We start from the raw sequence: 144,179 nt of genomic DNA, 5'->3' as shown, positions 1-144,179 counted from the left end.
TGGGGAAATTCTGAGAAAAGAATTAAAATTTTAATTTGAAGACATAATTCCCTCCCCCTTCTCCTGGGAAACAGAATGTGATGGCATATGAAGTCAGTTCGAAAGAAGCCTGTGATGCTTTCCTTCTCATAAAAAAAGGAAGCAAATTATTTCATCCAAGCACAACTGAATCAAATTTGAACTTCCTGAAAATTTATCAGTTGATAAACCAGGATTTAAGTTCAAGGACACATTCCACACCTAATCTTCATTTTACAACCTTTGGAGATAGATTTTCCTTAGCACTGAAATCTTTCAAAGATAGTCTTTCTTGCAAAACAAATCGTTAGAAGTGTGCAGCAAATTGGCCAGATGTCTCTGGGGCATAAACTCTCTCTTAAAAATAGGGCAAGAACTTTTAGTAATGACCTCATGCTTCCAAATCATGCATTTTCTAGGTGGTATTTTGAAACAGGAATGTTTAAAGTATTTCTCTTGTTATCGAAAGAGTTAATTCAGCTTCCCAAAAGTGTTTCGCTTCTCACAGAATATAGTTTATATTTGGGGAGAATTTGGCACAGCTTAAGTTACAGCCTAACTGATTTTCTCAGTAGAATCCAACAATAAGGCATTTCTCCTACCATTTGTGCCTTAGCATTTATTAGTAGAGATACACACAAAATGTCACGGGTTGGGGGAAGCATTACTCATATTAATCTACTTTCTTCAAGACTTCACATCAATATACCTAAATAACAGCCCAAACTGGTAACCATCCCTTGGAGAGTGTTCACAAATCTCCAAGTTCATTATCAACCCAGTAGCCCTTTCCAGTCTAAATATATCACCGCAGTATAAGTGGACTTAATTTTCACTTATCTAAAAATAATAATAATAATAATAATAATAATAATAATCATTGCAAGGTACATAAACCAATTTGTGGCATGAAGCTGGTTTTGCTTTCTTCCAGAAATTGCTCTTCCTACATTTCAGACCTTGAAAAAATAGACAGCAGAGATCTGTTCAGCAATAATTATTTCTATGATTGTTGCTGTCCGGCAAAACAGCCTGAGCAACCTACCAACTGAGGTGTGACAGAAAACAAGACCCTCTCCCTCTCCCTCCTCCCACAAAAAAAAAAAAGGGTCCCCGAGAAGCAAATCTGTACAGCTTAATAGCTTGGTGTGTGGTAAGGCCATAGTTCTGATTCTTAATTATTATCCCACTCCAGAACCCAAATAAATAAATAAATAAATTGTGGCTATTTCGCAAATACCTCAGTATCTACACAAACACACGTTTCACAAAGTGCTGGCCAATGCCTATTTTCACATAGCTCTTTTAGCCTCAAAATAACTTTCACGTCTTACTAAGACCAAGAAAAGGGAGGGACAAATCAAAGAAGCTAGTTTGGAAATCAGTAGGGAAATGTTTAACAGGCCTGCTGGGTGTTCGCTTAATGCTGTTTTAAGTCTTAGATTAAATTATTATACTTCTTCTGTGTTATAGGACCGGGTCAGTTGTGCATGAGGACAAAGGCAACTTCAACTTGATATTTCTGTCAGCCCTGCTGTGGGAAGAGTCCTGTTCCTGGTTTATAACATCAATCACTCTCACAATAAATCTTAGTGGTGGATATGGTCATTTAAATCTCCACCTGCACAAACAACAGAAAATAAGAGGGCTCATAAATCTCTACACTGGTGATTAACAAATTTTGGATCCTGGGCAAAGATATTATGGGGAGGGGTTCTCACTAATTCATTAATAAAGACTGATTTGCTGACAATCTGTTTAGTTTACAGCATGGGGGAAAGCAAACAAGACCCTGCTAACAAAACAAAACGTTAGGGGTTAGTGAATTCCCAGCTGAGCCCAGGATTAGAGATATGATATCTTAATGTAGGAGAGGGGTACAGACCGCGGGCCAAAAGCTCAGAAGCTGTCCTTATACTTTGCTCCAGCCCCTGGTCTCAGATGCCTAATTGCAAGGAAAGAAACCCCGAAGAAGAATCCCTAAGAGAGACTCATGCATTCCGTCTTTCCAATTTTATTTCATCGATTTTATGCAGTCTCTCGCTTTCTGGTTCCCTTCGCTTTTCACTTACTCTCCAGATTTTTCTTATTCTTCAGGAAAGATGGGACCATCTGGGGTTAGAGACGGGGAGGTTAGGGAGGAGGCTTTCCTGAAGGGACAACACTGCTTACTGTTCTGTAATACCAGAGTCACATGGGGGAACCCAGGCAGCAAAGAGGCAGCAAGGAGGAGGCAAAGGCATCGGGAGGGAGAAAACAAGAAGTCTCAGGGAAGGTAACATCTGGCTGAGAGCAGCTAAGAGTTTTAAGACATTATTAAATGCATTTCTAGAAAGACATTTTGGGGAAAGTTTTAATTTTATGAAGAAAAGATGACCAATTAACAAAATATTTTCCGCACACTTATATTATTCACTGCCCCCTTTCTACTCAACTGTATTGAACGTGGGCGTGTGGTGGTCAAGCATGTTTGCGTACCCACGGGCAGTTCCTTCATATTTTTTTAAGCGGCCAGATGCAGATGGATGTTTAGGTACTTTCTCTGCGTCACCCTAAAGATTCAGTGACGCGCTTGTTTTGTTCATTTACCCCGCCTAAGGCAGGACGATATCTAGGTAAATCCGCAGAGTCTTAGGGGTATTGGTAGGAGGGAGCTGACCCCTGTCTGGGTTTTATTTGGTGCTTTAATTTCGGGAAGAGGGGACAGGGGGATGTTTGTGAGATTTGTGGTCGGTAGGCCCGCCAGCAGCAAAAGGATCTGGCCATTTCTCTGAAGTCCTAAAAAAGCCACCAGCTATGACCCCTTAAGAGGAAAAGCGGGCCTCGGGAGGTGGCCCTGGAGGGGCCTGTGGGGGGGGCGCGCTCTTCCTGGGCCAGAGTGGGCCAAGGTGCCCGGTGCTGGCGAGTCGCGGTTGGGCTGATTTACATTCCGGGTCGGGAACCCGGGTCTGCGCGTACGTTTCCCTGCGGGTGGGAAAGGGGGTCCAAGAGTCCGCCCGGGCCTCCAGGCCCCTCCCCTGGGCCACAAGGGTCCGCCTCTCTATTCCCCAGATAAATTCCTAGTGTCCAGCAAATTCCTCAGCGCTCTCACACTCCTCTGCGGCCCCGACTCCGGAGGTGGGGAGGCACAGCCGCGTTCCTCCCCGGAGAAGCGCCCGCGGCGCCTTCTCACAACCTCTGAACCGGACCCGGCTCCACCTCCGGCCCGAGCGGCCGCTCCGCGCTCCAGGCCCGGGCCGCTGGCTGGGGGCTCGCGCGCGCTCTCGCCTCTCTGTCCCTCCTTCTCTGCCCCAAACATGTCCACTGGCTCCCTCAGCGATGTGGAGGATCTTCAGGAGGTGGAGATGCTGGACTGTGACGGGCTGAAAATGGACTCGAGCAAAGAGTTCGCGACTTCCAACGAGAGCACCGAGGAGAGCTCCAACTGCGAGGCGGGGTCACCGCAGAAGGGCCGCGGAGGCCTGGGCAAGAGGAGGAGAGCGCCCACCAAGAAGAGCCCGCTGAGCGGCGGCGGCCAGGAGGGGAAGCAGGTCCAGCGCAACGCGGCCAACGCGCGCGAGCGGGCCCGGATGCGGGTGCTGAGCAAGGCCTTCTCCAGGCTCAAGACCACGCTGCCCTGGGTGCCCCCGGACACCAAGCTCTCCAAGCTGGACACGCTCAGGCTGGCGTCCAGCTACATCGCGCACTTGAGGCAGATCCTGGCCAACGACAAGTACGAGAACGGCTACATTCACCCGGTCAACCTGGTAAGTCCGCGGGCACCGCTGCGGCCGTCCGAGCGCCCCCGCCCCGCGCCCGCCCCGCGCCCGCCCGTGGGAGCGCGCGCCCCTGGGGACCCCGGCGGGAGGGCCCGCGCGCCCCGCGCCGCAGGCCGCCGGGCGCCCAGGACTTATGCCGGCGTCGGACGTGGCAGCCCCAGGAAGAGCTTGCAAGGGCCCAGAGCTGGCAAAGAGGAGGGGTCCGCCGAGCCCGCGCCAGCGCCGGCAGGCAAACTGCTGAGCGCCCAGAGGGCGTCTTGTTAGTCCCGTTCTTCTTGTAGCTGAAGGAGAATTCGACTTCCCCCCTCCCGTTTTTGGACATAGAAACACCTAACTCCGTTTCTTTCCCAGGCATGTTTAGGACCATTAGATATAGACAAATTCACGCCCCCGTAATTGTCATGCAAGTCCCCAGCTTCTTGAACATTCTGCGCTGCTCTTATGGGTAGGTTAACATTTTCAAATCCCACAAGTTCTAGCAAATATCAGCAAAAATCAGTAAATTCTCACAAATACTAATGTGATAAGTGATGTTAGAATATAATTTAAGGTCACTCTCATCGAAGATTTAAAAATGTGTTATGCCCATTCAGCCTGTCTTTTAAATTTTGTTTTAAAAAGTAATTCTCATTGAGGCTAATTTTCTCTCAAATGTATTTTGCTATATAAGAAGTACAGTTTACTTCCTTTTTTTATTTGATTTAATTTCAAGAATTCCAGACTCTAGAGAAAAACAACAACCACGACTTACTAGCACCTTTGTTTATATATGATAAGAATGAGAGATTTTCCTCTTAAAAGTCGTCTTATCAGCCAGCACTGGTAGGAGAGGTTTGAAGCTTTGAATTGTCTTCTCACTCAAACTGGTTTCAGGAATTGGGGGGGAGGGGATGCAAAACCACGTTTTGCCCTAGTAAATATTTTTCCCTCTTACGTTAAAAGTCTCTCCTTTTTCGAGAAAATGAGTAAATTGTTTATTAAAATCTGGAACTAAAATGAAAGCAATTACTTCATTTACAGTTGCTGCTGCGTTCATCTTCGAATCAAGAAATTTAAGACAGCTTTATTCTAAAACACCTCGGAGAAGGGAAGAGAAAAGGCAATGTTCGCTCAGCCCAGTAGGAAGATGATCTTAATATATGCGTGTATATTCTTTTATTAGCCTTATCCCCCACACACACCCCCTTAAGAGCCAGCGATTAAAATTTAGAAACTGTGGTCAAAGCCCGCGTTTGTCAGGGAGGAAATGAAAGTTGGCAGGAGAAAAATAGACGGGGATGAAAGCGAGAGGGCCGGGAAATCTAGCCAGGGCCTCAGAAGAGGGCCCCGAAAGTCGCTTCGCCTCCAACCGGTGTCCACCCCGCACGAGGTCCTTCTTGGCTTCCCTGCTGCCTCCGCGTGACGCCTCGGCCGCGGGCGCTGTGAGCTCTCCAGGGGCCCCCTCTCTTGGGTTTCTCTTACAACGTAGGATGAACCCCTGTGCTCCGCCACCCGGAGCTGTGACTTAGCACCAACCGAGCTTTTTCTTTATTCATCCACGGGGCGCCCTAGAACACCCAGCAAATTGCAGAGAGATAGATAGTGGGTCTCTCCAACTCGCTGCCTGACCGCCCCCCACCCCCACCCCCCCCACCCCCCCACCCCCCTCCTCTGGTCTCAGGCTCGGAGCCCACCACCGCCCTGCCTCCAAGGCCACTAACCACTTACCGCCTCCACCCTCTTCTCTCCTGCAGACGTGGCCCTTTATGGTGGCCGGGAAACCCGAGAGTGACCTGAAAGAAGTGGTGACCGCGAGCCGCTTATGTGGAACCACAGCGTCCTGACCTTGGAGGTGCGAGTCTGGGAAAGGCGCGCTCCCGGGGGGGGAGCGGGCCCCGCCCGGGGAGGCGACCCCTGCCCTCCCTTGCTCTCTGTCTCTGCTTCCCCCTCGCAACGTTCCTCTCCCTGCCCCCCTCTCCCCCACCCCCCGCGAGAACACTTTACAGCGACGAGGAGATTCGTTTCCAAACCAGAGGAGATCAATTGTACTTACAAAGATTCCCATCTATTTAACTTTATTAACTTCTGCGGTGAATGACTCTGCGAGCCTTGCTGGTCCAAGTGCAATATGTAATTATAAATATATAAATAGATAATAAGAGCCTATCAATGTGTATCTTTTGTACCATATGTTGTAAAATGTAGTTCATAGAATAACTGACTTTGATAGTCACATTTATAAAGTAATTCACCTAAAGATATATTTTTTTCAAACAAGTTTTGCTACTTTCGAAAATAAATCTTTCTTTATATTGCTAAAAGCCCTGAAATTGGTGTGCTTTTTAATATATATATGTATGTATATATATTAAATATATATATACAGAATAGAAAAGCAGGAGAGTATGGGGAAGCTTGATAATGAAAGTGATTCTTTTGAACCTCAATCCAAACTTCTAGAGATGAAAAAGATTAAACACAATTTCCACTGTGAAGGTGCGGATCACATTTTGCACTGAAACTTCAAATAGAAACTCTGGTCTCAGGTTTACAGGTTACTTTGGAGACAATTAGAAATAATATAACTGTGAACTCAAAAAAAAGGGGCAGGATTGCGGTTACTAACAGTTACATGATTCAAGGGAAAAACACACCAGAAAAGGAAAATTCGATTTTCGTGTATTCCGAGGTTTAACTGATGACCAGAGCAGGCAGGTAAATTCCACGTTTTTTTTTTTTTTTTTTTTTTAAGCTTTCTAGGCACAGAGATGGACCCAAAGAACCCATAGTGCCAAACTGTGAAGAAATAATGGGAGCTATGAAAGGTGCAAATTCCATAACCTCTCGAAGCGCTGCAACATACATTAGATATTTCTTCCAGTACTTAATGAATGACTAACACCGCTCACGCCTGCCTAGCGGTTACAGTTAGCCAGCGCCTCCAGCTCCCCGCCACGACTTCCTGCGGGCTGGGTTTTAATTTAAACATCTTCCGTGCCGTGGAACAGCTCGGTGGAGAAGATTAAGTTGAGATAAACAGAGAGGCGAGGCCGGGGAGCCTGGAACCGGGTTCACTCGCTGCCCCAGCGCAGCCCGCAGCGGCCGATGCGCCAGATGCCACCGCGGCTGTTTAATGTTCGGGGTTATGACCGGAGTGTTTACAAGACGTCTTCGGTTATTTATACTGTTATTCCTCGCAGAAGGCCCTCAAACTTCCGCTTCATTTGCTCTTTCTTTTCTTTTCTTTTTTTTTTTCCCCCTCTTTTTCTCGGCTCAGTTTGGTACCTGGAGTAACAGCTCCACGTTCCACCTCTCGCCATCTCCAGCATCTCCAACCAACCCCCAGTCTGCTGAGGGGGTGGAACCCTCGGCCTGGCCTTCTAGGAAGGAGCCGGCGACCCTGGCCCCGACAGGTGAACGCTGTGCCGGGCTGATTCTCTGCCAGTGAAGGCTCCCACGTTACCAAGTGCAATTCTCCATTCTCTGAGGGTTGTAATGTTGCTGACTCCTAACCTGCCCGCCTGTCATTTGGACGTCCAGAGGACGTCTCCTCTGGCTTTGCTGCCATTCCCCAACCCCCACTTGACCTTTAGGGCCCATTTCAAGCTCTGACCACCTCCACCTTCCCCCAAATTCCCGTGTTCGGTCACTTCAACCGCAGGGCTAGTGCCCCCCACCCCCTCCGGCTCCACAATTCAGAATCTAAGTCAGAGATGAGTCCCAGAGTGATTCAGTTGTTTGCGTTTCCCGTTTGGCAAACTTTCCAAGCTCCCCTTCACGTTCCTATAAACCAAATGTTCAAAATTCTGAGCACTTGACTCAGGTGGCCCCCAGAGAAGAAATTTCTGCTTGCTCATCCTGTAAACCCCAAACTGCAAACGGATTTTTTTTTAAGTCTTATGCCTCCTTCCTATAATTTGAAGCCTTTGCTTTCAGCATGAGCCCTGAGCCTATAAAATGGGGAACATGTGAGTTAAACCCTAGCTCTGCCTCTAGCTTTTCCCTGAAAGAGCCTGGATCCTCAGTTTTCTCATCTCTGAAAATGGGGATAAGCATTAAAATAATCATATTATTAATTATCATACATTAATTAATGAATTAATCATGCATTCACTCATATCATAGTCATACACTCTTGCCACGCAAAACCGTAGTGGGATGCAAATGAGATTGTATTTATGTAATTACTTTATAAAAGAAAAGATCTGTGCAAATATCAGCTACTTTTACTAAATAGCCAGAGATGAGCTGCCAGTGCTTGACAGGATCTGAAAGTGTCTCAGGCAGGAAGCTCAAAGGGTGTGTGTTCATAATGAACAGGTGATGGTCTTTCTTTTTTTCATTCTAAGATTTTATTTGAGAGAGAGCATGGGCCCGGGGGGGGGGGGGGGGGGGGGGGGGGGAGGGGGGGGGAGAGAAGCAGACTCCTCCTCACTGAGCAGGGAGCCCCATGTGGGACTCATTCCAGGACCCTGGGAACATGACCTGAGCCAAAGGCAGACTTTTAACCCACTGAGCCACCAAGGAGCCTGCAGGTGATGGTCTTTCTATTGCCTGAACAAGACACCTTTCTTTGACGCAATGCTGAAGGTTACAAACTCTTTCTCTCTCTCTCTCTCTGTCTCTCTCTCCCTCATGCCTTTACCTCTCCACAGTGTTCTCCAAATTTGTCTAGAGCTTTCTACCAATGGGACTATTTCTCAAAAATCTAGAACCCAGAATTCAGACCTGAGATCAGCAACCAGAAGGACTACACTGGGGTCTTACTATCAGGAAGGCCTGCCAATACCACCAGGCAGGGGTGTACTTGGGATCCCATGGTTGTTCATTGAAAGGAGCAGGCAAAACTTTGGGAGTGACTGGTTATGGCTTCCACTAGCCCCAGGGATGTGGCAATGCAATGGCCCCAAACATCTCATACACACATCCGCAGTCTAAACACTTCCAAATAGGCCCTTCTCTTAGGCCAGCCAGATCCCTAGCACCCCCATACCTACCACACCCTACTTTCCAGTGTCTGTTGTTCTGGGAAAGCCATCCTACCTTTGGCCAGTCCAGGTTCCTGGTATACCTTGATTTGAAAAGGAGGAAAGCGGCAGCTGGAGAAAGACTTCCTTTGCTGCTTGTCAGATGGGGTGAGGGGTAGCTAGTGTCCTGTGTGTGGCCTCTTAATTATGAAAACTATCTTAGAAGGTGCTTTCAAAAAGAACCAGGGGAACAACCAAAACAGATTGTAGAAGTTTGGAAGATAAACGTGTCTGCAAATCCTCAGGAGGAGTAGACAGATATTAAAACCGGACTGTAGCTGGGGAAGTCCCACTTCTCTCTCTCATTCTGACTGCTTGTATGACTTCTTACAAGCAATTCATTGTGCTTCTACAGGTTTTTCTACTGTCAAATCGGAGGCTTCTTTCTAAAAAAAAAAAAAAAAAAAAGAAGAAGTGATAAACAAGATCTGGTACCTCTGGTTACATTTGGTGATCAGTGGGAAATACTGCCTGAGGAGACTGGTAAGCCAGTGGTTCTTCCGTGTGTGCCATCCAGAATTACCTAGATGGCTGGGGGGAGTCCACTGTCAGGCTTCATCCCCCACCACTTCCAGATTCAGGAGATCTGGGGCTGGCCTCCAGAGTCTCTAACAATTTCCCAAGGGAAGTTGATGCTGCCGGTCCAGGAACCACACTTTGAGAATCACTGTTTGGGGATCTGTCTCAGAGAAGCAAAAGAAGTGAATACAGAGAGAAAGAAAATATTTGGGAAATTTTTTCTTAAGAGGCTGCACTTCCTGGGCTCCAGTTTCATTTACCTTTCTATTCGCTCCACGATGGCAGGCAGTGCCTTCCTAATGCTTAAATGCCAGTCAGGAAATCAAACCACTGGTCCTTAGAAAATAAAAAGGTTTGTGTGGCCCTAGTGCGACGAAGTCTGCGCTCATCTTGCGTCCTTGAGACGTATTTCAGTCGTCAGACGACGAGTTACAGACCGGGTGGATTAGGGCCCTGCTGCTGTAGGCTCCCTCGTGAACCCTAAGGGGGAGAAAAACTGGGCCCCCGGACTCACGCCCCCTGCCGCCCTCCACTTGCGCAGAGGGTCCCAGCAGATTACCCCTTCGCCCCAGTAGGAGAAGGTGGGCTGGCTCTGAGTGGGGACCCTGTGCGCCGGGCCCACGGGCCGTAGGCCTGGGTTGGGGTGCAGGGGCGTCGAGGGTGCTGGTGAGCAGGGTGCCGCGGGGTGCGGCTGGCGGACCGGCCGGAACCGGGGCCAAGAGGCGGAGTAGCGGCCGGCGGGGTTTCGGGTTTGGGTTTTCGTTGGCGGCCTCTGTACTCCCCGAGTTGACGGGCGTAGGCAGGAGAAGGAAGGAGGCCGCGAGCTCGGAGCCCGCCTCGACCACCTCTGGAGTCGCGGCCTTCTCCCGGCACCGCCCCCCACTCCGCCCCGCGCAGAGGCCACCCGGGGAGGGTCCCGGGCGACGACCCGGCGCGGCTCGAGGGGAGGCCCACGAGGGGCGGCCCACGCAGGGGCTTGCAGAACTTGCTTCCCTCCCGGGCGGCCGTGCCGGGACGCTGGCGCGCTGCCTGGCTCCGAGGGCGGCTGGCTCCCCCCAGGCCGGGCTCCACGTGCCGCTGCTCCTCGGAGCGGGGCGGGCTCCGCGGGCGCACCCTGCCGGGCCGCGGACGGAGGAGAAAGAGGTGGCACTTCGTGGGGACCAGGCTTCTCAAGGCGACTGCACCATCCCGTCCCCGGGCCCAGCGTCGTGCCCGTGCCCGAAGCCCCCGCGAACGTCGAAATCCAGAGTGAGCTGGAAGCCGAAGCCGCGGCGAGGGGAGCTCGCTCGGGCAGAGACACGGACCGTGGGGCTGTGGCTGCGCTGAAATTGAAACTGGACTCTTAGGTTGAGGTCTCGGTGCGTGTTTGAAAAAAAGCACAAATGGGACTAGGGGGCATCATCTGGGGGTGGGATGTTGCAACTGCCCTCCCCCTGACACTCAGGTGAGATCGGTTTTTCCCTTTCCAGTAGAAGATCGCATTATTAGTTATGACTTTATACCGTCGTTAGGTCAGAATCATTAGCTGAAAAGGTGCTTTGAAGAGTAGAAATAATGAAAGACACTTTATAAGAATAAAATGTTCACAGCACCTTAAAATTTTAAAATTATTTCAGTTGGAGATAAGGAAATACTTTGTTGCCTTTTACAAATACGGTTAGATCTACATCTAGTGAATGATGTAATGGAAAGAGCTTTGGAATGCTTGAGCATTAGACCTTCATTCTTCCATCTGTAAAATGAGTATAATAATGACTCCTTTGGTAACATAATGCCTTGTACATGTTAGACACTAATTAATATTGGTTTTCTTCCTCTCTTCTCCCCTTCTTCTGGTCATTAAGTTATCAAAGTGCCTGAGAGAATGATATGCATTTACCCTAAATAGTTATCAAGCCAATGGCAAACAATATTAAATTATTGTGATAATCTAATCGCTTCAAGTTATTATATCAAATGTAATTAAAACATGTTATATTCAGGTCTCCTCTTTCTCCAGTGAGACCTGCACCACCGATCTTGCTTGAAATTCTATACTTTGGCACTTGTCACTTTATTAATAGCAGGTAATTCTTATTCTCTTTCACTTCCCTATTTATCTGATTGTGTCTATTTACTCTAATTCAGTGAGGGCAGGGGCAACGATGTCTGGCTGGTTCACCTTGCTTTCCTCAGCACCTGACACAGTGATAGACACATAGCAAGTGCTTGAAGAGGAGTGAATGAATGCAAAAAGCTTAATAATAAGCTTCTTAAGAGATGCCTCTGTGTACTTCATAAGTTCATGTTACATTGCTATCACCACAGACTGATTCAAATATATTATCTAATCTTAATTTTAGAGTTTGATGATGAACACCTACTCTATAATAAAAAAAATCTACAATGAAAAAAATCATCATCAATTCCATCAAAGGGAAATTAACCTGAAACATTGTCCTCATCACATATGGATTTTTTTTTTTTTTTAATGACTGAAGCCCAGGAAAGGGTGTCTATCAAGTATCATGTCTTTCAAAAAAACTGTGGATCTCCCTTCAACATTCTTACCATCACTGGGGAGTAGTCACATCTGAACTGTTCTGCTTGTTTCATGGGGTCTTTCATTAATGAATCATATTAGAATTCTTTTTTTTTTTTTTTTCTTCTGCACTTGATGTGAATACCACCACCTTCTGCTGCTCCCTAATCTCTTACTTTCTGGTGTCTGTCGCCCACTCAATAGCTCCTCCCTTCACCATTTTTTTTTTCCTAACAAGCTTTCTTTTTCTCCCCACCAAGGACTAAAGAGAAATCCAAGTGATCTCTAAACCCATGAGAATTTTTCAACCCAGCAGGGGTCATTTGGTTATGAGGAACAAAAAATCACTCCAAACTGGCTCAAATAAAAAGGGGAATGAGGCATTGTTAAGAAAGTCCAAGGAATCTGGCTGACATCTCCAGGGAGAAAATAAACAGTAGGGAAAGTCTACAGGGAAACTGAAGTCTGAAGTGAAACGCCCTCTTTCTCCCTTGAACTTTAGCTATGCTTTTTGTGCCAGTCTTCTGCATCTTCTCCTCTAATTTTCTGTGCTGGCTTGCTTTCTACTTCTCCTGAACTGTTTCTTTCATATGTAGTTGATTTGTTTGGTTTCTGACTACAGCCCAATATTATGTGTATGTTCAGGTACAGACTTCCACTCTCCAAAATTTCAATCTCAGCATGTCTTAATTTGAATTCATGTTCAGGTACAGACTTCCACTCTCCAAAATTTCAATCTCAGCATGTCTTAATTTGAATTCTCAAGACAGGGACCACTATGGACTTGTTAGAAGCTCTGATTAAATTCTCCAGGTCAAATGTATGCCTCTCGCCCCATCAGCTATGGTTGACTGGGGATGGATGGATAGGTTGACTGCTGGCTAAAGCAGATTTTTTGAGAGGGAGGCTCTAGGTGAGACAAGAATCTCAAATCTGTTTGCTACAAGTGTAATCTAATGCATGAGGGCTGGGATGTCTGCATATGGACCACCTGTTTTTATTCTGCTATGCCAGCAGTGAGCAACATGTGATGGGGAAGAGGTCATGTTCACAGGTCTTATTGTGTCCATGTTGTGAGAAAGAGTGGGGATAAGAAAAGATATATTCACATAACCCAAATGATCTATTTTATGGAATCAAAAAATTGTATTGAAAAAAATCACCATCATTCTTTAGCTAATAAAATGTTATAATTGCATATATTTAGAAATATGCTAATTAGCATTGATTCAGCTTTCTTAATATTTTTTATCTATTTGCATTACACAGACCACATCTATATGCACTATCACACTTTATCTTTAAAACAACCCTAACCACGAGATATCACATCCTCACTTCTCATGTACAGCAACTGTAACTCAGAAAGAGGAAGTAAATCACCAGAAGTGATATAGTGGATAAGTGGTAGAAAGCTGAGCATAGAATTATTGAATTTAAACTGAAATGGGTTTCTGCTTTGAACATAGGAGATGTTCCACAAGATAAAAGAAATTAAGGATGGTTATAACCCTAAAAAAGAAATATCTCTAATAAAATCATGACATGATGCTTTATCCAATTCAAGTTTTATTTTATACTATTTAAAGATCTCTTTTAGACTTCTTAGTATATATTTTTATTATATCACCATTAGGGATACAAAGAAAAGAAATTATAAGTAAAATAAGTTCATTAAAATATTCCAAAAAATATTATTTACATTCAGAGTCTGATTCATTCCAAAATACTTATTCATTCTGTCATTAAAATCTGGTGATTTTCTACCCATGATGTATTAGTTTTTATCATATAATAAACCATGCCAGGACCCAATGAATTAAAGTAAAAAACATTCATTATCTTTCAGAATCTGCAAGTCACTTGGACAGTTCTGCTGGCCTGGGCCCTGGTGTGATCATAGAATGCACTCATTTATCTGTGGCTGGATGGCAATTTATCTGTGAGTTAGCTGGTTAAGGATGGCCTCACTTACATGTCTAGTGGCTGGTTGGCTATTTTATTGACTAGAGTGATGAGAGTGACTGAACCACATGTCTCTCATCACCCAGTAGGCCAGTTTGTACTTGCTCTTATGGTGACTGGGGAGGAAATGGAAACAAGGCCTCTGCTATCTAGATAGCATCACTTCACCTGTGTTCAATTGGCTAATGCTGGTCATAGGACATCCTGGATTCAAGGAATGGGGAATTAGATTCTATCTCTTGTTTGGGAGAAGCTGCAAAGTCACTGCGTAGTGTGGATCAGCAAAGGGTGGAGATTAGGGACCATTTCCGTAATTAATCTATCATATTAAGAGTTTTCTAAAACTTCTTCATGTTCAGAGTCTAGCCCTTCTGAATCACTTCCCACTTTGAATTGCTAATATCTAGTGATTAACTACCCAATTGTGTTCTCTGGGCCATTATGAACATTCCTTAGAAGAGTTCTCTGTTGTCACTGAGATTTTCTTCCATGCCACTGATACCAGTTCTGCAAGTTTCAATGGTTTTCTAATTTTGTCAGAAGGAAGCATAAAGAAAATACCACCATTAATTAATCACACCAACCTTTCTTTTACTTATTTCTAGAAGTTTGCGTTTTTTCTGACTCTAGTAGCATTGCTTGGTATGTGTAGTGGGCTGAATGGTGGTCCCAAGATCTCATATTCTAATTGCTGAAAATAGTAAATGTTACCTTATTTGGAAAAAGGATCTTTGCAGATGTATTAAGTTAAGGATATTGAGATTAAGAGATTATCCTTGATTATTTATGTGGGCCATAAATGCCCTTACCAATGTCTTTTTAAGAGAATGGGAAGGGAGATTTGTTACAGGGAAGAGGAAAAGGTGATGTGTAAACAGAGGTAGAGATCAGAGTGAGGTAGCCACCAGAGGCTGGAAGAGGCAGCAAATGGATTCCCTTCTAGAACCTCCATCTCCAGAGGGAGCAGGGTCATACTTTGATTTCAACCCAGTGAAACTGATGCTGAGCTTCTGGCCACCAACTAAGAAAGAATAAGTTACTGTTGTGCTAAGGCACTAAATTTGTCATCATTGGGGCATCTAGGTGGCTCAGTGGTTGAGCGTCTGCCTTTGGCTCAGGGTGTGATCCCATGGTACTGGGATCAAGTCCCACATTGGGCTCTCTGCAGGAAGCCTGCTTCTCCCTCTGCCTATGTCCCTGCCTCACTCTGTCTCTCCTGAATAAGTAAATAAAATCTTTAGGGCAGCTCGGGTAGCTCAGCAGTATAGGGCTGCCTTCAGCCCAGGGCCTGATCCTGGAGAAACGGGATCGAGTCCCATGTCGGGCTCCCTGCATGGAGCCTGCTTCTCCCTCTGCCTGTGTCTCTGCCTCTCTCTTGCTCTCTCTCTCTCTCTCTGTGTCTCTCATGAATAATTTTTTTAAATCCTTTTTTAAAAGTTTGTGTTTTCTGTTACAGCAGCCACAGGAAACTAATACAGCATGTGATAGGCAATCCCTTGCATGTAACTCAGTAACAAAAATGTAACCGGGTTTACTTCTTTTCTTAAGTTCTGTAAGGCACTTGGATGTTGCTTTGTAAGAAAATACAGAATGATGGCATTTCTCCAATGACAGATGCCTTTGTTCCTACACATTACTTTTCTATTTTCATGCTTTTTGCTATATAAGAAAATATTTATATTTATTATTCATATAACAAAATAACATTTTTTTCTGATGCTGAATCAGAGTTTAAACATTTTAAAGCATTTTTAATGGTAATTGAATCCAGCATGGATAATACTAACAATATAGAAGATTCAAACACAGAGACAAATGTAGAGATGCATCCCAAATTTAGAAATATAAAAATGTGAAAATATAATGTATCTTAGAATTAAGATATACAGTACCTCATTGCATTCCACGCAATATCACTGAATTTCCAGCATCCTCTATTACACACTGGAAATAGAGAAGATGACACCTTCCTGATCTCCAGCTTGAGTCTTCCTCTTCGGTAGTTACAGAACCTCTTCTCTTCAAGGACGTAGAAGAGCAAGGCAGTCTTGTATTCTCAAAAGCACCAACAGTGCTAGTTTCTGGAAGAGTAGGCTACTGGTATATGCTGGTTTCCACTGACATACTCTAACTACTAGGCTACAGGCAACTCAGCCTATCATTATGAAGCTGACTCACCATGGAGTGCTTCCAGCTGCCTCTGCCTTACACTAACATCGATCTGCCAGTAGTGGGCAAATATCTGGGGAAATGATTTCAAAAGGTCCATTTCTGCAACCACAGTGGTTGTCCTAGAGGCCTTTATTTTCCTAAACGAAAATTGGATCTCAGGCTGCTTGGAATGGACTACATAAGATGGGCCACCATTGTACTACAGTGATATAGGAAGCCATACTCTTGGTTCAAAGCAAAAAAGGAAAAAAAAAAAAATCAGCATATGATAGGTGCATTAGCAGAAACTTATCTTCACTACTGGAAAATCAACATTAAAACTATGAATGATAGATCTTCAGAGTCAGCCATGCCCCAAAATTGCTGAGCTTAAATTAATTTTTCATCACCCATCTGCCAAGTTTTCTGCACCATTTCAGGGACCTGCTTCTCAAACCATTTATAAATTTCCCAAATATTTTTGTCTTCAAATCTGTCTTTTGCTTTTTCTTCTCTTTTAAATCTTATAAATCAACTCACAAATTATGTGATACTAAATTCCACTGTCTTTCTCAATATTTTTTATCAAGTATTTCCTAACTTATCAGAATAAAGGTTCTAAAAACTGGTATTTTGAAAGCTTCATAAATAGGCCTGAACTTTGGCAACTCAGACACTAAGTTGCTCTGTCCCCAAAATAATCGTTTAATCTCTCTGTTCCTTGGCTTCTTTTTTTTAAAATATTTTATTTATTTATTCATGAGAGACACAGAGAGAGGCAGATACATAGGCAGAGGGAGAAGCAGGCTCTCTGAGGGGGAGCCCGATGCAGGACTCAATCCCAGGACCCCGGGATCACATCCTGAGCTGAAGGCAGATGCTCAGCCAGAGCCACCAAGGTGTCCCTATTCCTTGTTTTTTTCACCAGTGGTGAGATGTCTAAAGTTCCTTCCAGCATGAAAGAAAGAAATAAAGAAAGAAAGAAAGAAAGAAAGAAAGAAAGAAAGAAAGAAAGAAAGAAAAGAAGAAGAAGAAGAAGAAGAAGAATAGAAGAAGAAGAAGCCACCACCATAACTCTACAGAAAAATTCCTATGACTTTGAACCAAACTGTCGATATTTTGCTAGTTAAAGATCCACCCAATCTCAACTGTATGTTATGGAAAATCCCAGAAATTGTTGATACATAGCTAGTTTTGAAACCTCTTCTAGTCCTAACTATCAGAACCAAAAAGGGCATGGAATATCCTCTAAGAATCTCTCTCATTAGAAATGATTTCCTTTCCCACAAGTTACATACTATTTAGAGAACATTCAAAACAAGTTATATGTTCACATCTATTTAGCTACCATTTTGACCCTGGTTTGAGACTCATCTCCACTAACAGCTGGATAAGCAAAATGGGACCAAGAAGAGGAGGATGGCCCAAAGGTGGGGCACTCTCTGAGGATTGCTAAACTTACAGAAGATTTAATATTTTTTCATATTTTGTTTATCCCATCCCCGGTTGAGCTGACCATTCCATGATTTTCAGGTAATTAGATGATGGTTAACTTGGTACTGTTTCACTCTAGGCCATGATGCCCATCTTGGATCTTGGTCTGTATCTTTCAGAAGTAGAATTCTGAGCCAAATAATGTGACTAATTTTAGGTTCTTCATATATATTGCCAAACCGCTACTTATTTTATACAAGACCAGCAATTTCTGGATGACTACTCAAACTAAATTTTACATTTAACTGTTCTTTCTCTTGCCCATGTAGGGAGGTCAAACACCTAAGCAGATAAAAAGAATGATTGGCTGAGATTAGTGAGTTTCTTTTTCTGCTACTAATTCACACAATTACCCCCTTGGACCAATGTACAACTTTAAAAAATAATATTTGTTCTTGGGCAGGGCTCAAGGAGAACATGAAAAAATAAAAATATTAAAACTGCGTAGCTGTTGGGAGAAAGATTTCCAAATTCTTGTCTTTCCATTCCTTCCCTAAGAAACTTCCCAAAAAATTCTTGCAGGAAAGGCTTTTATCTCTGAACCAGAAACTCCCAAAATGGATTGTTGCCAAATTAAAACACATTGTGTTAACTTTCTCTTCATAATAAACATAGTCTATGATTATTTTGAAGCATTTGGAAAGAAAAGATTTACTTCCAAGAGATTGATATACAAAAATTATTAATATTGTATATACAGTTTTTGTTCTACCTTTTGTCTCAATATTATAAACTAAGCTTTTTGCCAGATTACACAAATATCTTTTGGAAGCATGATTTTTAAAAACAAGCCAATATCCCATTTAATGCATAAACCATAACTTATTTTCATACATTTTGGTTGTTTCCAGTTTCTCCTATGATAAATAATACTACATTTGCAATCCTTACACATCCTCACATCTTTCATTATTTCTCAGATTATTCCTTAGGATAGATTCCTAGAAGTGATTTTTTAAAAATAAGTTGTATAACATTGCTTTACCAAAAGTCTATACTCATTCAAAATCTCAGCAGCAGTATGTAAGAAAGTACATTATAATGAAACCTTATGGGCAGCCCCGGTGGCTCAGCGGTTTAGCACCGCCCTCAGCCCAGGGCCTGATCCTAGAGACCCGAGATTGAGTCCCATGTCAGGCTCCCTGCATGGAGCCTGTTTCTCCCTCTGCCTGTGTCTCTGCCTCTCTCTCTCTCTCTCTCTCTCTCTCTCTCTCTCTCTCATAAATAAATAAAATTTTTTTTAAAGTGCTGAAATATAGAAACTGTGGTCCCAGAACACCAGAGCGGTGAAAATATTCTTTAATAATAAAAGCAAAATAAAGACATTTTTAAAAAATAAATAATGAAATTTTATGGGCCCTGTATATTATTTTCTATATTTTTGTCAAAAACATCTCATTGCTGGGGATCCCTGGATGGCTCAGTGGTTTAGTGCCTACCTTTGGCCCAGGTCATGATCCTGGAGTCCCAGGATTGAGTCCCACATCAGGCTCCCTGCATGGAGCCTGCTTCTCTCTCTGCCTGTGCCTCTGCCTCTCTCTCTCTCTCTCTCTCTCTCTCTCTCTCTGTGTCTCTGATGAATAAATAAATAAAAACAAACAAACAAAAAACATCTCCAGCAAGCTGGAGAAGCTTGCTTTCATACGAGGTCTTAGTAACTTTACTAATTTATTAATATGGCTTTTACAGAAGACAGGGGAAGGATAGAGGGCAGAAGGGAAGGGGAGAGAGAGACAGAGTAAAGTTTCTGTCTCCAGAATTGTCCGAGGATTGCTCTGAAAAGCAAGTTTATTTCCCTTTGTAGCATTTGGGTTGGGGTAGCTGCTGAGTTCCGTGGTGAATTGGAATTAGGCACCACTACCTCCTAGAGATCCCCTATATGGTCCGGTTACATTTGCTTCACAATTGACTCTACTGTTATGAAATATTGAGGGACATGTAGAATAGATGCCAGGTCATATCCTTTGTTTTTGCACAGAGCTCAGAAGTCTTTGAGAAATAATTTGAGCTCTGTTTATAATTGGAATTAAAAGATGTATGAACCTGATGATCTGCAGGTCCCCAAAGTAATCTGGAGTAGAGGAAGAACAGTGAAGGCTGAATGAAAAATATCACCTTGAGTGAGGAGTGGAATGGAGGGAGCTTAACTGTGCAGCAAGGTGTGGATACTGAACAGGACATTTGTTTCAGGGAGGGTGAGAAACTGGATGTAACTATCCTCTGAACCTGTCACTAAGGGCTGAAAGAATAGTACTCCAGGAGAGCAAATAACTGGGCTGTAACAGCCCCCCTTTTAAGAGCAAGACATCAGATTTCCTATACTTAGTGTGAAAAGAAACCAGGAAAGTGCCCCACAATTAACGGAAGAGAGGCAAGAGCCCATGAGAAGAAAGGGTCAGCTGTTTAGTGCCTGCCTTTGGCCCAGCTGACTTTGGTTCCAGCAGAGGAGCCACAGCTGTCACCTGAGCAGGTAGGTGAGAGGAGCTAACGCTGGCCCAAGAGAGCCAGAAAACACTGCTCTGAATGCTCACCAGCACTTCAGCTCAGCTCCTAGGCCCACAACCAATCTTCCAGAGATTCCAACATTGAGAATTACCTGTACAGGATCATATCCCTAGGAATTCATTAAGCAAAACACCACAGCTTACTAATCAAGAAGAGGGGGGCTCTGCACATTGAGATGTGTGGGGTACAAATATGAAATATTTGTTTATCAATTGGTGAAGCCCTTTTTTAATTATTAGGAAACTTATGGACATGTTCTCATCTGGCTGGAACCTAGTGTATTCATCTATTAGTTCTAAAGAGAACTTTTAGTTTCTCAAGCTAAAAACTTACTGGTTATTATAAATTCCATCTTTGTATGTGCTATGTGCTAATGTGTGATTGTTAATAATGGAGTACAGATCCTTCCAGTTTTCTTTGCTTAGAGAAAATATACATGTAGAAAAAACTAACAACAAATATTCATATACACATACATGTACATTTCACATGTTGGTTAATAGTTTTAACTGCCTTGAAATAGAAACATAAACCAGTTTTATTTTCCCCCATTACTGTACTGTGTTGAATCTCCTTTTCCTAGTGGAGAGCAGATCCCTAATGATATCTTGGGCAGATACCACAGCATTCCCAATACTTTTTTTTTTTTAAAGACAAATTCAGTGTAAAACTGAATTTTCAGTGTAAAACTGAAATCTCATATCTAATGTAAATTTCATTTCTTCTGCTAGCCATGCTCCAAGGCTCCACTTGGTTCTTCCATCAAGTCATTGACTTGGGTTGGAGTGAAGACAAAGAAATGTGACTCATTTCTTTTTTTTTTAATTTGCTCCAAAATATTTTATTAATATAAGTTTTATGCAAAAAACAAAGTAGAAGTAAGTTATGTGTAACACAGAATAACACAGTGAAAGCATGTGTATGGTTGTTGTTTCTAGTTTCTCTATAAAATTAACCAGCCATGATGGAATAAAGAAAAAGAGTACATATCATATTCATCATTTTTTTAGGTACACTTCAAAGTACAAAAGCATCATGGTAATTTTTAAGTGCAAAGAAAGCTCATATTAAAATTGACTTTGAAAATTACAAATAAAAATCTGTACATCAAGGATATTTTTAAGGCCTTTCCATGTGCATAGCAATCTGTAGAATGAGAAGAGGAGCTGCCAAGAGAGGAACCATCACATCAGGTGTTACAGGTCTGGCCCATTTCAGCTTGCAGGACTATCTCCTCTTTTCTCAAGGGGAAAGTATGAATCAGGTTGAAGAGGGCCACAGGAATCACCAGGGAGACATAGCGCTCCTTGTCCATACCATGCTTATCTACCAGCACCGTACTGAAGGAGTAGAGTGGGATGCACAGCAACAACCTGAGCTGCAGAGCTAGGGCTGGAGGCATAATCTTTGCTCCTATCCTACCAATGAGGGTTGGGAACACACCTACAAGCTCCACCACGGTGATATGTCTATCTTATCGAAGAACATACTTATTTCTCTGGTAGTGGCTGATGAAAAGCAGTATGAAAGAGGATGCTTCTTTATTGACTGCCCACTGTGGGGTCTTTTATAAGTTGCTTCTTGCTTGCCCTGGTTGCCTTCTATGAAGCAAGGGTTCAAATATGCCTTTTCACCTAGGATCAAGAGTAAGTGCTTCTTCGGTCTCTTTTCTGGATGGGAATGCACTGGGAGGAGAGAGTGCCATGAGGCCACCCATCTGCATTGTTTTCTGACACGGAATTTGTCTCTATATCTTCCTCTCTAGCTTGCTCAATGCTTTCAGCTCCTGCGTTCTTGCCACTGGTGTCTCTTTGCCCTGTGATCAGCTCTCATCTGTCTGCCATCTGTCTCTAGCTCTGCTTTCTCCTGTTCACATAATTACACAAGCAGATTGATGACTCTGCTGCTTATGCTAAAATCCCAAGAACATCTTTGGAGAATAAAATGTCAGTCTCATAGTTTTGAAAGTACTCTTAAGGTCTCTAAACAATTACCTTGACTCTCCCCCCTTTACCTGATTTGTGTAAGGGATATGGGGAGCCAATGGAAAATAAGCAGAGTTCCCATGTAAGCCAACAGCATCTGGCTCCAACGACTTTCCTATTCTACCACTATCTCAGGTCTTTTGTTTATAGGACTGTAAGAAGCACTAGGGTGATAAATGAGGTTGAAAGCAAGGGGTGGGTGATGTGCTAGGATAATGATTGGAGGCAAGAGGGCTAATCTGCCCAATTGTTTGTAAGCTGTAATAGAGGTGTTAGCCCACAAATGTTTGAGTTTCCTTGAAGGGTGTCACTATAGAGTAGGACACTTGATGTTCCTTTATCCATAGTGTATACCCTTAGTTGCCAATTCTAAGTGACAGTAAAAAGCCACTCAACAATTTTTGTATGAGAAATGAGAACACGCTATACATTATTTTGCAGTTTACTTTATAAAAAGTCGTGGCTGCATATAATTTTATTGTTTGCATGATACAGTATTTTTAACCATTTATCTGTTGTGAATTTTTTCTAATTATTTTTACTTTTACAAAAAATGCTAAGACAGCATCTTTATTTATTTAGGAATATAACTGATCTAAATATATAAATTAAAATCCCTTCAAGTGAAATCTCTTCAAGTATAACAATATAGGCAAATTGAAAGTAAAAGGATGGAAAAAGACATATCATGCAAACAATCCAAAAATGGAGGAGTGACTATATCAGTATCATAAAAAAGAGATTTCAGAGCAAAGGAAATTACCAGAGACAGAGAAGACATTAATATAATTATAAAGTGATCAGTCCACCAGGAAAATATAGCAATCTTAAATATGTGTGCACCAATCAGCACAGGTAAAAAATATGTGAAGCAGAAATTAATGGAACTGAAAGGGGAAAGAAACAAATCCATGATTATAGTTAGAGAATTTAACACCCTTCATTCAACATTTGGTAGAAGAACCAGACAGAAATTAAGTAAAATATAGAACTTCAACAGGTTCTAAAGAAAGTAGTCCATATTCTAGGATTATTATTAAACTTTTCTTAAATCTTGGGTAAACTTGGAATTTATTTCTGCATGTTATATAAACATGTATTTTAACTTATTTTTCCAAGTGAAGTCATTTGTCCCAGAATAATTTATTAAATATTTCATTCTTTGCCAATTAATTTGACATGCCAACTTTCCCACATATACTTGGACTTGTTTTTGAACTGTCTACTGTCTTATTTGTATGACAAAGTGAGGTGGTTTCTTTTAAATACTGTATCCACATCCAGCTTCTTATGTATAACCATGTATTCTTTTCGCCCCATTCATCTAACTGTTAAAGCAATTTTATAACTTAAAAGACAACACAAAGTAGTATGCTCTATGTAAATTTCAGTTATGATAATCAACTGTAGAGAATAGTCAAAAGCATATACAATCCATTCCAACTGTCAATACCTTAAAACTTGCCCCTGGTTGTACAGAGGAGAGAGCTGGTTGTGGGCCACTTCAAATTATCTGTGGGTAAGCTCCATTTACTCAACTGTGTTGGTTACATACTAAATATATAAAACAGAGTTCTACCATCTGTGACTGCTTTCATTTTAAGAGTGTTGTTAGGTACCTATAAGAGTATGCTCATCAATTTCCTAATGTTCCAGAATATTAGGCATGGTTTCACTTCTCCTGTCAACTGGTTTGTTTCTCTTCTTAATACCGTGACTGAGGTAATGTGTCTCTCTTTACAGGGATGCTTGAAAGATTACAGACAAATCATCAGTAGAAAAATAATAGCAAATAATCAGGGCCATGTGGCCAATTTGATGCACTGACTCCACCAAAGGATTATTATTATCTTAGTTTTTTTCACTCCTGTTACCCCTTTGTCATATTCTCTTTTCTCACTTATTTTTCATTTTTATACTGTCTTGTGTTATCCATATTCATTAAGCAGAATAATAACCTCCCAAAGATGACCACCTTCTAATCCCTAGAATCTGTGAACACATTATGTTACATGGTGTGATGCTCTTTTTGACATGCCAGTTTGGCTAGCTTAAAGTCCCTAGTTATTTAGGGATAATTTGAAGTGGCTCATAACCAGTTCTCTCCTTTCACTGTACAACCTGGGTCAAGTTTTAGGGTATTTGACAGTTGGAATGGATTGTATATGCTTTTGACTATTCTCTATAGTTGTTGATTATCATAACTGAAATTTACATAGAGCATACTACTTTGTGTTGTCCTTTAAGTTATAAAGTTGCTTTAACAGTTAGATGAACTGAGGAAAAAAGAATACATTGTTATACTTAAGAAGCTGGATGTGGATACATTACTTTAGATTATTTAATCATTAATCTAAATGTTAGTGGGAAGGTCTTTTGTAGATGTGATTGAAGTCCATAATCAGTTAACTTGAAGTAAGAGAGATTGTCTGGATAATCTGGGTGGGCCTGAGTCAATCAGTTGAAAGCCCTTAAAATCAGAGTTTTCCTGATAAAGAAATCCCACCTATGGACAGCAGATTCAGTCTGCCTAAGAGTGCACTTATAGAATAAAGCCTTTATCCACTGTTGGGGTTCCACACAGCATTGCTTCCAATCAAGGAACTCACTTCACAGCAAATAAAGGCAGCAATGGGGCCATATTTGTGGAGATCATTGGTCTCACCATGTACCCCACTATCTTGAATCAGCTAGCTTTCACAGAATGGTAGAATGGCCTCTTTACGACAGTTATAGCGCTAGTTAAGTAGTAATATCTTGCTGAGCTGGGACAATGTCCTCCAAGAGGCTGCACATGCTCTAAGTCAGCATCTAATAGATGCTATGCTTCCCACAGTCAGGATTCTCCAAGAATCAAAGAGTGGAAATGGGATTGCTCCACTCACTATTTTCCCTAGTGGCTCTCTAACAAAATTTTTGTTATGTGTCTATATGATCTTACACCCTGCAGGTCTTGAACACTGCATACCAAAGGAAGGAATAGTTCTAACCGGAAAACACAGAAGTTACTCCACTGAACTGGAAAGTGAGACTGCAATCCAGCCACTTTTGGGTCCCCATGACTCTGAAAAACAGGCAAAAAAAAGTGGTTACTGTATTGGCTGGAGTGATTTGACCTGATTGACAAAGAAATTGGATTACCTCTACACAGTGGAAGTAAAGAAGAATATATAGGGCATATCCTGGGGCATCTGTTAGTAGAGTCAGCTCTCCTTATTTGTGGCAGTTGTGTTCTACAAAGCCACTGTAAATAGAGTTAGCAGGTATTGAACCATTGCTTTTAGGAGACAGATGAATATATTTCATATATATCCACACCTTTCTAACATAGGTTGCAATTTTAAGTCCAAAAACAACCCATCTTGGTAGACTCTATTTTTCTTTATTTTACAAAAGTGAAAATGCTACAACCATCTCAAAAGAAAGTATTTAATTTTTTTTAAACTGAAAATGAGGTTCAGAAATGTTAAGTAACTTACCTGAGTCTCCTCCACTAGCAGGTGCCAGATTTGAGATTCAAACCCTGCCCTACTGGCCCTGGAGTCAGAGTTTCTTGCACAACACTGAATTATCCCCCTGCTCACTCCATTCTCTGGTCGTCTCTGTATGGGAACTGAAATGAAGGCAGAGCATCATCCTGTTTGTAAGCTCATCTAGAAATAAGCCCAGTGACAATTCAATTTTTTCTTTGTGCATTTAAAGAATGAACATAAAAACCTGAAAACATTGTTTTTGGGATTATAAATAAATCTTAGTATAGGTGAATTTGCAAATATGGAATCCTTAAAAAATGAAGGTTGACCTATTGCCCTGTGTATTAGTAAGGATTCCTCAGATAAATAGAATCAATAAAATAGCTATCTAACTAGATACTTGTTGTAAGGAATTGGCTTATATAATTATGGAGGCTAAGCTACCTCACAATCTGTCATCTGCAAGCTGCAGATCCAGGAAAGTCAGTGATGTTTCAGTCTGCATCCGAGTCTTAAAAACCAGAACAGCCAATGGTGTAAGTTTCAGTCCAAGTCCAAAGACCTGAGAACCAGGGGACCTAATGGTTTAAGTCTAAATTTGAGGAAAGGAAAAGACCTATATCTCAGTTCAAGCAGTCAGGCACAGAGAGGAAAGTCTTTCTTCTGCTGTTTTCTTCTAACTCAATGCTCTCAAGGGACTGGATGGTGCCCACCCACATCGGGGAGATAGTCTGCTTCACTCAGTCTACCAATCCAAATGCTAATCTCATTTGGAAACACCCTCACAGACACACCCAGAAATAATGATTAAACAAGGATCTGAGCACCCTGTGGCCCAGTTAAATTGACACATTAAATTAAACATCACACCCTGGAATAAAGTAACTGGAATATTGCAACAATCCAGTTCAGTCAGGATTATTAATGGCCCAGACCCTTGAGGAATGAAAGTTTGGGTCACCCCACCAGGTAAAGAACCAAAATCAATGCGGTGTTTGCTGAGGGTAAAGGAAACAGGGAATGCAGTAGGGGAAGAAGATAGCTAGAAATGCCAATGAAGACACGTAACCAGCTGCAGAAATCAGGGCTATAATAGACGGATGACTGTATTGTATTGATTTCTTCCTTGTTTTGTCATGAATATGTTTGTATGCATTTTAACTATTTAGTTTTGTTTTCTTCTCTCTCTTATCCCTTTATCATATAAAAGAAGATGTTTAAATGAAGTTAACTTTGTGTCACATCATTTAAGTTACAGTATGTCAAAGAAAACAGTGAGTATCACCCAAACACATTATATCCTCTTCTGGAGAAAGGGCTAGTGTGTCTTAGTTGTATGTATGCAGGATGTGTGATGCGATGTCAAGTGGAAGTGTGACTTTGTCATTGCCTTTATTTGGAGCATTAGTATCATTTATAGAGGTGCGTATGGCTGCCAAACTGCCAAAAAGTGAACTGTAATGGTCTAATTGACATGTCCGCTTTCCTAGACTATAGACCCAGTTATTAAACCAAAAGTCCATCATCAATTAATTGACTTTAAGTAAGAGTGATTGTCTTGCATAATTTGTACGAGCCTTATTCAACTATTTGAAAGGTCTTAAAAGCAGAGTTAAGGCTTCTTTGAAGAAAAAGAAATTCCACCTGTGGATAGCAATTTTGGCCATGCCCAAGATGTTCAGCTACCCCTCCTAACTTGCCTAACCAGCCCCCCACAATTGCATAAACCAATTCCATGGAATAAATCTCTTGATATATATCTCCTACTGGTCCTGCTTCTCTGGTTGAAACTGACTGGTATAAAATGGCAAAAGAGAATTAAGTCTGAAAAAAAAAAAGAGAATTAAGTCTGCAGATAGAATTAAGCTTGCTGAGCAACTGCAGCTGACTTTAAGATAGGGGGATTTTCCTGCATTATTTGCGTGAACCCAACACAATCATGGGGGAATTAAATATGGAAAAGAAAGGCAAAAGGATCCATGGCAGAGTGACGCAGCATGAGAAAGACTCAACTGCTGTTGCTGGCTTTGAAGATAGAGAGCAAACATGGGCCAAAATGCTGGCAGCTTTAGAAGCTGGCAGAGACAAGGAAATGAATCTTCCCTAGAGCTGCCAGAAAACATGCAGCCTAGCTGACACATTGATTTTAGCCCAAGGAAACCAATTTCAAATTTCTGACCTTCCAGATTACAAGATAATAAGTTAGTGTTGTGTTAAGCCACTGAATTTATGGGAATTTGTTACAGCAACAATTGGAAACTAATATACCAAATTTATGAAAAAATGTAAATGTATTTATATAAATGTTGATACAAAAATTATAGCATTGACTCAATTTATTCCTTTTTAAAATATTTATTTATTTTAGAGAAAGCAGGGGGAGGAGCAGAGGGAGAGGGAGAGAGAGAATTTCAAGCAGACTCCCTGCTGAGCATGGAGCCGAACATGGGGTTTGATCTCATGAGCCTGACACCATGACCTCAGCTAAAATTAAGAGTTGGATGCCTGACCTGAGTCACCCAGGCACCCCTTAATTTATTCTTTATAAAAGAAATTCAGAAAAAAAATACCATCGGGATTAGTATTGTGTGAGAGATTATTCAAATTAAATTTTCTACTGAGGGGATTCCTGGGTGGCTCAGTGGTTTAGCACCTGCCTTGGTCCAGGGCATCATCCTGGAGTCCCAGGATCGAGTCCCACAAATCAGGCTCCCTGCATGGAGCCTGCTTCTCCCTCTGCCTGTGTCTCTGCCTCTCTCTCTCTCTCTCTCTCTTCTGTGTCTCTCATGAATAAATAAATAAAATCTTTTAAAAAATAAAATAAAGTTTCTACTGAGACAGTACAATAAAATCAATGCTAAGATTCATGACATGGTCCCCTTATGAAAAATTTTAAAAGAAAATTGTCTAGAAAAAATGGTTTGATGACCCTTGAATCTCTCAACCAAATCAAGAATATGAAAGGGACAGGAAAGAGTGGGGAGAGTTAGAAGAAGATATGGTATGAGGTATGGGACTAAGCTGTGAGCCCAATCCCACTCCAACCCCAAGAGGGAGAGGAAGAACAACTATTTCATGGGGTGAGGAAGTTTCCCTAGGGCTACTCAGATAGCTCAGTGTTTTATTTCTCCTTGAGGGGTGTGCAGGAGGGTTGGCATCTTTGGCAAAGCCAGGAGTGGGATACTGTGCTAGGATCTATATATCCAGAACTTGCTCCCCCACCCCCAGGAGAGAGAGAATAGGCATAGGTTACAATTGACCACCTGGAGGGGCAAAGGGATACAAGCAGTAAGTTAAAAATCCACACATAGAGCCTCAAGTGGCCTCCAAAAGTGGAGATGCATCTATTTGGGACAAAGGACAGTGTCCATAAGAGAAAGCTTGGCTCTAAATGTCTGCCAGGTCCAGACCACATTGAGTCAGATTATAATGATACCTGTTCTTATGAGAACTTTCCTTTTCCCTTATGAGTCTCTGGAGCAACTCCTTTCTGTTTCCACTTTTCGAGGTGGGCAGCTGGGAGGGTGGAAGGTGAAGGAAGAAATAAAAAGGAAGGAGAAACTGAGATGAGGCCACCTCTATGCCCCTTTGCCTCTTGGAGCCTCAATTGGTCTGTGCTGGGGAGTTGAGGTTTAACATATAATATAGTCCAGAATTTCTATTAATATCTTGTATTGGATATTCTACTTACAGGATTGAGACTCAGTGACACTTAGCACTGTCTACTATCTAAGAATGAGCACAACAGTGAGAGGACTTGGCAAATTTTTGTTCAGGGGATTAAGCAATTCCTCCACTGAACACTTTTTTAAGAGGCAATAGGAGAATGGATGAATAAATAAGTAAATAAAGTGTTTGAATTACATCAGCAGACCAGTTATATTTATTATAGAGACCTTCCATCATTCTTCACAGCATAGTCCAGCGAGGTTGGAAAATCGACACAAATGTCTTCCCGTGATCCCCTGCTTCTGTGCTGCACATAATCCAGACACCAAGAATCATCAAGATTTCATCTCTTATATCCACCCATTCAGTCCCTGATGTATTCCTCCCTTATGTAGTTTGTTTACTTCCGTGTCTTCTTTTCCATTTCCCCTACTCTCCCTTGTTCCATTATTATGGGTCCAGATGGCTTCATATTTTGGTTACTATAATAGTTTTCTCATTAGTGTCCTTGATTAGGTCTTAGCATCACTCTCCAGTTCAATGTATTCTACACTGAATCCAAGTCTACACGAAGATCTCTCCATGCTTCTGTGCCTGGCATTCAAGGCCCTCCACAATTGGACTCGATCTTCTTCTTAATTCTACTCCTACTTCCTCCCTAGCCAGTGTGTTTGTTCCAGGTAAACAAGTATCATCTACCTTATGCTTGAAATATTCCCCTGACTGTGGCTGTATTTCAGTTTTGTGAAATCCTACACTTTCTTCAAAGTCCAGCTCAAATGCTGCCAGCTCCGTGAAGCCTTTCTCAATTGCCTCATTCTGAAGGTTTCGCTGCAGTATAACGTGGGTTCTAGAATCATACACATCTGCCTACTTAAATCAACTCATAACTGGGAGAGACTTAACATTTGCAGGTTCCCATCAATATTGATTTGACCTTTTAATGAAATGTACACATCTGAGTCAAGGATGAATTGGGACGTGATTGACATGAGGAAACAAAAATCTCCATTCTGTATTCAGAACTTTACAAGAAAATATGAGAAGCAGGAGGAAGTTTTGTCATGAGACAGTCACTCCTATGATGGAATAGAGTTAATTGACTTTCCACAGAGATTGGATTAAAGACCCACTTTTAAAGTCAGTGTCCAATCAGAAACCACATGGGAACCTAAACAACAAAAGTTTAATTTAAAAAGTTAACTACCAAAAATAAAAATAAAAAAATTAACTGCAGCAGAGGATTAACTAGCAAGAAAGAACCCTGGGGCTGAGAAAGTATACCCCCAGAGGCAGTCAACTTGGGAAAGAGACCCTCTTCCCAAGGCTAGGACTCCGGACTTATTGGAGAAGTCAGTCCACTGGACAGAGAAGATCCATGGATTGTTCTGGGCCAGACCCGGTCCATAGTTGACTGGATCACAGACTGGTGAGCAAGGAATTCCAGCGGGACCAGACCAGAGGCTGGCAAATTGGGAACCATGGTAAGGATTCACTGGGAATCTGCCCTCTGGGAATCCTGCACGGGAAGGCCTTCCACAAGAGGCGCCACACCTCAGAAGTCATTGTAAAGCCACCAGAGGAGATCCTGGGTACAGGTATCCACAGGAAGGCTCTGTATTGTGTTGGCCACCAAACACTGCTTGCTGCCCAGTGCAGCAGTGCCAGTGCCATAGGAGCCCGAGCTGGTCCATCAAAGGACTCTGCTTGGAAGGAGCACAGTAAGCGAATTTGAAAAAGGAGCCCCTTCTTCCTGCAATGTCCCTCCAGCTCCCTCTACTGACAAAGTTTAACATTGTGCCAGCTGCAAAGGAGAGATGCATGTAAAATCCAGCTGTGAGACAGTGGATTTGGGGCTGAAAGGCAATTCACTGGTAAGGTGCACGCTGCCCAAATCATTCTCTTCCTGTTATTATTTTTCTATGCACCAGAAAAAATGGATTTGTAAATCAATTTCTCAAGTACTTAAATCGCAGGATTTCTCTAGCTATTGCCATCACCGTCACCAAAGAATCCCAAAGGGAGCCAAAAAAAAAAAAAAAAAATTATTGAAACTTGCTCTAGAGTAGATGCTTTCATATATGATCTCCTAATATAGGATGCTATAATAACCACTATACTAAGCAATAAGTAGCAGGTAAGTGTATGGTATTATTCATTCTATTTTCACATATGGGAAGTCCAAGAACACATAGTAAGGTATGGATCTAAAAATATGAACCTGGGACCATCTGATTAGAAAATCAGTACTCCTTTCACTAACTCAGCCTTAATTTCTCACCAACAGACTAATTACTTTTTGATATGCCAAGAAATTCCAGGTGCCAGGTTGCAAATGCAGTGCCATGCCTTGAGAACCCCTGCTGGCAATCAGTTTTCTTTTTGTCTGACACATCTTTTCCTTGAATGCCTAAAAAATGCAACATAGGTTATGGTTTTCCCTATGAAATTTGATAGCTCCATTGTGGGCACACTTGACTCTGGTTGTACCCACATCTCCACTGCTGGGCGGTTCTAGCAGCCAATGTTTATGGAGCGCTGAGTGCTAGGCTTTGTGCTAAGTGCCATGCAAGTCTTTTCCTGCCTGATCCTCATTACAGTCCACTGGGGACTCTTCAGAATGAGATACTAAAGGCTGGAGAGGTTAAATATAACTTGACCAAAGTTATCACCTAAGGAGGAGCAGTAGGATTTGAACCCAAATAGGATTTATTACAAACACTCCTGATTTTTATGTTTAAAAACACAAAACGGGGTTAATTATTTTTTAACTACATTAAATTAGTAAAAGAAATTACTACCTGAAGATTATCAGGCTCATTTAAGAATGTTAAGCTGTCTTATGGTGAGCAGCCCATTTCTCGGAGTCACTGATACTCCAGAGTATGGACAGAGTCTTGTCCATTCTCATTAGTTCCAGGTGACACAGGGCAGACCATGGGTACTTGACACAAACAATTTGCAAGTGTCTTGGATGAGGATAGTTGCTGATACAGTAAATATTTTTGGCAAACTTGTGCTTCATGGCCTCATTTCTTACCCTGTGTCTGCTTGCTGAAAGCATCACATCCACCAAGGGGACCTCTGTGCACCTCAACTAATGAGTCTCCTTAGGCTTCCACTCTATGTTTAGCCCAGAATAGATCTCTTCAGTGCACATTTCTGTGACACTCAAACTAGAACAACACTTATATAACTACTGAAAGCAAATCCATTTAAATATTTAATATTTAAGTGTTTGCTTCACTTAGATTTCATTAAATTCTACTCAATTAAATTATCTCATTTATATAAGATGACTATCATGCCAAAAGTACTTGATTGGGGAAAAAGGTAGGGACAAAGGGAATTTTAAGAATTTAATGACCTAGAACATACTGTCTTACTTAATTCAGTTTTATAAAACTGTGCACATTTAGACCTATTTTTAAGATAAAAATATGTATATTACTTCCATAGATCTCTCGGTCTGTGAGCATCAATGAGTCAGTTATATCTTCCTGGGACTTCAGGCAGCTCCCAGTCTGATGGCTGTACCAGGATTTCCTCACATAGCCTAAAGAGAATTTCACAGTCTTATAAATCTCGATAAGTGAATCACCATAACAATGACAGAAGTTGGTCATTACTGTTCTAATTAATGAAAATTCACCATGCATAATTTTCTCAATTCTCAAAATTCTCTGTATAAATCCTTCCTCTCTGTTCAAGTTCACACCACAGGGTGGCAGCCTTGTTTCTTGTTTGCAGCTCTGTATTCACAACAGGAATCCTCATGTTACTGACAAGGTATTGGTTTTCGGGAGAAACCAACTGATGCAGAACCAGGGTTCTGGATGAAACTAGTAGGGAAAATAGTGTGGGCTTTTGTTTCTTATTTATAAAACCAGATTGATCTCCAAAGACCCTTCTAACTCTCATTTATGATTCCAAAGCTGACTTGAGACTGAACTGGAATCTAAGATTGTGGGAGGGGGATGGTGGGACAGAGTCTTCCCAGGCAAGCTGAAAAAGCTGAAAAAGCATGTGCCAGATGGGGGAAGTAGTGAGGGAGGGCAGAAGGTGAAGCTGTTCCCAGCATCTTCCAAACAGAAGGGAAGAAAGTAACAAGCTCAGCAAGCCTCTCTGAAAGTTTGAGAGTCTGCAGGACAAAAGGAATTAATGAAGATTCTGATGGAAGTTATAAATGAGCTAGAAAACACCAGTTGTAAGTATTTAATTTCCACACCCTAGAAAATATTCTAAAATTAATCCTTATATATAAAACTATCATCTCAGAGGAAAGTTAGAAAAAATCAATTGCTAACAGAAGTAACTCTAACAGCTTCTTAGAGGAGAAATACAAAAACCACCCCAAGCCAATCAAGGCATAGTTTCGGAAGGACAATCATTACTTGATCAATAATATTATTGTAACTCTTCTGAAGAAAAAACAAGTTAACAGAAAGATAGCAATATGCATGCTGTCCAAAAAGAGGAAAACAGAGGAAGAATCTCAGACTCATCTGCAGCCTTGTTCAGGAAAGAAAGTCTTGATCATATTTCATTACATATTTGGTCCATCTGAAGTTCATGCACTTTTAGGCAAGATATTTACTACCCTATTTTGATAATGCTTGCCATTAAAACTATCCAAGTATTCTTCCTTGAACAAACGTCCTGATCACTGATTATTTCTGTTACAGAGAAAGTATCTCACTTTCAGTACTTATTTGGAGACAATATAGCAAAGTGTTTTTAGAGTACAAGCTTTGGAATTAGACCATGGAAGTTCAAATTGTCCTTCCACTTGGATAAGTTGCTCAACTTGACTCCTTTCCTTATCTTTGTAGAGATACTAACATACCTCAGAGGGTTGTTTGTGAGGGCTAATTGAGAAAATAAATGTACAGTGTCAAGCAGAGTTTCTGGCACATAGTAGATACCAGCAAATGGCAGATATTACCGTTAACTGATTCCTTCACTAAGGTTTTATTAGTTTGGGTGGATTTTTAATTGATTTTAATTGGGGTTTCCAGATAACACCATCATGTGCAAATAAAAGTCATTTTACTTTGCCTTTATTACAATTTTTTTTTCTTATCTCGTTTTATTGACTAGAACAAAGAGGAGAAAATAATGTTGATAAGAAATGTCCTTGTCTTAGTTCTACTTTAATGAATATTCTGCTAGTCCAGGCTTGACGTAATATAAACACGAAGACATTAAAATGTTCAGAGTTTGAATTTTCAGCTATCCTGTCTTCCTCCTAATAAAGTAAATACTATCCTGGATTTTTCGTTTATAATAACCTTACTTATAAAAAATGTTTTTATTGTTTTTTTGAAAGCCTTGCTTCAAAGAGCTTTTTAAGTTTAATTTTGCTCATCTTCAAGCTGGCATCATGCTCTATTTGTCATTTATTGAGGAGATTATCATTTCTGAACTGTTTTGTTCAAGAATGTTGCCTAGTTTCCTGGCTCACTGAGGTGATGGAAACACTTCAGGTACTTACCCTTAGGATATAGCTCTTTTGTGTCTCACTTGGTTTCAAGAAGACCTCCTATTCAACTTCCCACGTGGTGCAATCACTGGGCTATTGCTGTGCCCCTTACTCTGAGGACATCAAAAGACAAGTTCCAGTTCTCAGGACTAGCCAATGCTCACTGAGCAAGAACACCTTCTCATTTGCATTTACCTTTCTCCGTTCTTCCTTGGTCTGAATTTTAGCTCTCTTTTCAGAATTTGCTTTTAAGAAAGGAAGGCCTCTAGATACTTCTCCCAGAATTTTTATCAGGTTTTTTTTTTTTTTTAGGAGAATTGGTCAATTACCAGAATCCAGAGGTTCATTCCTTTTTTCCTGAGTCATTTTTGCTGTTATTATTTTTTAGGAAATTGCTTGTTTCTTCAAAATGTCCAAACTTATTGGTATAAGGTTGTTCACAATGTTCTCTTTTTATCTTTTTGGTCTTTATCTGAGGTTAAGACTCAGTTTTTCATTTTCGTTTTTATTTAAGCTGTATCTCTTGTTTTTCTTGGTCAGACTTATACAACAGTTGTCTACTTTATTGACCTCTTTAAAAAATCAGTAGAATCCTGTATTTTCTGTGTATTTTCCATTTCATTAATTTCTATCTTTATCATGTGTTTTTCTTATTTTCTAGAGTTTCCTCTGCTTTTCTTTCTCTAACATCTTAAGTTGGGTACTTAGCTCATGATTTTTCAGGTTTTCTTCTTGAAAGCAAATAATCTTATTAATTATATTAATTAATTTCTACCTATTAATAGGCCTTACCTATTAATAATCCAGAAAGATCAATTGGCATATCTACTCTGATATAAATTTGTCAAATTTTAAAATTATATCTACTAATTTTTGCTTTTATTTTGCTAATATTAATATGGCTACTAGTTTTTTGTGATTAGTATTTTTCTGGAATTTTTTAAAATTTAAATTCAAGTAGCCAACAAATAATAATAAGTACATCCATAGTTTCACATGCAGAGTTCAATAATTCATCATTTGCCTAGAACACCCAGTACTCATCATATCATGTACCCTCCTTAATACCCATCATCCAATTACCCCATCCCCACACCCTCTGGAATCTTTTTCATTTTTAATTTTCATAATTTTTACTCTTTAAATATAAAAAAAAAAATCTTTGGAGATGGTGTATTTTCTTTTTGTTTGTTTATTTTTTTTAATCCACCAGAACAACCTCTGTTTTGAACTCAACATATTTTTTTTAAGATTTTATTTATTTATTTATTTATTTATTTATTTATTTATTTATTTATTTATGAGAGAGAGAGAGAGAGAGAGGGAGGGAGGGAGGGAGGGAGGGAGGGAGACACAGAGACAAAGGAAGAGGGAGAAGCAGGCTCCCTGCATGGGCCAGATGTGGGATCCATCCCAAGGCTGTGGGATCATGACCTGAGCCAAAGGCAGATGCTCAACTGCTAAGCCACCCAGGCATCCCTGAATTCAACATATTTAAACACAGAATATAGTTGAATTATTTTTAATCTACTATTATATTTTTCTGGTATTTTTTACATGTGAGTTTAATCTATTTACAGGTATTATGGTTAGTAGAAATTTATAACTTATTTCCACTATTTTTGAGCTTTCTTTTAGTTCCACTTTTCTATGTTTTTTTCTCTCTTGACTTTCTTTATACTTGCTTAATTGTTTGTTTTATTTATTTATTTTTTGCCTTCTACAAGATGAGAATTTATACATTCTATTTTTTATTCTGTTTATACTAGTAGTAGTCTTTTAGTAATCTTATTTAACAACTCAGGAAGACCTAGAACTGATCATATGTAACACCTTCCAAACAATACAAATCTGAGGATGCTTTTCCTGCATCAACTTCCACCCTGCTCCCCCAAATTAATGAGTTGCTAAATGCACAGGATAAAATTTCCAGAATAAAAATTAAGTCGATAACTTTCCCACCAGTAGAGGGAGAGATGCATATTCATTTTATTTTATTTATTTCAAAATAATGTTATTTATCTTACTTGTAAATTGAATTACTGATTAAATGATTAAATGGACTTTTGTTTCAAGCAGGTGGCCTAAAAATACTTATATCTCTAGCTTTTCAAGATTCAATTCCATTAACAGAAAAATATAAACATAAGAATTAATTCATGCAACACAAAGAAATTACTGAGGTGCCCCCAGAATACCAGAACAGTGGAGAGTTTCTGAATCATATAAAGCAGGTGTCACACAACAGTACTAAATCTGAGGTAGGGAGTGACATGGCAGGAGGGGAAACAAAGGAGACTCCGTTTTGTGTGTTTGTGTTGTGCGAATTTCTACAAAGAAAATGTATTTATGGGGATCCCTGGGTGGCGCAGCGGTTTGGCGCCTGCCTTTGGCCCAGGGCGCGATCCTGGAGACCTGGGATCGAGTCCTGCGTCGGGCTCCCTGCATGGAGCCTGCTTCTCCCTCTGCCTGTGTCTCTGCCTCTCTCTCTCTCTCTCTCTGTGACTATCATAAATAAATAAATTTTAAAAAAAAGAAAATGTATTTATGTGTTATTTGTGTAGGGAAAAAAAGTTACATAGTCATTTGCAAATAAACCATATGGATAGAGATTTGATGATAAAACCTAATAGAGCAGGATCTTTGAAGCTCATACATTTGACAAACGTCCTAAGAACTCCTCCAAAAGAGGCTAAAATTGAAGACAGGGGAGCTCTTTAATCGATGTGGAATGTGTTTTTGTTATGAAATAAAGATCTGACTGTATATATACTATTTCTTTTTTTTTTAAAGATTTTATTTATTCATGAGACACACACAGAGAGAGAGAGAGAGAGAGAGAGAGAGAGAGAGAGAGAGAATGGCAGAGACACAGGCAGAGGGAGAAGCAGGCTCCATGCAGAGAGCCCGACGTGGGACTTGATCCCAGGTCTCCAGGATCATGCCCTGGGCCAAAGGCAGGTGCTCAACCACTGAGCCACCAGGGATCCCCACGTTTTTCAGTGGATAGCCAACCATCCCAATTCCACAACTGAACTCCATTAATGGAGTTGAATTACACCTTTATCATTTATAGGTTCCTCAAATACATGGATCTCTGCTTTCTGTTTTTTCCTACTCATTTTCTATCCATCCTGCTCCAATTCTATACTGTATAATTATTGTTGCTTTTTAATGTGTGGCAGATCTGGCAGTTGTATATATTGTCAAAGCTATGTTATGCTCTTGCATTTTCTTTTTCAGATGAAATTTAGAATTTGACTAATTTTATTAAAAATTATCATTATCTATTGATAGGGATAACTTACATTTATAGATACATTTAAGGAGGATCAACTTCTTTATAACACAGAACTTTTATCCATCTTTTGTCTCTGCTTCTCTTCCTGTCAGCTTTGTTAACTGCTAGTGAACATGGTCCTAGTGAGCATTCTCCTTACAGAATAGGATATGTCAGGCTGTTGCCCTCAGTCCACACCTTCCCAGTTTTACTACTAGAAAAGGAAATTGTTCTTTTTCCCAGCTGCACCTCAATAAATCCTGGAGTAGGACACTCTTTGGCCTGGCTTGGTCATATTACCTTTTCATCACCAATCACAGGAGCCAGGAAAGTGGTGCAGTGAGTCCAATCAGGAGAAGTAAACTCCATGGTAATTTGAGCAGAGACAATATAATAAAAAGAATTTTTAACTATAACAGGAAATTGGAGTATTAAGGGGTTAGCTAGCATGAAACAAAGAAAATTGGAAATAATATAAAAACCACACACTTAAGGAGCCAGCATTACTCCTGGGGCTGAGATGGAGTGCCAAGGAAGAGCCTTGTGCACATCCCACCCCACCCGCCCCAATACAACAGAGCTTCAGACCTTGCTGGAGAGGGCATGGCCATGGCTCACTGAAATTTACTTTGATACTTCCCAGACAGAATTCCCAAGAAATCCACCCTCTAACTGCTGAGGATAGCAGGTCTCACGGAGAGGTCTCACTGGACTCTCCTACAGGTTTTGGGGGTGAGCTTCAGGAGTGGAAGCTTCATGTGTTGTTGGAGGCAGACACTAGAGAAGTTGCTTACAGTGTAGAAGCCACATGCACTACAAGAAACTGCCTAACTGCAAGGCTTCCACCTGCACCTCTCTATAATGAAACAATGCTGTATTTCTATGTGATATGACACTGTTACCCTCTTACAAGGGAAATTCTCCCCTTTTCATCAAATAATGTGACACAGAGTCTTCAGACTCATTGTATTTATTGCTGGCTATATTAATTAATCCTCAAATTCAGTCACCGTTCAACTGAATATTCTGTTACTTAAAGACTAATTGTAGGGACGCCTGGGTTGCTCAGTGGTTAAGCATCTGCCTTCGGCCCAGGGCATGATCCTGGAGTCTGAGGATCAAGTCCCACATCGGGCTCCCTGCGTGGAGCCTGCTTTCCCCTCTGCCTGTGTCTCTGCCTCTCTCTCTCTCTCTCTCTGTGACTATCATAAATAAATAAATAAATAAATAAATAAATAAATAAATAAAAGACTAATTGTAGAGTTAATTTCTGTAGTGAGTTGCAGTGTGGCCTCAGAAGATATGAGTACCCAGTACCTGTGAATGTGCCCTTGTTTGGACATAAGGTCTTTGCAGATATAATTAAATTAAGGACTTGAGATGAGATCATCTGGGTTTATAGCGGTCCCTCAATCCAATGCCTGGTGTCTTCCTAAGAGAAAGAAGAGGGGAATTTGAGACACAGACACACACACAGAAGAGACAATATGAAGATGGAGGCAGAGATTGTGATGCATTCACAGGCCAGTGAATGCCAAGAATTACCAGGCTGCCACCAGAAACTAGGAGAAAGACATGGCACACATTCTCCCTCAGAGCCTCCAAAAGGATTCAACACTGCCAACAACTGGATTTTGGAATTCTGGGTTCCAGAACTGGAAGAGAACAAATTTCTGTTGTTTTAAGCCATCAGATTTGTGGCACATTGTTGCAGCAGACCTAGGAAACTAATACAACTTTCAACAACCTGAATGTAAAGTAAAAGTAGGAGGGGGGTAAAGGAAGAAAATGCCTAATAAATACAAATAAGCACATAGATATAATAAGCCAATAGAAACATGCAAAGATACTGCAGTCTTCATTTCTATAATTGTTCACAAGGTCATAATTCGTATCTACAGCTTTCATTTTCCTCTACCCATTCTATATTTCCCCTACCATCCTCTGGAACCTCAGCCAGTTGGGATTCTTTGCTTGGTGGAGGGACCCAAACCTTCAATTCCATAGGATCTGAGTCCTCAAACACCCTACTGTTTATTTTTGGTTGCTATAAGTTTTCATTAACTTTAATATTAGACATAATATTAGGTACTTAGAGGATCCCCAGAGAACCTTCTGGATTCTAGACTGTCTTTCTTGCCTTCACCATGTGTAAGTAAACCAGCTTTCCAAACAGTGTCACCATTTAAATGTATCATTTCAGGGCTCAGGGGCACCTGGGTAGCTCAGTTGGTGAGCGTCTAACTCTTGATCTTGGCTCAGATCTTGATCTCAGGGTTACGAGTTTGGGCCCTGCATTGGAGTCTACATTAAAAAAAAAAAAGTATATCATTTCACTAAAAGTGTACAGCTTTGGGTAGGGATTTTATTTCTTGTTGCTAATTTAGTAAGTGTAAGAGAGAGTTCAAAATTGCTCTAATTTGTGTGTGCCTTTTCTGTATGCTTTATTTACATAAACACACGTCTTAATGGTGTCTTTATACATTTATATGTTACTTATGCAGTAAATGTTTGGTAGAAGTAAAAAGAAAATCACTCCAGCCAGTAAATTACCTCCTGTTTCTGTTTTTTGTTGCAGGGGCATAAGGAACTCAAAATGGCCAAGTGGGAGTCTCATCCTCTGATGTAGCAGAACCACTGATGCATCTCACGAAAGAACCATTCTCCCCTTGGGGACTAAATTCTCTACAACAGCAGAAGTCAAAGTGTCCAGATTAAGGGAGGAAAAATTCTGAGTGGCTTATTAGGTGAAATTGTGAGAAGAGCCATTCCTACTCCCATACCTTGATTCAAATTTATTCTGGCTATGGAAGAGAGGGTACCATGTAATGGTCTCTGATTCAAAATATATCCTGTAAGACAGATTTTCATTCTTCGAGGGTGTTGCCTTTCAAGAAGGCTATGGCTGAGTCTTCAATAAATCATTTCACTGCAGCCAGCTGCTTCGAAGTGATGGTGTATATGGTAAGATCTGTTAATTTCATAGACCACGGACCCATTGCTGCACTTCCTTTGCTGTGAATGAGTTCCCTGATTGGATGCAACATTGTGTGGAATGCATTGCCAGCAAATCAACCATTTTGTGAGTTCACAGATAGTGACGCTGGCAGAAACAATATAAGGAGTAAAGGCTAATCCATTTTCAGAATATGTGATTATGCCAATAAAAATGAATCTTTGCCCCCTCAGTGATGAAAGAGGTCCAGTATAATCAATTTGCCATTAGACAGCACGTTCTAAATACCCTGAGAATTTAACAGTAATGTCAGCAAGGTGAGCCTTGGTTAAGGAGACATTCATGTTGTTGAGCACAGGCATAGCCTACATTCTTACCCCCGTGGCCACTTTGTTCAAGGGTCCATTGAACAAGTCCTGCATGGCTGAGTAAAGAGGCTTGCTGACATCCACAGGTAGTGCCCATTTTGTTCACCTGATTATTTCTAGTCTCCTCTGCAATGGATACCTCCTTTAGTGTGCATCAAAATGGGACACAAGTATCTCCACAGTTTGTGCCCATGTAGAGAAATTCATCTATTGCTTCCTTGTGCTTCCTTGTCACCAATCTTCCAATCTTATTTCTTCTAAGTGCTTGTGCATCTAGAAAAGCCATTAGCAATTGCCCATTCTGGTCACCCTTCACTCTAGACATGGTGAACAAGCAAATATACTGTTCTAATTACGCCCACTTGGAAGATTTTCCTTTACCACTGACTGTCCTTAGGACTCCAGAGTGGGCATAGGGGAACCACTTGTGCTGTAGGAGGTAGATTCCAGAGAGGGCTTCCATGCTTCAGGAGCTTGTCAGGGGGAACACTGGAACTGGGAAGCAAAAATCCTTACCTACTTCAATGTCTCTCTAGCCTTTTCGACTGACAAAACTTAACATTGTGATAGCTAGCAAACAAGAATATTCAAAGGATCAAGATCCATCTTTGCAGAGCAGACATAAAGTAAATTTGGAACTGAGAGCAATTTCAGTACAGGTACTATACACAGTTGCCCCAGCTTAACTCAGGACCCCACCTCTCTATCAATCATTATCACTATTGCAACTCCCATTTGGACCCGCATTAGATTGGAGGAAGGTAAAAAGTAAACATAGTTCCCCAAATAAGTGGTAAGAGTAGTCTTCCTAAAGGAAGAGAGATGTTCTGGGCTGACAAAACAATAAATGTTCCCTACATGTTATCCTTTGGCTATTGTTCAGTGCATGTATGTGTACACACACACACAGAGTTTTTTTTACATATCTCTAATTCTCTTAATCTAAAGCAACTATACCTTATGCAACTGAAAATTTACTCAAACCCTATGCAGTGGGAGGAGAAAAGTCAAAGTTACATCCAGCCCAAATTCAGGATCTTTGAGTATAGTCAATCTTGATAAGGCCCAGATCTAGCTAAATGATAATTAATGCATTTTCCCTTAATGTACCAATATATACTAGAGGGGATGGAGAACAGGATAACAAAAACTGATGAGAAAGGGCAAAAAGGAGACTCACTGTGCGATGGTTGAGCATATATCATATCCTGTTGGACAAGAATAAGGGTAAGAAGGGCTTCTCTTGTCCAGCAGAGAATTGAGATCTTTGATCAACCACTCAAAGTGTCAAGATTCCCTTTATCTATTATCCTCAAAGACCCTGCCTTAGGCAAGTAGTGAGAAGGAATTTTCTACGACTGCCCTGGCAACTGAATTCATCATTCTGCTGACACCAAGACTAGGATGTTGTCTTTGACACAGCACACCAGTAGATGCCTTTTCCAAGGATGAAGGTTTTATGGCAATCCCTTAAAATTTACTTGGCTGTCAGTCAATGTCATTTGGGGGAAATCCATTCGGTCGTGATCAGAAATCTCACTGAGACAGTAAACTTTGAATAGGGACTTTGCCCTTCTTGTTTCTATCTCTTGGAAACTGGCCTACCAACTCTGTGTCAATCACCCTGGATCTTCTTCATTCACTGTCTGTGCCACAGACTCTATCTGATGATAGGGTGAGAAACAGGCTGGGATTGTAAAGCCAGGTTATAGCTTCAGACTATCCCCTAAGTTGTGACCATTCAACTGGCATAATAGTAGAAATTACTTTTTTCAGTTGATGAGGGGGCAAAGCAGAAGATATTTAAGAAGAGTCCTGAGGAATGAGACATCCCTGACTCCATTGCCCTGCTGGGTCTCTGCATTTCTGGTTAGTGTATTAACCTTATGGGGGTGTGTGTGCATAAAACTTAGTTGTTTCAATTGGCAGAAGTACATATTATCTGATCAATATCAGCATAGGATAACTAGACCACTGGCAGAAAGGACTCCTCTTAACAGCTATGTATCACACTACCATTGCCTGTCTCTTTCAGAACGGCCCTACTGAACTAGTTTCTCTCTCTTGTGGCACTAACAGAGCAAGAAGTAGCCAATATATTCCAATAGCTTGATTTTTTATTTATTTATTTATTTTTTTTACCAAGCTCATTAAGCTAGAAACCCTAGCGGGCATAGCTATCTGTTGTGAGGGATCACTTTTTTTTAGTTAGTAACTCAATAAAGGCAAATGCTTTCATAAATATAAAACTGCATGCTTAGTTTCCATATTAATGCCAAATTCTTAGAAGTTTCAAAATGTTCCTCTCAATTTCTATACCGATTTCATTGCTGATTTCACTGCAGTTTGCAGACTGACTTTGGTCCATACACCACATTTTAAGTAGCACTGATCTATCAGATAAATATATTTTCCCAGTTAAGTATAAATTTCTGTGCCAATGGAGAGACTTGGTTTGGAACATAGAGGACATATTCTAATCTTACCTAGCACCTGAATAATAGAAAATATTATAATCTTAGCTGGCACCTAAATAATGGAGCACGTTCTAAGACCAATGAAGCCCACAGGTTTTATCTCACTGTCTTACTTCTTTCATTGTGAAGTGAATTCCTTGGTCAGAGGAACGGTGTATGTGGTAGTGGATAGACATTCAAGAGGCCCATGGAGAATGGCGCTTGCAGCAGAGCCGAATCCATTTGCAGAATGAGGAATGGTGGCAGTGAGACAAGTCTTTGACTAATGTATGACAAAAGGGATTTCAAAGCAATTGACATGCTTTATGCCAGGTATCTTGTTGGTCCCCTAAAAGAAAATTGCCTCATAAAGACCTTAAAATTGGTCACCATTGCTTTAAGTGGACTTTTCAGTAGGGGCGCTAATCACTGGATTATAGCCCTTCCCCGTCACTCGGTTGGTAAATCAGACCATGTTATGCTACAGCCTAAAACCCGTCACTTCCCGAGCACTTGGAAGAAAACCCAAACCCCTTCTATGTCTATAGGGCACTGAAGGCTTAAGGCCTTAAGCTCTGTCCACTCTTTCCATGGAGTGGCCAGGATGTCCCGCCGCCGTCAGGCTCAGCATCGCCGGCCGCCGGCCACACCCTAGGAACATCCCTTCTCTTCCCATCCCTTCCGGCTAACAGCTGCGATGTCACCTCCTAAAAGTCCTCTCCCTGCTAACCCACAGCCAAACTTCCCAATCACGCCTCTTATTTAGTTTCTTCCCTTACGCCTCACACGAACGACAATTATCTAATAGATTTGAAAATTAGTACAGAAATCGAAACAAAATGGAAATTCCATCCATGCACAGGGCTTTTAAATGCTCAGATATTTTTTCCAATAAATAATGAAAGAGCCAAATGGCTACAGACTCCCACATCCCCTGACGCCCGCCCTGTCTTCTCTCCACAGGGACAAGTGGCTTTCTCATCTTTCCTCCAGGAGTCACACCCATCAGAGGCCGGGGTACCCATGACCCCGCCTTGGAGACCTTTAATTGAATCGGAGCTGCCCCTCGGCCTCATCCAGGGTCGGAGGCTTCTGGGCAGCTGAGCTCGGAGCCGAGGCCCCGCCGGCGGTTACTCGAGTCTCGCTCCGCCGGCAGCGTCTCAGCCCCCCCACCCCAGGGTGCGCCTCCACGGGCGCCCGGGTCACTCCGGGGACACTCGGGCGCAGAGCCGCGCAAGGGCCAGTCCCCGGCGCCGCCCGCCGGCCCGAGCCGGAGCCGCCTCGCCCCGCGCATCCTCCGGGATCGGGCTACGCCGCGCAAAGCATCCCAAGTGCTCGGGCCCCGGCGGCTCTGACCGCGAAGCCCAGTTGAGCAACGAGCCGCAGCGGAGGGAGAAGCGCCGGAAGTGCGCCGCAGCCCCCGCCCTACCGTCTTCCGTCCGTCCGTGGGTCCGTCCGTCCGCCCTCCCGCCGCTGCACCTACATTAGGACTTGCATTAGAGTCCCTGGACGGGAGCTTTATCGCGGTGCTATCAACGCGCTGAACTGAAACGCCGAAATAGGACTGAGACGGGAAATGTCCTAGAAAACGGATTTAGTTGTCGAGGACGAGCGAACGAGAAAGGTCTAAAGTCCTGAAGAATTAAAGTCCTTTTATAGGCTAGTGTCGGCAGGAATTTCGTACTTATGGTTAGGTATCCGCTAAAAACGTATAAAGGTCACGCAGCTTTTTCGAAATCTTTTTAGACGGTCCTCAAGCAAAAAAAAAAAAGAAAAAAAACTGTAGCCCAGGCGCCGTCCCTGCCCCCAATTCCCGGACGTCGCCGAGCCGAGAGCGGGAGGGGCCCGCCCTCGGGGACCAGAAGGAGGAAGGGAAAGTGGGGAAAGGGCGGGGGGGGAGTGACGGGAGCAGCGAGAGCCGGAACTGAGCGGCTAGCGAGGAACCCAGGGGCCTCCAGCCCGGCGGCGCTCTAGCCTGCGCGCGCTGTCTCTATGCCCCCCTGCGTCGGGTCTATTTATTGTCGCGGGGAAGAAGCGGCAGCCCAGTACCCGGAACAACAAAGCACGAAAGACGGAGCCCGGGCCTCGGGGGCTCCTAGCAACGCGCCGGGGCGGGAGTTCCATGGAGACTGGGGAGCGCGCTCGCCTCATCATCATCCTTGTCCTCCAGCTTATCCTTCGCGTCCGACGTAACCGGCAGCAGCGCTGCCGCCGCGTTCTCTGCCGCCGCCCCCTCTTCCCACGGTAACCCTGTGGGCGACCCCGGGCTTGGGCAGCGCGGGCGACGGGCGGCCTGGCGCCGGGGCCGTGTGCGAGCCGGGCCGGGCTGCGGCGGGGGTGTGCGGGGGCGGACGGCCCGAGGACAGGACCTGGGTGGGGGGCGGTTGGCCGGCGGCCGGAGGGAGGGTCGGCTTCTCGGGAGGACTGGGCGGTCCTGGGGAGCTCCTCGGGGATAACGGCGTGGGGGCGGGGCGCCCCTGCCTGCGAGCGCGACCGAGCGGGGTGTAGCATAGGAGGTATCTCATTTTTCGTGCTAGCTACCCCTGGGGAAGACGAGAAGGGAGATCCCCCGTCGGTCTGTCGCTTGCTCCTGAAGCTCTCACCCAGAGGAAGGACGGATCCTGCAAAGATGCTCGGGGTCCATTGCTTCCCAGCAAACTTCCAGCGGCCTCTGCCGCGGCGGGAAGGCTCCCGAATCGCACCTTCGCGGGTTCCTGGTGCTGGCCACGCCAACAGCCCCGCTTTATTATTGTTATTATTACTGACCGAATTAGGTTTGATGAAGAAAAGGGTCCGGAACGAAGAAAGATAAGACGAATTGTGGGTAGGGGTAAGCAACGATGAGAATTGGAATAAGCGCTTAGTGACAGCCAGTAAGAGCCCTAAAAGTAAATTTAACTGGGAATGACGGTTTTTTAAGACTCCTTCTGCAGCGATGTGCGTCTGCGGGCTCTGTCAGTGTGCTCAGTGGAACAAGACTCACACTGCAGCCAGTCCACATTTGTGAGCTCTCTGGCTGCATCTGTCACCTGCAGTTCCAAAGCGACACTGGCAGTTTACCAGAGTGGGCTTGTGTATTTAGGGCTAAGAACAGTTAACATTGGCTCAAGGAAAAAAGAAACAAGCTTGGTGTGACTGTGTGTGTGAAGAACCAATTACAGAATCCTTGAGAGAATTGAAAAAGAAATATAAGGAAAAGATTTAGCAATTGGAGCATAATCTGCCATCTCTTAAAGTTTGAGAAAATGGCAGTTTATCCAAAAGGAAAAGGGGCTTTTCTCGCTATCTTGTTTGAAGAATTATTCAGTTTGATAAGTCCAGTTAAATATTTATCAGCTTATATTACCTCTTTATGCTTTACATCACTAACTGTTTAATGGTTTTATACTTTCCCAAATCTTTCCAGGTCAGTAAATGAGGTTTCCCTGTGGCTACGTATTCCTACTAGAGAATATCATTTTTGTGTCCAGTGAGAATAAAGCTCTTTCTTTAAATTGGAGGGTTAAAGATGAAAATAAAACTGATAAGTCACAGAAGCAATTATGCCAACCACAGCCTCTATTTGTCTCCCACTTTTTTTTTTTTTTTGCTAAGCTTGGCTTGTCTTAAACAAAATGTGTCATCCTTGTCCCCAGCCCCCTCTTCTCATACTCTCTGCCTTCAAAATCAGAAACTGCAATGATCTGCTTGCTACTAAGTGCTCTTGATTGGTTGAGTAGTGCCAGAATAGTGTTTAACTCAGGATTTTCATGGAATTGAGGTTCACTGTCTCTTCTTGAAGGAAGTTCACGGATGTGCAGAGAGGTGGGCAGTTTCCTTTAGTGGGAAGTATAAACTTTGGGAAACTTAAAATTGCATTTTAGGACTCCTAAGAGGAAAAACACAGTATTGTCTCCTCTTGGTTAATGAATCAAGGACTGCTGTTTAATCTTTTCATAAAAGGGATCCTTGGGTGGTGCAGCGGTTTGGCGCCTGCCTTTGGCCCAGGGCGCGATCCTGGAGACCCGGGATCGAATCCCACGTCAGGCTCCCGGTGCATGGAGCCTGCTTCTCCCTCTGCCTGTGTCTCTGCCTCTCTCTCTCTCTCTCTCTCTGTATGACTATCATAAATAAATAATAATAAAAAAATTAATCTTTTCATAAAAGCTGTTCTGTGAAGGATTTCCTGGGAGATGACCACACTTGAGTCTGTTGGATGCTGAGTCCCAAGATTTTCATAGTGCAAATGAGACTCAGTGAATTTCCTCAATCTGGGGTTGCCATTATGCTCACTTCCCCTAGACCTGTTTGTGGTTAGGTCTGTCCCTTCCATGTCCCTTGACTGGAGGTCAAGCCCTAGCTTCCACCTCTAGTAACAGTCCCAATTTCGGCATTCCCTGCTCTCTACTACAGTATTCCCAGGGTTTGGTGGTGGTTTAGTTCCCCTCCTTATTAAATCCTGTCTCAATCAAAATGATTTTTTGTGCTGCTTGTATTATTTGTTTCTTAACAGAGTTTTCAACTTTCAACGGATGTGGTTGGTCTATATATCCTTTTCATTAATGTTACTTTGTTTTATTTTCTGTCTGTATCCCTCACCTTTATTTGGAAAATTGGAGCAGTCATGTCACATGTTTCATTCTGTTTGTGCAATACAACAGGTTAAGAGCCTCATGCTGAGACTCAAAAGACTGTATTGAAGTAAGGCATGTACAAAATACTGTTACTTTTCAGGATTAAAGGTGTTTTCAAAGTTTAAGTGATAGTATAGTGTAGACAGTCACTTTTTTTTAAAGGCAAGAGAGTATTGTAGAAAGAGGTTTTCATAATTCTTATTCTAAAATTTTCTTATCTTTTCTAATTATTTTGCATCTTAATATTTGACTGAAATTACATTTTGCCAAATTTGAGGGAACAATTCAAGTGATTTCTGCAAATTTTTCTTTATGTGGAAAATTTTTGTAGCAAAATCTTTGTGGATATATGATAGTCTCCTGTTTATCTGTGGTTTTGCCTCCTGTGGTTTCAGTTACCCCTGGTCAACCATGGTCTGGAAGCAGATGATCCTCAGAATGTTAGTAGTTTAACGCTGGGTCATAGTGCCAACATCTTTCATCTCACTTTATTTCAACACACAGACATTTTATCATCTCACATTATCATTGTTCTATTTTATTACTGTTGTTAATCTCTTACTGTGCCTAATGTATATATTGAACTTTATTATAAATATGTATGTATAGCGAAAAATGTAGTATATATAGGGTTTGTAGAGTTTCAGGCATTCACTAGAGATCTTGGAACATATCCCCCACAGAGAAAGGCAACTACTATATATAGGATGTGCAGAATTTGCTGTAAAGTAGAACAAATACATGTGAAATACACAACTGAATATTTTTAGCATGTTATTTCTTATCATGGATGTGGCACATCATTTAAAATAAATATTGTATAATCTAGTTGAGTGAATGACAGCGTTGTTTTTAAATGAAGGTCTTTAATAATCTGGTGATTATCCTCTTGTATCATCAACCGTGTGATGAAATTATTATTGCTTTAAAAAATAAATTTTAAATTGATTTTAGAAGAATTTATTATAGAATGTTTCTAGCATCTCTAACCGAAAACCTGTAGTGCTTTGAAAATTTAGCTGTCTTGTGACATTTGAATTAAAAAACAAGGATTTCCTGAAATTTATACTGATTTATACTGATGCTTGTTTCACCTTTTATATGCTTGATGTCACATCAGGTGTGTACAGCTGGATGAAAGGTGTTTCTCCTCAGGTGCTTTTTGTGCACTTGTGTAGATAGCAAAGAAATGACGTACATGAATACCAAAACATGACACACAAATTTGAATTTTAAATATTTTGTTACATACATACAAATCTTTTGTGCTGTTGGTGTACGGATTTCATCATGCCTGCTAAATTAGGAGTTTCTTGAGGATCAGGACTATGGGTTGCCATCTTATTGTATGTTAATGTCATGCAGGTGGATGTGCATATTTGAAGATTAGCATTTTAATAAAAGTTTATATACTATTTTTCACTTCAGGTAATTATGTGGTAGATGAGGGGAATCTTTCAGATATCTAGTCTAATTTTTTTTTTTAATTTGAGTTCTCAATTTCTTTTTTTTTTTTTTAATTTATGATAGTCACAGAGAGAGAGAGAAAGGCAGAGACACAGGCGGAGGAAGAAGCAGGCTCCATGCACCGGGAGCCTGATGTGGGATTCGATCCCGGGTCTCCAGGATCGCGCCCTGGGCCAAAGGCAGGTGCCAAACCGCTGCGCCACCCAGGGATCCTATCTAGTTTAATTAATAATTAATTCTTGATGCCTACAATTTCAACCTTTTTATGCTGGCTGCAAGTTATAAGGAACAAAAATTTGTCTAACATGATTAGGGCCTTTCTTTTTTTTTTTTTTCTGAAACCAGTTCAAACAAGAATAATGGTTTACTGCCTTGAGTAGATGCAGTCTTTTCTCTTGTTCCATGAATACCACCTTGGGCAGTTTCAAAAAGGAGAAAGAGTATATGCATGTTTAAGGTCTTTCCAGGCCACGTATACAGATTCGACTTTTGTATTGTGATACACCCTTTTATGAAGAAGAGAGGTGGAGTGTGTGTGTTTGTGTAGTAGTGGAAAAGCCAAGATTCTAGAAGTGTGTCATTAATGAAAATGAATCGGGTTGTATCAGAAATTATATTCATCTGGTTTTATATTGTGACTGGTGATAAAATTCAAAGTTTGGTTTAAATGGCTTGTTTTGTATGGGAAATAGGCTGCTAGAGATCCCATTAAATGTTAAAAAAAATATATACTAACATGAATTTTGGGACAGTTCAGATCAGCCTTCATGCAAGAATCTATAATGGAACTGTTTACAATTTCACCAAAAAAAAAAAAAAATGCAGCACAAAAGTTTGGCAACTTAGACTATGCAGAATTTATTCATCAAGCAAGAGTACTGCAAATCAGCTTGTATGTTGAGTTTTCTTAGGACATGTATGGCTGACTCTTAGTATTTTAAGTCAAAATTTTTTTATTAATAGTTCCATAGAATCAGGTGCTAACTTCCTCTTGCTGATAATATATTGATTACAGGTGTTTTCATCGTGAGGCAGAACATTGTTGATTAAAATCAATTATGCTTTCTTGGGATTAAGGCTGATACAGCGCTTAAGAGCTTGGACTCTGGGGATCCCTGGGTGGCGCAGCGGTTTGGCGCCTGCCTTTGGCCCAGGGCGTGATCCTGGAGACCCGGAATCGAATCCCACATCAGGCTCCCGGTGCATGGAGCCTGCTTCTCCCTCTGCCTATGTCTCTGCCTCTCTCTCTCTCTCTCTCTATCATTAAAAAAAAAAAAAAAAAAAAGAGCTTGGACTCTGGATACAGGTTTTCTGTGTTGAACATAGTGGCTTTGCTGCTTTTTGGTGATGTGGCCTTGAGCAAGTTACTTCACTGCCTTGATTCCTCAGTTTCTTCACCTGCAGTATGGGGTTAATATTAGTACTAGCCTATGGGAGTTGCTGTGAGAGTTAAGGGTAAAGCACCAGAGTGGTGCTCAGCATTGTGAGTAGTCTCACAGGCTCCTTGTCTCTGCCTCTGTGTGTGTGTGTGTCTCATGAATAAATAAATAAAATCTTTAAAAACAAAACTATCAGCTGATTCTCCCAGCAGCGATGATACTAGGCAGCACGTTAAAGGTGAACCAGCTGGGGGATCCCTGGGTGGCTCAGCGGTTTGGCGCCTGCCTTTGGCCCAGGGCGCGATCCTGGAGTCCCGGGCTCGAGTCCCGCGTCGGGCTCCCAGCATGGAGCCTGCTTCTCCCTCCTCCTGTGTCTCTGCCTTTCTCTCTCTATGTCTATCACAAATAAATAAATAAATCTTTAAAAAAAAAAAAAAAAAGGTGAACCAGCTGTATGCTTTGTTTCTTCCCTCTGGAAGCTTTCTGTTAAAGTATTGGAATTCTTGATATGTGATCACTGACTGTTGGACACATCTCTGCTGTTAGTTTTGGGGGGAGGGAAGCATTTTCGTTTTAATTTTGAATTATCACACAGGCATCTGGTTATCACTTATGGCAGATGGACTAAGTATAAAGAGATATCTCTCGGAATAGGAAGGCCAACAAAGCCTGGTCTGGCACCACATTGCAGCTATTGAAATGCTATTACCCTGTGGACTTGACCGCTTGTTTTGCTATATGGTGCTCCTAAATAAAAGGAATAGACCCTGATGGTTTTCATTTAGCAGAATTAGTCTTTCTTTAAAGGATACTATTTTTGCTTGTATAACTTGAAATGGTGGTAAACTTGAAACTTGTTGGTGTCTTTGTCCAGCCATTTAATTCGAGTTTTCTGTGTCACTATAAATGTTCTACATAGTAGCTTTCTTGTAATTTTAGAAGTAGCTGGAACTGCTGCTCTGTTCCAGTAATTCGGTTGGCTCAAGAGTGACTGCATACGACTGGAAAATTATTTGTTTATGGTAAGGCTAACACCATATACTGAGGCTTGCTTAATCAGGGGAATAACTTGATAATTGTGGCTTTGTTTAGGCTGTTATTGCAATGCTTAACTTTTTAAAGTTAAATCCAAATGTTTTAGTTTAGTTATGTGGACATTTGAAACTGCTGACAGAAAATAAATGTTTCTGCTTTTTCCTTTATACATTGAATGGCAAGCTGTTCTTTCCCATTTTGGCTAATATCCAGCTCATGGCTTTTAGTTGAAATAGTATTTTTATAGAATGTATATTACCGAAGTTTATATAAAATATGCTATTTTTTAATTTTTTTTTAAGATTTTATTTATTTATTCATGAGACACACACACACACACACACACACACAGAGGCACAGACACAGACAGAGGGAGAAGCAGGCTCCCTGCAGGGAGCTTGACGTGGGCCTCGATCCTGGGTCTCCAGGACCACACCCTGGGCTGAAGGCGGCACTAAACTGCTGAGCCACCCAGGCTGCCCTAAAACATGCTATTAAAGTACATTTTGCTCTAAATGTATAGAAGTAGAGTTTTATAACCATACTGTGCCGTGTTTGTTTTAGTTTGTTTTATACCATCTCCCCGTAAGAAGATTGGCCAATATGCTAGTATTTGGAGATGTGGCTTTTGTTTTCCTATTTAAAGAGAATAAAGTCTAGTTAATATTGCTGATTTAGTTGAATAATCACTGTATTGGCCAGATTGATTTAGTATTGATAGAGTATTGTTAGCTTTATTCCCATAGCCATCATGGATCCTGGATCTGGAAAATATTGAGATAAGCAAAGAAAAGGTCATGGCAATTTCCCTGATATCTGTATCCATAGAAATATAGATACATAGATACATACACATATACACATATCCTTTAATTTTAGATATTTTAAGGACTGGAATGGGAAATTTTTACAAAAACAGGTCTCCAGAGTGTCAGTATTGTCCAGAAAAAGAGCCCCTTTTGAAATACAGGTTTGAGTAACACATTGTTAATGTTTCCTTAGTGTTCTTCCCACCACACTTTCTCAGGGATAGATGTCGTTGTCCTTGAAATATAAAGACAGTAAAGCTAATGTGTAATCCAAATGTACAAATATAAAGATGGGAATTTGGTTTTTGACCTGGTCAGCATTCACAGAGCCCATTATCATTTGAACCTCAGCTAAGATTCATGGTAAACTTGAAGATTTTATGGAACAAGAACCACCCCATTCTTTTTCATTTATCAGGTTACTTTTGTTGAGCAACAAAGCCTTTTTTTTCTTACTAGCTTATGGCTACAGTGAGCTTCTTGGCTATCTCCAATTATTTGTATGCATGTGTAACCTAGTGAAGTTGTAATGAGCATCCTTTAGTTGCTCATGAGTTGACTAAATCCCAGGATTTCTGCTGGTGGCAGAGTAGGGTAGATGTGGGAAGCACAACCATTTTGAAGGCATAGTCACCAATTCATTAGACTTTCCTCAGCATGAACTTGGTATGCTAATCTCAAAGGTGCACTAGATTTCTTAACCCAATTCTCTACTCCTTTTTTTTGGTGGTGATGGGGGACCTAGAGTAAGGTATGTGACACAGCTCAACAGTTTATAACTGATTAAAAAAAAGCCATGTGATATTACTTTTATCATCCTCTTAGCAGCATGTTGCTAATATAAATATTTAGTATAGCAAAGGAAACCTTTGGCTGGCCAGTGATCTTGAAAATCTGCTTTAGTGCCTACATAGTACACTACTACTTGGATAATTGTTTTATTTGTGTGTCCATTAAGAATGTGTGCCTTTTACATTACTCTTCCTAGGCTTTCTGTTTGGGGCCTGTTAAATTGGAAGAGTTTCAAATGTCTGAAGCTACATTCTTAATTTGTCTTCTTATATTCTCATTCTCACTTCATAAAGAGAGGCATGGTGGCTTTATCATTTATACCCATCCAATTGGATGATTGATATGCTGAAAGTAACTGACCTATTAGCTAGTGTATGACCAACTGTCATGGAATGAACTTAGGATGTGGATGAATTAGGACCCTTGGGGTTAAAATGGAGAACGTAACTCTTAGGAGAAAGAGAAGGGAATATATACATCAAAAGTGCTGAGGATTTGTGTGTCTGTTTTAATTAAAATAATTCTTTCCTTACATCAAAATCATGTTTCTGTATTTTTTTTTTAAAGATTCTATTTATTTATTCATGATAGACATAGAGAGAGAGAGAGGCAGAGACACAGGCGGAGGGAGAAGCAGGCTCCACGCATGGAGCCCATTGTGGAACTTGATCCCATGACTCCAGGATCACGCCCTGGACCAAAGGCAGGCGCCAAACCGCTGAGCCACCCAGGGATCCCCATGTTTCCGTATTTGTAAAAGCAGTTGCTTTTACACAATTGCCCTTCAGGATTTGGGGGTCTGAACTGAAACCATTCATAACTTGTTAGGTGTATGAATACTAAGCAAAATGTACCAGCAAATTAAATAAGGATATAATGGGATACTGCCAGAGAACTTGAGTGGCTTGGTGCTACTAAGATTTTTATTTGTTACAGTGAAAAATGTCTACCCTTCCTATTTATTCCTTAGCCTCACAGTTCTCTTTTAGTTGCTCTTGTTCATTTAAGTTAGCAACTATTTATTGAGTTGATGACCAAGTGCCAGCTAAGCCAAATTCTAAAGACACATTTGTATCCAACAGTTCTCTTCAAGAAGTGCAGTGCCTATGGTCTAGCACACCGTTCTGATGGAGACAGTACCTTTGCAGTGCCCTCTGCTGAGAATCCCTTTCTCATTTTTCCTGACTGGCTCCTTATCCTGCAAGATCTCATATTAATAATTTGTCATCTCCGAGGAAGTTAAGAGGCCTGCCTGCATCATTCCCCCTAGAGTTTCTCTTGTCATCTTATTTCCTTTATAATATAGACCACGTTCTCTAATTGTTTTAATTGCGTGTCCGTTTGTTGTCAGATTTTACAGTTGCCAGGAGGCTTCCTTACCTGACTGTTTTGTTCTGAGCTGTATTCCAGGGCCTAGCCACAGTAGGATAGGATATTCAGTGAACCCAATTATGGATAAGAGTCTGTTAGTTGAAGCAGGGAGGAAAGAGCATCCTGGGTCAATACAAAATTAGAAAATGGTCTGCTGTTGTAGGAGAAATGGTAAAAAGTTGAGATTGTTAAGTTGTGGAAGTGAAAGATTAGGTTACAAAAGGTAAATTGGAGACTTGGAACTCACTGCATTCCAGGCCAAGCAAGCTAGATTCTATTTTGTCTGTGCAAGAGAGCCAAGAGACTTTTCTTTAAGCAGGGTGTGGCACAAGTAGGAAGATAATTCTAGGAGCTTATTTGGTAGATGGACTAGACTGTGGAGACTACAAGCAAAGTTCCATTAGAAGGCCATAGCCATAAGAACATGTGAAAGCCTGAAATAAAATACCAGTGCTCTGGATGCAGAAAGGAAGCTACATGAAAAGTTAACTGGGTATAAGAGAAAAAGAAGAGCCGAAAGAATGATTCTGAAATCTTTGACTCAGGTGTCTGAGTGTTGGAGGGTGGTTCCATTAACTGAAATGAAGAATTAAGAGACCACAAGTATTTCAGAGGGGATTGATAAATTTTGGATATGTTGGCTTAATTTAATGAATATGCCAAACAGCTAGTTAAGAATAAAGTATTGATGTAGGTGCCATAAACTCATAGATAGCACATTAAAACCTGGGAAGCTTAAAAAAGGATTTTTGGCAGTGGTTTATAACCTTTAGGGATCTTAAACTCATTGAAAATCTAAAAAAAAGAAAGAAAGAAAGAAAAAAGAAAAGAAAAAAAAGGAAAGAAAGAAAAGAAAGAAAGAAAGAAAGAAAAAGAAAGAGAAAGAAAAAGAAAATGGCCTCAGATAGGCATCCAAATCTGTGTGTATACAATTTCAAGGGGTTCCTCACCTCTGGAACCTATTACTGAGCTTTTCAGGAACTGTCATGGATTTCAGTTAAGAACTTCCAAGTTAAGGAGCAGATGGAAGTATTTGAGATGGGAGGAGAACATAGGAAATGTGCCTCAGAAGCCAAAAAATAGGGGGTGCATGAGGAAAAGTTTTGAGAATCAGGAGTGCCCGGGGCTTTATCTTCTGAAGAGGTCCAGTAGGAGGGAGTTTCAACTGTGACATCAGATTCAGCCGTAAGCCACTCATTCATAAACACCTCATACCATGCAGAAAACAAGGCAGGTTGTGAAGGCTTCATGCATGAATCAACTTAAGGAAACAATGCATGGTAAACAGAGTGCAGAAGTCTTGATGTTCTCTAATGATAAACAGGCCTGATATGAGAATAGAGCCCATTTTAAGGACCTGCTAAAAGGGAAATTCCATTATTTTGATGACCTTTTGTGACGTTTCGGCCCAGTGGCTCTCAACTGGCTGCCCATTAGAAACAGCTTAGAGATGTTTTTAAAAATTAGGACCCTACAAAGGTTAGTTAATCAATATCTCTGGGGGTGAGGCTTTTTGTAGTTTTTATTTGGTTTATCTTTTTCTTAATAGTTAAGAACTAGTGTTCCAGTTAGAAAACTTCTTTATCACTCTTGTTTTATGTTCCGTGTAAGAATCCTTTCTTTTACTTGTATATTATCTAATTACTCAGCTTACTATTGTGCTAAAGTATTTTTAGACTTTCTCACAGGACTTAATTTCCAGTTTAAGAAATGTTATGGTTTCTTCTACTCTTTAGGCACGTTCTCCATACTTACTGTTTTTGAGTGACATAGCCTTTAGTCAATTAAAAACCTGACAGTTCGGAGTAAAATAAATTCTTAATGGTGCTTACATGTGGAGAGAGTATTCATTCTGTAATCCTATTTGCTTTTATTTAAGGATATTACTTTTTTACTAAATAGTAAAAATTATTTTTTTACCTAGAAGAATTTGAACTCTGTATACTATTTTCCAACTAGCTAGCTTATTTCATAATTCTGCCTTTGTTTTCTTAAAATGGCAGTCATGCATGGCATAGACCTTAAAACGGGTTGTCTGCACTCGAGCACACATTTTATATGAAGTGTAAACCTGTAAAAGCAGCTGAAAGGAAACTGTCAAAATAGAAAATTTCACATGTTGTGTTTTCATCTTGCCGTGCTTTCTCTCGATTAAATTCTTGATGAGCTGTCAGTGTTCAAGTTTGAGTCTTGCATTCACATCCCTGAAAAAAAATCAGAATACAGAGAAGTTTGAACTTTATGCATGCCAACTCTGACACCAACCAGAAGCTGAAAGAGGGGTTATTTGATTTGTCTTAGCCACCTAGGGAATTAACATGTATACGTAGAAAATAATAATCTTTTTAAAAGTACATGGCTTTTATTAGCTTATTATCAACTAATGGATTAATTAGTCTCAGAAATTGTGGCTACTTATGGGTAAGTTAGGACAAATAACAAAATTCTTTATAAAGTGATAACAGTTTTTGAAATGATAACCCATAATATGGAAAAATATAGACACAAGACCTGCTGGAGAAAACTGATTCCTTAGAAGTGCAATGAAATGAACATAATAAATTTATACTTTAAGTGAAATGAACATGATAAACAGTTCTGTTGCAATTTAATTTCTGATTGTCACTTTTCTGTCTGCCTGTGTTTGCCCATACCTAGCTAAGTAAGTTAGCAAAATACACATTTTGTAATATGTAATAGCCTTGGTCAAATTGTTTTTCCCTCTCTCTTCCTGTTCTCCCCAATCTCTGCCCCTCCCCCCCAAAAAAACCCTCACACAATCAATACTTGGTTTGAAATGGTTTTATTATTGGGGATTTTTTAAAATTTATTTATTTTAAAGATTTTATTTATTTATTCATGATAGACATAGAGAGAGAGAGAGGCAGAGACACAGGGAGAGGGAGAAGCAGGCTCCATGCCGGAGCCCGACACAGGACTCGATCCGGGGACTCCAGGATCGCGCCCTGGGCCAAAGGCAGGCAGGCGCCAAACCGCTGAGCCACCCAGGGATCCCCTATTGGGGATTTTTTAAAAGTCACTGTTAAATTTATTTTTTAAATACTAATTTTACTTACTAGATAAACAAAATTATATTCTTTATTTTTACTCCTTGCTTTTACACTTGAAGGAACATGATCTGTTTTTGTGTTCCCCAGCTTGAGGACCACAACAAATAATTGGAAATCCTTTCCATTTTTGAACATTTCTCTATTCATGGGAGATGAAGCAAGGAGACTGTAATTGTAGCGATGGGAATAGCTAAATGTGTATGCTTGCCATGTGCAAGTGTTTTGCATAAAATGTCAACTTTTGCAACACTCTGTAATAGGTACTATTACTTGCCTTATTTTATAGATCAGGACATTAAGGCACAGAGGCATTAAATAACTTACCCAGTGTCACACGACTGGTAAATGGTATTTACCAGTCTGGATTTAACCCAGGTGATCTACAGAGTCTAAGCTCTTAAACTTTAGTGTGTGTGTGTGTGTACTGCTTTTTGATCTCAAGCTAACAGTTAAGCTCTTGCAGACATTTTATTGAATATGTTTAGTGTCTCAGGAACTATGCTAAGGCTTGGGTATAAAAATAAGTAAGATTTGATATGAGTCTGTGGAATCTATTGTCTAGCAGGGAGACAAACACGAAATTTCACTGTAGTGTGAAAAAATCCTGTGATAGTGGTTTGCATAGCAACCTGGTAATGGGACTCAGAGTAGGGATACCTTGGCTCAGTCTTAGGGATCAGATTTCTTAGTTCCTTTGATTTCTTATTTTACCCATGATGGTTTTAATTACCTTTTATAGTAGGGTTTTCAGATTTTCACTTCTAATCTATACCAGCCTATACTGAGTGACAGACTCTTATCTGATCTTTTGCTCTGGACCTCCCTTTCGGTGTCTCACAGGCTCCTTCAACATTTCTCCAGAGAATCCTTACCCCTCCTTCATGTCCCATCTCCTCTGCAACCTACTTTCCCTCCGGTGTTTCTCTCACAGTAAATAGTATCTAAGGCCACAAACCTAGAGTCATCCTTCATCTCCCATTTCGTCTTCCTCATATCAGCCACAAATATCACTCTTCTGTCTACTTCTTTTCATCTTCATCCACCCTGGTCTCCACTGCTGTCCTCTCTCACAGGCTGCTCTACTAGACCCTGACCGACTTTCCTGCCCATTCTTAACATCCAGTCCATTCTCCCATTACAGAAGTACCAGTGATATATTTTTTAAAAGTAAATACTTCATGTCATTTCTTGCTTCACTTTTACTTCCCCATTACTCTTGGGATGAATGTGAAGATCCTTAATACAGCCTGGAAGACATAATTTGACCCTTTCCTGCATTTCCAGCCTGGTCTTGTGCCACTCTTTCCACTCAAGCCATGCTGGCCCTTCTTCATGTATGAATAGTTCGTACTCTTAACTCACCTCAGAGCTGAGAATACCTGCTGTTCCCTCTACCAGGTCTTGTTCATTGCTATATTCCTGTACCCTCGTAGAAGGCCTAATGCTTAGATTTCCAGTTCATTGTTACGGAATTGATTAAATGAAGGTGATGCTGAGCTATAGAACAAATAGGAATGAGCCAGGTGAATAATTTTAGCAGAAGGAATAGTATAAGCAGGCAAAGATTAATATTCTTTAACATATAAAAGCTTGTATAAATCAGTAAGAAATCTCAGAAGGCAAATGAACAAAGGATCTGAGACAATTAACATAGAGTAAATATGAGGAGTAATATTTTAAAGTTCACCCTCATTAGTATTTAAGGAAGTTCACCCTCACCAGTTAATTCAATATTACTTTTTCTTATAACTCAAATTGTTAAAGACTTTTACAAAATGCTTTGTTGACTAGACATGCCAGCATATACACATGATCGCAAACTTGTTTAAGATGCAGATAAATGGAAAGATTCAGCAGCCTAGAAACATGTGCCTACATGAGCATAGGGAAAAAAAACTTAGTTTATCACTGTGATAGGACTATGGATGACTTTTTCTTTGAGTATTTTCTATGCAATCAGAAAATGACATGCTCTCTGCTTAAAAATCATGCATTAAGACCATTTGTTTAAAATACTAAGAAATCTATACAATTCATTCCTGGGTAGCTTAGTCATTTAAGTGTCAGACTCGTGATTTTGGCTCAGGTCATGAACTCATGGATCCTGACCTCAAGCCCTGTGTACAGCTCCACCCTCAGCGAAGAGTCTGCTTGGATTCTGTCCCTCTACCCTGCCTCCTGCTCATGTGCACTTTCTCCCTCTCTTAAATAAGTCTTAAAAAGAAAAAAAAGAAATCTATCCAAAATAAATTTTTCTTTTACTTAGTAAGGAATTGATACACCCAATTTCTAATCTCTTGAGTCTGATTCCCTAGATTTCATTTGTATTCAGTAAAATATACTTTTTCTCTTGTTATCCACAATAATACATTAGTTAATGTTAGCACTGACTAATATGGCATTACTTTAATCGAGATATTGTGATTTGTGAGGTGCTCATTCATTTCTCAAAACAATCATGTGACAAGTAAATAATGTGCGCATTTTACAAATAAGTGTGGGAATAGTTCAGAGCTAGCCTACCGTCACATAGCTTCCATTAGGTTCCAAGTTCTCTTATTTTATAGGTAGGTTTTAGTACATAATGAAATAGTGAAATTCTTAAGTAGGCTGCTATTTAAACATTAAATATGAAATAGATACTGAATTATATATTTTTTAAAGATGTATTTGTTTTAGAGACTGCAAGCATGAGCAAGAGGGGCAGAAGGAGAGGGGGAGAGAAAACACATAGAGTGCGGAGCCCAGCTTGGGGCTCAATCTCACGACCCTATAGCCTTAGCTAAAACCACAGGTTGGATGCCTAACTGACTGAGCCACCCAGGCACCCCAGATTATGTATTCTTAAATGACAAAATACTTTATTTTTTTAACTGGAACTTTTTCACGAGAGTATACACCATTGGCATATCTTTTATTAAGCACTCCTTCAGAAATTCAGCATCATTTAAATTTTCCTCCACCATCTTTTAGGCACCGATACAAATATTTTTACTGACTGAAGCATAAAAATTCTCCTTTCTATTTTTTTTAAATAGGTATTTGCTGACAAAGCCCCAGTTGTTATTAATTAATTTCCATGAAAAACAGTATTTTTATTGTTTTCTTAATACAGATTTAAAAAATTACAACAGTTCGTTTTGATGCAAGTTATATACATGAATGCTATCTGTGTACCACTCTTCAGAACTGGTATTTAGCCTGAGTCATAGATAGTAGGCAGAGGCAAAAGTAATGAAGGTACTTTAACATTCTGTTTAACCTAATGTGATAACAGTTTTGTATATCAAATACTTTTGCTTGATAATTAAGTATTAAATGTTTTATATAATAGGAGTGGCATAATATATGATCCTTTCCTTTGGAAAATAAAAGCGTTTTTGAGGCCAGGCCTGTTAGTAAAATTTTCTTCCTGTGGCTAGAACACAAAAATGCCAACCCTAGGGATGGGCCCCTAAAGAGCTAAGGAAGAGCTCTTGTGCCATGCACTAAAATGTCTTCATGAAGGAAGGTCACGCTGCCACACGAGTTAAAGGTTTGTGGTTTGAGTTGTGTGCCTGTACCTTTGCCCCTTAGTGCTGGTGTCTTTATTGCCTGCCCCTTTGAACAAAAATGCATGTTGAAGGGAAAATGGGAAGTTGAGAATTGGGATATTACTTAAAGATTTTATTTATTCATGAAAGACACACAGAGAGAGGCAGAGACACAACACAAGGAAAGGGAGGAGAAGCAGGCTCCATGGAAGGAGCCCGATGTGGAACTTGATCCTGGGACTCCGGGATCACCCCCTGAGCCAAAGGCAAATGCTAAATCACTGAGCCACCCAGGCGTCCCTAGCTCTAGAATTGAAATCAAAATTTAGCATATCACTCCTAAGCTTATCTATAGCATGTCTTCATCTAAGATGTTAGAATCTGGTATTTTAGAATTAGATGGGATCTTCGGAACCATCTAGTCTCATCTTCCACTAGAGTGAAAGACTCATTCCATAACATTGCTAATTGCCGTTGGTTTATTCTCTAACCCCGCCTCCTCTTTTTTTGATACTTTTCTTCCGTGGAGCAACGGCTTTACAGGTACTTGTTTATTGGTGTGGTTTCGTGAGATCTGCTCCATGTGACTTTAACTGGTTTGCAGTATCCTTTTTATTCAGATACTTGAGAACAACTGCTCTCTTTTCTTTCCTGTGTTAAATGTCCTGAGACTTTCCTCACACTCTATTTTTGTATCTCATGCCATTCGACTTTCCTCTGGATATTTGGTTATCATTGCCCTCTTTAAATTATGTTAGGATATTCTAGATGTTTCAGTTACAAAGAAGGCTACTACTTCTTTGCTCTGGTGACTCCTATCTAGCCTAGGTTTTTTTTTTTTTTTTTTTTTAAGTAATTACAGTTTCATGTATGATCTAGTGTGAAGTAAAGTCTTTTTCTTAAACATTCTTTAAAGGTGTTACGGATGGGGATCCCTGGGTGGCTCAGGGGTTTAGCGCCTGCCTTTGGCCCATGGCATGATCCTGGAGTCACAGGATCGAGTCCCGCGTCGGGCTCCCAGCATGGAGCCTGCTTCTCCCTCTGCCTATGTCTCTGCCTCTCTCTGTCTCTCTGTCTCTCTGTCTCTCTCTCTCTCTCTCTCTGTCTATCATGAGTGAATAAATCTTTTTTTTTTAAAGGTGTTAATGGAAATTTTCAGATAATTATAGAAAGAATATATAACAAGTATCTGTATACCTATCACCTAGTTTTAATAGTTGTTAAGAGATGAAACAGTAACATGACATTTTTTGGTTTTACAATACAATTATATCTGCTATTCTGTATTTCAGTGTAGGTCGTCCCAATTGCATATTGTCTCCATAACCACTCTATGATTGCATGTAACAAAATGAACAGTAATTCCCCAGTATTATCTGTCACTCAGATAGGTACTGATTTCCTTCAAAATACTGCTTGCAGCTCGTTTGTTCAAACCAGGATTCAGTCACAAACCATGTTTATCTTAATAAACAAAACGTGGGCTTTAAAATTTGTCAATGTTACATTTTATTATATTGATTTTGTCTCTCTGGGGTAGCCCAGGAATTGACAAACTTTTCTTTTAAAGGACCAGACAGTAACTCTTTTAGACTTGAGGGTCATGTGGTCTTTGTCACAACTGCTCAGCTGTGTCACATAGTCATTAGGTAAATACTTGAGAATGGCATGTTCCATTAAAACTTTTTTTTACGGGATCCCTGGATGGCTCAGTGATTTAGCACCTGCCTTCGGCCCAGGGCATGGTCCTAGAGTCCTGGGATCGGGATCGAGTCCCACATCAGGTTCCCTGTGGGGAGCCTGCTTATCTCTCTGCCTGTGTCTCTGCCTCTCTCTCTCTCTGTATTTCTCATGAATAAATAAATGAATTCTTTTAAAAAACAACAACAACTTTTTTTTTTTTTTTTACAAAATAGCCACTGGCCCATTGGCCATAGTTTGCCGACCCTTGCCTAACCTGTTGTGATCTCCTTTTTTTCTGTCTGTTAATGTGGACTTCTCAGATTTTGTGTCAGTTCATTAAATAATACTATTTGATTATAAAATGCAATTACCAGTGAATCCATCAAACAGTAATAGCTGCCATTTAATGAACACATGCTAAATGCTATGTACTAGACATAAATAACCTATTTAATCTTTAAAAGTACCTTAGGAGGTACAGTGATGCCACCAATTTCCAGAAGAGAAAATTAAGAAGTAAGTTTTCTTCTATACTATTAAATAGATGTGAAAGAACAGCAAAAACAAAAAACAAAAAAAAAAACCCACCGTCTTTTTAAAAGGCAAAACGTTAGCTTGGTCACAGACGTGCGTGGAGGGACTATGTAATCTGTTGAAATCTGGACACAGAACGTCTACTTCCTAACGTGCTGTTTTGAGAGCTTTTAAAATAATATAAGATTACTTGGATAGCATGTCTTGCTTGTAGAAAAGAACAATTTCCAGCAGACCATGAGGGTTCGTGTTATTTATAGATTGGTCTGTATTCAGTCTCCCCCTCCTTCTGCCATTTCTCAAATCATGGGTGGTAATTTGGTGGTTAGAGCATTAGAGGCCCTTCCCTCAGTATCCTCAGATGCAACTTGAATACACTTAAAGTAGCTAGATTCTACTTTTTCTCAGGTTTATTTAGTTTTGTTCTTTTGGCTTTTTACAGGATTTTAGGGGTATTTTTGCCTTGTTTTTATGACCCTGTTTATTGTACCCTTTTCAGTTTAAATATCTTTTCTGGCATGGAAAATATAAAATGTAGTACAGGCATAACTAGTTTTATTGCACTTCACAGATACTGTGTTTTTGGCAAATGGAAGGTTTGTGACAACTCTGCACCAAGCAAATCTATTGGCACCATCTTTCCCGTACTTTGATAAGTCTCTCAGTTTTCCAGACTTGTTTATTACCCTCTTTTGTTATGGTGATCTTTGATGTTACTCTCTAAGTGTTTTGGGGGCACCATGAAATGTACCCTTGTAAGATGGCAGACCTAATCAAGAAATAACGTGCGTATCTGCTGCACCAACTGATCATTCCCCTGTCTCTCTCCTTGCACCCCCCTTTTCCCTGAGACACAACAGTATTGAAATTTGGCCAGTTCATAACCCTACAGAGACCTGTAAGTGCTCAAGTGAAGGGAAGAATTACACAGCTCTCACTTTAAATCAAAAGCCAGATATGATTATGCTTAGTGAGAAAGGCATGTCAAAAGATGAGATAGGCCAAAAGCTAGTTAGGTCTCTTGTGTCGTTAAGCCAAGTAGTGGATGCAAAGGAAGAGTTCTTGAAGGAAATTAAGAGTACTACTCTGGTGAACACAATAATGTGCTGTATTGCTGATATGGAGAAAATTCTAGTGGTCTGGATAGAAGATCAAACCAGCCACCAGATTCCCTTAAGCCAAAGCCTAATTCAGAGCAAGGCCCTAACTCGCCAAATCTGTGAAGGTTGAGAGAGGAGAGGAAGCCGCAGAAGAAAGTTTGAAGCTAGCAGAGGTTAGTCATGAGGTTTAAGGGAAGAAGCCATTTCTATAACAAGAGTACGATGAAGCAGCAGGTGCTACTATAGAAGCTGCAGTGAGTTCTCCAGAAGGTCCAGCTAAGATCATTCATGAAGCTGGCTACGCTAAACAGCAGATTTTAGATATAGACAAAACAGCTTTAGTTTGAAGAAAATGCTATCTAAGGCTTTCATAGCTGGAGAGGAGAAGTCAACGCTTGGCTTCAGAGGTTAGGCTCTTCAGTTAGGAGAGAATGTAGCTGGTGACTTGCAGTTGAAGCCAGTGCTTATTTACCATTCAGAAAGCCCTACGGCCTTTAAGAATTACTCTATGTCTGTCTACTCTGCCTGTGTTCCATAAATGGAACAACAAAGCTTAGATGACAGCACATCTGTTCACAACTTGACTTAGTATTTTAAGCCCACTTTTGAAGAACCAGAAAAAAAAAAAAAGATTCTTTTCAAAATACTGCTCACTGACAAGGCACCTGGTCACCCAAGAGCTCTGATGGGGTTGTGCAGCGAGATTAATGTTCTTTTTATGCCTGTTCACACAACAGTTTTTTTGCAGCCCATGGATCAAGGAGTCATTTTGACTTTCAAGTGTTATTATTTAAGAAATACATTTCCATAAAGCTAGAGCTGCCACAGAGAGTGATTCCTTTGATGGATCTGGAAAAAATACATTGAAAACCTTCCAGAAGATTCACCATTCTAGATACCATTAAGAACATTTTTTTTTAAGATTTTATTTATTTATTCATGAGAGACACACAGAGAGAGAGAGAGAGAGAGAGAGAGGCACACTGGCAGAGGGAGAAGCAGGCTCCATGCAGGGAGGGAGCCCGACATGGGACTCGATCCAGGGACTCCTGGATCACGCCCTGGGCCGAAGGTAGATGCTCAGTCCCTGAGCCATCCAGGCGTCCCATTAAGAACATTTGTAATTTGGGGGGGGGGGGGAGAGCTCAAAATATCCACATTAACTATCTAAAATAGTTTAGAAGGAGTTGGACTTCAGCCCTCATGGATGACTTTAAGGGACCAAGACTTCTGTGGAGTAAGTGAATGCAGGTGCAATAGAAGAAACAAGAGAACTAGAAGTGCAGCCTGAGGGTGTGACTGAATTCTGCAATGTCATGATGATAAAATTTGCGTGAGGAGTTGCTTCTTAAGGGATAAGCAAAAGCATTTTTTGAGATGAAATCTACTTTGGTGAAGATTGTTGAAGCGACAACAAAGGATTTAGAATGTTACATACACTTAGTTGATAAAGCAGTAGACTTAGTGGATTGAGAGGATTGACTCCCATTTTTGAAAGTTCTAATGGTAGCTCAATGCTATCAGAGAGCATCACATGCTATAGAGAAATTGTTCATAAAAGGAAGATCCAATCTATCCAGCAAATTTTATTGTTGTCGTATTTTAAGAAATTGCCACAGCCTCCAACCTTCAGCAACCACCACCTAGTGAGTCAGCAATCATCAACATCCAGGCAAGACCCTCCCCCAATAAAAAGATGGACTTGCTCAAAGCTCAAACGATGGTTAGCATTTTTTAGCAATAAAATACTTTTTAAATAAGGTATATAAATTGATTTTTTAGACATAATGCTATTGCACACTTAATAGACTACAATATGGTGTCATGCAACTTCTATATGTACTGAGAAACCACACAATTCATTTGACTTGCTTTATTGAGTTACTTGCTTTACTGTGGTGGTCTGGAACCAAACCTGTAGTCTTCGATGTACTTTGTCTTAAAAGCCAGGAGGTGGCGGTGTTTTCCGAGTAATTCTTTTAAGGTTGCAGTTTGTGCTGATTGTTGAAAGTAATGTTTTTGAATACCATTAGAAAGTCAAAGATCCTAAAACACACATGTTCTTGTCCCTAAAATCATTGAGTGAGGAAGAAGCTGCTTCAGCTTCTATGATGCACTTTTTTCTAGGACTATTTAAAAATTTTTGAGATTCAGTTGATATGTAACATTATGTTTCAGGTTATACAACTTGATTCAATATATGTATGAGTTGCAAAATAATCACCACAGTGTGGTTAACATCCATCACCACACATAGTTACAATTTTTTTTTCTTGTGATGAGACCTTTTAAAATCTCTTTTATCAGCTTTCAAATATAGGATACAGTAGTATTAACTAGTCACCAGACTAGACTGTACATTACATCCACACGACTTATTTTTTTTTTATAATTGCAAGTTTGTACTTTTGACCACAATTATAATTGCATTTAATAAAAAGCTAAAAATAGGACATTTCCTGAAGTTAGGACAGGTGCAGTTTTGATCTTTGCTTTTTGTTAGAAGAAAATATTTGACAACTCATACTAGGCATTTCCTTGAGGTACAGGACAAAATGCCTGATTAAACCATGCCTTAATGTTAGGCCTTGGGCAGTGAGAAAGTTATTGATAATTATATTGAAATCAAAATAGAATTAACTTTATTTTTCTTGTAATAAGTCTAATATATATATTGTTTTACTACAGTGTACAAAAAATTGAAAAGTATTTAATTTTCCTGTATGAAAAAACTATTGGAATGTTTTACATTTCAAAAATTTGAGTTGTATTTTTCTTTGCATTTCTACCATGTTTTCTTTTTAAGGTTTTGTTTCTACTTTTATTATTTTCTTCCTTATGTATTATGGCTGTTATTTAATTGATTTCTTGGTTCCAATGCTTAAGTCATTTGTATTTCCATGCTTCTTATTTTCCAGTAGTTGTATTTCTTTCTTGCTTTTAACCTTTTCTTTAGTTGAAGTATAATTAACATATACAATATTATATTAGTTTGAAGTGTACAGTATAGTGATTCCCCATGTATATGCATTACAATGTGCTTATGATAAATGTAATTACCATCTCTCACCATACAAAGTTACTGCAGTATTTTTGACTAATATTCCCTGTGCTGTACTTCTAATCCCAGTGAATTATTTATTTTATAACTGGAAATTTATACCTCTTAATTTCCTTGTATGTCACCCATCCCCAAACCCATCTTCCCCTCTGACAACTACCAGCTTCTTCTCTGTTTTAGTCTCTGCTTTTGTTGTTGGTGTTTGTTTTGTTTTTTAGATTCCACATATAAGTGAAATTTTTGAGTAATTTCACACAACATAATACCTTTAAGATCTATCCATGTTGTTGCAAATGGCAAGATTTCGTTCTTTATAGCCGAGAAGTATTCCTTTATGTATACATATACCACATTTTTTTAATCCATTCACTCATTGATGTGTGATCACTTAAATTGTATCCACATTTTGGCTATTGTAAAGAATACTGTGATTAACATGGGGGTGCATGTATCTTTTCAATTTAACGTTTTCCTTTTCTTCAGATGAATATCCAAAAGCAGAATGGCTGGATCATATGTTATTTCTGTGTTTATTTTTTTGAGGAAACTCCATACTGTTTTCCATAGCACCTATCCCACTTTACCACCAGCAGTGCACAAAGGTTCCCTTTTCTCCACATCCTCACCAGCATTTGTTATTTTTTGTCTTTTTGTTGCCAACCATTCTAACACATGTGCAGTGATATCCCATTGTGGTTTTGATTTGTGTTTCCCTGATGATTAGTGACATTGAGTATCTTTTCATGTGCTTGTTGACCATCTGTATGTCTTTTTTGGAAAAATGTCTCTTCAGTTCCTCTACCCATTTTTTTTTTAAGATTTATTTATTTATTTATTCATGAGAAACACAGAGAAGCAGAGACACAGGCAGAGGGAGAAGCAGGCTCCCTGCAGGAAGCTCGATGTGGGACTCGATCCCAGAACTCCGGGATCACAACCTGAGCCAAAGGCAGATGCTCAACCGCTGAGCCATCCAGGTGTCCCTCCTCTACCCATTTTTTAATTAGATTGTGATTTTTGCTATTGAATTATAGGAGTTCTTTATATTTTTTGGATATTTACCTCTTACTGGGTATATATGATTTGCAACTGTTTTCTCCCATTCAGTAGGTTGCCTTTTCATTTTGTTTGCCGTGCAAAAGCTTTTTAGGTTGATGTATCTCTCATTTGTTTGTTTTTGCTTTTGTTACCTTTGCTTTTAAAATTAGACCCAAAACTCAGGGGAGCCTGGGTGGCTCAGTTGGTTAAGTGTCTGACTTCGGCTCAGGTCATGATCTCAGGGTCCTACGATGGAGCCCTAGTCTGGGTATGGCTCCTTGTTCAGTGCAGATCCTGCTGCTTCTTCGCCTTCTGCTCCCTGCCGCCACCCCCACCCCCATGAGTGCTGTCTCTCTCTCCCTCTCTCAAATAAATAAGTATCTTTAAAAAAATAGTTAGATCCAAGAATTCACTGCAAAGATTGGTATCAAGGAACTTATCACCTGCTTTTTTTCTAGTTTTCTAGTTTTAGGTTTTACATCTCTAACCCATTTTGAGTTAATTTTTGTGCATAGTATAAGATAGTATAGGTTCATTCTTTTGAACGTAGCTATCCAGTTTTCCTAGCTCCATTTGCTGAAGAGACTGTCTTTTCCCCAATGTATATTTTTCCCTCCTTTTTCATAAATCAATTGACTGTATAAGCATGGGTTTTATTTCTGAGTTATATTCTGTTTTATTAATCTCTGTGCCGGTTTTTATGCCAATACCATACTGTTTTGATTATTCTAGCTTTGTACTATAGTTTGAAACCAAGTCCAGCTTTGTTCTTTCTCAAGATTGCTTTTATGGTTCCATACAAATTTTAGAGTGTTTTGTTCTATATCTGTGAAAAATATCCTTGGAATTTTTATAGAGATTGCATTGAATCTGTAGATTGCTGTGGGGTGGTATGGACGTTTTAGCAATATTAATTCTTTTAATCTACTAGTATGCTGTATCCATGTATTTGTTTTCAGTTTCTCTCATCTCAATGTCTTACAGTTTTCAGTGTATAGGTCTTTCACCTTCTTGTTTAAATTTATTCCTGGGTATTCTTTCTGATGCAATTGTAAAGTGAGTTTTTAAAGTTTCTCTTTCTGATAGTTGTTAATGTATAGAAACAGAACAGATTTTATATATTGATTTTGTACCTTGCAACTTTACTGAATTCATTTATCAGTTAAAGCTGTTTTGGTGGAGTCTTTAGTGTTTTCTATATATAAAATCATGTCCACAAAAAGTGACAATGTGGCTTTTTTCCTTTCCAATTTGGATGCATTTTCTTTTTCTTGCCTAATTGTTCTGGCTAGGATTTCCAATACTATGTTGAATATAAGTGGTGAGAGTGGGCATCCTTTTCCTGATCTCAGAGGAAAAACTTTCAACTGTTCACCGTTCAATATGATGTTAACTGTGGGGTGAATCTTTGTTAATATCCAGCACTGCTCTCTTACAGGATAGACAAATTAATTGCAAGTAGGGTTTTTTTGTTTGTTTGTAATCTTTCAAAAATGTGTAATCTTTCATGTAGGATGCCTCTTTCTTTTTTAAATACTGACTTCATATTATATCCTTGATCTAAAACCTATGAGAGCAATAGTATTTTCTGAAGCTGCTTGCCAGATTATATTCATGTAAAACATGAACATTGAGTAACTTAAGATAAACTATGTTTTTAGAGTTGCTTAAGCTCTGTTTGGATTAATTTCAAGGCTTTGCATTCACCAAGATTTGCTTTACACCTACTCTCTTGACTTATTTTTACCCTATATATTGCCCTTGTATTCTCCCCTTAATTTGTTTTAACCTGTTTGATGAAAAGAAAAATCTATGTGAAACAGTAAATTTGACATAGTTTCTCTTTAGGTAGTGCTTTCTGTAGCCTATCCCATGGAATGTGTAGCCATTAAGATTAGATTTAGTGACATATAACAAAAATCCAACATGTGAGGGCCTTGAGATGGAAATTGATCTTTCTCTCACATCATCAAGTCTGGCATTAGGAAGTGCAGGGATAATAAGGAGTTTCACTCTACTGGGAATTCAGGCTTCTGTTTTCCTGTTCCACTATCCTTATCACATAGTCTAATGATCCCAAATGGCTACTTGAGCTCCAACTTTTACATCCAACTCCAGACATTAAAAGTGAAAAAGGGTGGAAAGGCCAAAGGGGTCTTTGCTGGCTTAGCTTGGTCACTCTAAGCAGTCTTTTCTTCCCAAAAGACATAAAACCATTCATTTTACATTAACCATGACGGGACCATGTGGCCTCTTGGCTGTACCTATTCCAGGGAGCCTTAAAAGTATGTGTCATATTTTAGTCCTCCCACAGTGTACCCAGCTAGATTCTCTTGGGTTCTGTTCATTGTGAAGGAAGGGTGGAATGGATGTTGAGGTAAGCAACTAAAAGCCTCTTTACATTATTTCACAGTTTCTATAGGAACATAGGAAACCTGGTGAGGTCTAGGTTAAATATCTAGATTATTACCCAGATACTCTACCGTAGTATCTATTATTACTAGAGTAATAGAGTAGTGGAGTATCTGGGTAATAATATAATCATGGAAAGTGATACTAAGGTATCGCTATTCTGCCTTTTGATTTAAACTTGTTTGATCTATATTAACTGTCATTTTTGTGTTATTATTACCAGATATATACGCTAAGTACTTTTGATACGTTCTATATAACCCCCACAATACTTTCTGGTAAGGTACTATATTCCATGCCACAGATGAGAAGACTGAGGCCCAGACATAGTGCATAACTTGTCAGGTTTAATAACTGATAAGTGGTGAGTCAGATACTGATCCCACTTTTAAGATCAGTATTGATAACTGCCTCAGTCCTCTTTATTAACCTGTGTACCCATATTTTTATCCATTGTTATCCCTGCCCCACTCCTTGTACATAAAAATTATTTGAGGTTGCTCAGACGTACACAACAACAAAATAAGCAGATTAAAGGGAATATAAATGTGAGAAAACTTGATGAACCTGAGATACAAGGGGTACACAGAGCTGAATGCTCCTTCATCCTAGAGAGGTGCTAGAAGGCTTGGTCTGACTTGTGTTCTATCAGATACTAAAAGACAAGAAAACAAGCTTGAATTTTCTTTATTGAAACTCTTGGCATCTTCTTTTTTTTTTAATTCTTTTTTAAATTTTATTTTTATTCATGACAGACACAGAGAGAGAGGCAGAGACACAGGCAGAGGGAAAAGCAGGCTCCCTGTGGGCACCCTGATGCGGGACTTGATCCTGGGACCCCAGGATCAGGCCCTGGGCCAAAGGCAGACACTAAATCACTGAGCCACCCAGGTGTCTCATCATCTTCATTATTTTAATCGTATAATAATTTGAATCCTTATAAAGAATATTCGTTTTTCATGTTGCTGCTTCAAGGAATCTTAAAAGTCATTACAATGGTATTATTACTGTTTTCCGGTTTTTCTGTGGGTTAAATAAGCTGAATTACTGTTACTTGTTTTTAAGAAGTTAAAACCTAGGGACACCTGGGTAGGTAGCTCAGTCTGTTGAGCTTTGGCCTCTTGGTTTTGGCTTGAGTCATGATCTCAAGGTTGTGAGGTCAAGCCTCACATCAATTTTGTGCTGGGCATGGAGTCTGCTTGAGATTCTTTCCCTCTCTCTCTGCCCTTCCCCCCACTTACACTCTTTTTCTTACTCTCTTTCAATAAATAAATAAAATCTATAAAAATGGAAACCTAGTCAAAGATAATTTTTTTAGCTGGATATGGGTCATATACTTACTAAAAACTAGGACTCATTTTTGTTTGTTTTTAGAAATGCTCATATCACAGTTTTGAAAGGTATATTTTGGAAGACTGTGATCTTGACAAAAATGATGTTGGGCTCTTGGCCAGAGCTCCTTGAAGACAAAAGATTTTGTCTGAATTCATTTTTTTCTCTGGTGTCCTCAGTGACGCACTCGATAAGTGAATAATGAATGAATGGCTAGTAAATGAGAAAAACCTGTTAACAATTATTCTAATAATATAATTAATATTTCTGCTCCTTTAAATAAGTAAGCCGGCTATCCAAAGTAGAGGAAAAATAGGTTATCTTTCCTTTAGCCCTGGCAACATTGTATGAGGTGGACTATAATACCATGAATGGCTGGACATCAGGACCACAAAGTCCAGCCCTTGAACTTGGTGTATTTCGAGAATTGCCATAACTGTGATATGCCTGAAACATAGTGGTTGCAAAGGCAAGTAGCACGAGATAAGTCTGGTAAATTCCTGGGGTGTAAAAGTTACTTATTATAAGGAATAAAAATTAGGACCAGCTTTTGAAAGATTTTATATGATGTGTTTGTTATCTTTTTAAAAGTAACTTTTTAAATGGGAAACAGAAGGGACATGATTTGGTTGGAGTGACCTTTGAAAAATACATAATATAATTCATTTCTTATATTTTAATTTTCAAGACTTTGTGAAAAACAAATTAACAGAATATTTAATTACTTTATTTTGTTTTATTTCTCAGGATGTGATCTTCGTGGTGGGAAGCTAAGTTTTTAAACTACCCCAATGGATGCAGACAGTGATGTTGCATTGGACATTCTAATTACAAATGTAGTCTGTGTTTTTAGAACAAGATGCCATTTGAACTTAAGGAAGATTGCTTTGGAAGGAGCAAATGTAATTTATAAACGTGATGTTGGAGTAAGTATCTAAATTTTGGTATGTGTGCCACATAGACTAATTTTATTGTCCTGTGAATCATGTTCTAAAATACATTCACTATACTGCTAGTTTATAAGCACCTTCCCATGTGCCAGCTGTACTGAATATAACATTGAGCCCTGGAGAGTGGCCCCTCCTCCCCTAAGTGTCCACTTCTGGATGTTCCCGATCTCCAAGTCTTAGCAAAGGACTCACAGGCTACTAGAATTTTATTGTTCTCTCAATTTCTTTTAAATGAAGAAGGGGACATTTATATGTAGTGCATACTTACACAAATATAATTTTTTAGGGGCACCTAGGTGGCACAGTCGGGTAAGTGTCAGACTCTTGGTTTTAGCTCAGGTTGTAATCTCAGAGTCATGTATGTGATCGAGCCGCACATCAGGCTCTCCTCTCAGCTCAGAGTCTGCTTAAGTTTCTCTGTCTCCCTCCCCATCCTCTCTTTCCCCTCTCACTTTCTCTCAAATAAATCTTAAATATGTATATTTTTTCAGTTACATGAATGATATATGATATGAATGATGCCCTTATATGTTGTAATTTTTGTATTATATTTAGCCAAAATAGTAGGTATTCTTTAGTAACAAATAGCTGAAAATAATATGGTTCATATCATAACCTAGCTAGATACTTTAAATTTCAGTTTTTGTTAGACCTGTAATATTTAAAATGAAAGCATGCATAGCTTGCTTTTAAGCTTACTGAGATTAACATTACAAATGACAATGTGTGTTTATCGGCTTTTATAAACCAAATGATGTTGAGATATATATCTGATACATTTATTATGAAAATTATGGATGTATATGAAGGCTCTAAGCTCTAAAAATTATGTGCCAGTATACCTCAGTGAATTATCATTAGCTCTTATACTAGAAACTAAGTTAAGGTTAATTCAATTCAACTAAAAATTGCAGTGACTCACAATTAAGGATTTTCAAGTTCATCAGTGATGCTGTCATCACCTAAACAAAGGAATAAATATGTCTGCTAAGAAGTTTAGAGAGTAAAATGCCCAATACTATGTTGGAACTTGAGCATGCCATGTGACAGGAAAGACATTTTTTGTAGAGGGTTGATTGAAAAAGCTGTGTTGATCAATAAGGTGGTGGTGAAAGAATTAAATGCAGAACGAACTCAGTGTTTTTCAGCTACTTGTGTATGAAATTTTATAATATCATTTAGTTCAAGTTTAATTTGACTCTTTGGTTAATTTTATCCTTCCAGACCTAATAGCTTTTTAGTTTGATAATATGATATGTTACAAAGAAAGGGTGAAACTCAGAAAGTAACAAGGAGAAATTTTCAATTCATGTATATGTTACAGTATTCAGTAAATATTTCTCTCCTACACATAATGGCTATATAATATTTTCAAAAATGAAAAAACGCAATGCAAATTTAATTTCACATTATTCTCTTGGACCTTAGTCCTTGACTGATTTATGTTCACTCTGTAGATAATTTCATTCAAACCCACAGCCTTAAATGCATTTCATATCTAAGGAATCCAACATTTCTCCTGTGTTCAAGATTTGTATATTGAACTTAAGTATGTAGTAGGCATCTCAACTGTAAGATACAATATAGTGCTGAGTACCATGAAGCAGAATAAAGCAGTATAGGAGATGATGAGCAATGAAGGGATGGGTGCTTTGGTGGAGTGTCAGGGAAGTCTAGCTGACATCTGATGAGAGACTTGAATGAAAGTGAGAATATTGAGGAAGAATATTCCAGATGAAGTTAATAACAATTACTGCAAAATTCCCAAGGCGTGAATAGGTTCAGCATGCTTAAGGATCCATGCAAATTGCAAATTCCAGTTATGTGTCCCGAGAGGAATGAGAGCTGAAGTTTCCATACTTGAAGTACATTGATTTCAAATATATAGTAAGAGATTTGTACAGACCTTATATTTTTAATTAATGTTCTTTTGTTTTTTTTGTTTTTTTGTTTTAATTTCTTTTTTTTTTTAATTTTTTTTTTAATTTTTATTTATTTATGATAGTCACAGAGAGAGAGAGAGAGAGGCAGAGACATAGGCAGAGGGAGAAGCAGGCTCCATGCACCGGGAGCCTGATGTGGGATTCGATCCCGGGTCTCCAGGATCGCGCCCTGGGCCAAAGGCAAGCGCCAAACCACTGCGCCACCCAGGGATCCCTAATTAATGTTCTTTTGAATTAATACATTCTTTGTGTTCAAGTATGATACTTGATTTCAGAATGGATGATTTGGAGAACAATTATTTCAGTCTTGGGTAAGCTTTGAGTAGTAAAACTTTTATTAAAATGGCCACATAACAGGAACGCCTGGGTGGCTCCAGTGGTTGAGTGTCTGCCTTCGGCTCAGGGTGTGATCCTGGAGTCCTGGGATTGAGTCCCACGTCGGGCTCCCTGCGTGGAGCCTGCTTCTCCCTCTGCCTGTGTCTCTGCCTCCCTTTCTGTGTCTCTCATGAATAAATAAATAAAATATTTTTTAAAATAAAATGGCCACATAGAGTAGAGCCATAAGTGAAAATTAACACTTAGTATGTAACCATGGTTTTTTTGTTTTTGTTTTTGTTTTTTATTGCAGAAAGTATTAATGAAGCTTAGAAAACCTAGAATTACAGCTACAATTTGGTCCTCAGGAAAAATTATTTGCACTGGAGCAACAAGGTAAATTTTACTTGGATTTTTTTATTTTAATTTTTTAATTTTTCCTTCATGGAAAGGACATTTTTCTAGACTTAAAATTATATGTACAGTTTGTCATGTTTGTCAGTATAAAATTTATTTCTTGTGTGACTGATAATCTTTTTCTTTCCTTAAAACCATAGTGAAGAAGAAGCTAAATTTGGTGCCAGACGTTTAGCTCGCAGCCTGCAGAAATTAGGTTTTCAGGTAACATTTTAAAAAACATCCAAACTGTAAATATTAATGGATTTAATTTGTAAAGTTAAATGTTTTAATGTAATAGACTAAAGAAATCACACAGATACTCTTCTCATGATTGGCCTTTTTCTTACTGTCCTTCAGTACAAAAATTTCATAGTAAGCTCTCACCCATGTGTGTACTTGTAAATGATCCTGGCTTTTTCACTAACCCCTTGCTCATTGAGAGACTTGTTGCCTTACAAGTGAACTGCCTCTTCAACTCTTTAGGTTGTTCACTTCACACCAAAAAAATCTCATTTTTGATTATCTCAAGAGTGGTATGTTGGGATGATGAGTAGGGTGTAGGGCCCTATGTTTAAAAAGTTAAAGCGCATTTGTTTTTATTTATAGATAGCTATCACATAAATTATAAAGAAGAGAAAAGATATTAAAATGGAACTTGCGGGGACACCTGGGTGGCTCAGCAGTTGAGTGTCTGCCTTTGGCTTAGGGCGTGATCCCAGGGTCCTGGAATCCAGTCCCACATCAGGCTTCCTACATGGAGCCTGCTTCTCCCTCTGCCTGTGTCTCTGTCTCTCTCTCTCTGTCTCTCATGAATAAGTAAATAAAATCTTAAAGAAAAAAAAAAAGAATGGAATTTGCATAGATGTATGCATTGTACAGCTAAGAGTAAACAGTGTTCCTACATATTATGGTTAGTGAGAACATTACCATTATAACAGGGAATTGTAATTATTTATTTATTTATTTATTTTTATTTATTTTTTTTTTTTAGAACAGGGAATTGTAATTATTTAAAAATATGCAGAATTTATATATATCTGTGCTTTAGAAATAACTGTACATGATGTTGTAAGTTGAAAAGAATTGACATGAATAACTAATACCAACTACACACCTGTGTATAAGAACTCAGGAAAGGCTGTATTCTGTAAAATCAATCATAATGTATTTAAAATGACATAAATCCAGGACGCCTGAGTGGATCAGTGGTTGAGCATCTGCCTTTGGCTCAGGGCATGATCCCGCCCTTGGGGAGCCTGCTTCTCCCTCTGCCTGTGTCTCTGCCTCTCCATTTGTGTCTCTCAGGAATAAATAAAATCTTTAAAAAAATAAAATGACACAAATCCAAAACAAAATGCACATCATATGAAAAGGGACATTTATAAGATTGGTTTCCTGTGTCAAATCCGTGGTTTAGTCCACAAAAAGTAGACACTGGGTGGTGGGCTCTCACATGTAAAATGATACTCTTTGGCAGAGTATCAAGTCTGGCAGGTTAAGTTTATCAAGTATAATTTTATGGAGGCATAAATTTAAGTAAAAGTTAGTACATATTATGGACTTGTTATGTCACTTGCAAATGATGAGTAAATGAAAGAAAGGTAAAGATGAGCTGTGAGCCCCAAAGAGGTGGGCCCAAGCTGTGTGAAATTTGAATGAGCAGTGGTGGAAAGTTGAGTTTCTTTCTGACCTCTTCAGTCTTCATTGAGGTGGAACATGCTAGAAAGGCCTGGAAGTGCTGGTTGGTGCATGAGGAAAGAGGCAGTACTGAGAGTCTTGACTGATGGTGCTGCCACTTGAGACAGTTTTGTGACATTCATCAACTGCCTTATGCAAGTACTCTGCTGGAGAACTGTAGTTTGACTGGGGACATTTCAAAACCTAAGATACAACCATTCAAGTTATTGGTAGGAGTGACTGAAGTAAGTTCCTTCTCAGCCTTGGAGCTTCTTGTCTTAGCACAACATTAGAAATGTTGAAAAAAACCCCAGTTACAAACACAATCTTCTCACTCTGTCCCCCCAAAAGAAAACAAACATCTCACTAAACTCACAGAAATATCATTTTATTCTATTGCATATAAGAAAATGTCTGACCTTGGAGCTCAGTGTATGCTCATTATTTATTGACTTTTAAGTGACAGCTTTTCCATTTTGACTCTTGAGAAGAACTCTGCTTTAATTTTTTTCATCCCTCTTCTTTATCCTATCCTAGTAGATTAAATATCTCATTTAAAGTATTAAGAAAATTAAACATAAGATTCAAAAGACCCTAGGTGTCTTAATACTGCAAATATCCTAGGTTTTGTTTAATTTTTTGAGGTTTTTGACCTTTGATTTCCCTTTAGAGTTGACTCTTTAATAACACAGGTTTGAACTATGCAGATCCATGTACAGGCAGATTTTTTTAAATAACCACAGTATAGTATTATAATTGTATTTTCTCTTCCTTATGATTTTCTCTAGCTTTGTTGTAAGAATACAGTAGATAAGATACAAAATATGTATTAATTGGCTGTTTTATAGGTAAGACTTCCAGTCAACAGTAGGCTAGTAGTAGTTGAGTTTTTGGGGAGTCAGAAGTTATGCATGGACATCTGACTGGCCAGGGATACTAATCCTTGTATTGTTCAAGAGTCAACTGTATGGTATTAAGAAATCACTGATAAAGTACAATATTGATGTTTAAGATGTACTTGTTCTTTCTTGCTCTTATTCTTAAGGATTGAAATAATTATTTACAATTGTTCTGATGAGCAGTTTTTTTTCTAATGAGTAATTTTTTTGTTTTAAAATAACTTATTGAGTCGTACTTCTCTCCTAAAGGTAATATTTACAGATTTTAAGGTCGTTAACGTTTTGGCAGTGTGTAACATGCCGTTTGAAATTCGTTTGCCAGAATTCACAAAGAACAATAGACCTCATGCCAGGTAGGTCTCTGAATAATCAAGACAACTTACCAAATTTATAATTACCTGTCAGCCTGTAAATATTTATATTAATTGTGATTTTTTTTTCTTTTTTCTTTTGGTAGTTATGAACCTGAACTTCATCCTGCTGTGTGCTATCGGATAAAATCTCTAAGAGCTACATTACAGATTTTTTCAACAGGGAGTATCACAGTAACAGGTATTTTATGGTATTGAAACCAAGCTTATCACCAGTTATGGTTTGAATGAGGTGCCTATATCAAAATAGAAATAATGTCTCATTTGTCCACTTTAGGCACTTCTACTCCTCAAACCAGTCCCCTGACTTTTAACACTGTAGTTTAGCTTCTCCTACTTTTATCTACTACTTCAAAACCTTATATATGCTCCTTGGGATCTCTCTTCTTTCATTGATTATTATTATAGTGAGATTCATACATATTATCCCATAATATAGTAGTTATAGATCATTCTTATTGCTGTATAATACACAGTATATGAATATATTGTCTGTAAGCATTTGGATAGTTTCCCGTTTGGAGCTATTAGGAATATTCTAATATATATTTTCATAGCATGATTTTTTAAAAATTTATGGTGTCTTGCATTTAAAATATTCAAGAGAAACCCATTTTACAAACATCGTAAAGAGGTTTTACATAAGTAAAATATTCAAATATCATTGGTACCTATTTGTCACGTCTTACATGTATCTTTTCTGTATCTTTTGAGTCCTAAGTGTTTGGAAGGGATGGTTTCATAAAACTAGGCATAGATAGCATTAGCACACAGGATGGTTTTAAAGATATTGTGTTTATAAATTGTACAGAAACATCCCTTGGGAGTCCGGCCCAATTTTTGGCTAAGTTGAGTTCAGGGAAATTTCGTGGTGTTCCTGGATTTTTCTTTTTATTCCTTCAGTCCTTAGAGGAAAATACATATTATTGACACCTTAAGACTCTCAACAAATAAGCTTAGTTTCGACTCACCCTATGAATTTTCACATCTTCCTTGGAGACTTTTAAAGCCTCCTGCCAGCGTCATGCCTCAATATTAAAATGGAGGGATGGAGAACAAATCCATCTGTTCCCTTCTTTCAGCCATCTCTTTCTACATTTTGGAGCCCAGACTTCTGAGAAATCCCAAAGTCTGTGGATCAGTAAGTCCCTACTAAGTATAGAGTTTACGATGCATAGGTAAAATCTGTATTTACTGAGTGAATAGATAATTAAACAACATAATAAACTGAAGGCAATCTGCTGGATTAATTAGTATACATTATATATTTACATATGGAACATCCTGTGAAACATTAACAATTCAGTGAACAGATAATGAGTGGTTCCCATAGGCAGAGCACTATCCTATGGGAGGGAGGAGAAGGGAAATCAGGAAGGAGCAGACCCAGATAACATGGGGTCAGTACCTTCAAAGAGTTCACAGCAGGTACAATATATGTGTTTTCAGGATCTATGAAAAGAATTAATGTGTACTTGAGTGAAACCATTTTTTTACTCAATATAAGTTTTATGAAAATATTTTCATTGTCTTTTTATGTTTCTTTTTAGCTTTTTAAATAGATTACATTTTTAAACAGTTATTCCTAGCATTATATGGATTAATTTATACATACTGTCACCTCTTTCCCACCCGTGTGTTTCCCTATTTATTGAGTAAGCTATGAAGATAAATGGGCAGATTAATAATAAACATGTGGTGGGTAGCGAGTACTAGTAGATCCAAGGGAGTTTTAGACCATGTAGTTAATAACAGCTCTCTGGCTTTCTAGTACTTTGGAAGCAGCTTTGTTTAACTTTACTGAGTTCCCCAGTACTCCTGTGAGCATAGGCAGTAGCCTGACCAAAAGCCATTCGACAGTGCCTAAAAGGATAGTGACCGGAATGTCTAGTGCCATTCATCATCTCTTCCTCTAATTGGCATCCAACAGTGGTATTAGATGTGATTTTTATAGGCATGGTCTTCACACTCATGCCCTAAAACGGGGTGAATAACATCATTTTGTGTTTCCGATTTCCTTTAATGGCTCAGAAAAAAATTTTTCTCTTGGCTTATATTATGACCTTATAATTATGTGAAGCGTAGACCTTTTTTAAAGCAGTTAATCCAGGACGCCTGGGTAGCTCAGCGGTTGAGCATCTGCCTTCAGTTCAGGGCATGATCCTGGGATCTGGGATTGGCTCCCTGTGTGGAGCCTGCTTCTCTTCCGCCTATGTCTCTGCCTCTCTCGTGAATAAATAAATAAAATCTTTATTTATTTATTTATTTATTTATTTATTTATTTATTTATTTATTCATTCATTCATTCATTCATTCATTCATGAGAGACAGAGAGAGAGAGAGAGAGAGAGAGAGAGAGGCAGAGACACAGGCAGAGGGAGAAGCAGGCTTCATGCAGGGAGCCTGATGTGGGACTTGATCCCGGGACTCCAGGATCACACTCTGGACTGAAGGCAGGCATTAAACTGCTGAGCCACCTGGGGATCCTCAATAAATAAAATCGTAAAAAAAAAAAAAAAATTAAAGCAGTTAATCCAATGGTTTGAACTATGTGTTCAGTTCTGGGAAGCCCACATTCCTGGTGCTCTCCTCACCCCTTCCTCCATCGTGTTTGTTACAGGGCCCAACGTAAAGGCTGTTGCTACCGCTGTGGAACAGATCTACCCATTTGTGTTTGAAAGCAGGAAAGAAATTTTATAATCCATCACTCAACTGGTTAGAACCTAACTGAGCACCTTTTAAAACCTGCCGCACATTGGACTCAAAACAAAAGGAAAACTGGACCAACAGTAATTGAGGATATAGACTCTTATATTCATTCATGGCTGCAGTGTGAGCTCCAGGCCCTTTGGGTTTTATTTCAGACCTTGCTGTAATATAAAAAGGAAGTTTACAAGACATGACATTGCTGCTTTTACAAAAGGACATTCTATTTATTTTCGCAGTAATTCTCATGTCCCCGTAAGCAGAGCTGTCACAGTGTGCACTACCTTAAACTGTTTCGTTAGTGTCATTATTTTTTCCCAGTTTGAGCTAATGTGTTTTATTTGTGAATAGTCTTTTACATTTTTGTATGCTGAATATGGGCACCAAAGAACCTGTAAAAGTTATCTTTTTCAATTGAATGTGCACAAATAAAAGTTTGCAAAAGATCTCTCTTCATATCCATTCTGCAACTTTTATTCCCCATTTTCTATTTTAACAAAAATTGTATTCGTAATTCTTTTTTTTTTTCTTTTTAATCTATGCAAGCTTAGACTTTTGCTAAAGTGTGTTGGCTTCTTTTTGAAGTGTATTTTGTAAATATATGCCACATGTGTATAGTATCTTTTACTGCTCTGTTACCAAATATCGAATAGGAATTTTTTTCTTGCAGATTAGAAATAAAAATGTATATAAATTCTAGGGAGCAAACCAGAGTAGAACTTTATAGGTTAAGCATAATGTTTTCTGTTGCTAATTTAATATGATAGAAAATGTTAACTATCTTTTAAAAGTTACAGAAGTGTAGTTTTAAAAGGCAAGACCTTGTACCTACTACAAGATGGATATGAGAAAGAAGCTGTGATGGGTTGTACCTCATATGTGCTTTTGTTATTCTGGTAAGACTCAACTTTAGTTGTAGGACAGTAGTCATCTTAGGTTGGTGCTGAATGCTATCCTAAGAGTTTTGTCAGAAGTTGATACATTGTGCTATTTTAACAAGAAGTGCCCACAAGCTGCCTCTGTGCCAACGGTATAATTATAATATAGTTCAACTTGAACTTGAAAGCCATTTTGCAAGATGTGTCTTTCCCCTTGCTATGTCTTATTTAATGGAGCTGAAGAGTGACTATTCAGTATCTGGGATTGCTCCTCTGAAAGTTACAATAAATATGCATTTGTGAAACTTTGGCCCTCTGGCTCACCCCCAAGCCTGGGGGCAGTCATACCCGATCAGGCTGCACTTGTGCTACCACTTGGGATTAGGAGTTTTGCATAAGCAACAATAATTTCACTTAGAAATAGAGCTAAGTGGAGAGTCCAATTAGCTTCTTAGTAGTAACTTCATAGAGACAAGATTCCAACACCATCTTCCACTAAAACTTGGATTTCCAAAATGTTTTGAAAGTTTCATGAAAAATTGCGACATCTTGTCCTCCATATTCTAGTTCATTTTCCTTACCATATTATAAAGTCTTCCAAACCTAGCTACATACTGCACTGACCAACATACATTATTTTATACTTATTTTTATCTTTTCTCTCAATGCCTTTCCCTACTGTGCCTCTCACACTTAAGTCAGGGGGGCAAAGGCTAACTTTTATATTTTCTTCCTTGTGAAAGATTTAATTGTGGTTTTCAAGCTTCTCTTTCTCTCTCACTCACTCTTTTTTTTCTACATTATGTTTATTTGTTTCATCTTAAGATCCAGTAGGATAGGATAAACCTCATAAAATATAGAGGAGGAGACAGTTCAGTAAAGAAGTCACAGGTTCTGGGCAGACTATTTTTAAAAATTGAGGTTTTCCACTTAGCTTTAACTAACAGTATTAAGTGACCTGTTTTGTAACATTTACAAAAAAAAAAAATACAGGAAAGGGTCAGAAAACATCATTATATGGCCAACGTGCAGATCCAGATGTTGTAATATTTTCAGTATTCAAGTGACTTGAAAAGTAGGTAGATCAGTAGCTCATCAAAATGCTTTCTCAGAAGAGAAGAAAGACAATCTAACCAGTTCAGGTTTCAGGGCTGCCATGTGAGCATCACCTGGCAAAGTGTCATGGATAACCCTCTAAACTTAACAAAGCTGGTAAGAATGAGCGTGTCTGATGTCTTCTGCTGGCTCTTCACAAGTGCTGTAAATTTTTTTATAAATAAAAACTGTGAATATATACACACAAATTGTAAGTATTCCCCCTTTTTTTTATTTTTGAAAATCAAAGAGCTCTGATTAGAGGCGTACTGGGTAAAAATTTGAAGACAGAATTAATTTAGTTACAGACTCAGGATAATAAAAGAAAAATATTAGAGTGTTTAAGATACTGAAGTTGAAATCACTAGTGATAAACCTCCTAAAGGTTATGAACAGTTTCCTACCCATTTAGGATGAATGGCTAAAACAAGAAATTGGTAATGTGTATATATGGTGTTTGAACTTCGAAGGAAACCTGTAACAGTTTTGTTAAATATCTCACAATCTGTGATGCTTGACAAAAAAAATCATATCAATTACCTATCTTGATTTTTAAAGAATAACCTTGGCATATAATTCCACTGAGGATTCATCATAAATTTCTTAAATTGATCCTCTACAGAACAGACTTTTCCTTCTCCTTCCAAAATAAAAAACGAAAAACTTGTCCTCACTTGCATAGGAAATGTGCTGTGGTACAAATACGATCTCACATCTTCCTACCTGGTAGCTTTCCCTGCCAGTTTTCATTATATAATACATTTCAGAATCAGCACTTTCCGTCATTCTCCTGAGTCTCTGCGATTACACTGTCCCTATTCCTGACATAGATTTATAGGCTTTCCACTTTGTTGTAGGGGAATTACTAGATCATCCACCTTTTTATCAAACTGGAACAGTTCATTAGGGGCCAGTAGGAAGGTTCCAACCTAAACAGAGTTTTGGCTCTTAGGATTCTTCTTCAGGCCAATCATAATGTTTTATTCTTTTTCAAGTTAGGTTGTTCATGTAAGTTTTTGTGTGCCTCCCATAGCTTATAATAGTAATTTAAGGGGTTACTACTTAAGTAGATTGAGATTCTTTATTGTAGATTTTCTGTCATATCCAAAGCGGTAAAATGCCTCACCAAGTCCTAATATTCAACTGGAGAAATGCAGAAGAGAGCAATTCATTGTTGTGTGGGGAAAAACCCAAGTTTCTGGTACCCTTGGTGACCTCCGTTTCATCATAGAGGAGAACAATAGTGAGGGAACTGTCCTGATGTCTGAGTGTCACTCACTACATCTGCAGTCATCTGGAAGTCAGCATCAGTTACAGCCAGTATGCTGTAACCTGAGGTAGTGATATTCCTGAGGAGTGCAAACAATTGCAGGAAACCAATGGATCGCCATTAAGCCATCAAGAAAGCCTTATAAAGAGTTTTAGAAGTTTGACCTAGTAACTCAAACCTAATTGATTATAGAGATTTGGATCAATAACCTAATGGCCTGAGTCCTTTTCTAATGTTTTACTAACAGGCACTACTAAATAAAAATGGTCCCAGGATTTGGAAATTGTCCTTTCTGTTCATATTTTTTTAAATGGATGGGAAAATGTTTATTTTTCTCAACTATTGCGGAATTGTTTCTTTTTTAACATTTTATATATATATAATTCATAAAACAGTATTTTGCATTACACTGTAGTTCATAGTCATAAAATAAGCTGCATAATCTTTGTACGTGTTGAACTATAATTAGGAATTATCACTGAATTCCTAGCCAGAATCCTATCCTAATCTAGAACACAGGTGCAATTATCCATGTTGTGTCCTATTTCTTTTTTACAGAGGCCCAATACAAGTACTGTCTTAGTGGGCAAAAAACTAAGCTTGTGTTCAAGCCATGTAATATGTGTCTGAATAATAAAGCTGCAACTGGCCTCTGTACATACAAACCTTAAGGCAAAAGTTGATCGCGTTACTAGTTCATAGTTTTTCAAAGGCTGCTCTGTGAAAAAGGTGGAAAGTGTTGAACTAGCCAGTATTTTTTTCACCTGGTATCCTACGCAGAGTAAGAAAGAGACCACTTGGGATCTTATACCTCGTTTACCTTTGGAGAGGTGGAGGTTAAAGTTTGTCTTTATAGTTTCAGGGTGTCTTTTTAAAACTAGCTTCGTGACACTAAGGAGAAAAACATGGGAGTAGGCAATGTGTATCGGTACAAAGACACCCTTCTAATTGTTCTTGTACTTTGTCAACATTTGAGGCCACTAGGTCTCCGGAGAAAGCTGCCTCGGTTGCCCCCTACCACATAGCTTTTGACACTCCAAGAGCTGCTCTTGGGGTTTTCTTTTCTGAAGCTGTTTTGGCACTAATTCCTCTTGATGATGACTCATAAAACAAATGTTGTTTTTCACATAGTTCCTGAAAGAGAAAGAGGCACTAATGAAAATGTCATTCTTAGTCTATAGTACTTAGGGGGGAAAAAAAGGTACAGGCTATTTTTTTTTTTTTTTATTGCTTTGAGGCCTTAATATTTTAGCTGAGCCAAAAAGACATTTCTATTGCAAAGCCTTGATGTGTCATGAAATTCACTATACCACCGAACTTTGGTCAATCTCATGCAAAGCGTAAGGTGAGGAGGGTGACTTCGCAGAATACCATCAAGGCATTCCTATCTGCAGAGTCCAAGGACAGGATGACATAGAACTAATGGAGATAATATCCCAGAGCCCATTTTATTTTTCCCTCTTCTCAAACTAGCAATATGCCAGTATTTATGCATACGTTGTCTGCCTTCGCCATTATCAACTTTCTACTGCATCAAATTCTTTTCTACAGCATTATTCCCATCAGCATAAACGTATGCCCTAGTATTTTATTTTTATTTAAAAACAAAGTAAGGTCATCTCTGAACCTCCTCCTTCAAAAAAATTTTCCTGTAATTTAAGCAGTTACTCAAGTGGCCACAGTGTGCCTGGTACTACGGTAGGTACTGAGAGAGTGGCTGTGGACTCCTGCTTTCCAGGAGCTTACCTCTTAAAGGACACAAGTGCATAAGCATATAATTTCAAGTCGTAAAAGTGAGAAAAGTAAACAGAGGAAAAAATAATGAAAATAGTCGGGTGGGAGATGACTGTATCATACCGCTGGCATCACTCAGGGAACATTTGGCCGGAAACAAGGAGGAAGCCCCGTGTTTACAGAGCGAGCATGGCTCGTACATAAATGACCAGTGAGATGAGAGCGGTAGCTGGCGGCCGTAGAGTATATGCATTTTATTCGAAATGTAATTTGAACCACAGGACTTGGGGCTGAAGAGTGGCATTTTTTAAAAGATCAACTGCTGTATGAGGATAGACCCTAGAGGGCAGGGGCTGGAAGACCAATTTAGAGGTTAATCTAGTTCAGGTAAAAGATGGTAGGGACTGAGCATGGTACTGGTTGAAAATGTCAGATTCATGGTATGTTTTGTTAACAGATGTAACGAGACTTGGGTAGAGGTGGGCTTTATCATGGATGAGTCCTAGGTGTCTGGCCCGAGGAGCCCCTTGCACAACCCCCAAGCAGAAGGCCTGTGGAGGAACAGGACGGGGAATCCAGGGTTCTGTGTAGGTCCTTTTAAGCGACAGATGCTTACCAATGATGTAAAATAGGCAGATCTGGAAAGTGGAAAGTCAGGTAAAAGGTCAACACCTAGAGGTACACATTTGGGAATCATCACTTTGGCTTATAATGCCTTAGGGACAGATCTAAGAAGTGAATGTAGGCAATATCGGCACAGTTCTAAGGACTGAGTCCTGGGCACTACTGTACTTAGTGTAGAGGAGGAGGAGGAAGCAAAAGATACCAGAGTGACTAATGAGGTAGGAGGAAAAGCAGAGAAGTGTGATATTCCAGAAGACAAGTGGAAACAAATGTTTGAAAGTAGGGAGTGTGAGGAACTGGGCGGGTGCTCCGGGGAAGTCAAGTAACAGGGACTGGGGTGTATAACGTGGAGGTCATAAGTAGCCTCAGCAGAAAGAAAATGAGAAAGTCCGAGTGGAGTTTAAGGAAGAATAGGAGGTGAGGACAGCGGACTGGCCGGACTGGCCGTGGAGAATGAGCAGCCGGCAGGGAAGAGTTCGGCACCTGGAGGGCCCTGGGGTCTGGAGGCGCCCCCGACGGCGTGATGACCTCGTGGAAGGGGAGGATCGGTGACGGAGAGCTGGCCTTTGCCGTAAGACGGGCTGGGGACATGCAGGAGGGCGCTTTACCTCCACTTCTGCTGTTAGGGAACTGAAAGGGAGGGAGGGGTGCGGCTCGAGCAGGGTGGGCTGAGAAGGAGCCGCTGGAGAGGAGGGAGGTCAGCTCCGGGCAACCGCTTGCCTGCGGGACGTTCCCGAAGACCTGCTCCGGGAGGCTTAGGTTCGAAAGCCGAAAGCCAGGCTGTGGGCACAGTTGTGTGTTTTCCTCGGCCACATTCAGCCCCTCGGATGCAGGGGAGAAATAAGCAAAGAAACAGTTTAATCGGCGTTAGGTTGTGCCTGAATGAAGAGGCAGGAAGGCAGGGTAAAGGGCCTGAGCAGAGCAAGTGAGGACACGGCTACTCCGCGGATTTTAGGTCTCGGCCAGGCCGAAGACTGGCCAAAGTGCAGCTACTCGAGAGGGTTTGCTGGGAAGCGGAGGGCTCCCAGGGCGAGCAGAAGTGCCGATGTAGGATGTGACCATCCTGTTTGCTCCTCTTCCTGGCAGAACTCCAAAGTGGATGGTAGCCGACTTCCTCACTTCAGGAACTTCCTGTCCCTCCTCAAGCCTCAATCTTTCTGTCCTCTCACTCCACGGAGACTGTGCCTGACAGACCTGCGCTCACCTCCCTCTTGGTACCTGACCTCTCCAGAGCATTCGGCACCACCTGGTCCCACCTTCCTAGAACACTTCTTTTGGCCTCAGTGATACCATGGTCTCCTGGCCTTGCTCCAAACTCACTGTCACCTCCTCTGCTTGATCGCCAGATGTTGGATTAACCCAGGGCTTGGTCCTGGACCTCATTCCCTTCTCTCTGCTCTCTGACTAGATGTCATCTACTCCACAACCTAAACATTGCCTACAAAGGCATGGCCTCCACAGTCTGACCCTATCCCTGAGGGTCTCCAGCATCTCAGACTTGTTATATATCCAGTGGCTGACTCATGGTACATCTACCTGATGCCTAATGGACATCTCAAAATGAATGGATCTAAAACATCTCTCCATCCCTGAAACCTAGGTCTCTTTCTGGCTGCCTTATCTTAACCAGCCATGCAATTTCTCAAGCTAAAAATTCAAGTGTCATCTTAACGAATTCATTGCCTTACTCTTATACTGAAGTCATTCATTCATTCGTTGAATAACTTTATTGGAGATCAATAAGCCAGTAAGGCTGATAGAGAAGTGGTCTGAGAACTAAGTCTTAGGGCATGAAATCTTTAAAATAGTGGCTTTCCAAGATGGAACCAGCAGATGTTGACAGAGCGGCTGATAGCAGACAACCAGGAGGCAGGTCCCCAAAGGCAGGGAAGGAATTATTTCAGGAAGAAGGGCATGCTCACCTCGGTCCAGATCTGGAGATGGTCGCCATGCTAGCCATTAAGATGAAGAATGAGCATTGACCCCTGGGTTTGGCAATATAGCAGTAAGTGGGATGTTAGAAAGATCAATTTCACTAGAGTGGTGGCCATTAAAGTCTCACTGGAGCAGGTTCATGAGAGAACGGGAAAAGAGGAACTGATGCCCATGTATATTCATTCTAGAACTTTGCTATAAATGGTAGCAGAGAAACAGCAGAAGTTAAAGAGGAAAATGGAATTAAGACCATATTTTTTTTTAGTTGGGGGAAAAATCATACAAGGTTTCCATGCTGGGGAGAAGTTGAGATCCAGTTAGGTAAAATGTGCGTGACACAGGGGTGAGCAGAGAAAACTGTTGGAGAATTGATGAGAGCGTAACATAGGAATGATGGAGCTAAGAGAGAGAATCCAGAGGGATGATGGTGTATTTAGATACAAACACTAGTGTGTGGGTTGGTGTGTAAGGTTATGGAAATGTGTCCATTCCCTCCATGAAGCCAGATACAAGGCCAGCAGTGGGAGTGAGCAGGGCAAAGGAAGGGGGTAGGTTTCCAGAGAGAGAAAGTGGTATGGAGCAGTTGTCTGGGAGACAGGCATTAGCAGGCACCCCCAACAATCCTGATTTAAAATGAGAAAAACCCAACGTTGTGCTTATGTGCTTTCTCAGCCACGTTCACTGTGTGGCTGCAGAGGCTCACTCTGCACACCTCAAAATGTGGATCAGCTCGCACCACTCCCTGCTAAGATATTTTAGTTGCTTCCCATTGTACTTAGAATGAAATCCAGGGGGCACCTGGGTGGCTTAGTGTGGCAAGTGTCTGCCGCTCTTCCCTCTGCCCTCCCCCTTCTCCTGCTGTCTCTTGGTCTCTCTTTCTCTCTCTCTCTCTCTCTCTCTCTCTCAAATAGATAAATAAAATCTTAAAAAAGAAAGAATGAAATCCAAACTTTCTAGGCCTGCAGGGCTCTGCACGCTAGTCTCCACTGACTTCCTAACTAAATCTCACAGATTCCTTGCTGTTCCTGGAACAACAACAGGTCAAGTGTGTTTTGGACTAGCCTTTGCACTAGCTGTTCTCTCCATCCCAATTCTCCTTTCCCTATCTTTGCTGGATCCTTGTTATCATCCGGATTTTATCTTAAGCGTTACCTCTCAGAATCACATTCTTAGATCACCCACACAAAACTAGCCCCCAAATCACTCCCTGTCTTACCATCGGGTGTTTTAATTCTCGAGGCATTTTTGCTCTCTGAGTAATGTCAGACCTTGAACAGTGAGTGCCTGGCACATAGTAGATGTTCAGGAAATATCCATGGAACAAGTGAGTTTGGGTGAAAGAAGGAATGAATGCCCACATACAATAAGCCATAGAAGTGAAAGCTTAACTAAGTCTCAGAACTAAAATATTTTCAAAACAGTAACTTGTTCATTTTCTCTCTGTTTCCACTTAAACGGAGAAGCATACAAGTCACAGCTGAAATAGCAAATATGGCAAACATCCCATTGTGAGTTTGTAGCTGGCAGGGCAGACGCTCGAAATAAACTCCTTTCAAATTACATTATTGCTGAAATCTTTTCTGACCTCTCAGCTGAGTCACTGTTTATTTTATAAGAAACTTAACAACCTTGGAAGGATATTTGTTTTCCCAGCCTTGCAGAAATGGAAGTACAAGAACCCGTCGCCAAACGTGAGAAAGAAAGGAAAATGTTGAGCAGCATATAGTACCGACTTCGAAGTTGATTTTTCACACTAGAAATCGTTCCCTTTCTCCCTCCCCAGACAGTTGTTAGGATATACTCGCCAGGACTCTCTTTCCCTGGTGACAAAACTGGATTCACTCTCCTCATTAACTTCTACGTTTGGGAAGACTTCCCTGAACACGGCCAGCGAGCTCACCCCGCTGCGCGCCGGCACCGCCCGGGCTGCCCGGACAACCTCTCGTACTGCTATGTCGTTCAGCTTCTTGTGTATTTTTGTCTCTGACATTTCCCTCCGGGGAACCTTGTTTTAACATACACATGCTACACATACTTTGGCCAGTTGACACCGTTCAGGCTGCTCACATTTTCATTTTAAAAGCCTTTGCCAACTGGCTGCTTCAAGCTGAGACAACCCTAGGCCCTGCAGCACTAGAGGAATAGGAGCCAAGGTTTCCTCTCTGCCCTCACAACACGCCTGGCAGGTGCCTTCACTGCTGCTGGGAGTTACACCTGCAGGATTATGTTGCCCCCTTACAGATCTTTTCTCTGTATTGGACCTCCTCTCTACTCCTGTTCTTCAAAACCCAGCACTCATGTGGTCTGTCTAGGGTTGCCAGTATTTTGGCTTTTGTGCTTCCCTTACTTTGCAGTTTATAACTTGAGGTTTGGATTTATGACTCCAACGAGTGCATGACTCAACAGTAAACGAAATGTGATTCTTTCAAAAACATTTCATAACTCGGAGTTTTACTAATTTAGACAGATGCCTTCCCCACCCCGATTCTGAATAAATTTTGCTGCATTTTAGATAGCCAAATCATAGGTTGCTAGGGAATGCCTTATTCTAGGTGTCTACTAGATATAAAGATGGGCTTTTCTTAAGTTTTATCCTCCAGTTTTTATTTGGTTTGCAACCTGATACATTCCGACAGCCCCACATGAAAAACAGATCTAAAAGATTCTTAACCTTAACTCATCCAGACTATCCATTCCACTTTCAAGTTAGGCTTTTTAAAAAAGAATTCAATCAAGAGCAATGACAGAGTAGGTCCTTAGTTTTGTTCAGCTCATTCATAATTGCTTTCTCCCTGCCTCCACGTTGTAGTCAGTGTTGTTCACAAGAATTTTAACAAACCTTTATTTTTAAAGGCATTTCACTCCCCCAACTAATAAACATAGTTTAAAAGTGCATACAATGCACAAGGTGGACCCGAGAAAGATCCCAATTGTCTCCTTTGCCCCTCAATCATCTTTTCCAGTCCAGCTCCATGTAGCTTCACCCCATCCCTGCATGCCATCCAGCCCCCATAGTCTCCTTTTTTTTATTTTTTAAGGATTGTATTTATTTATTCCTGAGAGACACACAGAGAAAGGCAGAGACACAGGCAGAGGGAGAAGCAGGCTCCATGCAGGAAGCCTGATGCGGGACTTGACACCGGGCCTCCAGGATCACGCCCTGAGCCGAAGGCAGGCATTAAACCGCTGAGCCACCCAGGGATCCCCCTAGCCCCATCGTCTTCTATATGATTTCTTCAATACACTCCCATGGGTCTCCCTCATTCAGCAGCACCCCCTTCCCCTCTCTATATTTTGCTGAAGTCTTCCTTTGAAAATCGGGTAACTTTTCTCCCCTGCTCTATTGTTTTAAACATGCCCCGCTGCCCTCAGCATAAAATCCAAACTGTTTACCAAGCTGGACGAGACCCTTCCCTCTCTGCCCTTTGCTCTGGACTCATCTCTCAATCTCCAACCTGGAATCTGCCCTCTTCATATCACACCAGTGAGTATACTGTCCTCTACGTGTGCATCTTCTGTGACTCCCACATACTCCTCTCTGCCCAGATAACTCCTTCAGGATTCTGCCATGGTATTACCTCTTTCAGGAAGATCTTATAAATGAAATCTTCCAATACATGAGATTTTCCTTTGTGTTTGCCAACAATGGTAAATATTTGCAATGGTCTGTTTTCTTACCTATCTCTCAAAGTAAAGAAGCTATGCATTCTTGGTCTCCTATATCCTCAGTTCTTTCCTAGTACAGTGTCCAGTGCCCAGGAGGTAGTCAGACAAGAGTTGAATAAATAATATCTGAAGTGGAGGAAGGGAGTAGAGTGGTACAGCCGGTATGTCTCTCCTATGGACCACATACCTGTTCCTCCTCCCATTGCATAGGATGTATTAGACCATAAATTAAATTACATCCTGTGACCCATGGATCAAAACTTGTGCTTTATACCGTTACCCGCAATCTAATCCCCACACACAATGAGTTCAGCATTGGCCTTGCTCACAAGTTATCAAATGAAACAGTGGATACTTTTAAATCACCTGCTGGGAATCAGTATTATGCTAGGCACGGTATAGAGGTTCCAACGAAGGATAATAGACAGAGGCCATTCCTGGAAACCAAAACTTTATAATTTAGTTAAGGAGGTGAAACCACTAGGGTTTTAGCTAAGCAGTATAGAAGAAAATGGGACTGGAAAATGTTAAAAATCCAGGAGAGGGGATCCCTGGGTGGTGCAGCGGTTTAGCGCCTGCCTTTGGCCCAGGGCGCGATCCTGGAGACCCGGGATCGAATCCCACGTCGGGCTCCCGGTGCATGGAGCCTGCTTCTCCCTCTCCCTGTGTCTCTGCCTCTCTCTCTCTCTCTCTCTCTGTGTGTGTGACTATCATAAATTTAAAAAAAAAAAATTAAAAAAAAAATCCAGGAGAAAGGAATGTCCTCCAGGACTAAGCTTATGCTTCAAGGGCTTCAAAGATGAGGATTTGCATCATCTTTTAAGGCATAAGGATGTCAGGTTAAATCTTCAATGATAACTCTGTGTAGGAATAGAAGCAGAGATAAAGAGATAAGTGCCAGTGAAGTAGGAGGGATTCTAGGGAAGAAAATTGTTTCATAGGAGCTAAAAGAGGATTTCAAGATAGAGTAGGTGTGGTGGATTAAATGTGATTTAAAAAAAAAAAAATTCTGTGTCCTTCATCTCATCAAGAGATTAAGTCAGTTTGTATACCCCTTGATTCTGGGCTGTAGAATGTACTTGTAGGATGTGAGAAAGTAACGGGGTACTGCGGTGTGACTTCTAGAACATACACTTTACAGAGCCTAATAGCTCCTGCTTCCATGCCTTGGAAGGCTGCCCTGAGTCTGCCACATGAGGAAGCCACATGAGCCTGCTGGAGGCCAAGGCAGCACATGGACAAGAGAAGCTCCCCACTGAGCAGCACCCATCTCATCACGCAGGTGAGGCTCTCATACTGCCCAGTCCAACTGTCTCTCCCACCCACGTAGGCGCATGAGCCCACCCAGAGGTAACAAGCACGGTCACCAAAGAATCCTGGGGAATGGGGGCAGTAGTGTATTTTAAGCCATGACGTTTGGGGATGGTGCGTCACACCTAAACAGACAACCAGTGTGAAACAGGTGACAGGACAGAATGAGAGAGGAAGAATGACCACTGGATTTGGAGGTCTTCCGTGTCCTGGCATCTGTGTCCCGTAAAAGGCCTTGAAGCTGAATCAAGCTTCCAGATGAATGCATAGAGTCACCAAGGCCTGAGGCTGTTGGTTATTTGAATCCTGTATCTGTAATTAATAGTCTCGTTCAGATTCTGTGCTCTCCAAGAAATCTTGTCAGTTGGCTTCAGCTTGCATAGAGCCAAGCAATGTGCGGATCAGGCCAAGGGGATGGCCAGCCTTCCTGACAATTATATTTCCTCATAAATAAATAATTTTCATTTTCATTGTATTTTTAAGAAAGAGGGATTTATCTATAATTAAAAATCACCCTACAATTTGATATTTAACTTACAGCTTGAATTAAGAGAAAAGTCTTGCTGCTTGTTAACGTGAAATATTTTAAAACTGCAAACCACCCAAAAGTGTGTAAAATATACAAAGTGAAAGTTTTCCAAATCCCACTATAAATAAATATGCACATGCATAGCTACCATCGAATCACCTCTCAGGTTTATTCTTCCCTCAGATAAACGCTGAAGAATCGCTGTGCCCACAGTTCCTGTAGCAATCATACATTTCTCTCTAGTGAACTGAAGGTATTTTTAGAAGAAATTCACGAACTATGAATAAGTAGTACTCTCCCACTGTATTAAAATGTTAGAGCGACCACCCCTACATGTTCAAGCATAATGATTTAATCCTAGGAAGAACAAGTTTCCCTTCATTCTCGGCCTCCTTCCCCGCAGTTCAGCAGTTAGAGCTCTCTGAGTTCTGTTACCAAGAGGAAAGAGTTTTCTAGAGCCCACATCTAAGGTAAGCTGTTTAAACAATCTCTCTGTGTAAAATGTATTGAACCAGTTTCCAGATGTTACCCATAGGAGAAACTTTTCCTTAGCTCATTTTGATTATGCCATATTTGGAATAATTGCAGTGACTTAAACCCAAGGGTATTCCTGATAATCACAGCCTTAGCTGGTGTTTAGGGTTTACAGACAACCTACACGTGTGATAGAGGTAGAAGCTCATGGCTCTGGCACAAGGTGTGCAAGACATTCCAAGACTTACCTGCAACCCCAAACAAACAAACAAACAAACAAACAAAAAACCCCTCCTGCATGGGGAACCTAGAGAGACGAGAGGGGTTCTTTGAACATTACTGAAAAGAGCTTTGAGAGGTTCACCTGTTAGAAAGCACCGGTTTTTCTAATTCCTTAGCTTAGTCACCCAGATTCAACACGGGGCATAAAAACTGGATTTGTGTTCTGAGATAGTTTCTCAACAAAGGTAATATCTTGAAAAAACTTCAGATGTCGGATCATTATTCAGTTGTATGTAAAAGCTGCATTTTTTGACCAGAGCGTCGTTCAGAAAGCACGCACATAATACTTACGCTTTTGCCAGCTCCACTGATATTTGTTCCAAAGAGCATCCTTTTGTCTCAGGTATAAACACAACAACAAAAACCAGGGATGCTAAGCTCATGATTGTATATATAAAGCACACCCACGGCAAGCCAATGAGATCTACAAAGGACAAAAGAGACCGATTAAAAATGTGCTTTGCGTTGCTTTGACCCCATTTGTGGACAGCTGCTTCTTAGGGCATGTATAAAAACCTGTGATTTTCTTTCTTTCTTTCTTTCTTTCTTTCTTTCTTTCTTTCTTTCTTTCTTTCTTTCTTCTTTCTTTCTTTCTTTCTTTCTTTCTTTCTTTCTTTCTTTCTTTCTTTTAATATGTCATTTATTTATTCATGAGAGATCCAGAGAGAAAGAGGCAGAGACACAGACGTGCTTTTCTTGAAACGAGCTCACTCTTCCTCGCCCTGATTCAAATAAATCACTTTAAGGCGGCGGCTTGTCCTCTCCGCCCGACACCTGCAGCCGGGGCTGCTCCCGCAGTCGGGGCCCTGGCGGCTGGCGGCTGCCCCGGGGGGCCTGACCCCACTGACAGAAGCGGGAGGACCGCAGGCGACAGCGCGGTGTTCACTCCAGCCCCTGCCGCGGTGCCTCTCCTGGGGCTGGCAGCCTTTTGCCCAGGTGAGTGCCTAATAACATGCGTGCAGCAACGGTCCTCCTTTCCTCTGTGGGACAGAAACCCAGAAGATAGAGAGTGGGGGATAAAAACAAAAAACCCGACAACGAAAGGTCATTTCATGGAACTTGTCCTGTGTGAGTACTTTCAGTAACGGAGAGCTCACCCCTTTCAGAGACTCTCAGTGCGTGGTGGGCTGCCCTTACCCCTCACAGAGGCCTTCCTCACCCGTCCTGAAGTCTAAGTGTCCCTTTCAGGAGCCTCCACTCCGAGGTAGTGCCTCGCTCCCTGGGTCCATTCTCCATCCCTTCATACCAGCACAACAGCTGCGCACATCCCTGCCTGCACCCCTACGGCTCTCCTGGGCATCTCCTTGCCCCAAACACCCTGAACTCTTGCAGCCCGAGTTGAACTTTTGCAACCGTTCTGCACAGACCACAGGTTGCATAGCTTCCAGGTGCCCTCCCACGATGGACACATGGCAACCCTCTTACAACATTTAAGCAATCCTCTTAAAACACTTTACTCAGAGCTGAGCTCGATCCAACTGTATCATGGCCACTGCCCAGTGAATTGGTTTCCCCAGAACACTCTGCTTTTATGGACATTGCTGAAGTCACACTAAAAGGGCTGGTGTCCAAGGGCTTGCTGCCAAGCAGAACCCTTACTTACCTCTTTTACTTGGAAAACTGATTTTTGAAAGTAACTACAGGTTTCCCCGCTCTTGGACAAGTTTGCATTATGCCACTTCGCTTTTCTGAAAGATCTACGTTAGTACCCGGTTTTGCTAAAGGAGAGAAATCCAAAGAGGATTTTCGCTCTTAGGAACTGGTAGCTACTTCTCTGCTTCAAGCCATCTTGGCTTATGAAAGATTTCCTAGGGACGCTCCAGTTTCAAATAGTGGGAGAAGCCTGTATCGAATTTCAAGCTTAGGGCAGCCCAGGTGGCTCAGTGGTTTAGCACTGTCTTCCGCCCAGGACGCCCAGGGAGTGATCCTGGAGACCCAGGATCGAGTCCCAAGTCAGGCTCCCTGCATGGAGCCTGCTTCTCCCTCTCCCTGTTGTCTCTGCCTCTCTCTCTCTCTCTCTCTCTCTCTCTCTCTGTGTCTCAGGAATAAATAAATAAAATCTTAAAAAAAAAAAAAAAGAATTTCAAGCTTAGTCCAATGCAATGTCATCTACAGGTTCATTCCAGGATTTTTAAGTGAATATGCTTTCCCAACATTTGTTTTAAATGCAGGAGAACCTCTGGATGTGCATTAGTTCATCCTCTACATTAGCTATCCTTCCCAGAGATTTGTGTCCTCTTTTTCTAACCCTACTCATTTCCACTCTTTGTTCTATTTTTTAATTAAAAAAAAAAAATAAGCACAGTTGACACACAATGTTACATTGGTTTCAGGTGTACAACATAGTGATTCATCAAGTTCATACATTATGCTGGGATCACTTCATTTTTTTCTTTTATATTTCTCTTTCTCCATGTGGAAAAACGTGTGTGTGTGTGTGTGTGTGTGTCTATGTGTCTCTGTAAAGGTGAAAGGCACAGGACTTGCATATGATCTGAGTAGAATAGGTGTGGTTGGTGCTGATGAGCAGTTTTTTCATTTCCTTTAATCTTGGGCTATTTCTAAAAATGGGACATAAACATTTGAAAATTTTATGTAAAGCCACGCTTAATAACTCCAAAAGTTAATTTCCAAAAGTAGATATACTAAAAAAAAAAAAAAAGTGGTTGACAAGATTCAGAAGTGCTATATATAGATATATGCCTTTTTGAGTATATATCTACTTTTCCAAATTAATATATGTATTATTTATATCATATACATATATGAAGGAAAAAGGAAAGAAAGGAAACAGCTATTGGTCAATTTTGGAGGATACTGGGGAACTATCTCATTATTTGGAAAACTGGAAAATAAAAATGTTTTAAGCTTTTCTCTTGCCTTTTTTATGGTTCACACATGAGGGCAGGCAAATCACTAAGGAGAAGAAACATCTCCTTAGAGAAGTAGCTTTGATCAAAATTTAGAAGGAACAATGGAATGAAAATAACAGATCTGGGTGATGATCTTCAGAAAAAGCCTCCATTACCAAGTGGGAGGCAGACAGATGATGTGCCTCTGTGGCAGGACTCACCATCATCTGTAAAGGAGTTTACAAACAAATGAGAAAATCTAAATCTGCTCAAGCCTCTAGGTCTAAACAGCAATTCACTGGAAACACAAAGGACCAAACTCTGAAACTGATGATCCAGTTTCTTCGTTAAAAATACGAAGCTGAAAAAAAAAAAAAATACAAAGCTGTGGCGAATCCCGGGGGGCTCAGCGGTTTAGCGCCACCTTCAGCCCAGGGCCTGATCCTGGCAACCTGGGATGGACTCCAACGTCGGGCTCCCTGCATGGAGCCTGCTTCTCCCTCTGCCTGTGTCTCCACCTCTCTCTCTCTGTCTTTCATGAATAAATAAATAAAATCTTTAATATATATTTATATTTATATTTAATATATAATATATATAATATATATAATATATAATATATATATATATATAGCTGTGGAGGAAGAGGGAGAAATGAAGATGAAACCTAAAAATTATAAGAGACATGCCAATCAACTGTAAGTTATGTCTTGGGATGGTGATTCAAGCAAAATCTACAAAAATAATTATCAGACAATTGGAAGAATGGGAATGGGAACACAGACTGGATATTTGATACCAGGGGATTACTACTAATATATTTTGGCTTGATAATGATATCACAGGTATAGTTTTTAAATGTCTTATCTTTTAGAGGTCCACATGGAAATTTTATAGACAAAATGTCATCATGTTTGAAATGTGATTCAAAATAATTGGGGGACAGAACAGGTGGGGTTATAAATGAATTAAGAATGATAACATTAGGGAGGGCTGGCTCCCAGTTGGCCCTGGGACCCTCCAGAGAGGGTCTACTCTGCTCCCTTGTCCCAGGACAGGGGGTGGGGCACCCCAACCCCAAATTCACATGTAACAAGCTCTCACCCCAGTCCCCTTTCCTGCCACCCTGAAGAGTATTTAAAACCAGTTTTGAAAAAAAAAAAAAAAAAGAATGATAACTTTATTATATGTGCTGCTGAAGCAAGCACAAGAATGATAACTTTAAATTGGGTGGTCAGCACATCAGGTACATTCTTTTTACTTCTGAATGTTTTGAACACGTCCAGAGTAAGACGTCTTTTAGGTGAGTGTGCTTCCCTAACATGTGTCCTAGGAGCACAATGGTGTTAGAGGAAAACATCGAGTCCTTACCGGTCACAGTCAGAAATGTCAGAGAGATGAGGAGATTGATGCCCCAATTCATGCTAGAAGTTAAAGCCATGGCTCGTCCTCTAATTCCACCAGGAAAAATCTCGCTCAGTAGCAGCCAGGGCACTAGAAGAAAGGGAAGATGGGGGGCGGGCAGCAAAATGATCAAAAATCCATTGAATTCAAGGGCCAGCCCTCTGACCCCTGCCCTAGCCCCGCCTGGTTGTGGTTGGAGAGGCGGGCTGTGTCCTTCCTCATGTGCTTCCTCCTCTGTCTCCAGCCCAGGGAGAAAGGATTCAGGAGAAACACTGACAGAGCCTGACAATAATCCTGGAAGTAGGGGCAGAGACAAAAAAAAAAGCACTGGTATGTGACCCAGGCCTGAAAAATGCCAGCGGGAGGGGCGGCGGCTGGGCCACCTGCTGGGGAGCAACCCAGAGGCACCTGCCAAGCCCAAAGCCTGCGCCCCACCAGGACTCCACCTGCTCGAGGGGCCCCTCACTCGGAGAAGTCCAGCATCACAGCTAACCAGTGGGTGGGAAATGGAGCCAGGACGGCAGGGGAAGGTCTTCCGGACCAGAGGCCAGCCAAGCGGGCAGAGGCTCTGACATACACAGAGCTTCCAAATTTGATTATGATACGTGACTTCATGTTTGAATTTCTGAAAGGAGACTCTTGTTGGCCCAAAAACCAATCAGAGCACTTTTTATTATCTGAGAGTGACAGGGAGCATTACAGGGCCTGCCTGATGGGACTAGAACTCACTCTTCTGCCCACAGCCTATCAAACCTGGCTTGTCTCAATCAAATAGCTACGAGTTCTTGCAAAGGGCAGAGTACTTTACGAATCTTACCTCAAATGATCCTCCCCAAATCTCATAAGACAGGAACTGTTACTATCCCTCTTTAGAGGAGATAAAACTCAGGCTCAAAGCATTAATAATTTGCCAAGGTCACAGAGCTCGGAAGCAGTAGGGGTGGCACTGAGCCCTGGCAGTCAGTCTGAGAAACTCATGCTTTTTAATCACGGTGCTCTCTTGGTGGTAGCTCAATAAATATTTGTTAGTGAATAAGTAAATGTGGAGCATGAGCATTTGATTCTGAAGAAAGAAGGACGTGGGGGCTGCCCCAGGCCTGGCTCACTGCTGGCAAAGTCAGCATGCGATGGAAAGCCAGCAGTTACATACAGACCAGCTGGGGGCCTACCCTAGGGCAGGCAGCGGGGAGGACGCAAGAAGTCGGGGAGGGGTCCCCATGCTGCCCACCACCAGGGCTGCCTATGTGGGAATCAAGCCGTCAGCTGTGTCTCTAATTTAACAACTCACCTCCCAAGAGGAGATTGGGCTCCGGACAGAAAACATCTGCTCATAGTAAATGTTCTTACTTTAAAGTAAGAAAAAATAAATTGAATTCTAGAAGAGGGCTGGAGAAACAGTTTTGTTTTGTTTTGTTTTTTTTTCCTTGATGATCTCTTCCAAGTGAATCCGTATAGGGTTACCATTAGGGCATAGAAGATAATTGGAACAAAAGGAACATGTTTATTATTGCTCTGATTAATAGGGAATTCAAAGTTAAAATTCTGTATCCGTCCCCTCTACTTCCTACCCCTTCCAAAACCGTATTGGGTTCTTGCAGATTATTTCCTTGGTAAGATCACTTGGCTCTTAATGAGACCACTGCAGTGCTCAGGTGACCTTGTCTTGAATTTTGTGAGACTGGGGATCTGGCTTTGGGTAGAATGACAGTCGCATTAATTCTGGCGAAGCCTTTGTAATGACCTGCCCCTGGACAAATACAAGATAAAATTATGTAAATCCAATGTTTTTGAAGTTAAATAATCTATGCCACAGACCCCGATTCCCCTTTCTGTCTGTATTTGTCACAGTGCTGTGGAGGATTTCTCATCACCTTTTGCTCTAGCAGCCATGAGGAGGAAGAAGGTGGAGGAAGGGTCACTCTTTCTTTTCTAAATGAGCTCACACAGGTTTTCTTGATCTACCTCCATCCCTACTTCATCACCTCTGAAACCCTCTTCTTCCCTTCCTCACCTTGCACCATGACCACCTCTTCGAATTGTTTGGTGGGATTTTGGTAAATCATCACTGCGGCCATCACACTCATGTTGGCGTCAGATGAGAATGAACTGATCCTGCCGTTACAGAAAATGGTGGGTCTCACCAACAAGAAAATGAGACTGTTTCACAAAGCATTAGTTACGAGCACTCAGTCTGAACTGTCAAAGGCTGGCCTAGAAGGACCCACAGTCTACGCTGAAAGCCTGTCCTAGGCATGCACCTGAGCCAGGTTCATTGAACTAATCAGTGAGCAATGGACTGAACATTGAGAGACTGCCCTCCATCTCTAATGAGACTTTGTTAGGAAAGCCTTGCACCTGATATTTCCAAAAAATAATGTATCATTGCAGAAAGCTTCTACTTCTTTCTTGATCTGATAGAAAGAATTCAAGAATCGATTCTTTGGTTTATCTAATGTAGCAGTTGACAAGGGTTTTGACAAGGATGATCCAACCTCCCAATAAGAATCTGTCAAGTCAAAAACGAGGAGAATATTATTTTAACAATGATATCAGCACCCCAAACTCACAGATTTTCAAATCGAGAAAGTGAAATGAAGTTCTGAAAAGGATCCTTGCAGCAAGATAAAACTTACTGAAAGAATAAGAGTCTCTCCCCACGGCCGACTTAGGAGTAAGATGATGCCAAAATCTGACAGGCCAAAATCCGTTCCCTAGAAAGGAGCTAGGAATGTTCAAAGTAGAAAAAAAAATGGAGTAACTCTGTTTCAGTTCATAAGTAAAGAGCACAGAGATGTAAACTATCACAGGGGGATTTAATATGTTGATATTCAGAGTGACAAGTAGAAGTTTTCTGAAAATCACTGATGTTTTTTCTAGTGGGATGGCCTCATTTCTCTACCAGAGGAAGTCATTTAATGCTACATGCCACAGTGAAGAAGAGGTGGCTTGCTCCGGGTGTCCTTGTTCTCCCCTGCCCTGAGGATAGACCCATGGGGGGGGGGGGGGATATTTGTGCTGTTTGCTCATGAGGAATTCATAGAGTATTAGAGACCTAGTGAACTCCTCTCAAGTGAGTGCCACCACTACTGTTAGGCAGGCCCTGAAATAATCCTCCTTGACCTCCATTCTTCCACCCTTTGCCCCTGCGTTCCACAACTACCTCAGCAATCCCGCCTCCTTTAATGTCAAAGTCTGTACATCTTTAAGGCCTCTGTGCTGCAAGGATACAGGAAAGTTTAGACTTGCTGGGACACACTTTGCCCACAAATATTGACACTTGTATCTCACATGATATTAAGTAACAGGGCTGCCCATCAGGACTTGCCTAATCCAGATGAAATCTGCAGACAGGGTTTATGGCTGCACAAAGCATCATGAAAAGACCATGAAGGACAAATATGTTGCGGTGTCTCTGTGTGCCGTGGAGGACATGGACTTGCATTAGTTGGGGCAATCCATGGAGATGCCTTAGGCTTCCCACAGATAACCTGCCACACTTACCCCCCTGCCCCCTCCATATGAGCCACTGAGGCTGTCACTTCAGCCCTCGCCTTGCCCTGTTGAGTGCTTCCTAAACTTCCTGGCATACTAGTTCCGGGTTTGAAAGATTCACGGAGATCTTAAACTCTTGCCAGAAAATTCTTGGCAACTCGGAAGGCAGAATTTTCAATGATTTGATTTGCCAAAGAGTCCGTGTTCCATACTTTGCAAAGGTGAAGCCAAATCCCATGGCTTTTGTTGCGTATGCAAGAAGCACACAGCACACCTAGCTCTCTGTCTGCCAAGAGATCCCTTGAATGTGAATATGAGAGGAAAACACTCCTATTTCCTTCCAACCAGAGGTTTAAATCCTGGCCTCAAAAGTTCCCTAAGTGGGAACAGTCTGCTCTTTAAAAGAAGACACCCCACTGTGGGCCACTGTCTCCAACATCAGTGATGATGCAATAGCTTTCATTTGTTTTTATTTTTATTTCTCATATTCCCCTTTCTCTTCATCTTTCTGAGTTTTGCTCATGCCTGGCCTCTTCTAAAGCAAATATTTTACTCAAGAATATTATCTTCTAGTACTTAAATAAACCAAGAAAAGCAATCAAAACCTTAATGTTCCCCAATCTTTCTATCTTAATGATTTCTAGTCAACATCAACTGAAATGATTTTTTTTAGACATATTTCAAGGAAAATTGAAGTCAATGGAATAACTCTCAGTTTAAAAAAAAAAAATGCCAGAATTAATGATGACATTCTTTTGTGAGCAGATACCTGCTCACAAAAAAATCTACTGGCAGTAGACTTTAAACTTTCTTGTGTAGCCTTTAAAATAATTTTTATTTTATTTTTTAAAAATATTTTTTTTAATTTTAATTTATTCATGAGAGACAGAGGGAAGTAGAGACATAGGCAGATGGAGAAGCAGGCTCCATGCAGGAAGCCTGATGTGGGACTCGATCCCAGGACTCCGGGATCATGTCCTGGGCCAAAGACAGACCTTCAACCACTGAACCACCCAGTGTCCCTTTAAAATAATTTTTAAAACTGAGTACCTTCTTTCATTTATAAGTCAACATCAAACTTTCTTTTCACTGTAAATTTAAATGATAGCAAAGAATGCAATTTCTTTTTTTTTCCTTTAAAGATTCTATTTATTTATTTATTTGAGAAAGAGAGGGAGAGCACAGAAGGAGAGTGAGAAGAAGCAGACTCCCTGCTGAGCAGAGTACCAGACTTGGGCTCAATCCCAGGACCCTGAGATCATGACCTGAGCTGAAGGCAGACGCTTAACCAAATGAGCCACCCAGGTGCCAGCAAAGAATACAACTTCTATTGTATTATAAATTCAAACATATAGAAGAGAGCACTTCTCACTCTTTAAATATTTCCAGTAGAATTGAAATACCATACCTGATATTCATTATCATCTATTTAAAAAATATAGGAATAAGATATTTAAGGTAAGTTTTATATTGTTTTTCACCTTGAACTCAGTATTTTATCCTTTTGCAATGCATTTTAAACTTGAAAGTCTTGATCACTTCATCATAGTGCTCTGAAAAAAATTACCATAAACTGAACTGAAATTTTAGTTCTTTTTTTTAAAATTTCCCCTAAGAGCTTTTAGGTATTTTTTTTCAGTTATTAATACAATAAATAATACAAAATGGATCAAAATTTTAGAACTATATTATAAATCTTTAGAATTAACTATTAGAAATGAAAAGTGAAATTTGTTGAAAAATCTCTCTTAATGGACAGGGAGTTTTTTTAAAATTATGTATGTGTGGATAAATGTCATTTCTAGAATAACATGATACATTTCTACTCTTTAGATGAAATTTATTGTTCTCAAGAATAATGAAAAAGTATGGGGAACTGAGGAAATTTTATAATAGAAATATCACTCAGTTTTTTGAATTAACAAAAAAAAGTTATTTGTAATGATACATCAGCTGATCACTTAGTAGGTCATCCTTTAATTTTGTTGAAAGCAAATTGTTGGCAATTGTAGGCCTATGAAAGGATTACTATCCAGTCATTAGAGTAATTTTTCCATACCACACTTACACCAATATTTCCAATTATCTTTTGGATTAGTGCTCCTGAGGTTTTTTATAATTTGGGACATGTATCATCATAATAAGTTTTCTGAGGGTTAACAGGTTTACTTTCTTCCACTTAAAGTGGAAGCACAATTATTCCTAGGAAGATGAGAAAGAAGAAATTTTAGGCAACAGATTTTTCCTAAAAAATCAAGAAATTGATTTTCCTTGATGCATGACTGAAGCAGTACTCTGCAAAATCTACCCCGAGGAGTACAAATATCCCAATTTCAGACCACTGAACTAGGATTCAAAATGAAAAAGAAAAGGAGTTATAAGAAAATAACCTTTTTAAATTTACACTGGAACTGGAATGTCATGCTTCAGATGTAATATGTTATTTTGTGCTTTTTTGATGATTGATGCTTTGGACTTTAATCAGAAAGGTATTATAGTCTTTCATGTTATTAATGTTCCCTGGAAAAATTCTTAACATTGTGTTCTGGAAAACAATAAAGTAACAAAGGAATGCTTGTGTTTATTAAGATAGTGTTAAAACCTTAGTCTGTTTCTTTAATGTCTTTACTATTCTGATAATTCACAATTCTCAAGGGCACAGGACTGTGAGGAAAGTTCAACTCTATTGTTTTATGTGAACGATTGCCCACAGTAATGGAATTGATGGTGTCATTTCACTGTGTGTTGAGTTGTGCTCATCCTACAAAAATGCAGTTTTTAGACTGGTTCTGTCAGGTTCTGGTCGGTTGCATCATCTGACTCCAAAGAGGACTTTAGGATTTAATTAGGTAAGGGCACATATGTCTGTAAGTTTTTCCTCCTTTGCTTGGCTTCAAACTTAGCATAAAACTATTCAGACACTAATTTTTATTTATTTTGCATTATATTAATGATTAACATCAGAGGGCCAAATAGCTCATCATTTTAATCAATTAAAATGGCCTTTAATTTCATTAATTGGAAAAAAAGAACAGGATGGATGGGAATATTGGTGATAACTAAAACCTGAGATTTAAAGGAAAAAAATGTGAAAAATCTTAAGCTTACATACCTAACACCTAACTTGTACTTAACACAAACCAGTGTGTGAATATGATTGACTAATTAGTTGATACTAAAATTCTCATGTTTAAAGTCTAATAAAAATGCCTTTTCTCTAAAGCTTTGTGATTATCCCATAAGAAGAATGACAGAGGAAAAAAAAAAAGATGACCAGTAAAAATGCCTTTAACTGTGATGATTCTGAATATTAAAGACCTAGTATCTAGGAGGAAATCTGAAGACTATCAGAATCTTTATTGAAACATTGGATATACTTCTGGTTTGTAAGCTTCTCTGTTCTAAACCCAGCATCTCCTGGAGTAAAGCAGCTAAGTAAACTTCTAAATTAGAACCTGCTGTTTCACATCCCTGGAATGTCAAAATCTTTTTTTTTTTTTTTTTTTTTTTTTGAATTTTTATTTATTTATGATAGGCACACAGTGAGAGAGAGAGAGGCAGAGACACAGGCAGAGGGAGAAGCAGGCTCCATGCCCTGGGAGCCCGATGTGGGATTCGATCCCGGGTCTCCAGGATCGCGCCCTGGGCCAAAGGCAGGCGCCAAACCGCTGCGCCACCCAGGGATCCCTGGAATGTCAAAATCTTTAGCTGTGCAAACATCACATGAACAATTTCTTTTTGAAGAGCTAGAGTTATTTGGATATAAAAATCTAAATTTAAATGTTATGGCAGATGAGTCTTATGCTTCCTACTGATACCCATGCTCCAAAAAGCTGGCTAAACTCCATAAAACTAAACCAAACAAAAAGTTAGACTCTACAGTTTTTGAACCTTAAAAAATTTCGAGTTTCTTTTTTTTTTTTTTTTCGAGTTTCTTATTTAAAACAGAAAAGTGGCCTTTTTAGGATTCTTGACCTGAGAGACAATTCTTCATGGGGCTCTTGCAGTTCTGTGTGTCATATGAGCAAAAGCGCCGACTGCTTTTGTTTTGGGCTTTCTTTGTATGACAAACAGCCTTAGAAGACAGAGATAGTGTCTCCTCTGGAGGAAAGGCTTGTTTACTACCCAAAAAATTAAAGATATCTTCTTCCACAGAGGAAACCAGGCTGGCTTACTGTCTGTTATAAAAGATTTGGGTTCCCTAGGCTTGGCGATCCTCTTCTCAAAAATGGCCAATTATATGCGCTCGTGTCATTTGGTTCTCTTCATGTTGCCCTGTGGGTACTGGGGCTTGAGGGAATGATGCAATGCTGATACTCTAGCTATTGCTGTTGCTGGGAGTGATAAATTGTCCTGTCTGATCAAGAAGTCTTATGTTGTTTTCCAAAATCCATAAAACTGAGAAAGGCTAACTTGTTAACTTGCAAGTGGAATAAAATATTAGCCAGCTTGCAGTTCTTCAGAGTTTGATTACTTACAGCTATGGTATGATTTTTCCACAAAGATCTTTTATTACTATTACTAATTATGGACTGCCCTTTACATCTTGAGGGATTTAATGGGACTGTTAAGTCTGAGATAATCCATTGAAATATTTCTGTAAACTCTAATGTTAATTAAATAAGCAAAAACAAACCGCAAATGCCAGGTTCAGATTTTCACATATTTCTTTTGGAAAATTGTGAAGGAATTGTCTCAAGTCCTTTTTATAAAGAGTCAAGTTTAAATACATCTAATTACTAAACCAAAGTAGGTAAAATTATCCCATGATATTGTTAATCTCAATATTTATTTTCAAGGGAAAGGCTAGAAATCTGGAAATGAATATTTTGTTTAGCATTATAAACTTTTTTAAATGGCCTTAATTTTAGGACATTTAAAACATGAACTTTCTTAGATCATCAAATATTGAAAATGGCCTTGTGTCCTCAATTGAGTAGCTTTATTCAGATACAATTTTTGGTCAGATGTGCATGGGATTCCACATACCATCATTCATTTCTGATTCCCTATGTACTGACCCAGATACATACCAGAGAAGATCAGGATCTATCAACCCCAGACTAGAGAGAGAGAGAGCTGCCCCTTCTCTCACAGAAGCTGAGAGTATTCTAGAGACGTTTTTTAACTTACTCAACAAATATTTATTGAGCCCCTATTGTGGGCCAGACCCTAGGTTAGGCTAGAGGAAACAACTGTGAAAAAGACATAGTTTGTATTCACATAGGACATAAAGTCTAAATTAGTTACACCGACTTAGAAGAGTAGGCATTTGGGTATTGCTCAGCCTATATCACACCTTTCACACCCCAGTGGAAAAACCTGCCTGGTTCCCTAGGAAGATCTCTTCACTGTAGGTAATCCAGAATTAAACCATATTTTAAAACATAGATCTATCCTTTTTAGTCTTGACCCAACTGGAATGGTGTATGGGAGGGAGGTGAGGAGGACCGTGGCATTACAATTCAACATAGGGCCGTGGAACATGTCCTGTGTGTCCTGACATGACTTAAGCAAAATGCCCGTTGAGGTCAGTGCTGGCATTATCAGAACTATTCATGTCATGTCTAGACCAGAACCTGATATTTGTTAACACTAAGAACTAACTGTACTGAGTCCATACTGCACACCAGGCACTGAACTAGGAACATTTTATACAGGTTGCCTCATTTGACCCCACCACTATGAAGTAGACCATATTTGCCTCATTTTCTAGATAAGGAAACTAAAAGAAACCTCAAGAGAGAAATTGACTTGGCCAAAGTTCTACACCCTGGAGCTGAGAGTGGAAGTCAGATAGCTGGGTGCCAAAGCCTGTCTGAATTTAAACACTTGGTGTTCCAGCCTCTACAGGATTTCTTACTATTCCACTAAACCTTCAAGCTCACATCCCCTCAAGGCCACTGGATCTGCCATCAACCCTGCTTAAAACTCTCTGCTCCCAGATCTTCACACTGCTTTCTTCATATAAGCCTTGGCCCAACATCACCACCCCAGGAAGGCCTTCTGTGACCATGTGACCTCCTCCACACCTGCTCCTTCATTTATCCTTCCTGTTGTTTCTTTACCATTCTAATCTCCACCTAGAGTTGAATACTTCTCTCCTCCTGACACTGTATTATACATGTATTCATGTTCTTGCTCATTGCCTATCCTCACCACTGGCTCCATGAGGGCAGCTGTGGACCTCACTCACCTGTCCCCAGCTAACCACACCTAGCACTGGGCCCATTATATCATGGGTGAGCATTAAGTGAGTGAATTAACAAATCCCCATTGCTTCCTCCCTCTCCCCTCTCCTCTTGGTCACCCCAAATTGCTTTCTTGCTGGAACTCCTGCCTATTTGGTAAAAGAGCTTAGAGGAGTTGATTTGGTGGCACCTGTCACTCAGTCTACAGTGTGAGGTTCTGCTTGAATGAGTGAATACAGAGGTAGTTAAAGGATAACCGTTACAGACTCATTACCGAACTTGACATGTGACGTTGGATAAATTCCTTCCATCTGCTTTCATGAAGAGATACTAGTCATGAGATGGGAGAGGAGGTTCCTTAATTTATGAACGCAGGAATGTTTGGATCTTGAAAAGCTCTAATGATTGTGGAAAGAATACCTACACACATTTTTCTATGTTATAGTGGCTAATTTAAAAAGGGCTGGGTTCCTATACAAATATCACCTCAAATGAACTCATGAGAGAATAATTTCATGCCTTGGGTTTGGGCTCATCAGTGCTTTATTTTTGAAGCATGAGTAGAAGAGAAATCTTCATGTGGCTCTAAGTCCTCACAATGTCAGGAATCCTTGGTTCTACCCTGAATTTGAACCATGATGGACAAATACGGAGCTATTAAAAAGAGCTAAGTGGTGATCAGGATCACCCCAGAAACAGTTTTTGAACATATTTTTGAAGTGAAAAATGAGGTATAGAAAGTCGAATGTTTAATAAAGGTCTCTAATAAAAGCAATGGAGTCTAAATCTTGATTTCATTTGATGGAAGAGTTTTTGTATTAGTTACTGAAAAATGGAGGGCAGAGGCTCCTAACCTCTTTAGGCCACGAATCCTTCAGCAAGCTGGTGAAGACTATGGGTTCTTTTGAATAACATTTTAAATGCATAAAATAAAATACATGAGATTACTTGGTACCAACTAAATTCATGACCCCTCCTGAATTTAGATTCTAGGGCAACCCTGTTATTTTACAATTAGGAAAACAGAAGAACAGAAAGTAAAATGATGTAGGGCATGTGCTTTAACCTAAAAATAGAATTTTTTTTTCTTTTGGCTGAAGAAACTATGTTGTGATCTAATATAATTAAGGAATGTTGTTCTAAGCCAACTCATATTTAAGAATGTTTAATAAAAATGTTTTTTTAAAGATTTTATTTATTTATTCATGAGAGACACAGGCAGAGGGAGAAGCAGGTTCCATGCAGGGAGCCCAATGTGGGACTCGATCCCAGGTCTCCAGGGATTACACCCTGGGCTGCAGGCGGCGCTAAACCGCTGCGCCACCAGGGCTGCCCAATAAAAATGGTTTTAGTCTCACTTTCAATTTTACTTTAGAAAAGCAAGTACTTTTCCCTTTATACCACTGTTTATGCAAAGGACTTGTGTCTGTTACAAGCAATAAACTCTTTAGATGTAATACCTGGGCAATAATCACATCAGATTGATACACTTTATAATGCATTCAAAATCTGGTATGAAAACCTTGATTAAGAAAGGAGGGAAAATGAGTGGGAACTATCAGAGAGGGAGACAGAACATGAGAGACCCCTAACTCTGGGAAATGAACATGGGGTGGTGGCAGGGGAGGTGGGCGGGGAGTTGGGGTGACTGGGTGATGGGCACTGAGGGGGCACTTGACGGGATGAGCACTGGGTGTTATATGTTGGCAAATTGAACTCCAATAAAAAAATACAAAAAAAAAAAAAAAAAACCAAACCTTGTTCCTGTTAAAAACGTTCTCTAAGCTCCCACTGGTTTGTGCAGTTTATACCAATACTCTAGAACACGATTTTGGTGATTGAATTGGCATTCCTAGGATATGTTTTCTTTACAAAAGATTAACTACAACATAAACACAGGCATAAACAACTGACTTTTGGCAAGTAAAACAAGGACAATTACCAAATCTCTTCTAAACATTCTAGGAGAATCAACAGCCCCAAACTACGGGTGTGAAATAATTGGTTGTTCTCTTTAGCGGGGAAGATCTGAGATTCTTAGACTGCCTCCTGATCCCATGCATGAATATCCAGCTCTTCAGGCTTATGTATTTTACTCAATGTGGACTTATATGGCACTTTTTAGGGCCCGTTTTTTAAGGACTTTATTACAAGTTGACTTAATCCTCACAATGCTGTGAGATAACTCTTAATTGTATCTACATTTATAAATGATAAACTATGAGGCACAGAGAGGTTAACTAACTTCCCTAGGGTTGCACAGCTGGCAAGTGGCAGAGTTGAGATTCGACTCTAGGCGGTGACCTACTTCAAAGTCCATGCTTTCCCTTTTCTAAAAAAATGAACCCATACTTACACATAACCCAGCTCAGGCCTTGGAACCACAACTATAAGTTGAAGAAACCATAAGATGAAGGGTCATTTCTTTTTCCCATACCCCATGAGATTCTCCATCTCATTAGCAAAAGGAGCTCTGTTCTCCATACAGCAGGAAAACGCCTAGGTGTCCAAGACAAATCCAGAGCTACTTTTAGATACTGAGTCTGAAGTTCCCAATAACTCTTCATGACTTAACAAAGAAAAGCCCTAAATGCCTCCTGCTACCTATTTCTGAGCACTCCTAACTTCTGTACTTCTTATCTTATAGGCAAAACCAGAAGATTTTTGAAAATATGCCGAAGTGATGGATTGTTCTGCAAAAAGCCTCACAATGGTCACTGGCAGGGACAGCAGTGTCGCGGCAGCCTAGCATTTCCAGCTTACGTGGCACTTTGCCTGCCCCAGACAATTGGACACATATAAAAAACACACTTTGAGGGCAGCCTGGGTGGCTTGGCGGTTTAGTGCCGCCTTCAGCCCAGGGTGTCCTGGGGATCGAGAATCGATGGGAGACCTGGGATTGAGTCCCACATCGGGCTCCCTGCAGGGACCCTGCTTCTCCCTCTGCCTGTGTCTCTGCCTCTCTTTCTCTCTGTGTTACACACTCTCATGAATGAGTAAATAAAATCTTTTAAAAAATAAAATAAAATAAAAAATAACACACTTTGAGACCTTTCTTATATTTGTATCTCATTTTTAAACTCCTTCTCCTCTAACCTCCCTCTTAGAAACACAAATGTAATCCTTCATGGTTTTCGTGCAGTGCTTCCTTTAAGAGAAAGAGGCAAAAAATGGAGATGTCATTTCTTCCCTCAAAGAGCTTATTTCAATAACTATATTTGGTTAATAAACCAAAACAGGGACACCTGGGTGGTTTAGTGGTTGAGCGTCTGCCTTCGGCTCAGATCATGATCCCTGGGTGCTGGGATCGAGTCCGCATGGGTCTCCCCACAGGGAACCTGCTTCCCCTCTCCCCGTCTCTGCCTCTCTCTGTGTGTCTCTCATGAATAAATAAATAAAATCTTTAAAAAAAAACCTACAGGGGATCCCTGAGTGGCGCAGCGGTTTAGCGCCTGCCTTTGGCCCAGGGCGCGATCCTGGAGACCCAGGATCGAATCCCACGTCGGGCTCCCGGTGCATGGGGCCTGCTTCTCCCTCTGCCTGTGTCTCTGCCTCTCTTTCTCTCTCTCTCTCTCTCTCTCTCTCTGTGTGTGTGTGTGACTATCATAAATAAATAAAAATTAAAAAAATAAAATAAAAAAAAGTTTAAAAAAACCTACAGAAGCAATACACATCATCATTAAGCACTAAGTTGTGTCATCATACTGACTTCCACTTACAACACACTCAAAGCATCCCGAATGCTCCCGAGGGCATCAGCTCACCTGATGCTCACCATACCCTGTGAGACTGAACAAGGGTTACTAGGCACATTCATAGATGACAAACCGCTGAAGGGAAAGGACCCCAAGGGGGCTGTGTCTCTTGACCAGGGTGTGGAGCAGGGGCCATAAGGCAGCGCGACAGGTAAGGCACTGCCCGTTGCCCGGCTGCGAGGGGCCCCCTCCTTTTGCAGGCCAGGAGGATCTAGGTTACTTCTGTATGAGCCTTGGCCTCGGGCAGCACGCCACTGACCACCAGGTAAACGGTACCCCCAGAGTTGTGCCGGCACCAGACGAAGCTGGGGAAGATGATGGGGAAGCCCTGAAAATCACACCGTCCTTCCCTCAGAGATGGGTCAGTTAGTAGCAGAAAGAGGATGGGATGAGGCTCCCGGTGCCTGGGGTTCTAGTCCAAAATCTGTGTGATCTCAATCATCTTGGACATCTTTATTTTCTATAAAAGAAATATGTTATATGTTGAACTAGATAATTTCTAATCTTCATTTCATCTTGAAAGGTATTTGACTTCTCTGACTTGGGAGAAAGGAGGAAGCCAGGGAAGATTGGTGAGCCGTGCTGACACGAGGAACTTGGTATTTAAGGGGCCCTCCTATGCAAGGCGGGTGGTCGAGGCGAGGATCCGCAAGGTATGAGAACTACAGGAAGGGACTTCCAGGAACCTAGGCATGAGCTCACAAGGGGTAAACTAGGTGGCAGAAACGGGAAGGAAAAGATAAACACGGGAGCCATCCGTGAGGGGAAATCCAAGAGCACTTGGTCACTGACCAGATTGAGAAAAGGCCCCAGAGCATCAGACCGAATGACAGCATGGAAAAGAAAGGGATATTCTCCTGGCATAAGAGAGAAAACAATTCAGCATTGGACTGATACTGAAGATTTAAAGTGCAGAAATCCAGTACTCATCAGGAGAAAAGGAACTAGAAGCCGTATGACATAAGAGAACTAGAGATAAGTGAGAGTCATCAGTTCAAGGGAGATCATGAATGCCCCTGAGAAAATAAATGTGGAAGCTTTTACAATGCATTAGCAAAGTGGGTTTTTTTTTTTTTTTTTTGGTTTTATAGCTAAAGAAACAAGAGCCAAAAGACATGAATTTAATGACCTCATCTCATTTCAGAAATAGATGAAATGGAAGCTAGGCATACATTGTAACAATTAATGCTTTAATTAAAAGAAATAAATATCTGTCACAGCATTTGAAGATAGAATTTAGGGTTGACGTTCTGGAATATTTTATTCCACATTCACATCTATTCTTTCTTAGTCCTGAGTTTATTACTTTGGCAGTTCTGTGTCCATTTAGCTGAACTGGAACTACATTTCCCAGTGTTCCCTCCTCTGTATAGTGTTGTATGAGGGTAGGCCGAAATACAAATTTGCATCAGACTTGGAAGGCCAGAGTGACACATCCATCAGCCCTATGCTGGGTCCTAGACATCACTGCAGCTTGTCCATGTCGCTGTGACCTGCTGTCTCTTCTTGCTAGTCCAGGGGAGCAGCCAGTGCGCTGGTCCCCTCCTCCAGCCTCTCCTACTACTAGACCAGTTACACTGTCAGAGCTCTACAGAGCAGGACACCTGTTTTTCTGAAGGTGGCCAGTGTCATCAGAGTGGATGCAGTGAGAGACAGATGTAGCCTCCAGTTTCTTCTCACAGATTCCAGTTCGCTCTGGCTTTAAGTCCAGCTTTTCTTCCCCAGGCCCTGCTGATCTGCAGAGACTGCAGGACAAAGTCAGATGCAGAGGCAACAGGCTTCCACAGGCTTCTTCACCAGCTTCTCCTTGCGGCCCCGAAGAGTGACCTTCTCCTTTTCCTCTCACTGTCTCCTTCCAGGCCTTTGCTTTCTCAGTGTCTTCCACAACTGTGTGCAATGGAAGCCTTGTAAGAAACCCCTTGTTTCCTATCACTCACAGTGGTTCTTCTCTGACAGAACTGCTCGCAGTGCCTTATTTTCCAGGCCCTTGACTGTACTCTGTGCCTTTCACTTATTCTCAAGGGACCATTAGCTATCAGAAAAGGGTGAGGAAATTTTAAAATGCATCTTAATATTTTTAAATAGTCATCTTGATAGACTGAACACCAGTATTAAAGCACTGGCTATGAGGAGGTCTGGGGACACCATCTATTGGTTTCTGGTACCTGGAAGCCTCCACAGCACCCAGAACTATCCAGCTTCTCAGTAAGAGAGAAACAAACTCCCACCTAATTTCAGCCACTGTTATTTTGGTCTTTGTTATGGCTGAGCTTGAATTCTAACCAAATACACATTAAACGTTATCTTAATTGAGTTCAGTTATTCAAGTACGGGCACATCAAAGCTGATCATTATTCTCCCTCTCTCTTATTCTGTAGCTCAGCCTTAGAAATGTACGTGCTCTTTTACCAAGCAGAACTTCAGAAAAAGAGAGGTTATCAGTATCTTGCATAAAATGCAGAGTGGCCCATTTAATAGCCTTATGTGATAGACGGTGATACACTACTTTCATTCATTCTTACCTTTTTTTTTCATTCTTACTTCTAATGTGTCTTCATGGTGGACTGAACTAAAAGTAATTAACATTTATTACCAAGACCAACACAAGACTGTCTATTCTTGTCCTGGACTAGGGATTACCAGTGAATTTCAGAAGACAAAAGGCATTTTCAACTATTTGAGCAAGTCACTCAGCCTCTCTGAGATCCAGTGCCACCGTTTATAAAATTTGGTGAATACTCTTTCTTCATAGGCTTGTTGTGAAGGTAAAATGAAATACTCCAAAGTATGTAAAGCCTTCCTAGTACAGTAGTTGACACAATAAATGTCAATAAATATTAGTCAAATTCAAAGCCTAAATATGTTTTAAAAGAATTAGTATGGAATACAATTTAATGAATTCTAAAAGGTAAATAACAAAAAGCCCCCAATAATTTTTTCCAAAATCAAACTGAATTTCCTGAAAAGAGCTCTTGTTCTAATACAATAATGTATCAAATAATATCCTAGTGACAGAATTTGCTACAACTTTCAAAGTTACCGAAAAACTAAAGAGAGAAAGGTAACATGAGCTTGGGATAACTTTGACCAAGAATCGGTAGGTTCTGGAAGTTTAAGAGCAATGTCTTTGATATAACATGTGCCATGTTATAATCTCTGTTAACCTGAAAGTTTCTCTGACTTAAAACAAAGAGAGCATCCTATTCTTTTTGCTAAGCTTTCCTTAAATTCTTAGTTGATTCTTTACATTTCAAAGGATTGGGTCAGGGACGCTTGGCTGGCTCAGCAGTTGAGCGTCTGCCTTCAGCCCAGGGCATGATCCTGGAATCCTGGGATCAAGTCCCACATTGGGCTCCTTGCATGGAGCCTGCTTCTCTCTCTGCTTGTGTCTCTGCCTCTCTCTGTGTGTCCCTCATAAATAAATAAATAAAACCTTTAAAAACAATAACAACAAGAAAAGATTGGGTCAAAAAAAAATGATGTGAACAATATTTTTAGTTTTATGATGAATATAAAGGGGGGAAAGGTGCTGGCAAAGGAAATCAGTGAGACAAGACCATCCAAAGTTTATCCTATGAGCAAAACTTACTCTACTTATTAATATAGGAAAGTTCACAAAGAAAGTTTAAGTTGTTCCTTGGTACAAAATAACATTTGTATCTTGCCCTTCTGGTAGACTTTAAAGAGTTTCTAAAGATAAAAGTATAAGAGGCTTTCTCCAGTTTCATTAGCTTTATGTATCAGAGGAACCTTATTAGTGTTGTCGGGACTGCATGTTTGTGTCACTGCTACAATTCATATGCTGAAGTCCTAATTCCTAACGTGATATTTGGAGGTAGGGCCTTCAGGAGACAGTTAGGTCATCGGGGAGAGCTAGTGATGGAACTAGTGCCCTGTGAGAAGCAACATGAGAAAGCTAGCTAGTTCTCTCTCTGTCCATCCCTCTGCCATGTGAGGACACGCCAAGAAAATGGTGGCCGTCTACAAACCAGGAGCGGAGCAACAACCAAATGTGCCAGCACCTTGATTTTGGACTTGGCAGCCTCTATACTGGGAGAAATAAATGTTTGTTGTCTAAACCATCCAATCTTTGGTGATTTGTTATAGCAACCCCAACTGACTAAGACAAACGTCTCACAGGTACACACCCAAGCTGACTGAATCTTGAAATAATAGTAGAGACCTGTTTCTAGGAAACTGTTCATTAATAATATTTATCATTGTTAAGTCTTAACAAGGAGGGCCAGGGTTCAGAAGCAAGTCAGAGAGATCAGAGGCTGATGGTATTGTAGTATTTACTGTACTTATCCATGCACAGTCCATTATAAGCAAATCTGTCTACTCTTAGTGCCAGAGGAAGGGCCAGTTCTAATCCATCCATAGTTTGGAACATGTGGCCAGGGTGTCCCTGAATAGCCACTTATGACTCCACAGAGCAAAGAGCAGTCAATGAGATTCCTTCTCTCACTCCGGAATTTGAAAGAATCAAAATTCAGAGACTGATCTCACTTAGAAGTGAAAGTGGACTGCGCTGGTGAGGAAGCAGAGCTGCAGTAGAGGCCATATCGGCTATGTGCAAATCTAGTTATTCATTAACAGAGATTAAGCAGGCCAAGCCTGCTGGCTGCTGACCAGAAAGAAGCAGACACAGAGAATATAGCTCAGTTAATTCGAGCATAATCTCCTTGAAGACAGGGACAGTGTCTGTATTGTTCATTGCTATTTCCCCAAGATCTAGCATAGTTCCTTGTTATTGAAAACAATTAGCCTCTTGATACCTATCACCTGAATGAAGAGTTAATGACTTGACAGTAGATCACTAGAGCAAGCCCTAAAGTGACTTTCTTTCTTGAAACAGTATCAGTTCCTGGCACCGGAAATCTAAATTTGTCCATGAGATTCCTTCTCCTTCAGAGTAACCTATGTCCTCTCATGTTCCTATGCTTCACTATTTCCTTTTATTTGGGCAAAACTGTTAGGTCCTTGATTCTTGTAAACAACAACAGCAACCATTTTTGTGTGTGTGGGAGAGAGGAAGGAGGAAGGGAGAGAGGTCTGAGAGAGAGAATGACAGAGAAGGAAAGAGAGAGAGGGAGAGAGGTGCAGGAGTTAAGGCTGGTAGAGAGACTACACTTCACTTCCCTAAATAGAGGTTTAGTTTAGACTTTGGGTGCGAGGCTGAAGACAAGTAACTGCAAGAACCAACCTGCTATAAAAAACTCTAGAGAGTTTGCTCAAGAGAAGTGTTTAAGCTTCCTCATTGGAGTAGACTAGCTATATAAAATAAAATAACCATGTAGCTATCTCCCTATAAATTGTTTATATTGTTTTGAATGGGAGTAACTTGACTACCATTCTCCTACTTAATGAGTAAAGTGCTCAGGGATGTTACTCTGGTGATAAAACACAGGTACTTAAACGAATAATCCACCCTCCTTTCCAACTCATCATTTGCTGTTCTTCATTATTACTGAATGCATTCACTGGTGTGTCTTTAAGGAAATCTAAATGCTTTTTTCCTTCCGTTTATGAAGAACTCAAGAATGGTGTGGCAGAAAATATTCCAGTAAACTGCTTTCATAAGACAATATGTCCTCTTGGGCAATACATATCTTTCAAGATCTGGCTTATCCCCAATCAATTGCTGTTAAATTATCCTCATGTGACAGATAATGGAAAACTAATCCTCCTGTTGAATACCAGCCCTGTACATTTCACAAAGGAGGTATGAGCCAAGCATACTTTCCACATTAGTAGAACCATCAGGTGGCCAGTATCATTCCCATTTTACTTCTAGTAGTGTTACGTAAAAGGTACCACAGTTACAAGATGTGCTGATGGTAAAAAGCAATATGTTAACATTCATAAGGGCAAAGAGGGAAGGAATAAAAAAATTAAATACTTACTTGGTCCTAGACCAATTGAAAAAGCAGCAACATAAACAAGCAAGCTGGCTAAGGAAAGCCATTTCAGGAAAGCTGGGACATCTGCAGGGTCTGTGACTATCAGGTATTCAGCTGGACTCAGTCTAGCATTTGGTAAGATTGTCACCCCTCTCTTATCCATGTCATTTCTTGTGGGCATTAAGGGGTTTTGGCTGTGGGCCGTGATCCCCTTAAAGAGTTCTCTAAGAGTGTCATCATTGGCTGACAGGTTTCCTGGCCCATAAAATACAGACTTATCCAATGACTGGTTGATAGGGCTCTGGCTTCTGCAGATATTGGTGAAGTTCATGGGGATGTTGAGATTCACGATGCCCATGGTCACCAATGAAGCCGCCATCACAGAGGTGCCGATACAGAGGAAGGTTTTGCTCCCAACATGGTCTACAAGAAGAGTGGCAGGGATGGTGCTGATGACCTTGACAACTCCAACCCCCGTGGAGGCGAGGCTGGCTGCCTCGTTGCTTTGGAAACCAACAGATTTCAAAACAGTTGATGCATAGAATAATATGTTTGGCTGACCGGTGACTTGCACAAAAAACACCAAGGTTAGACCTATCATTATCCGAGTCCTCATGTTGTCCTTTGATCGAAACAGATCCCAAAAACTATACTGATATTCATCTTTCAGGGAAGATTTTATCCCAGTGAGTTCCTCTGTTGTATCTGAGATGGCTCTCAACTTTCTGAGAACCTTGCTAGCAGCCTCCTCATGTCCTTTCATCACCAGAAACCGGGGACTTGGAGGAAGAAAATACATTGCGATTGCTTGCAAAACTCCGAAGGGAATAACAAGGCCAAACATGTATTTCCAGCCATGGGAAACATTCGCAAATGCATAGTTTGAGATGTAGGCGAAAAGTATGCCGATGACAATCATCAGCTCATTCAGGGACACAAGAAGACCTCTTCTGTGTTGTGGAGCAATCTCTGCGATGTAAACACATGTGGCAATTGAAGAGAGCGAAATGGACACCCCTATAGCAATTCGGCCTACAATGAGGACCTCATAAGATAAACTGAGTATCAGGATGAGGCTCCCAAGTCCAAGGAGGCAGGATGACAAGATGATGGCAGCCCGTCTTCCATACCTGTCAATCAGGACCCCTCCAGTGAGGGAGGCCAGCAAGGCCCCAATGAGGAGGGAGCTCACAACCATTTCCTGCTCATGGCAGGTTAGGGCTAATAAAGTTCTTAACTGAAGAAGGGCCCCAGAGATGAGCCCAAGTTCATAACCCACCAGGAGGCCACTGACAGCTGCAGTGATGGACGACAGGAGAGTAAACATGCCGCAACCTACAGGCAGAGAGAAAGACAGACAGTTCATTTCTGTGCTGTTATTTTAAACACTTTATGTCTGAATGGAGATTTAACCTTGTATAAGTAAGTTTTTCAGAGCACTGAGTATAAACACAAACATAAATATAGCAAAATAACATATTAACAAAAATGATTAGCTATAAAAGGAAATATCCTTTTTCTTTCATTTTGGGGAGGAAAGGGTGGAGACATTAAGGAAGTCACTCCCTTCTTTTTGTGATGCTGACATTGTTTTTAGGTACTAGCTACAGCTATGCAAGAGGAGCAGAGGACAGATGTTGAAGAATGACAGACAAGAACACCATTTAGTTCCTGCTCTGGCATCAGATCCAAAATTCAGACAGCCCAGTTCCTCAGGTCCCACTGCAGGCCATTCTCTAAAGGCAAAGCTTTGAGGCAGAGAAGACAGCATAGGAGCCTTAAGAAATGTTAGAGGCGGGATCCCTGGGTGGCGCAGCGGTTTCCCGCCTGCCTTTGGCCCAGGGCTCGATCCTGGAGACCCTGGATCGAATCCCACATCGGGCTCCCGGTGCATGGAGCCTGCTTCTCCCTCTGCCTGTGTCTCTGCCTCTCTCTCTCTCTCACTGTGTGCCTATCATAAAAAAAAAAATTAAAAAAAAAAAAGAAATGTTAGAGGCTTCCCCCTGTGTAACCTGGGGGAAAATGAAGCCCTGTCACCAGGAAACCTGCCCTTGTGTCTCCTGGGCCACATCTGGCCAAAGCCAGCTCTTGTTGAAACATGAGGGTACTGGACTGGGTGTGTGTGTGTGTGTGTGTGTGTTTGCCTTTGCAAATTTAAGGTCACACCAAAAAGAAGAAAGAAAAGAAATGGATGCTGGGGAGGGAGCCAACAACATCCATGATTTGCTCTGAGTAAGAAGGCAAGGGAATGGCACTGGGTGGGAGGAAGAACAAAAGGGACTTTGTATTGTTTTATTATTTTAATGTTAAAAAGTGAAGAAAAATAGCAAAGTATTAACAGTCATTAATTTTCATAAGTAGGTAGGTCGGTGTTGTCTTTGTATTTGTAACTTGTCAAAACAGAAACAAAAAGAACAAAAACTAACCAAGGGAACCTGTGCATTGCAGGCACAGGAAACAATAATTTACAAAGTGTGACACAGGAAAGCCTGTTTTTGGAATTGTTGGGCAGCCAGTTCATCAAATGTGGCGCATATCAGCTTGGGGAAGTAAATAGGATCCACTAAATTTGGATAGGGACAGAGGGGACATTTCAAACAGAGCTGTGGAAGTCACGGTGGCAATGTTTTATAGTTTTCCAAGTATAATGAGGTCATTGCACACTGAATGGCATGGAGGCACTGATGTCAAGTTTCTTGCTGCTGGGTACAGACTAGTTCTTCCAGGAGCAAGACTGGTAACAGAGAAGAGTGTGTTGCCTTAGAGTTAACAAGAGATGATGGTAGCTTAGACTTGGATGTTCAGAGGAGACATGGGGACAAGTAGGCAGATTCAAGGGTAATTTGGAAGTAAAAATGACTGCACTTGCCAATGAACTGGAGTTAGGAGGTGAAGAGGGGGGTCAGAACCCAAGATGGCTCCATGGTTTGAGCCATTGGTTGGGTGATTTTATTATGTTCAATAACCTTGTATATTGGCCTATATATTGTTCAGGGCAATATACTGACCAAAGGAAGATTGAGAAGAGAACTGGTTATGGCTGGGGGAAAAGGAGGAATGGAAATCAGAATCTTTGTTTTAGGTTTACTGAAATATTTTAGTTGTTTTATCTATAAGACGTTCAGTTAAAAATGTCAATTCAGACCAATATACAGATTTGGAGCTTAAAAGGTAAGTCAAGGCTGGAGAATAGGCTGCATGTATTTGGTATTTAAAATCATGGAAATGAATGAGATCACTTTAAGAGATAAACAGAGGAGCTGGAGAAGCAGGAATAGGACTTGAACCTTGGAATACCAACATTTAGAAGAGGAGACAACAACAAGGGAGACGAAGAATAGAAATGACATGTGTATAGAAAGGACTAGAAATGTGTGTGGGCACACATATTTCAGAGGTGGAGTGAGGGCCATTTAACCCTGCCATTGCAGGGGAGGTAGTGTGGTTTGAAAATGTTGTTCAGGGGATCCCTGGGTGGCTCAGTGGTTTAGCGCCTGCCTTCAACTCAGGGCGTGATCCTGGAGTCCAGGGATCGAGTCCCACATCAGGCTCCCTGCATGGAGCCTGCTTCTCCCTCTGCCTGTGTCTCTGCCTCTCTCTCTCTCTCTCTCTCTCTCTCTTTGTCTCTCTCTCTCTCTCTGTGTTTCTCATGAATACATAAATAAAATCTTTTTAAAAAATGTTGTTCAGCTCTAGGAAAAGAAGCATGTTGAATAAAGTTGGTCTGAATCTCTTCCATCAGAAATATCCAAAGAATCCTGAGATATAGGTGACTTCAAAAAATAAATCTAAAAAGGATTGAATATTTAGATGGAGGGGCAAATAAAAGTGCAAGAATCCACAACAACATAAAATTAATTCATGAGCATAGCAAACACAAACCATTAAATTGAAATTAAATCAAGAATTTAACCAGCTAATCAGAAAACAAATATTTAGCACCAGTGCATGGCAGGTATTTTCCTAGGAACTGGGATCCACATCTACAGCAATAAAAGAAACCAATGTAGCTATATAGTTCACCCCCAAGAAACTTAACATTCTGGTGATATCACTTATTACATACTGTCTTAATTTTTACTTGGAAAATGACTTTTAAAGCACCCTCTTATAGGTTCATTCATGTCCTGCATTTCCACATATTTTTCCCTATTGGGATCTTTAAATCCTCAGCAACATATTTCTTTACCACAAGGAGAATCAGGTCAAATTCTCACATCTGGATAAGGATACTGTTCTGCTTCGTATCTCTACTTGTTTATTTTATCTACGTTTGACATATTGATTTGCTCTATGTGCTTTAGCAACTGGTCTCTGATATTCAGATTAAAGCAATAAGTGACACAGGCAGCACGGGGATACTGAGTCAAGGACATGGCAGAGCAGATGCCAGAACTATTTGAGGAGCAGAAGACTGTCCTTGCCACCTTGTCTTCTGCTCCTTCCTAGTTTTCCTCCTTTGTTAGTTAGGTTAGAGTTTCCCTATCAAAAGAAAGACCCCTTGAGATATAGGAGTCCCTTCCTTTGACACGCTATCCTCCTACTTCAGGCAGAGTCTGAGGTGGGGAGTTTGGGAGGAGTGGGCCAAGGGGCAAGGCAAGTCACAAAGCCTGCTTCTTACACCGTGGGGGGCCTGCTCCTGACAGAAGAGGGATCCAGTTTCTTTGTCCATTTCTGGACTTAGCTTCATATGCCTTGTTCTTTCAGTCAGGGTTCACTGGACACTGACAAATAGGGATGTGTACAGAGGGTCTGGAAACCATCCCAGTTTGTCACTGTCCCTCTGGAGACCAGGCAGCTATAATTCTTCAGAGATAAAACAAAAGTATATCCATATGAATTACTAAAAATTAGTTTTACAAAACTGCAGGTTCTAAAAAATGTTATATATCACATCATCTATCTATCACCTATGTAGGGAGTTGGCCCCGGGAGAGGCAGCAGGGGCTAGAGGAGACCGTAGGATGAGGCACGACAACCAATGTCTTTTCAAAAGAACACCCAGCCCTTGGGTCAGACACTCTGCACTTCACTTTCTTGGAGCAATTTAGCATTTCCATCGGTTTTGCCCCCGGTCTTGCTTCACGGGGTCCCTTCCTTTACATTCTTTTCCCCCAAAAGGGCCCCAGAGAATTCGCAGCCGTTGGCGGACAGCAGACAGGGCAACTATCTGGAGACTTGCAGCCAGGACCCGCGGGGCCTTGGCTCGGGCCTCCCTCTGTGCCTTGCTCCTTTGCTAGAAGACAACAGGGCTCTCTGGGTGCGAGATGACCCTACAACAAGGTAGGGAAGTCCAAGTGCTGATGGAGGGCACAATCACCCCGACGGGCTCCGCTGAACGCCCGAGGCCCACCAGAGGGCACAAAGGCCGGGGCCTGCACAGACGCTCACAGCTTCCCTGGCTCCCCCCTCCCCGGGTTTCCATGACCTTCCAGGCGGTGCCGCTCCCCCAGGCGCCCACCACAGCCCGGCCCGAGGGGCAGGCGAGCCCTGGCCTTGACAAGACCCCCTTGGTGCTGTGCTCGAGAACAACTTGCAGTAGCCCCACAACCTTCGGACGTGGCCTCCCCCAGCCTGGCCCGCGGCCCCAGTCGTCCTCCCTGAGTATCTCTCGTACCCCCCATCCTCCAGGCGTCCTCTCAAGTGCCGCCTCCCCCAGGAAGGCCGCCCTGCTCTGCCATATTCTGCAGCCTCACCCTCAACCCCTCTGTGCTCCTCCTGCCCCCACAATGTGTTGCTAGGACACCTGGCATCTTGGGCCGCGCTCAGTTATTCACCCACGTGGCAAAAGCTCTGCCTTCCTCAGGTCTATATTCTCGTCTTTGGCCTTTGGCATGAGGTAAACACTCAACACGTGTTTGTCGGGGGACTGAGGAAGGGAATGCACCGCCGCTTCCCCAGGAGACGGACCGTCCTCTCCTCCCCCGCGGCCGCCGGCGCGAAGGGCGCGCGAGCATGAAGCTGCGCCTGCACCTCTGGGCTCACACAGGTGCTTGGCATTTGTGCGGCGCAGTATTAGCATCGCCGCAGACCGCGCAGCTCTATTATCAGCCTGTTCATACGGCACCACCAGACACCGCAAGTCCTTTCATCATCACTCGTTTACTTATACTTTATGACCCATCGGCCCCATGCAGACTTGGTCTCTGGTCGTTCAGATGGGGTTTAGCAGCCCCACTGCGGGCCTCGAGTTCTCAGGCTCCACAGCAGTCTCCAGGCACCTGTTCTGCAGCTCACCCTGACCATTTGCTGTTTCTGGAAAATGCCAGGCACTTCCCCAGACTTGAGCTTCTCCTCACGGCCTGACTCTCCCCTCACTTTAGGGCCTAGGGAAATCTGAGTCATCCCTGAAGTTACAGTTTGAAGAGTCTCCCCTCCCCTGCAAAACCTTCCCAGATGGCTGCTCTTTGGTGAGCTTCAATCTCTCTTCTCTCCCTTGCCTTTTCTTCCATGGCCTCACAGTACCGTGGATTATATTTAGTTATGCCCGTCACCTACCTTAGAGTGGGAGCGCCTTGAGAGCTGGAGCGTCACTATCAGGGGACCCACACGGGGCTTGACCGAGGGCTCAGTACAGACTAGTGGATGTCGCGTGGATGCGGGGCACTGGCGCAGCCGGAGAACTCCGGCCCCGGAAGAGTTAGGGGAGAGTTAGGGGTGCTGTTCCACCGGGCCGGGCCGGTGCTGCCTCTTGGCCCCAGACCACGTGTAGGGCCCCCTGGGGTGGTCAATACTGGGCACCAGCCATCATCTAACCCCCCTCCGGGCCCCCTTATCCTCTTTAGCATACAGTGAAACTCAGCCCAACAGAAAATACGGCCCCTCTACACCTTGACCCTTCTAAAACAAAAAGACAAGAACTTTGCTTTCTTTTCCATTTCGCATATCTCAGGCTTGATTCAGTAGCACTTGTCCAGACACACTTTCCAGAAACCAATTTTCTCCGAATTCCGTGGCGAGGGAGGTGCACAGAGTGCATGTTACTTCCATGGGCTTATTAGCCCTTCCCTGGATCTTGCTTTGTTAACTCTCTACTTCTGCTGATTACAGGTAAGACTTTTCCTTCTTTTCTTTCTTTCCTTCCTTCCTTCCTTTCCTCCTTCATTGTGAGGCTGTCCCCAGGATAGGTCTGGATGTTTGTTTCTTCCAAATTTTGCTGCTACTACCTGAATTCTTCTACTGAGAAAAGACATCTAGTATTTTGAGTTTTCCACCTACTTGTTTAGTAATAACTATTTTTGTGTTCCTTATATATATTCGTTCATCTCATTTCCTATGTCTGTCTTCCCTGCCCTTTTTCTGTGCACCTAGAATAGCTCTTCCTATTTATCCTCCATGTCACAGATTTCAGATAATAATTCTGCCCCTGTGGCTTTAGAGTCCCCTCACTCATTTCAGGTTCACACAGGTCTGTCTGCACCTGTCCTCAGGCCCGTCTTCACCTCGATTTAAATCATGGTCAGATGTTGTCCTAAGCTCTTTTTGTCAGAGTCCACTTTTACAAAAACTACAGACAACAGAAAATGGACGCTTTCCAAAATTTATATATGCTCCCTTAAAAAAGAAATCTTAAAATGCATCCTTTGTCTTTGTTTTTAAAATGTATTTGCCAATAGCCAGATTAGCTGCCTTCCTTTTACCCAGCCCCCAGATCAGTTACGATATTTTTGACTATAAGAAACCAAAACCTAAAAAACAAGGGTTTAAAACATTGTGGCATTTACTGTTTACTGTTTAATTAGAGAGAAGACCAAGCTGAGTTTGGTGTCTCCAAGGATTCACACTCTACCCATCCTTTGTTCCTACCTCTTCAGAGGGTTGGCTTTTGTCCCTGGTTTGTCACCATATGTGCAAGGTGGCTGTCACAGCTCCAGGCACGATTCTCTCACTACCAAATTCAAAGGCAGGTGACAATGGAAGAAGGCTTGGGGCAAAAGGCCTTTTTCCTTTTCTGGGGGAGAGAACTTTCCAGAAGCTCTGCAGAAGATGATGGATTTCAGGATATGCAACCCTTAAAATGTGGTACCTTGGCTTCCTGAGTATTTTAAGCTGAAGGAGTCTGAGAAAATGGGAGAAGCAGAAGGTTCCTCTCACCTCCCCACTGTCCATCTCCCCTGAAGTAGATTAACAAACCCTCACATGAGAGGTACCCCCCACACACACACCCACAGGAAGGGAGCAAGCTCATCTCTGAAAACGAAGAGAGGCCTCGAAGGATCCAAACAAACAGGCCTTGCCAAGTCTCCCCTAGTTTGCTACACTTACCTCAAACAGCTTGACCTGTCACTTTGCTCCATGGCTGTCCACTCTGCATCCAGCTGAGCATAAAAACACTCAGCCTTAACCATTTCTTACAGTCTTAATTTCCTGGTGAAGGCTCCCAAGTCATGTAGAACTTAAATAAATGTGGATGCTTTTCTCCTCTAATCTGTTTTTGCCAGTGTAACCTTCAGCTCTAGCTGAAGATTCACCCTAAAGTCTTACTAGCCAGAACCAGAGGGTTCCATGGTCAAGCTTGGCAAGAGAGGCTGAGACATGAGTACCTGAATATTTTAGTTTCCCCAGATAGGAAAGGCAGAAAAGGAGAAGGGAGTTGGAGCAGCTGGCGGGTTTTCAGTGTCTGACACACCACATTGTAGCCACCTGGTGGCAGCTGGGAACTGCTCTGAGGCCGGGAGGACCCATAGGTATGTATAGCTGATGAGGGAGCAGAAGGCAAGCTGAGGGCAAGGCACAAGCCAACACCCAGTAAGCCCCCAGGTGGGACCAGTGTGACATTCCTCAGGCACTCCTGGTGGCCTGAAAACTAAGGGAAAGGTGGAAAAAACAAATGGTTAACTAAGAGAAATCACAATCCTGCAAGACAGGAGTCTCCTTCAGTTCACAAAATGTCTTCTTGATTTACAAGGAAAAAAAGCTTTCTTATCAATACCCCAACTAACCCAGAAGAGAGCTCCCAACTATCTTCATGTTGATGCTTTACTAGAGGGCAAAATAACTTGACAAAGGCCAGGCCTCCAGTATCCTCTTCAGCACACAAAAGTTCTTTTCAAAGCCCCTACCCTCTTTTAAAGATTTTATTTATTTATTCATGAGAGATACAGAGAGAGAGCCAGAGACACAGGCAGAGGGAGAAGCAGGCTCCCTGCAGGGTGCCCAATATGGGACTCTATCCCAGGACCCAGGATCAGGCCCTGAGCCGAAGGCACAAGCTCAGCTGCTGAGCCACCCAGCTGCCCCTTAAAACCTCCCTTTCCCTTGCATCCCCCAACTTCCAAGAATATAATCACCACCCATCACAACCCTGAGGCAGCAGCTTTTCCTGCCCATGGGTCCTGTCCCTGCGCATAATACAACCACCTTCTTGCACTGAAGACTTCTCAAGAATTCTCTTGGCAGTGGGCTCTGGACCTCACCAAACTACATCGCAGCTGCTGGCCAAATTTCTGATGTCTGGAAGTTAATTTTCTGATGTGACTCTGTTGGACTGAGGAAGGAATTTTTGCTTCCATTTCTCGGTCCCCTGAGCAGGAATAAGAGATATCATTCCTGCATGATCTCAAGAGGCCAGTAAAGTTCTTTGCCTGTCAAAACCAGTACATGCCAAACTACAGCTTCTGGAAGGCACCATTCCAGTGGCTCATCCGAGCTTTGTCCTTTCTTAACACTGATGTCATGTTCTGGAACACAGCGAGCTGCTATCTTTCCTATCTGCCTGGAGTTGCTGACATCGAAACTGTAGTCCCCAAGAGAGAAAGAGAAGTCTTAGTAACAGGATGGCTGGGAAGACCGGACTGTGGAACAAAACTTTGACTCCTTGCCAGAGCGGCTCCAGGGGTCCATGCAGGTGTCTGCCCTTTAGCTGGCTCCTGAAAATGGTCTCAATTACAGATGCCCAGTGAGAGTTTGTGGAAAGCTGGACATTTTACTACCTTTTATGCATGAGGCCCATGTTTGCATTTTATTTAGGGTTAAATCCTAATTCATTGATGAATATATCTGGCTCTCATGTATTTGTAATTTTGCATCTCCTTCCATGTGTTTTACAGATATTTTCAACTGACAGTTAAGGAACAGGATGAATCTAGAGAGCAAACCAGCAGCTACCTCACCTAGAGACCTCGAGGCTTCCTGGATGGGGCTCTCAGTTTGTGTGAGCTGTGGGGAGCTGTGGACATTTGAGGATTAACAAAATCTTTAAAAAGGATCCTCGTCCCATCAATGACCAGTGAATGTTGAGAAAAAATAGTAACATACATAACTGCACCTTAATATTTCAAATGTATACAGTCGGGATAAAAACATTTTTTAAAAATTCAAAGTGCCAGTGATTACACAGTAGCTTTCCATCAGCCTGTATTTTCCAATCAACAAATACAAACCTGTGAACATTATGATGTGAGGATTTAAAGTTGTTGAAGGAGTTGTTAAAGGAATCTACATACTTGAAAATGACTGCGAATCATCCTTGGTGCATTTAAATTTTTTAAATGAGGGAAATAAAATGGGAAGAAACAAATAATACTATAAAGCCTGTGGGTGTAAAGCTCTTAGGAAAGGCACTTTATTTATCAAGCCTAATACCTGGACGGTCCCCTGGGTATTAAGGGAGAGCCGCATGGGCCATGCTGATAATAAACAAGTGGACTATGGGAAAGAGAGAGAAGAAAAAAGCCAAGAATGTTTTATATACTAATAAAGGACAAATGTTGATGTCTGTGTGTGGGAGGGAGAGAGACAGACAGAGAGAAAGAGAAAGAGTTCAAGAAAGAATGGCTGGGGGAGCCTGGGTGGCTCAGTGGTTGAGCATCTTAGGCTCAGGTCGTGATCACGGGGTCCCAGGATGGAGTCTCAAATCGAGCCTGCTTCTCCCTCTGCCTATGTCTCTGCTTCTCTCTGTGTGTGTCTCTCAAGAATAAATAAATAAAATCTTTTAAAAAATGGCTAAGAATGCCCAGAAATGGGAGAAATGGAAGCAAAGGTCCAGACAGGTTATCAAGTTGTAGGGGAGGAGTTGGGATGGGAGTGGGAAAATGAGGGGGGGGGGGGGAGCCACATAAAGAAATAGGCCACAGGCCTGTGGGTTTTAGAAAAGTTGGTTTACAATAATTTCCTTTGGTGGATTTGACAGGGGAATTTTAAGAATGGGCCCATCAAATATTTAATAGAACTATAGCTCTCTTCAAATCATAGTAATGATCCACAGAGAGCTTGTATGAATGGAATTTGAGAATGTGAAGGAAGAAGGGCCATGACCTATGCGTAAATTGGAGCAAGGATGAGAGAAAAGACTAGTTGCAAGAGGGAAAGTTAAGAATCTGGTGGAGACAGGAAGCTGGTAGAAAAAGTGATCAGAAGAACCACAAGCCTCCTAAGGCATACAGTGTGTGTTTGAGGATGGGCAGAGGGGATTGGCAAGCAAGGAGACCCTGTGGTGGCTGGAGCTACGTTTATTTACATATTAAAGGAATGGTGCCGGATTCAAGGAAGCTGGAGGATTTCAAGGTGCAGCTGAGGGTTCTAGGACTCCCTACTTCTATTCCCACTATGATCACTTTCAGAAACTTGCTTGGTTTCCCTAATCTGATACGGCCTCTTCCTAAGAATTCTTCCTCTCATGGTACTTAGCACACAAAGGTTTCTTGATATGGTCCCTGCTTACATCTCCAGATTCCTTGTCATCCTCTGGCCCCTGGATGAACTCTGTGCTCTTGTCATACAGAAATATCTGTAGATCCCTGGATGTGCTATTCTCTCTTCTCAAAACTTGTATATAAGCCATTTACTCTGCTTATAGCGCTCTCTGGAAATGCACTGACCTCAGTTATACCTTCTTGACTCAGCTTCACTCTACTCTCTTCCAGAACCCATTAAAAACTGGCTGAGCTGTCCCCTGGGCACTAGCATAGCATGGTGTCATTTATCTGGCCACCTCCTCCATCTTGGGTTCCCCAATCCCTTCTTTCTCCACCAGTTGGCAATGAGCATCTGCCTTGCATGGATGTCTCTTATTCACCGCTGGACCCAGGATCTAGTATCATGCCTGATTCTTAGTAGACTCAACATTTCCTAAGATGACCTTGTAATTACTTAGATTCTTATCTTTCTCATGAGTTGGTAAAATCTATAGACATGGATAATGTCTTACATGTCTTTCTTCACTCTGAAATATCCAACTCAGTAAGTATTGCTGAATTAAAAGGTTCTTTTTAGGGGGCACCTGGGTGGCTCAGTTGGTTAAGCATCTGCCTTCAGCTCAGGTCATGAACCCAGGGTCTTGGGATCAAGCCCCACATCAGGCTCCCTGCTCGGTGGGCAGCCTGCTTCTCCCTCTGCCTATTTGTTCTTGTACTCTTTCTCTGTCAAATAAATACAATATTAAAGAAAATAAATACATACAATGTTCTTTAGTGAGGTGCCTGGGTGGCTCAGTAGGTTAAGCATCCGCCTGTGGCTCAGGTCATGATCTCCGGGTCTTGGGATGGAGCCTCACACTGGGTTCCCTCTCCCTCTGCCACACTCCCCCTGCTTGTGCTCCTTTGCTCTCTCTCTCTCTCTGTGTCAAATAAATAAATAAAATCTTTAAAATTAATTAATTAATTAATTAAATGTTCTTTAGTTCAGCTGAACACTTAATTCATCTCCCCATTTAACAATTAAGCATGTGCTATGTAACAATACTATGTGTTGGGCACAGACGATGACAGGTTCATCTGGATAAACTGTGCAATCAGCAAGGTGGTCACCGTTACATCTGGATTTGATGGCTTAAGATGGTGGTTACCTGTCCCTCCTGCATGTGATCCCTGATGGAAATACAGAGGTCAGGCATAGTCCCTACCTCTAATGCACTGCACGGGGTTTTCCAAGCCCACAGTACTTGCAGTCAGTTCAGAACTCTGATAGGAACTAGACTATATATTTTATTTTGGAACCTATAATCTTAAAGCCAAAGACATGTTGCATGGAAAATTAGGGAACTAGCTAAAATAAAATGCGATAAAGTTCTGAAATGAGTGAAACAGGGACCCCAAATCCCACATCAGATCACAGAACAGAGCAGGAAGTAGAGACATCAGGACTGGATGGTATTATAGGTCAAGTGGGCAAACCCCTGGAGTGGATCTTAGGATACTGAGACTCTGCCACATAATACCCATCCATGCTTCCTGCAGCAAGCCCCTTTGCTTCTCTCTTGGAGGTGCGTGGGCTTAATGGTGAAGGTACAGTCAGGAATCAGAGTGCCTGGTTAGCTGCCAGCTAGCTTGTGACATGTCCCTTAACCTTTCTGTTCCTCTATATTTTCATTCCTAAGATATAGATAATAACATTACCTACTTCATAAAGTCGTTATGAGAATTCATGAGATAGAACAGTGTGTTGCGCAGTGTGTTGCGCTTACTAATAAGCCCTTAGTAAATGTGTGCTGCAATTCTCTTAGCCTCAGTTTGCTTATCTGTGAACTGGGGATAATATTTGTGAAGTTTTGTTATAAAGATAAGAAGGATAATAGTAATAGAAGCACTACAATAATCATTCAACAGAGATTTGTTTAGTCTGAATCAGTGAGATAAAATTGCCATAACAAGGAAGTAAAACTGAAACAGTCGTCTCCCTTACTGATAGCGCAGGAAGTAAAATGATACCTTGTTTCCAGCATAACAATGATGCCTTTTCATAAATTCTTGAATTCCTTTGTTTGGGGCGGTACCTACACATAATTGGGCTTACATCACAAAAAATTGTTCCTGTGATTTTTGCCTTGGGGTTTCAACAGTTTTGTCTCCCAGTGGAAATTGAAACATTTCATTAGCTTGGGAATGCTCTCTTACCTTACAAATTGATCTTAATCACAACTTTTCTCTCTATTCATAAAAGTCCTGCACATTTGAGGCTGAGATGCCATTTCGGGCTGGCTTCTAAGTTAACTTTGCACATTGCTACCAACTCCAGCTTCCACAAAGTGTGGAAGTAGGTGAGTGCAGGAGCACCGCATCTTGGAGAAAATAATATGGATGTGACCAACAACCCCCAGAGCCTAACTATGCCAGGCTGACTGAGTCATTAGTGTTGCCGAGAAACAATTACTTCCATGGGAAGCACCATTTAACAGTTTAAAGATGAATTATACTTGATTTACCCAAGGGAAAAAAAAATACTCCTATAAGTCAAACAAAGGAACTGTGTTTTTTTCCCTGATATTTTGGCACAATAGTATAAACTGAGTAATTGTCCAAAAAGAATGAAAGCTACTAAAATTAAAATAATATGATAATTTATTTTAGTCTCACTATTATGTCTACCTAAATTGTATAGAAAAATTGGTGTATTATCGAGGCATAACTTTTTAGCAGATGCATAAAAGACTGCTGTGACATGGGAAGTAAAATGATGCCAATGAGCCAAAACAAACCAAAATTGAATTTAAAAGAACTCTTATGAATTTATGATTTATTATAAAGGTTATATATTTGACTCAAAGTTTCAGCTGGGAAATATCTGGGGCGATTTCAAGTCTTTTGCCTTTAACAGAGATTGGGTACTTTCTGAGGGAAGATGGATGAGAAATTATCCTTATCTGGTATTTGGCCCAACAGTCTCATGGGAAGAAGCCCATTTCAACTTTCCCCCTCACTCACCACCATAACTTGGTATCTTTTTGCAAGGCTTTCATCCCCTATTTTATTCAATAACTCATCTTCTTGGGGAAGACAGTCCATGAGAAAAGATTGAACCAGGGAGCCCTCCAATTTAAGAATCCTATACAACCAACACTTGCTCATACAATCTGAGTAAATAGCTATTTCAATGCCTAGAACCACAAGCTAATTGCACACTAATGGAGGGCCATTAGGAGCTCTCAGAACTTTTTCCACCCTTAGGCTAAGTATGCCTTCTGTTCCTACAATTGAGAAAAAGCTACCTCAAAACCGTATTTAAGAACTAACTGTTCTTGGGGCACCTGGGTGGCTCATTGGTTGAGCATCTGCCTTTGGCTCAGGTTGTGGTCCTGGAGTCCTGGGATGGAGTTCAGCATCTGGCTTCCTGCAGAGACCCTGCTTCTCCCTCTGCCTGGGTCTCTGCCTCTCTCTGTGTGTTCTCTCATGAATAAATAAATAAAATCTTAAAAATAAAAAGAACTATTCTTGAATGAAAAATATAATGCCACATATCCACAGCAATTAAAACCAGCATTCTAAAATTGGCTGAATCACCTTTGATTTACACATGCAAATTGTAGTTTCCTTAGGTAGCTCCAGGGTGAATTCATTGTATTTTGAGGGTATTTCTGTGGTTGTTTTTTTTATTGTTGTTTTTACCAGCTAATATAAGATCCAGCCCACTAAAAAGTACTCCCTTGAAAATTCACAAACAACGTAAATTCAAGACTACCACAAGGTGTGTTCCTGGAATCTCAGAGGCCTCTGCTCCAACTAGCAATCTTACCAGACAGAAGGGTGATGCTAAAAATATTTACCAACTGGGAAAGGGGCATTTGGCCTATTCAAAGAACCATGAGCTGTAAAACCGGCTCAGGCACACTGGTGCCTGCTGACTAATTTCAGCCCTGCAGGTCAGTCACATTGTTAATTAATGGCTTCATCCGTGTCTGCCAGGTCCTGCCACCTGCAGGGTCCCACCAATGCATGTCTGCTGCTGTGGTGGCAAGGGGCAATCTCCCTGCCCTCTCTAGGTCACAGTGATCTCAATGGGAGACAAGAGCCCTGGCTATGTGAGCCAAACACCACCCAGAGTTTGTGGTGAAACAGGTCCCGCCATGGCCATGTTTGCTTAGAGGCTTCTCTCTTTCTAGATCTTGGAGAAGTCATTGGCTGGAGCCTCACAGTCACAAAAAGCCTCAAATTTAGACTTTTGATGTAATTTCCAAGTGACATTAAACGCACAGTCAGAGCTAAGCTGACTACAGTGAAAAGGGAGATGGTTATCTTTAAATCTGGTCTTATTTCCAGACAAGAGACTACAGTGTCTCATAGATTAGCATACCTATAAATCCTGTCATTCCCATGGCAATATCAAGCTGCATACATTAATTTGTTATCAGCTACCAACTTATTAAATAACGCCTGTTCTTAAAACACAATAATTTTTTGTCACAGGATTTATCACTCTTTCACTGATGGGAAAGCCTGGAAAAAAAGGTAATCGCTAAGGCCCCGGGTGTTCCCCAAATGACTGGTTCGTTGTTGTTAGAACCCTTTGTCTCACCACCAAGCTCTGTTAGGAGGTGGAGCTGTTTGGCCAGACTTACTCTTCCCTGGGGATAAGCTTGCTTCGAAAAGTCTTCTCAGCTCTCTTACAAGTAGACTTCCTCTCAAGCTGCCCAAAGAAGGCTGAGAAAGCTAAGCCGGGCTAAATCCAAGCGGGCCTGCTTTAGGCTAACCCTGAGAATCCAAGACTCAGTAAGAGCATAGTAAGAATGCCCTGACCTCAAAGACATGGCCTGCATGAGCAGAGAAGTGATGGACCTGTGGTTTGCTAACGTGGCCCCACCCAGGACCCTGCTCAGTCTTCAGCGATACATGGATGGAAAGGGAGCAGGGTGTCTCTCATGATAAATAAATAAATATATTTTTAAAAAAACAAGGGAGCAGGGAGCCACCTGCCACAGGATTTTCCTTGCTCTGCCTCCCCTCTGTCCTCCAGAGATGTGCTAAGATTACCTGTCTTACATATAGATCACCTCTTCAGCTTTTCATTTGTAAAAAGGAGTTTCACAGATTTAAATAAGTTTGAGAACAACTGCCTTTGGCTATTCATCTGATTAACAGAAGTGAGCATCTCTTAAATTTCAGACTTTTGAAACATGAAATTGGAAGAGCCTGAGAGACCCACTTCCTGAGATGGAAGAGCAGGCATCAGGCCTCCCAGGCCAGAGACACCGAGGTGAGTTTGTGCCAGCACTGAGTAAACCTGCGCCAACCACACATCTTCTCTCCCTTGTGTGAGATGTTCTAGCCCCGCACTTTCCTAACATCACCTATGTTGCGGTCAGCTCTAGGCATCAGGATTGAGCTCAGTCCTGCCTAGGAGGTCGTTTATGTCTGTAAGCACTGAAAAATTTACTGAAAATATATGCACTTTGAATTATAACTTTTTGAAAAGGAATTTAAGTGTTTAGCTTCTAGCCATTGGAACAAAGCATTCTCTCCAGTTTAAGCAGGGATGGCCGCATGAGATCTGCCAACACTTTTCATTGCACATCGAAGCATTATCAGGTGCTATCACGGAGTTTAGAAATTCTTGTTTTGATTTGTTTTTTTTTGGTATCCCAAATGATTTAATTATCTTGCCCTGGGTTGTAAGACTCTTTCCTCTTTGTGCTTTAATTTTCCCATCTAGGAATATAGAAAAACCTGTATCTTCAAATGCAGGGCAAATATGATAATTATTGAGCATATTTAAATACTCTGAATTTACTGGATGAAACTATGAAAGTTTAAAATACAAAGAAGTGAAAAGAAGTATTTGACAAGCGTTATTTCATTAAGCCTCAACATCTTCATAAAACAGACTAAAGTATAATCCCAAACCACAGAGTGAGCTTGCACTATGCATTCGGTCGATACAGATATATGTAACATTACCTTTGGGTCCATCTCAGACAACTTAGGAAAATTTGCACAAGTAGTACTAAAATGTTTTGTATCCATCTAAATATAAACTATAGCACAAATCAAAGTTTTGTTCATTTAAGATTTGGGGAAAACACTTCAGCTTCCTTTTCTCCGCAGTGAAGTTTCATTAGAATTAAATTTTAAAAATTTAAAAATAACTTACAGTATTTATTCATTGTTCACTTCTTTAGAACATAAACAGTTGCACTTTAATTGCATTTTGTGCATATCCGCAATCTTTCCAAACACAAATACTCGTGACCCTACTCAGGATAATTGTGCACTTGCGCAGTTTAACCTATTAGGAGTACACAGTGCTTCCAAAGCCCTATCGAAATTAAACAGTTCATTTTTCATTGTTGCTGTAGAGGCCCCCTCAGGACAGAGTTTCTTTTCTTCTTTGTGACATTATCACCAACTATTTAGTGAACCCTTTTCTTGATTTGGGCACCTCCACAAGCTCTGCAGCTCAATCTTTCAGGAAGTTGAAGGGAACACTGCGGCTCTCTCCCTGGACCCTCAAATACAAGCCTTCCTGGGCTGCTCGGAGACAAAAAGCACACGTGGAGAAGAGGAGCTCTGCTTAGGACAGGACTTGGCCACCCTGAAGGGTGACCCCAGGCATTCATTCTTGACCACAAGTGGGAAAGCTGGAGCAAAGCTGAGCAGGGATCAGGGCTGGGAAGGCTGACCGAGGCTCCTTGCTGAGGAGCCTCTCCCGGCCTTCCACGGGGGGGGGGGGGGGGGGGGTGGGGTGGGGGGGGGGAGGGGGTGGTGGTGTCAGGGACTCAAGCCCCGGATCAGACAAACCCAGGATGCAAACATGCCTTTATAAAGCCGTGACAAGGTGGAAGGTACATGCCTTTTGTGTCACTTAGTGTTCTGGATTATTCATGAAATTCCAACTGATGGTTGGGAATCTGCTTACTGTATGGTGAAGGGGAGCAGAGCTGGGCAAAGCCTTACACAGAATTATCTGTGTTGATTTAATTTCCTATTATGATTCTTTCTATTCCTTTGGGAACTGAGTAACAGAGTAGGAGAGGTTAGCCAGGAGCTTGCGCCGCGTTTGTGGGAGTTGTCAGTGTGGGAGCGAAGGCCAGCACTTGGCATAGCAAACGACCACTGAAATGAATTAAAACTTTGTCAAATTTCACCTCCGGAAGGAAGAAGTATGAAAGGAACCTGAGTCTGAAAGGCCAGTTGGAAAGAGGGCGGGAGCAAATCAAGCAGAGGTTTTAGGCTGGAAGCTCATTGCAGATTCATGACAGGCATCGGCTGGGAACTTTAGAAAAGAAAGTGTTCCTTGCTTGCCTAACTACTTTTCTGAAGCCTCCTTAAAAGACCGATTGAAAACCTACCTGGTGGTTCTAAACGTCCACTTGTGACCCCCTGGACACTTGAGCCAATAAATGAAAAAGCGTGTGTGTGTGTGTGTGTGTGTGTGTGTGTGTGTGTGCGCGCGCACCAGGGGCTCCCTTGCCAGTGGCTCTTCCCCAGGTGAGAGTTACAGGCTCTGCCCACCCCTCGGTGGCCCGGCCCGGCCCGGCTTCTGCATCTCCCCGTTACACCTCGCCCCGCTCTGTGCACACCTGGCAGGTGCACACACGCACACACACGCACACACACGCACACGCACACGCACACACACACGCACACACACACACACGCGCACGAGCGGAGCCGCCGCTTTACCTCGGGCCCGCGCAGGCCGCGGGCTGCCGCTGCGCTGCGCCTCCGCCGCCGTGTCCCGCGGGCTCCGCAGCCCCGGGCCCTCGGGGGCTCCCGCGGGCACCATGGTCGCGCCGAGGTCACCGCGGCCCCGGCTCCCCGCCTCCCCGGCGGCCCGCGCTGACGGCAGCGGCCCGGTGCCCCATGCCCGCCTGCTAACGCGGAGCGGGGATTTGGGCAAAGCCGGGGAGATTCGTGGCCAACTCCGCTGCTATTTCCGAAGGCTGCGCCCTCGCGGTGACACGGCTGCAGCCCTCCCGGCAGCCTATCACGGGCGGGGGGCGGGCCGGGCTCCGACGGCTGTTTTCGCCTCCAGGGCCGGGCTGCAAGCGAGGGGTCGGCGGGCCTGCAAGGGGCTCGGAGCCCGGAGCTCGGAGCTCGGACCGGGCTGTGGCCGCAGCGGGGGTGGGGGCGGGGGGGCGGCTCTTGGGCCCCGGCTCCTTCGGAGACAGGCAGGGAAGAGAAGCCTGCAGGTCGGAAGGAACGAGGACAGGGACGGCCGAAGGCCCCCAGATGCTGTCGGTGATCTGGCAGCGCCCGGAACAGCTTCTGCAGAGGCCGACCAGGAGCAAAAGTGTGTGTCGGTTCTCAGCCAGATTGTTATTCCCGGAGGCGGGACACTCACCCTTTAAACAAAGCAGAAAACATCTCCACTGTGTCAGCCTCGTTTTGCTCTGGGTGAATGTAGGTCCGTTACTCTCTCTCTGCAAGGCCTGGCAGGCAAATCAGGCCCCAGGCCCCAGGCCCCAGGCCCCAGGCCCCAGGCCCCGCCGCGGGGACCCAGACCGCGCACATCCCCTGGACCTGTGCACGCTGGACCCACAGCAAAGTAATCCAGTTTATTCACACACAGTTGTCTTTGAGAGAGGATCCAACCCTGACTCCTCAGTCAAGTCGTGTGACCGCCTGCTTGGGGGAGGAGGGTGTTTCCAACTCAGAGAGACCAGACTAATGACCCATTGTGTAGAGGTAGTGGCCATAGATATCAGAGACAAAAATCAGGGGGTGAGAAAAAGGATTCCCCCCGCCCCCCGCCCCCGTGATTTTTGAATATATTTATACTAAAGGTCTTTCAGAATTGTGATAATTTTATCTCCAGTTACATATTTAGCAAATCATGCTTAATGAAAAATCTTAGAGAGAAAATTGGGATCATTTAAAATAAATCATTAGGAGTGAAAACTAAAATTTATGGAGCATTTATTACGTGCTAGATATTGTGCTAAGGGCATTAACTCTGATGATTTTTTTTTAAAGACAATTCTTTTGAGAAAAAACAACGCTTGTGAACAGGTACCCATATTACAGAAGAGACAACGGAGGCTAGGTTGCCCAAAGTTTCACAGCACGTTAGTTAGTGGAAGAGCCGAGACTGTGGAGCCAGGCAGTCTCATGCCATAGCTCTTTGAAATCCTAGTTTTTCATCCTTGTCCCTCTCAGATTATCTTGGCTTCCTTCACTTTCAACCCTTCTTGATTTTAAGAAGCTGTCAGGAAATATTCCCTTTTGTCCTGGTCACCTCCCTGGACAGAGAGGCAGATCTATGCCATAGGCAGAAGCTGAACCACCCAGGACTTACTTTTGACTTCTTGACGACTCTAAATGAACTTACCATGTGTCCATTGTCTTTGCTCATCACTAGATATTTCTATATTTTTCTTATCCAGGAAATCAGGTAGTGAATGGAAAGAAACCTGTGGTAATTCAATTAGCACTTACTGTCCACCTGCTGTATGTCTGCCCATCGTGCTAGGAAAGGGAAGGTTTTCAAACACAGCCCAGCCCCATCCTGATTCAGGGGTGAGTGTTTCGGAATCCCCTAGATCAGCTTGTCCCCACTCAAGTGCAGTGATGCTTCAGTGTTTATTTGTTCCCAGCACATGTTATGATTGTAGGAGAGAAGTTTTTAATCTGTGACATGCAGACCTCTCATCAGCTCTCCGTGTTCTCTTTGCTTCCACCTTTTCTGCCCAGAGCCAGTGACCCCGCTGGGGGGTGGGGTCATGTTCTCGCAGTAGGTAAATTGTATAATGGCTTCGAGGAATGATCCCAGGCCCTGTGTCTCCTCCAGCAGCTTGCTTGGCACCACGGAAGTGCCAGGGCGTTTGCTGTCATCTTTGATCAAACATAAGAAAAACTTAATTCTAGAAGTCCTCAGAGTGGCTAGAAGCGACTCTCACCTGGCTTTCTGTGGCCAAATTACACTGGAACTCCTAAGGCATAAACTAACAAGAAGTCGAAAAGAACGAGCAGTGTGACTGACTATACTGCCCCCTGGTATAACTGATTCTGCTCTTCAGTCCATGGTTGACCTGCTGTGAGCCACGGCTGACTTGGTCTTTCTGTGCTCACCTTACTCTCTTAACTCTGAGAAAAGTTTAGTGGGGAAATTCTTTTCACCCAAGCGACAGGGGAACAGTCTTCTGCCTAAATTTCCTAAAGTAACCTGTACTTCTTGATAGTATTTTGCACATTTATAATTTATACTGTGTGAATTGCTGAGGATTGATCAAATTTGCCTTTTCTGTTGGGTGGTAAGCTCTAGGAGAGTGTGAGCATGTTTGGTTCATCATGGTATTCTAAGTGCTGGCACCGAGTGAATAGTCAATAAATACTTGTAAGCTAACAGATGATTTCTGTACATCCAACCAACTTTAGCCCTGCTAGAAAGTAACCTCCAAGAGGAGAGGCACCTACGTCTGTGCTTGGCCTCGTCCATCTCTACACCCCCAGCTCCTGGCACAATACCAGGCATGCTGCAGGCCCTTGATAAACATTTCTGAAATAAGTGGGTGCTCACAAATGGAGCTTTTAGTGAGCTAAAGAACTATTTTGTTTTTTAACTGGTCAGAATCCACTCTGTCCTTCCTCTCTCCCTTCCAATAATCTCTTTGGAACAAGTATCACCACAGGCTGTCCCTCCTCTGTGGAGTCTAAGCCACTGCTACCCATGAAAGCTGTTTGTTCACTCAAGAAAGATATCATCCCCAGGCAGTAGACCATTCATTGCCCATAACACCAATAATTGTGCTATTTTCGACCACCTGGTTGTAGGCAGTGCTGCGGAATCCTAAGACATATCTTTTACATATTATAAACTGGCAAGACGGGTCAGAGGGGACCAGAGAGAAGGCGAGTTGCATCGCCAGGTACGTGAATGTCTACTATTTAACAGGCCTATCTTTGTGGCCATTTTTTTTTTTTTAACTTCGCAACTTTGTGAAATAAATACGACTACTCCCATTTTGCAGAAATTGAATTTGAGAAGTTCATGAGCAATGCCCAAGATCAAAAAAGGCTTTCCAGGGCAGCCCCCGTGGCACAGCGGTTTAGCGCCGCCTGCAGCCTGGGGTATGGTCCTGGAGACTCGGGATCAAGTCCCATGTCAGGTTCCCTGCATGGAGCCTGCTTGTGTCTCTCTCTGCCTGTGTCTCTGCCTCTGTGTGTGTGTGTCTCCATGAATAAATAAATAAAATCTTTTTTTTTTTAAAAAAATGCTTTCCAATGTTTTATCATGAACATTTTCAATAACACAGGAAAACCGAGATTCTGTAACCAACATGTTACAGCAGGCTTGCTCTTTACCTGTCTGTACCTCAATCTTTCTATCCACCCACCAATCCATCTCAATTCTTATGAATTTCAAAGTAAGTTGAAATACTTAGGTATGTGTATCATTAACTAGAGTTCATTATTTGCTTAGGTTCTTTTCTTTGTGACATTTTACATACAATGAAGTGCACAAATCCTAAGGGTGTCATGACATGATTTCAGAAAAGCACATACCCATGTACAATCCAAACTCCCGTTAAGTTACAGAACATGTCTGTCATTCCAGAAAGTTCTTTTATATCTCTTCTGAGTAAGTTCCCACCTCAACCTCTAGAAGCAACCAATGTTCTGTTTTTTTGTTTTTTGTTTTTCACATGGGTTAACTTCACTTGTTCTAGGTCTTCAGGTCATGGAATCACAAACTATCTAGTATTGTGTAAGCCTTCTTTCCCCTGGGCATAATTTTGAGCTTCACTCATGTTTTTGTGTGTGTTAGAAGTTCATTCCGTTATTGCCAAATAGTATTCCATGGGTTTAAACTATGCCACAGTTTATTTATCCATTTTCCTATTGATGTACACCTGGCTGTTTCCAGCTTGGAGTGTTATAAATAAAGCTGTTATGAGCATTCTGGTATGAGCCATTTTTGTGGAACATAAGATTTCAAAGCACAGTGGTCCAAATCCATTTGATGCCAAAACCCACATATTTTCCACTACACCCCGTTGCTTCTCTGCAGTGTATCTCACTGCACTATGTTCATGTGGAATGTACCTCCTGAGTTCTTAATCCTAAAATGGCTCATTTTCAACAATGTAAACACAAATGAGGTAATATGATCTTTAGACAAAAAATATCCAGATACAAATTTAGCTCATTAACCATAGTCCAATAGAATATTCATCTTGGTATGATTTTTTTCGAAGGATAGTTATTTTACCTGTTTATCCTATCTAATTAACTTCTTTATCTAAAGGTTTTCAATATAACTTTATTTCCTGTGTGTTCAGTATTACCAACCATAGCATACAGATTAAAGTTCCTCAAATTACAAAAGGAGTGTGGTTGAATTTATTATAGTATATTTGCTTGATATAAAATTATAGAATACATCATTAAAAGAAAGAATATAGCAATAAAAAATGTTATGCTATTATTGTAAGTGGGAAAATCAGAGTAGAAAATTGAATGCTGATTACCATTACGAAACTTTTTAAAAACAGGTACATATTGGTAGAGACTAGAAGGGAACTTGGAAAAATTGGAAATAACTAATAATATTGGAAAGGTCATCTTAGGCCACATTAAGAAATTTAGACCCATCCTAATAATGTGAAAATCGTGTGTAAAAAGCATTTTCAGAAAAAAAATGTTTTCTTAACATTGTTAAATTGTATAGCTATGAGTATAAGTCTGAAGAAAAACGTCAAATTTAGAGCTACCTACCATATACCATCATGCAATTTATACATTGCACAGCTATAGGTGGACCATTTCCATTCACAGATAGCACACGTTGGTTTGTTTAATTGTAAAATAAATTTTTCAGAAAATGATACTAAAATGTCATGAGACAGGGGCAGCTTTTTCTAATTTGCACAAAGATGCATTTGAGCAATTATGAGGGCTATCCACTTTATAATCTTCCTTTAAATTACACTGTCTTGGGATCCCTGGGTGGCTCAGCAGTTTAGCACCTGCCTTTGGCCTAGGGCATGATCCTGGAGTCCTGGGATCCAGTCCCATGTCAGGCTCCCTACATGGAGCCT

At 41.2% G+C, this 144,179-nt stretch overlaps 3 protein-coding genes across 7 annotated transcripts; 2 read left to right on the top strand and 1 right to left on the bottom strand.

The window, feature by feature from the left end:
• Positions 1-3,086: 3,086 nt before the first annotated feature.
• On the top strand, positions 3,087-7,838 carry TCF21 (transcription factor 21). Of its 2 annotated transcripts, XM_025997826.2 has the most exons (3): positions 3,105-3,764; positions 5,510-5,607; positions 6,508-7,838. In XM_025997826.2, exons 1-2 carry the CDS (start codon positions 3,315-3,317, stop codon positions 5,597-5,599), a joined length of 540 nt encoding a protein of 179 aa, XP_025853611.1. In that variant the 5' UTR covers positions 3,105-3,314; the 3' UTR covers positions 5,600-5,607; positions 6,508-7,838. The 2 variants fall into 2 exon arrangements, with proteins under 2 accessions (XP_025853612.1, XP_025853611.1); XM_025997827.2 differs by lacking the exon at positions 6,508-7,838 and having other exon boundaries at positions 3,087-3,764; positions 5,510-6,085.
• A 37,587-nt stretch (positions 7,839-45,425) lies between these two features.
• Positions 45,426-84,278, top strand: TBPL1 (TATA-box binding protein like 1). The gene is made up of 7 exons (XM_025997859.2): positions 45,426-45,850; positions 73,584-73,762; positions 76,358-76,440; positions 76,602-76,665; positions 79,269-79,372; positions 79,477-79,571; positions 82,011-84,278. Exons 2-7 carry the CDS (start codon positions 73,628-73,630, stop codon positions 82,088-82,090), a joined length of 561 nt encoding a protein of 186 aa, XP_025853644.1. The 5' UTR covers positions 45,426-45,850; positions 73,584-73,627; the 3' UTR covers positions 82,091-84,278.
• Positions 52,950-139,794, bottom strand: SLC2A12 (solute carrier family 2 member 12). Of its 4 annotated transcripts, none has more exons than XM_072720557.1 (5): positions 139,484-139,763; positions 119,495-120,826; positions 100,118-100,240; positions 96,186-96,318; positions 52,950-57,276 (listed from the first exon to the last, which is right to left on the bottom strand). In XM_072720557.1, the coding sequence occupies exons 2-5, from the start codon at positions 120,816-120,818 to the stop codon at positions 57,243-57,245; spliced, it is 1,614 nt and encodes a 537-aa protein (XP_072576658.1). In that variant the 5' UTR covers positions 120,819-120,826; positions 139,484-139,763; the 3' UTR covers positions 52,950-57,242. The 4 variants fall into 4 exon arrangements, with proteins under 4 accessions (XP_072576658.1, XP_025853643.1, XP_072576645.1 ...); XM_025997858.2 differs by lacking the exon at positions 139,484-139,763 and adding an exon at positions 138,823-139,061; XM_072720544.1 differs by lacking the exon at positions 52,950-57,276 and adding an exon at positions 84,279-86,473 and having other exon boundaries at positions 139,484-139,794.
• Between the last annotated feature and the right edge of the window lie 4,385 nt (positions 139,795-144,179).

Source organism: Vulpes vulpes, chromosome 1 (assembly GCF_048418805.1).
Source record: "Vulpes vulpes isolate BD-2025 chromosome 1, VulVul3, whole genome shotgun sequence".
Lineage (NCBI taxonomy): Eukaryota > Metazoa > Chordata > Mammalia > Carnivora > Canidae > Vulpes > Vulpes vulpes.
This window is presented reverse-complemented; position numbering and strand designations above follow the sequence as displayed.

What these genes read in the sequence shown, in the direction of transcription:
- TCF21 (XM_025997826.2), top strand. Translation starts at nt 3,315, where the DNA reads ATGTCCACTGGCTCCCTCAGCGATGTGGAGGATCTTCAGGAGGTGGAG. An exon ending in ACATTCACCCGGTCAACCTG is followed by an intron (nt 3,765 to 5,509) that starts GTAAGTCCGCGG and finishes TCTCTCCTGCAG; the next exon opens with ACGTGGCCCTTTATGGTGGC.
- SLC2A12 (XM_025997857.2), bottom strand. Translation starts at nt 138,925, where the DNA reads ATGGTGCCCGCGGGAGCCCCCGAGGGCCCGGGGCTGCGGAGCCCGCGG. An exon ending in GCGGCCTGCGCGGGCCCGAG is followed by an intron (nt 120,827 to 138,822) that starts GTAAAGCGGCGG and finishes CTCTGCCTGTAG; the next exon opens with GTTGCGGCATGTTTACTCTC. An exon ending in TCAGTGGAGCTGGCAAAAGC is followed by an intron (nt 86,474 to 96,185) that starts GTAAGTATTATG and finishes TTTCTCTTTCAG; the next exon opens with GAACTATGTGAAAAACAACA.
- TBPL1 (XM_025997859.2), top strand. Translation starts at nt 73,628, where the DNA reads ATGGATGCAGACAGTGATGTTGCATTGGACATTCTAATTACAAATGTA. An exon ending in TTTATAAACGTGATGTTGGA is followed by an intron (nt 73,763 to 76,357) that starts GTAAGTATCTAA and finishes TTTTTATTGCAG; the next exon opens with AAAGTATTAATGAAGCTTAG. An exon ending in AGGGAGTATCACAGTAACAG is followed by an intron (nt 79,572 to 82,010) that starts GTATTTTATGGT and finishes TGTTTGTTACAG; the next exon opens with GGCCCAACGTAAAGGCTGTT.